General features: G+C 44.1%; 5 protein-coding genes across 14 annotated transcripts; 3 read left to right on the top strand and 2 right to left on the bottom strand.

The window, feature by feature from the left end:
- Positions 1-1,894: 1,894 nt before the first annotated feature.
- HAUS1 (HAUS augmin like complex subunit 1) lies at positions 1,895-14,240 on the bottom strand. Of its 4 annotated transcripts, none has more exons than XM_074812356.1 (9): positions 13,989-14,240; positions 11,433-11,607; positions 10,690-10,825; positions 8,919-9,053; positions 7,818-7,941; positions 6,962-7,027; positions 5,039-5,205; positions 3,219-3,266; positions 1,895-2,196 (listed from the first exon to the last, which is right to left on the bottom strand). In XM_074812356.1, exons 1-8 carry the CDS (start codon positions 14,226-14,228, stop codon positions 3,251-3,253), a joined length of 1,059 nt encoding a protein of 352 aa, XP_074668457.1. In that variant the 5' UTR covers positions 14,229-14,240; the 3' UTR covers positions 1,895-2,196; positions 3,219-3,250. The 4 variants fall into 4 exon arrangements, with proteins under 4 accessions (XP_074668457.1, XP_074668456.1, XP_074668455.1 ...); XM_074812355.1 differs by having other exon boundaries at positions 5,134-5,205; XM_074812354.1 differs by lacking the exons at positions 1,895-2,196; positions 3,219-3,266 and adding an exon at positions 3,292-3,681 and having other exon boundaries at positions 10,690-10,798.
- Positions 14,241-16,113: 1,873 nt separating this feature from the next.
- ATP5F1A (ATP synthase F1 subunit alpha) lies at positions 16,114-23,745 on the top strand. The gene is made up of 12 exons (XM_074812579.1): positions 16,114-16,274; positions 17,283-17,361; positions 18,460-18,629; positions 19,447-19,620; positions 19,701-19,867; positions 20,011-20,159; positions 21,089-21,240; positions 21,374-21,598; positions 21,702-21,809; positions 22,364-22,508; positions 22,652-22,802; positions 23,538-23,745. The coding sequence occupies exons 1-12, from the start codon at positions 16,215-16,217 to the stop codon at positions 23,617-23,619; spliced, it is 1,662 nt and encodes a 553-aa protein (XP_074668680.1). The 5' UTR covers positions 16,114-16,214; the 3' UTR covers positions 23,620-23,745.
- Positions 23,746-26,886: 3,141 nt separating this feature from the next.
- Positions 26,887-49,437, top strand: PSTPIP2 (proline-serine-threonine phosphatase interacting protein 2). Of its 2 annotated transcripts, XM_074813302.1 has the most exons (15): positions 26,887-26,941; positions 35,274-35,374; positions 37,585-37,662; positions 38,574-38,608; positions 40,190-40,296; positions 41,942-42,004; positions 42,467-42,565; positions 42,767-42,812; positions 43,193-43,272; positions 44,852-44,950; positions 45,469-45,565; positions 45,877-45,958; positions 46,966-47,000; positions 47,529-47,586; positions 48,019-49,437. In XM_074813302.1, exons 1-14 carry the CDS (start codon positions 26,909-26,911, stop codon positions 47,576-47,578), a joined length of 1,005 nt encoding a protein of 334 aa, XP_074669403.1. In that variant the 5' UTR covers positions 26,887-26,908; the 3' UTR covers positions 47,579-47,586; positions 48,019-49,437. The 2 variants fall into 2 exon arrangements, with proteins under 2 accessions (XP_074669403.1, XP_074669404.1); XM_074813303.1 differs by lacking the exons at positions 26,887-26,941; positions 35,274-35,374 and adding an exon at positions 37,279-37,357.
- A 2,781-nt stretch (positions 49,438-52,218) lies between these two features.
- On the top strand, positions 52,219-111,537 carry EPG5 (ectopic P-granules 5 autophagy tethering factor). 6 transcript variants are annotated; one of them, XM_074813697.1, is made up of 45 exons: positions 52,219-52,317; positions 55,706-56,644; positions 58,403-58,646; positions 59,506-59,642; positions 60,221-60,328; positions 61,383-61,456; positions 63,839-63,947; positions 64,450-64,564; positions 65,186-65,336; positions 66,362-66,517; positions 66,870-67,027; positions 71,080-71,234; positions 71,816-71,956; positions 72,167-72,331; positions 73,555-73,677; positions 75,223-75,482; positions 78,992-79,132; positions 79,622-79,766; positions 80,601-80,798; positions 81,323-81,433; positions 82,205-82,324; positions 83,920-84,086; positions 84,291-84,518; positions 86,311-86,434; positions 87,341-87,482; positions 88,526-88,697; positions 89,652-89,814; positions 90,419-90,561; positions 92,156-92,312; positions 93,275-93,469; positions 94,514-94,727; positions 95,499-95,659; positions 95,780-95,987; positions 96,647-96,722; positions 97,603-97,706; positions 98,614-98,789; positions 99,438-99,623; positions 102,459-102,668; positions 102,795-102,939; positions 105,049-105,291; positions 106,158-106,377; positions 107,825-108,040; positions 109,020-109,134; positions 109,367-109,493; positions 110,375-110,498. In XM_074813697.1, the coding sequence occupies exons 1-44, from the start codon at positions 52,264-52,266 to the stop codon at positions 109,475-109,477; spliced, it is 7,680 nt and encodes a 2,559-aa protein (XP_074669798.1). In that variant the 5' UTR covers positions 52,219-52,263; the 3' UTR covers positions 109,478-109,493; positions 110,375-110,498. The 6 variants fall into 6 exon arrangements, with proteins under 6 accessions (XP_074669798.1, XP_074669797.1, XP_074669795.1 ...); XM_074813696.1 differs by lacking the exon at positions 109,367-109,493 and having other exon boundaries at positions 73,558-73,677; positions 110,375-111,537; XM_074813694.1 differs by lacking the exon at positions 109,367-109,493 and having other exon boundaries at positions 110,375-111,537.
- Positions 111,538-116,528: 4,991 nt separating this feature from the next.
- SIGLEC15 (sialic acid binding Ig like lectin 15) lies at positions 116,529-124,706 on the bottom strand. Its single transcript, XM_074812585.1, has 5 exons — positions 124,655-124,706; positions 121,589-121,972; positions 119,074-119,433; positions 118,016-118,046; positions 116,529-116,625 (listed from the first exon to the last, which is right to left on the bottom strand). The coding sequence occupies exons 1-5, from the start codon at positions 124,704-124,706 to the stop codon at positions 116,529-116,531; spliced, it is 924 nt and encodes a 307-aa protein (XP_074668686.1).
- Positions 124,707-140,108: the final 15,402 nt, after the last annotated feature.

The raw sequence follows: 140,108 nt of genomic DNA, 5'->3' as shown, positions 1-140,108 counted from the left end.
CTCTCCAGATTCAAAGCCTGCTCTCTTGCCTTCTCTCGGTGTTTTTCTGGTAAGCGGTAGCGCTACCTGTAGTCATCCCTGCTCTAGATTCCACATCAGTTACCTCTGAGGTAATTTCCCCTTAGCCAGTTTAGCCCATGCATACGAAAGATGGCTTGTCCACTCACTTTGGCCATCTTTTATTTCTAGCCCAGAAGGAATTGAAGATAAATAGCCATGAAACTAAGGCAACTCACCCTTTCCTAACGTCTTGATTTAAAAACCTGAAACTAAACAGCAACTCCTTCCAACGCATGGAAGATGAGGCTGAAGATTTCCACGAGTAGTGGCTCTTCAGACACCCTTCAACTCTTCCCCATCACAGTGGAAGAAACGAGGTGAAGAAGGCTGCAAGGTGAGGAGGTTGTGGCACTTAAGGACACCAGTGTCATTCTGAGCTTGCAGCTTCTTAGAAATCAGATCTATACCCTAGACACGAGCAGATAGACTCACGATCCTGTTGGTTCAAGGGAGGACACGAAGCAATAAAGAATATTCCTTCCTGCAGACCAGTGAAATCAATTTCTGCGGTGAAGTAACAGCTCCTGGGGACAGGCACACCACGTTAAATCATTACCATAATCTTTTGCAACTCCAATTGCCAACAGATGTAGCTACAAATTGTCACCAAGAGCACCACTATTTGGATGTTATCCAGTACAAAGGGGCCCAAGTCCATGCTTGATGGCCTTAGGTGCTGCCACTATTTCTAGGTTTTGATTTTTCCCCATCCACAGATTTTCAGATTTTTGGCTTTAGTACAAAACAACTTTTAAAAGCTGGGGTGTTTAAGGCAGGTGCACTGGTGACATGGAAGAAGAGGGCTCTGGGGACCCTTTAGGAAGATGACATTTGAGGTAGAATTGGAAAGGACATCTAGCTTCAAAATGGATCACACCCTGTGGTGGTTCTGCAAAAGTATTAATGCATATTCAGACCCAGAAAGGTCTTACTATAAAGCCCTTTTTAAAGCTATTGCTTCACTATCCCTAAAGCTATTTATCTGCTTGAATTTGCTTAGCTGTAATTAGTGTAAGGAGGAGGAACAAGTACTCAACAGTAGACTGGTATCTCTCAAAGCCCTGAGCATGGGCAAGCCTTACAGGTTAGCGACATGGGCTTCCATTCTCTCAGATGACAACGAAACTACAGAACCTTAGGAGGATGATGCTGCTCCAGCTCACCCCCGCTCTCACCTGTGTCAGCAGTATAATTTGCTGATCTGTGAAGCCAATGCTATGACCCATGTGAAACAAGTCAGAGCTCAACCTGTTTCCATGAAGGTAAACAGCCATCACACACGCAAGAAAATCCCCTTGGTGGCCTGTCTTGGATGCTGCAGGGGTTTAGAAGGCAACGGGAACTACTACCACAATTTCTGTATCGTTCACTTTGATTAACATATCAAATCCCTTCTGAAGATACTGAGGAAAAAATTAACTGTTCACTTCTGTTTCAAGAAAATGCTCAAACTAAGCAGCACTCCAGGCAAAAGCCTAGAACTCACCTTCACAAACTTGGCAAACATCAGACATGCTATGAGTGGAAAAAAAAATTATGTGTCCTCCAACCCTGACATGACAAGAGAAAACAAAACAAGGGAGCAAAAGCCAATGATCTAGTAGACGTAGAGAGCGTGTCATCACCGTACTTCGCCAAAGACAAGAGTCCAGGAAAAAGCACAATCCAGAGCCTGGACAGGGAAGAAGAAGAAAACCAGATTTCCTGATCAGTTCAATTCTACATGGTAATGGTCAACCAGATCCTGACAGGGACATCTCCTGGTGAAGGTGCCATCTGGAGGCCACTTACAGGCGTGTATCACATATGGAAAAAGAACTGATACAGAAAACAGTAAGTTTGGGGAATATTTTATGAAAAATAGGTGATGTTTACAAACAGAAGGCTACATGAACCCCTAAAAAATGAGCATGCTTGCTGGAAGGTCCCAAGTGTGCCATCCAACAGCAAGAAGAATAAGGCAGAAAGCTGCAGAAGTACAGTAAGAATTCCAAAATGTTTTAGTAGTGCAAATAAATAGAAAAAAGAAGTCAATCTTCTTCCACACAGGCCACTTCAGGGGAACAGTTTGCCGGGCTTTGGCAGCTCAAGAGTCAGCATATCAATCTGCCTTGAGAACTCTGCCTCCACAGCCTCCTAGCGGGAGAGAAAACCAAGAAGAATCAGTGACCATGAAACAGTTTTCTTACGTTCTTGTTAGACAAATGTAGCTACGATGATCTAACCTTGAGATATTATTAGCACTGATTAACCCAAATATCGAACCGGAAGCTCTCACTACTGTAAATGGCAGTAGTCTCTGTAGACAACTGCAGAGAAATCTCCAAAGCAGCTCAGTCACCTTCGTACTGTACCCCAATGTGACATCAGACACCTTCAAGCTGAACAGGTACTCTCCAGAGGTGAGTATTCTGACCTGATAAAAGCCTCAAGCTGGGAAGGTAAGCTTGTATTTCTGAATCAAAACCAAGTGGCTTACCAACCTGAGTGGTCCCATCTGAAAATGTACAAATACTCTCAAACAACTGTGATTTTTTGATCACAGCTTTAAGACTTATCACTGACTACCCTCTGCTTTATCTATGAGCCAGCAGACAGTAGCACAAAGAAATAAAGACAGGTTTTACGCTCAAACATGGCCCAGCTCGCTCATAAAAGCTACGTATGAACTTCCCAAACAGCTTTATAGGAACATTTCCCAACAACTATGCCTGCAGACTAGACAAGCATGGATGAAATGGGCATTTCCTAGGGGAAGGTCCCCACTGCAGTCTACAAGGCAGCTTTTAAATAAAATATGGGCCCCCTCTGAGAGTTCAGGAGCAGCAAGGAAGGTTGTGGGACCAATGAGCTGCAACACAGCCGAGTGAATAAGCATTCTGACAGGTGAAGCAGACAAAATCCAGAGGGATACAGATACCTAATCCCCACTGATACCACTATGCCCAACTGCCTTTGTAGCTTAGATACCATTCCTCCACCAGTTCCTACTACCAATATGCACAGCTTCTGCCTTACCAGAGCAAGATCTCCCTCTAGAGATCATTAAGACTACAATCTGAGGTAGATAAATCCACAGCCAATTAATATATACAGTTTGTTTTGGAATGACAGCAGTCATTTAAATCTCTGTGAAATATATAAAAAAATAATCTTACCAGTTCTCGTTTTACTTCTTCAATCTTCACGTCTACAAGGGAAGAATTCTGGTGAGAGAAAATGGCATAAAAATCAGTATTTCAGTTGCAAACACAGAGTCCCTGCATCACAAAGAGTCTAATGATGTGCCGCAGGGGAATTCAGGGATAATGAAATCAGTTTTGCGTACACCCTTCATACGTAAAAGGTACTGACATCAAAAGCCTAGCATCAGTTTGGTTTGGGCAATCACATATTTTTCAAGAGTCTGGTATGGCCTAAAGTCTAAAAAAGCCTTCATTTTTAGCAATTTCCCAAACCTACCAATCAAGGAACTGGATTATAAACATATCCGTACATGAATCTTCCAAAGCACAATAAGCTTGCAGGGATGAATCGTCCTCCCTCCTTCTGCCTGCACCAGAAGTGAGGCTTCGGGGCTCCCCTGTCTCCACTGACGGCAAGATGGGAGGGAGGGGGTAACTGGAGAACCTAATCCAATTTGAACATCCAGCTTCACTTGAGGAAAGGTGTCGGCTGGCTCTTGGAGTAAGACGGATTTAAAAGAGAAGCAGTCCCACCCCTCTCCCTTCATCCTTTTCTTTTAGGAGGGAGACAGCAGCAGTTGTATGAGGGTGACGTGTTGAGAGGCAGGAACTCGAAGCCAGGGCTAAGGGGGCGAAGAGAGAAGTGTGGCCCAGCAGCCAGGTCCCTAGTTCATAATATGAGAGATCTGATTAACTGCAGTTTCTGTGTGATTTTGGACAGGTCGCTCTCTTTCTCTCGGACCTCTATGCCCCATTTATAAGAACTGGAATAAATCCTTTTCACCTGTTACACAGTCAGGTCTGAGGCTAGTTCTGTTAAAGCCTGTGGGGTGCTCCGATGAGGAAGTAACAGGGGCCATATCAGGTAACTCAAATACAAAACTGTGAACTAGACAGTTACAACTATTTAATAAAACCAAAACCCATTCAACTATTCACACTCCAGTTTTTGCTATTTCTCCCGAGTGACAAATAGAAAAGTCTTTAATACTTGTCTGTAAAAGCAATGGCAATCTTCCAAAGGAGACTGGAAATACTTGGGTTTAGTGGTCCCAAATATCACAGGTGGCAATCTACAGACATTATACAAAGCCAAGGCCTTCTGTTTCATGGACTAAAGCCTTGTTTACCCATGATTTCTTTAAGCCACTGTGAAGTTGTTCACAAAATAACCCTTAACTGAAACAGTCTCTTGTAACAGGTGTTCTAATTTGAAAAGAGTAAAATTCTTTTTATAAAAGATGCTTCCCACAGCAGTAACTCCTAGCACAGGGACCAACAGTGACAGTAGCCAAAATATAAAATGAAGAAAAGATACACAGACAGGGGCTTTCAAAACTACTATTTAGTAACCTAAATGAGAAACTTGCATTTTCAGAGAGCTGAGTACCTAGCACCTTCAGGAGAAATCAAAGAAAGTGATGGAGCAGCCAGTAGTCACACATGCTAGAGTACTTGTTTAGGGGACAACGCCTACATTTGGCTATCTCTTCATAATCGTTCAAATCTTGCTCAGAGTTCCAACCTCTGCACAATGTGCTGTGTCCACCATATTGACAGCCTGATGACAGGTGTAGCTAATATACTGGTAAATCTCAAAAAAAATGTTATACTAAGGAATTTTCTTCCACATGTCTTAATTTCTAGCTAATTCACCTTGAGACTAAGGTCACCCAGCAAATCTGTGCATTCTGTTAGACAAAGTTTGCCTGGTAAGCACACTTAATTTCTTGGATTTGATTAATAAATAGATAGCCTTCTGTTTAAGTCTTCTGTTCACATCGTTAACAGACCTGTAGGACTGTCCACCAAAACCATCACAACAATATCCTTTCATTCTGAAGTCCATTGATGGCAAATACAATAGAAGAGTGGAAAAAATAATTACAGGAGTTAAATCTAGGTAGGAGTCCAGTTCCTTCTTCAAAGGCACAATTTCATCCTGCAGTTCAGCCACTTCCTGTGAAGAGAGCAAGGCAGATTATGTTCTGTAGTCTTACTTGTAGAAGTGATGTAAATAGTGAAACAGATCCAGTTACCTACAGCATTTCAGAATTCAGAGATATTGGTGACAGCTTTCACGATCTTTCTTAAAACCCATGGAAAACTAAAGATCTGCTATTCATTCAGTTATCAGTCAGTCACACCCAGTTCAAATTTTATACAGAGGTATCAATTAATTTTCCTTCGATCTGAAGGAAATACACCTTTTCATACAGTTTCATTATAGATACCTTTTTGTACAGTATAACCACCTGATCTCACCTCCCTGAGAGGGGATTTCAAATGAGACTCCACCAGACAAAGGACTGTCACTATCAAACTCACTGTAGGCCAGAGAGAGAACTGAGCCCCAAGGAAGGGGACACATTCTCATGCCTATGGCTTCTGTATGAAAACAGTTTTGCACAGGCAGCAGCAGAAAGTCTCCCCTTACACTTAGCACGGCTTTGCTCTGTTTACCTGGGGAAATAATTTCTCTTTGGGGCTGAAAACTGAGCACCTTCCACAGTCCTCAACTGTTTTGGAGTAAAAAAAATGCACTCCAAAGTAATTTGTGCTGCCCAATTCACTGAGCTCTTGGCAAAGCAGATACAGAAGTGTCAGGGAGTCAAACCTGCCCTTATGCTCAGGTTCTAGAAGATGACAAGTCTAGAAAATTGCTTATGACTTCTGTCTGTAAAATTCCAACAGAAATTATTTTTGGTTAGTACTCTTCTGAAACACTGTGCCATGTAAACATTGCCACCCAGTGCTGGTTCATGAGAACGACAACGTAAGAATCAGGAACCCTATTTTCACAGTTCTTAACTAACATGCAGAAAAAGCTAGCAAAAGTAATGAGGAGAAAGATTAAGTTCTCATTATAGTAATAACAAATGATATTAAAGCATGCTGAGTGCAGACAGAACCACACAAATACATGTTACATGTATAGAAATGCTTCAGCACGAAGGTGGAAAATCTATAGTTAGTAACTCAAGGAATGTGCTTCTTCCTTTAACAAATTATCCCACTGGGCTTACGATGCAGCTGAAAAATGTTGTATTTAAAGACACAAGAAAAAAAAGCACACCACGGTTCAGCATTTGGGTTTCACTTGACCTCCTCCCCTTGCTCTGAAGTGTCTGAAAGCAGGTTTATTTCACACAAATTAGAAAGAATCACCTGGGTTATTCCATCAAGTAATTGCAATACACAGGTAGCCACGGAACAGCATATAGTCCACAGAATATCCACTGTGCTTGTAACACGGATCACAAAGAGAGGAGGCAGATGACGGGCTGCCAATTTTCTTTCAGTGGCAGGGAATTTACTCCCTAGAAATTCTCTAGTAGGCTATATTCCCAATTACAGATGCAGAAGGAGAAGAGAGGGGAAAAAACAAAAGGCAACCAAAAAAAGGATTCCAACTGTTCCCCTAACCAGTCCAGAAGGAAAGCTTCTTCCCAAGTCCAAAACAAGCCCATACCTAACCCTGAGGAAAAGGTACGACTTCAGCACCTGCAGGTGCTTCTCAGTTTCTGGGAGAGACAAATCCATCCAACACACTCCAGTTTAGAGGTATCCATCTACAGAATTTTTGTTTGTGCTTCTCTTTACCATTAGTATTTGCCCAGGTAACCAGATAGCAAACTACATCTCCTGAAACCACCCCATAAACAAGCCTGGTCTGTACCACTGTAGAAACATCCCTCTTGTACCAAAAGACCCACCTTAGACAGCTTCATGAGTGACCCGTGTGTCAGTGTTTGGTCCAACCCCGTGGCAGCAAGCTTCTCCTGCAAACAGAAAAGGGTTCATTCATAACTGACCACAAAATATAGCAGGAAGGAGAAAGATTTTACCATTTCCCTAGGTTTCGATCTAAACAGACAAACAAGAACGCAGTTTGTCAACAACAGAAAGGTGATTTGAACCACAGGTATAGCTGGTATATGAAATCAGCTGCTACTAAAATCTGTATCAAGAATAACAAGTCTCTCCAGAAAACTACTGGGAGAAGAGCACATGACAAGCCTGGGAAGAGGCTTCTCAGTAAAATGTTATCAACTCTTAATACAAGGTTTTCCATCTGATATTTGTCAAGGTATTGGACAGCATCCAAGTGTGAAACAAAGCATTCACACGTCATTCATCAGGTAGAAAAGGTGAAAGAGAAGACAGAACAACTTCTGCCTTCTGTGTTTAATCATTCATTAATTTCAAAAAATGGCTATATTCAGAATTGTGACACAATTTACCTCAGTGAATCAGCTGCTCTACTGGTAGCTATCTGTATACTCTTATGTGACAGCACCTCGCAATAAGCACAAGACAGTCCAAGCTAAAACAGTTCTCAGTGAAAGAAGAGAAAGTGCCCTTGCATTGATCATGGGATGTCCTGGGGAGAGAGCATGAATACAGCAGAACAACTGAAGTGTAGTAACATGTTGCCCTGTTAGTCCAGGACCTCCAGTCCTGGAGTTTAGGAAGCTCCTGGGATGTCTCTGTAACTAGACTTTTGGGCCCAACCAACCATGACTGAGCCATCCCATCACAATGTCTTGTTAGAAAATCCGTTCCATCTACCTCAGCATCCTTGATCTCCGATTTTAAATCCTCAGATTTCTTTTTCAGGAACTCCAAATTCTGCAATTGACTGTCAGCTTTGGCCGTTTCTACTTCCAGAAGTTCCTTTACTTTTTTAAGATCCCTTTAAAAAAAAAAACACAAAAAGAAACAAACTTTTACATTCAAAGAGATATCACTATACAAATACTGCTTAATTATCTATGCTCAAGCTCTGTAATACAACCAACATGAGAAGGGAGAGAATGAAGAAAAACTTGCATTTCTTTGTGAGATTACCCAGTGGAAATGTCTGGAGCTGTTACATCCAGAGTTCTAAAGGCTAGGGAAAAAAGGCCAAGGGGAAGGCTATCTGCATAAAAGCAGAGCTCTCTGCATGATTTTCTAATTCAGTTAGAGACTTGCTATGCAAGCTAAACTTAAGATCACAGAGGGGGCCCATGGCAAACCGGCACAAAGTACACAGGTCTGGTACTTCTGCTATAAACAGCACCAAAATTACTACTTTAAAAGACAAAAACAAGAAAATAATGAGACTGGAAGAGGGCTGTGGAGATCATCTAGGCCAATTCCCACTCAAGGCAGTGGTTGATCCTGCTATGCTTGGCAAAGCACTTCAGATTACATCCTCTAGGGAATAGACTTGATAAGAATTTTTCCTTTTTTCCCTTTTTTTTTTTTAATTTTTTTTATTTTTTTTAAGTCTCTCACACACTGATTAAAGGAAATTCTTACCTGGGAACAGTTTTTGTTTTGCCTGGCTCCTTCACTCTGACTGCAGAGCCCACACTAAATGTGGTAAGAAAATCAGATTTGCCTTCAACCTCAGATGAAGGCAACTAGTGGAAGATGCCAGCCCACATCTGAAAACTGCCTGTAGACCATTTTTGGTTTAAAATAATGGATTTGATGGTACCCCAAATCTCTTTTGATTACTGAATGTGTCCATAGCACATGGCTTTTGACACATGCTTCCAAATACGTGGATTAGAGAAAACCCTGAAAATTCAGTTATGCTTGTTAGTTATCACAACCAGTCTTCCACATTTCACAGATCAGCAGCATTGCTTACATCTTTCCTTTTTCTCATCCATTACTCACTCCTTTAACTGCTTCTCCAGCATCAGCGCTCTAGTTAGTTTTCTCCTGAGGCTGCTCAATTCCCGTTCCATTTCTCTGTTTTCCGATTCTGTTGCATACAGCTCTGAAGTCATATCATTGATGGCACAGAAGAAGCTGGTGAAAAGAGATTCAGTGGGAATGTTCAGGAGTCAGCTCTTCTGAAACTCAGAATTATTATTATTTTCTCCACACTTTCTACAAATTACTTTTTTTTTATTCTTATATTATGAAACATCAGATAACCGCCAGCTATTTTAAAGGAGAAAAGTAAAATAAGTCACTAAGGATATTTGCTTCCCTTAACCAACAATGATTTCATCCAGAAGGGGAAACAGCCCAGCAATTCAAGTAGGAGGAAGTGAACAAGACCTGGCACTCCAGTGAATATAACCACTGGGTTTGGTATGATCAGATGCTCCCCTCCTGACTTGCCACACTGCCTTTGAGAGAAACTGTATTCAGTCCCTGAAAACACACATCCCTGAGACATGCCCAGCAGTATTTTAGTCTCTTCCCGGCCCGGTTTTGGTTGGGATAGAGCTAATTTTTTTAATCCTTCTTAGTAGCTGGAATAGTGCTGTGGTTTGGATTCAGTATGGGATTTGATGTGAGAAGAATACTGATAATGTACTGATGTTTTCAGTTGTTGCTGACAGATCAAGCACTTTTCAACTTCTCACATCCTGCTAGTGTGCAGGTACACAAGAAACTGGGAGGGAGCACAGCCAAAACAACGGACTCAAACTGTCCGAAGGAATATTCCATATCATATAGCATCATGCTCAGTATATAGATAAGAGTTGATTGGGAAGCTCACTCTCGCTTCCAGGATTGTGGTTTCAGGATTCTCTCTTCTCTGGGATCACTAGCTGGGAATGGGCTGGGCATCGGTCAGCAGGTGATGAGCAATCACACTGTGCATTACTCGTTTGTATTTTCCGTTATTTTTGTTATTACTATCATCATTATTATTTCAATTGTTAAATTGTTTTTATGTCAACTTACAAGTCTCCTTACCCCTCCAACTCTCTCCCCCATCCCCTGGGGGTGGGTAAGTGAGTGGCTGTGTGGTGGTTGGCTGCCAGAAGGTTTCGACCACAATTCCTCCTCCCAAATGGTTCAAAGCTGCTTGACCCTCCAGCTCAGGGGAAGAGCCGTAAGAGCCAAGCTCCTGAGCACTGCACAAAAATTGGATTCCAAGACAGATTTTGGCCCGCCCTTCCTGCCAGTGCTCAACATGAATGTGCTGTGTTATGGGTCAAAGCCAGGCTAGGGAGAGGGGCCCAGGAAGACCAGACTAACAGCTGCCATTTCTCTGTGGCTGAGAAAATCTTACGTTAACTGAGGTCAGAGAAGAGCGGGAAGAATGAGGAGCTGAGACTGAAAGACCAGTTACAGTTCCCCAGTTCTTGCCTAAGCAGTATGAAACTTGCTCTAGCTTGTGCTGCCTGGCACAACAGTCTGAGAGGCAGCATGCTGCAGCTGCTGACCACAAAAGCATGGGCAAAAAAAAGAGGCAATTAACTCTGGTCGAGGCACTCCTCAGGCTTCAGAGGCTTCCTTTGCTGGGATAATCAAGAGTTAGAGCTTTCTGCTCAGTTCCTGTGTCCTCCAGAACTGCCCAAGGGGTGCAAAAGAAGGTGGACTAGTAAGATTGCTGGTGTGAAAGTCAAGTCTGAAACCACTGAATTGAAAAACCAGAGGGAAACAGCACAGACCATCGCCCCTGATGCACAGTGGGAAGAATTACCTGGCAAGAGAAGTGTCCTTTGTGTCAAGTATCATTGCGCTCTCTACCAGGATATTGAGGTAGTCGGTGCCTTCGGTGAACAGACTGGTTGGGGAAATATCCAGGGTTTCTAAGAGAACACCCTGTAGATAGTTAGCTGGAAAACAAATAGAACCCCAAATAGTAATTTTTTTTTTTATTACTGTACTTTTAATGCTTAGATGGGACTCTCTCAACACATGTGCTAAAAATGTATTATGGTCCCCTGAACCACTCACGTGCTCCAAAAAAAATACATTATCAAACACTGACTCTAGACAGCTCGAGCCTAATTTAATCACCTCACTGTTGTTTCAGATTCCTCAAGCGCTTTCCTTAACAGTGGATTAGCATCAGCTCAGACTTTTAAATCAGCTGTAGGGTTGCTTCCCTCTCTATCCAGCCAATATTTCAATGCTGTGCTACTCAGCCCAGCAGGCTAGGAGGTTTTAACAATTAATGTACTTGTTCATATTTACAGCCTGCTCAAGATGGCTTAAAAAATTGCTCTTTACCAACCTTATGTCACCATAAATTTTGCTGAAAGGCAAGCACGGGATGCATCGTAGTAAAAGCTATACCAGAACAAAAGCTTAGTTCATTCCAACTACTTTATGTACACACATATATATATATTTGCTCATAAGATTTTAACAAAGACAATCTTCAGGGTCACTAAGAAAAACTAACTTTGATGGAACTGAGAACTGGAGCTTCAAACTCACCTTCTGCATCATATTCTGCTGCCTTCTCCTTCATGTCTTCTATCAGCAAAGACACATCCCTGTCTCTGGCTTCATTGCATTCTGCGAGCTCATACAAGATATCAACTGTCTGTGTATTCACTTCATACTGTGGAACAGGCTCATCCCCATATATTTTCTTTAGCCATGCAGTAACCTGCCAGAGAAGGGAAAAAAAAGAGTAAATGGTCAAGTGAAACAACAGAAAATAGCTGACAGACGTGAGAAATGTAAAGTGCTGCAAGCTCTGCGTTCCTAAAGAATAACTCCTACTACATCAGTCGAAGCATGGGTGGAAAAAGGGGTGACAACTTCTTTTGTCCCTTCTTCAAATATCCTCTATAGTTTAGAAAACCATTACCCTTTTAATCTCCCTCATTCCTCTGGACACCTGCTTATCTCCAGGTGACAGAATTTTATCTTTTTATTCACGTGACCTGTTGTTTACTACAGACACACTAATGATCCAAGAGATATTAAATAGGCAGCTGGTAAAAACTGCATTAAAGCAGTGTAGGATAAAACTGCCCAACCCATGATCAGTGGGACCTCTCCCTACAGGCTAGCGGGGCAGAAAGGGTTACTACAGTAGGCAGGCATGAGCCCTGCAGAGCAGTTTTTACCACTGAAAAGGTAAGAAATGGGAGAGATCAATGCAGTGCTCTCAGGTGGTATAGAAAGACTAGCTTATGACTGATACTTGAACACATGAAAGTTCAACACTGAGGTAACAAATTCTTCTCCAAAGCTATCTAAGCAACCTGATGGAAAAGGACCCAGCCTTATAACTTAAAAAGACATTTCTTTCTAGTATGTCCTTTATGCAACCAGCATACCAGCATCTCAGCTACATACACTGTACACAGTAAACATCACCCTGAACTATTCTGGGGAGAAAACCATCAAGCCCTTAGAAGCAAACAGTACTGATTATATGTAAATGAAAACTCTAATACTGCAAGAAAGCCAAGATTGTGAACGAAGGATGAATTACACAGAATCACACCATAGAATGGTTTGGGCTGGAAGGAGCTTTAAAGATCATCCAGTCCCAATCCCCCCTACCACAGGCAGGGACCCCTTCCACTAGCCCAGGTTGCCCAAAGCCCCGTCCAACCTGGCCTTGAACCCTTCCAGGGAGGGGGCAGCCACAGCTTCTCTGGGCAACCTGTGCCAGGGCCTCACCACCCTCACAGGGAAGAATTTCTTCCTTAGGTCTCATCTAAATCTGCCCTCTGTCAGTTTAAAACCATTCCCCCTCATCCTATCCCTATCCCCCTGATCAAGAGTCCCTCCCCCCTTTCAGTCCTGGGAGGCCGCTCTAAGGTCTCCCCGGAGCCTTCTCTTCTCCAGCTGAACCCCCCCAACTCTCTCAGCCTGTCCTCACAGGGGAGCTGCTCCAGCCCCCCAAGCATCTTTGTGGCCTCCTCTGGTCCCGCTTGAGCAGGTCCGTGTCCTTCTGCTGTTGGTGCCCCCAGAGCTGGACCCACCACTGCATGGGGGTCTCACCAGAGCGGAGCAGAGGGGCAGAATCCACCCCCTCACCCTGCTGCCCACACTGCTCTGGATGCAGCCCAGCACACGGGTGGCTTTCTGGGCTGCTGCTGCTGGCTCACAGTCAATTTTCCATCCACCAACCCCCCCAAGTCCTTCTCCTTGGGGCTGCTCTCCAGCCACCCCTCGCCCAGCCTGGATTTGTGCTTGGGATCGCCCCGACCCATGGGCAGGACTTTGCACTTGGCCTTGTTGAACTCCATGAGGTTTGCACGTGCCCCCTCTCCAGCCTGTCCAGGTCCCTCTGGATGGCACATCCCTTCCCTCCAGCGTGTTGACAGCACCACACAGCTTGGTGTCATCAGTGAACTTGCTGAGAGGGCCTCGATCCCACTGTCCATGTCACCAACAAAGACATTATTAAACAGTGCTGGACCCAACACCGATCCCTGAGGTATGCCACTCTCTCCAGTGACAAAGATTTGAAAGGCAAAAGATCTTCATAATCCAGCATCTTAAACCACCAGGGAGGTTATACTTAAAAGGTCTGTGAGCTCAGACTGTTATCTAGTAGGTAGTAGTGGACAAACACAGACTTTGCTGGTGCAAAATCCACCCAGCAACCACGTCTCGCCTGTCCCCCAACCCTTAAAGGAGCAAGAAAGCGACACGGGCTCCTTTCTAGAGTTAAACCGCGCACACCAGACCGCCAGACGGGCGGAGCGACAACGGCCAGGCCTCCGCAAAACCTTCAGCGCAACCATCCGGATGCCTCGTGCGGAAGGACTGAGGAAGACCCTCTCGGGAGAACGCGACGAGGGCTCCGATAAAGCGCCGGTACCTTGCCTACCCCGGGGCGGGGGGGTACGGCAGCCGCCGCGCCCGGCACCACCACCCCCCCACTAGGCCGGGCCGGCAGCGAGGGGGCAGGCGCGGGGCAGCTGGGCCCGGCCTAAGGCAGCCCTAGGATAGGGCCACGGCGTGTGCCCCCCTCGCTCCCGGAAACCCCGCACCGTGAGAGCCGCGGCCCAGCCCGGCCGTTACCCGCCGGAGCTTCTCCTCCAGAGCAGCCGCAGCCGCCTCCGGGTCCTGGTTCTGCGCCTGTTGTTGTTCTTCTTCTTCTTCTTCTTCCCATCCCTCTTCTTCCCATCCCTCTTCTTCCCATCCCTCTTCTTCCCATCCCTCTTCTTCCTCCTTCTTCTCTTCTTGCTTCTGCTTCTGCTCCTGCTGTCCCTGTCCCTGTCCCTGTCCCTGCTCCTCCTCCACCTCCACCTCCACCTCCATGGCCGCTTCCTATCCCGGCTTCCCCCGCGCGCCGCGGGGGCTCATGGGACCGATGGGCCTGGGGGGCGGGGGCGGGGCCCCGCAGGACCTAGTTGCTAAGTTTTAATTCTTGAAACACAAGAGAAAATAATTAAGAAAACCCCACTCCAATTCAACGAGCTGCAGTGAACGCTTTTACCAAAGTGGATTTAAATGCCTTAAATGTTTTGAAAGAATTCGCTTTCTGTTATACCCTTATGCCCTTATATATTTTTAAGAAAATAGTCTTGAATCAGTAAAATAACTTGAGGGGATTTTTTTTTTTTATGGAATTGTATGTTTCATGTACTTTATAAAGCAAATTACAAATAAAGACCTATAAAACCCTTAATCAAAAAAGGCATGAATCATATTTTAAGTTCAAGTGTAAACATTGAAACCTGAATAGTTTGCATATCTGTATTTTCTGACAAGGACTACATTTTTATATGAATTTATGATTCTGTGATTCTTCTGTTACCAGCAGTTGCTATGGGATGGACTGGACAGAAGCACGAGCACCCAGAGCTCCCAGAAGAGGGGGGACACCCTGCCCTGATGCCTGCAAGCAGTTGGTGCCTGCAAGTTGAGGCCTGTAACAATTCGTGATAAGAGAAGCGATCCATTATACCTTAAATATCACAGAATCACAGAATCATCTCGGTTGGAAAAGACCTTGAAGATCATCTAGTCCAACCATTAACCTAGCACTGACTGTCCTCAACTACACCATATCTCTAAGCGCTATGCCGACCCTACTCTTAAACACCTATTCATAAATATTAGGAAGTTCTTTTACCAAACAACGTTTAACTTTGTATTTAACAAGGCCTGAGTGATTCAAATGTACAGAGAAAATATCCTAACCTTGAGAATAGACACATCCTGGCAGAAATACTCAAACAAGGTGAGTAAGAAAGAACAGCTTGGCCAGACAACAGAGTTGCAAAACATCCAAGGAGAAGAAATTACAGAATCCCAGAATCATCTCGGTTGGAAAAGCCCTTGAAGATCCTCCAGTCCAACCATGAACCTCACACTGACCGTTCCCAACTCCACCAGATCCCTCAGCACTGGGTCAACCCGACTCTTCAACCCCTCCAGGGATGGGGACTCCCCCCCTGCCCTGGGCAGCCCATTCCAACGCCCAACAGCCCCTTCTGCAAAGAAATACTTCCTAAGAGCCAGTCTGACCCTGCCCTGGCGCAGCTTGAGGCCACTACCTCAAATTGTCCTTAAAAGACTTGTGACCGTCAAAGGGGAAAATGGAGTAGGCAGCTAACTCCCCAAACGGCCACCCGAGACCCCCGCGCATGTGTAGTGTAGTTTTGCAATGCCAGCATCATGTAAATGTAGTTGATAGGTGGAAAATGTATGAATATTCATGTTTTTAAGGTATATAAAGGGTGAACTCTTGTTTTAGTGTGTGCACGTTAGCTGGAATGATCCCCCGTGCATCCAGCGCCGCAGTAAAGAACGCCTGCATTCTAAAACTCCAAAACCACTCTTAGGGAGTTCCTCTACCGTGTTTTACAGTCCCAGCCCCACACCGCCGCTCTCCGCCCCACGCTCTCTCACGCCTTCCCCACGGCCCCAGCCCCAGGCTACCCCCCAGCCCTCACACCCCGCCCTCCCGCGCCCCGCCCCGCCCCTTCCGCCCGCCGAGATCCACCTCAAGGGCACCTACGGCAAGGGTTTTTTTTTTCTAAAAGCCCCGTTTCGAGTAGATGCATTTACACGTTCCCTTCTCGCTGCCAGGCGCAGGGAGGGGGAGCGCGGCGGGACGCCTGAGGGGGCTGGGGGCGGCGGGGAAGCACTTCCGGGTCTCCCCTCACCTCCCGCGCCGTGGGCGTGGTCTCGGCGCCTCTAGGGGCGGAGCGCGCCGCCGCCATTTTGTGGAGAAAGCGAGGGGCCGGCAGCTGCATCCCGTCAGCTTCGGTCTTCTCCGGAGGAGCCGCCGCCGCCATCATGCTCTCCGCCCGCGTGGCTGCCGCCCTCGCCCGCTCCCTGCCGCGGCAGGCCGGCCTGGTGAGCGCGTCTTCTCCTCGGCGGGGAGTGGGGGGCGGGCGCCTCCACCGCCATCTTGAGGGCCGCGGTGACATTGAGGGGCCGCGGCCTCCCGGTGTTGGGAGTCTGGGTGCGTGGGGGGCTCGCCTCAGCGCTGGGTGGTAGCGGGGCCCGACCTCCTGCTGAGGAGGGGCGCTGTCCTCACTTGGGAGGTGGGGGGGTCGAGGGGACGGCGTGTCCTTCCCCAAGGATGCGGATTGGCGCTGCTGGGGTTGAGGGTAATGTCTGAACGCTGCTAGATCGGGGTTAGGGATTTGATCTGCGAGGCTTTGTCAGGTGACATTTTTTCCCCCCCTGTTTGTGGGGAGAGCAAGGCTGCGAAGATCTGTTAGGACCCAGTCCCGGACGGTGTCCCCTGTGAAGGTGAATGGAGGAGAGGCCTGCCCTGACTTTCAGACAAACAGCGTTAACGCTGCATAGGACTGTACTGGCAGCTTTCCTTGGGGTGTAGGATTATAATCTTTGAATGCATTCATCATCACAGATATCTTTTTTTTTTCCTGCTATTGTGTACGTTCTAGCCGTACTTCAGAAATTCTGCAGTTAAATTTTTCTTGGCAAAGCCAACCGTTAGAAGACACATTTGTATTTCTCCCCTATGCAGAAGAACCATGAGGGGTGTGTTGATTTCTTTATGACTCGAGATTATGATGTTCAGCACAAAGGTGGCAAATGAGGGGAGGTGTTGCTTTGGGAGCTGCTGCAGTGCTATGGTGGTGACATCAGTGCAATGCAGAAAAATGCAGCGAGTAATGTGGAGCAATCTCCTTTACATCTGTCCTTGCTTAGCAGTGCTGGACTTGGTTCCATAACTACAGCTTGTGAATGCAGTGCTGTGAAGCTCAACTCAAAACCGAGACACCTTAAATACATAGGCTCATGATCAAAAATTTCACTGTGTTCTCTCGTAACATTTTTTTTGAATGATTGAGGAAATCTCACTGTTACTGAAGCAGTTACTTATTTTAGATTTCCAGAAACGCTCTGGGTGCCGCATTTGTTGCTACAAGAAACATCCATGGCTCCAAAACATGCTTTCAGAAAACTGGTGAGTCTAAAGGTCTTCGTATAAGAATGCGGTTTAAGAACTTGCTCTATCAGACAAAAAGGGGTTTGAATATGAAGTGTGAAGGGGGTGCGTGTCAGTTGACAGAACGCTTGAGGACATTTATGTAGTGAAAGTATTTAACAGTGAACATCTGTTACACAGTCACGTCCAGGAGACTTCATTTCAATAATTATACCCAAACCAATGCAGTGGTCACGTGTCAGTTGGCTTATACAGCGTACCTGCTTCACAAGATTCGATTCGGTCTTCAGCTCTTGCAGAATTATTTGAAAGAACGCCTCAAAAGTCCAGTTTCCTGTCTTGTTTGTAACAGCATGAGGGAACAGATGTCTTTTCCAGGCCTGCTGGGGTTTGACCTTGTGTCCTTGAGTATAAATTTTTTGCTGTCAGCATCTTGGTGTTTAGAGAAGGCAGCGGCACTGTATAGCTGTATTTTTGGTAGTGATTCATGTACAGTTTTTGAAGTGGCTTAGGGTGATTAAAGGTGTTATTATGAAATAACAGTTTCACAGTATTATTTATTGCTTCCTAGCAGAGGAAATAAATTTTTGGAGGTACACCACCAAACAAATTTGAGGAAGATGAAGAATACAGTTTTATAGCTTATATTGAACAGCTTGCTCCTTAAATATATTGAGTTCCTTTAAATGTATTTGGATCTTGGACTACAAATCAGTTGACAGGGTGTTTTGGTGCCTCCAGTCTGAGTAAATGCTCTGCAAGTGGAGCTGGCATGTCTGTTCTTTGTAAGCTAAGGCTAATGATTTAATCTAATTGCTTTCTGGGGGGAGGGATTGCTAATAGTGTAGGACATAATGAAGGAAATCAGTAACTAAACAGCCATCAGTGTTTTGGTTGAAGCTGGCTTGTAATGATGTGTTGAAGCTGCTTTTATTGGCTGTGTAAGTAACAGAAGCTGTTACTTATCTTGCACATACTGTGTAAGGGAGAGTGTTGCTTGCTAGACCTTGTGGCATACCTGAGGAAGGGTACCTTGGCTTGTGAATTCAAGACAAGCTTACTGAATTCATGCTGTGCCTTAATGTGCTAAACATGATTTGAAACACCTCTCTCCAGGTACTGCTGAGGTATCCTCTATTCTTGAGGAACGTATTTTGGGAGCCGACACTTCTGCTGAACTTGAGGAGACTGGCCGTGTGCTCTCAATTGGTGATGGTATTGCTCGTGTGTATGGTCTAAGAAATGTTCAAGCAGAAGAAATGGTTGAATTCTCTTCTGGACTGAAGGTAAGCTTTCACTAAAGTGGTTTGTTTAGCCTAGAAATACAAAGAAGACTTTTTTACAGAGAACACGAGACTATGCTTGGATCTGCCAGTGTGGACCTTTTACAGACTTCATTGCAACTTTAATACGTAGTAACTAGTTGAAATAACACTACAAAAAGCAAATACTCTTTGAACTTATAACACTTTGCTTTCAGTATCAATATCTGGTTCTTGGCCAGCACTTGAGCTTTATTTGTCTTCATCTAGAAAGTATAAGGACGAATCTGGCATTGGATTTTTTTCTTTGGTTTCAGGCTGGCTTTTCTGTTTACTGTTGTATAATAGCCTCTCTGCTCTAATACAGTGTGCAGTTTGCTGACTTCTTACAGTCCTAGGAATAGACGAAAGTGAAAAAGCTGTCTGGCTGTTCATAGAGTTCTGCAACGGCTCTTCCAGTATTTTTAATGACCTAACTCGCCTTAGGCAGAGAAGCAGCAAGTGCTTTTCCCTTGTCCAATTCCTAGGCAAGAGAGAAATTTTGTATTTGAACCTTGCTTATCACTTCTGTCCATTTTAGAGACATAAATGACTGAACACTAGACTGCTGCAGGTATAATTATGTAGTAAGCTGAAGGCTTAGGCAGGTTCTGTAACCAGTATGGAAGAACATACACACGTTGCGCATAAAAGCAGAACATTGACTGTTGTTACAAATGAAGATTAAAGTAGGTTATGTTGGCTATTCTACACTGTAGAATAATCACATCAGTATTAAACTATTAAAATTATCATAAATGTCGGTGTGGGTTTTCTCAGGATAATGTGTTCTTTGTCCTAGGGTATGTCCTTGAATTTGGAGCCCGACAATGTTGGTGTTGTCGTGTTTGGTAACGACAGACTGATCAAGGAAGGGGATGTTGTGAAGAGAACCGGTGCCATCGTGGATGTTCCAGTTGGGGAAGAGCTGCTGGGCCGTGTTGTAGATGCCCTGGGCAATCCAATTGATGGGAAGGTAAGTGTAGCGAGGTGCTTACTACCTCTGCGTGTATCTACGTGATGCAGACTGCAACAGGTTTTTTCCTGTCTTTTAAGGGTGCTATTACATCGAAGACACGCAGAAGAGTTGGCTTAAAGGCCCCTGGGATCATTCCCAGAATCTCTGTGCGTGAACCTATGCAGACTGGTATTAAGGCTGTGGACAGCTTGGTGCCAATTGGTCGTGGCCAGCGTGAGCTGATCATTGGTGACAGGCAGACTGGGTAAGTTAAATGCCAAAGCTAAAAATGTTCCCTTAAACAGAGACTTGAGTACAGCATGCACCGATGTACAAAGCTGAACACGGAACTGTGTAGAGCTTGGGAGAATCGTAGCTGCTTAACTTACAAACCTCTGTCTTACACAGGAAAACTTCAATTGCAATTGACACCATAATCAACCAGAAACGATTTAATGATGGAACAGATGAGAAAAAGAAGCTGTACTGTATCTATGTTGCCATTGGCCAGAAGAGATCTACTGTTGCTCAGCTGGTGAAGAGGCTCACTGATGCAGGTATGGATTTTTGAAGATGGTTGAACCTGGCAACTAGTGACATCCTGTTCTCATTATAATGCTGAGTATCACTATGATCTCTTCTAGCTGCAAATATAGACAGAATTATTCTTTTATTAAATGAGTGGACTACTGTCTTTTGTGGACAAGAAGTCTTTCTAGGTATTTGGGGAATAAAGCCTCCTCTTTGCTACATCACATTAGAGGACAAGTGTGAGGCCCCAAAACTGCTGAATTGCTTCCAGAAGAGTCACACTGGTTTTTTTTTTTTCAGCAGAGTTGAGAGCTTCCTCTTGGCAGTCAGGCAGGCCTGATGACAAGCTATGGCCTACAAGTATTTATGGACTTGGTGTTCGTTTTCATATGTTTGCAAGTCTGTGTGAATGGCGGTTGCAAGTTTAGTGCAGAGACTTTACTGCCAAAACATAGACTTTACTGCCCAAATGTAAGGGATTAAATAACATCTTTTCAGAAAGAGGGATCTCACTGACCAATGCTGTGTGTGTAACAGAGCTCGCAGGACATCAAGCACCTTAATTCTTGCCTGCTGGTCAAGCAGAGTCATACCTAGCAGGAAAATCAACCCATTGTTTGGTACTTTGCCAAAAAAGGTAGTATCTACTTGCAGAAACTAGAAAATCACAGACTTTAAGGCTGACTTACTTCTAGTAGCTTAGTGGAAGTTTAAACTTAATTTTTAATGGGAAGGAAGTCTGCAGGCGTTAGACATTAGCTTCCACAAGCTTGCTCTTGAAACTTCTTGAGTTGAGCTAACGGATGTGTTAATCTAGTATGGCATTCTTTCTTGTAACAGTGTAGTGATGCTGCCTGGGCATGCTTTGGCAACTAGCACTTCAGATGCTTATTTGCTGATGACGGACGTGATGAGGTCTTACACTGAGTGGTGTGTGTCTCCCAATTCTTTCCAGATGCCATGAAGTACACTATTGTGGTGTCTGCCACAGCATCCGATGCAGCACCCCTTCAGTATCTGGCTCCCTATTCAGGCTGCTCCATGGGGGAATACTTCAGAGACAACGGAAAACATGCGTTAATCATCTATGATGACTTATCCAAACAGGTAGGAAACACTGTTTATAGGCCTTATAGTCTAGTGTTGTTGTTTGTAGCTGTAAGATAACTTCAGGTTTAGAAATTCAAAATTCTAAACGAGCTACTGAATGAAGTCTGAAAGCTTTCTTTATACCACGCAGGCTGTTGCCTATCGTCAGATGTCTCTGCTGCTGCGTCGTCCACCCGGTCGTGAAGCTTACCCGGGTGACGTGTTCTACCTGCACTCTCGCCTGCTGGAGAGAGCCGCCAAAATGAACGATTCCTTTGGAGGTGGCTCTCTGACCGCCTTGCCTGTTATCGAAACGCAGGCTGGTGACGTGTCTGCTTACATTCCAACCAATGTCATCTCCATCACCGATGGACAGGTGGGACATTTCACATGCCAGTACTTCTGGGTAATGTACTGGCAGGTCTCTGAGGAGGCTTCCAAGCCTCTGACCAAGAGAATAAAACAATTTTCTCCTACAGATCTTCTTGGAAACTGAGTTGTTCTACAAAGGTATCCGTCCAGCCATCAATGTCGGTCTGTCTGTGTCCCGTGTAGGTTCAGCTGCTCAGACCAGGGCTATGAAGCAGGTAAGCATGAAACTGCTGCTCTTCCTCTCGCTAGAGACGAGTAGTGTGTAGGCTTTCCAACCCATTACACGCCAAAGAATTGTGAATAGAGAGGGAATAAAGCTTTGTATTCCTTAGCGTTATGAAATTACAAAAGAACAAACTTTGGGGATCTGATGCTTCCATTGCCTGCTGAGAGAGGATGGAGAAAGGAAAAGAGTATCTGCGTAAAGATGTAGGACCGTTAAGTTTCAGTATGCTGAACTGGGTACTGATCTAGCTAGAAGTAGAGAATGCTTCTTTAACCCTATGCTTTTAGTCCAGTTACGGAATTAGAGAGCTTTAAGATCAATTGTCACCATTTTAGGGAGGAATAGGATGCTTCTGTTAAAAGGCCAAGTAGGCATGGGAGTTTTAGAAATGCATATAATCATCTGTCAGAATCTGGAGATTGACTTGGCTGGTAATGCCAGGCAGAGTGACCTGTGACAGCTGTCTGCTGGAGATAACCTGAAAACTACCAGACTCGTTTAAAAGGTGGTCAGAGTCGGTCTGACCTGTGTCTTGTGTTGTAGGTGGCAGGTACCATGAAGCTGGAGTTGGCTCAGTATCGTGAAGTAGCTGCCTTTGCTCAGTTTGGGTCTGATCTGGATGCTGCCACGCAGCAGCTGCTGAACCGTGGGGTACGTCTGACAGAGCTGCTCAAGCAAGGACAGTACGGTGAGTGTCTTGGACATCACGAGTCTGCATTGCTCATGTGCCAACGTGGTTGGTCTTCGTGGCTTGAACCGTGCTGCGTATGTGCAGCTGATCTTCAGAGGATGTAAGAGTTACCAGCGGCATCAATGCTTGCTTTTCTGCAGTTCCCATGGCTATTGAGGAGCAGGTTGCAGTCATCTACGCTGGTGTCAGAGGTCACTTGGACAAGCTGGAGCCCAGCAAAATCACTAAATTTGAGAGTGCTTTCCTAGCTCATGTGCTGAGCCAGCACCAGGCCCTCCTCTCCACGATCAGGTATGATGATTTATCTTACTTCATCCCAAGGGTGTTGGCTTGATGGCTGGAGTGCACATAACAGTCACGGGACTGTTAATTTAGCGTATCCTAGAACGTCAGCCCTTAGGCTGCACCAGAGGTGGAGGATAAATCAGCCTGCCTGCTGTCCCTGCACTGCTGTCCAGAGCTCAGCCTCGTGTCTTCAGGTTTTTTTCTTAGGAAATCCAGCCGATACTTAAAATGAACCTACTTGCATATCTCTCCTCTCATCTGATGCTGAAATCCCTTAGTCTACTCAGTTCCCATTTTTTTGTCAGCTTTAAGCTGTTGCAGTACTGCGCATTAAGCGCTGCTGACTGCCTTCCCTCCTGCTGAGGGGACTCTTGGGGACTGAGTATTTCCATCGTCCTGTTCTGTAAACTGGTGCTGGCTTGTTCTGTCATGAGTCACGTCATGTGCTTTCCATCTCTGAGGCACAGCTCTGCAGGAGGCAGAGCCTTCAGCTACCTACAACTGTTTTGAAAGTGTTGACGTACCTTAGTTCTTAAACGGGACTGATTTTATCAGGAGAAGGGGTTTTACATTGGTTTCAGTGGCGCAGCTTTGTGCATCAAACAGAAATGTGTTAATTCATCTGCTATTTTTGTTAGAAATTGGAAGGTTCATTGTAAAGTTTTTGGGTTTTTTGCCTTAGTCAGGGTTTGACCATATATCTGTTCCTGCATCAGAAGTTTAACTAAATTCTTCCAACAGGGCTGAAGGGAAGATCTCTGACCAGACAGAAGCTAAGTTGAAGGAAATAGTCACGAGTTTCCTGGCTACTTTTGAGGCATAAACTCTAAAACTGTTCAACCAGATCAGGCTGTTGTGATCCCGTGCTCCAGCTCCATCAAAGACTTAAAAGTATATGCGACTTGAATGTACAGATCTCAGTGGGAATAAAAGTTTCCATGTAAAAAGGCTTGTGTATTCTGTTCTGAATTATTGTGTGTGAGCAACACAGAGTTAAACTGCCCTGGACGTGCTCCTGCTAAAGGAACTCTGAGAAATCAGGGGCCATCTTAGCTGTGGGTTCGTCCTCGGGTGGCTGATGGGGCCTGTGCTGAGCCGTCCTCTCTGTCCTCAGAGTCCAAACCTGCTGTTACAAGCAGCAACAAAAACTTCATCCAAGCCCTTGACCCCCGTGCCAGGCTAACGAGCTTCTCTATTGATGGCTTCAGTGCCACGGGATGTGAGCTCCGGCTTCTGCGGTACAGCAAAAAATAAACATTTTGAGTCCAGAAGTCTGGAAAGGGCGGGCGCGTTGGAGGCGTGCTGTGCTCCTGGGGGAGGGCTTCCTGCAGAGTTCCTTCTGTCTTCCACAATCTTCACACAGCTTCGGCACTGGTGCCTGGGAGGCTTTGGCATGCTGCGGTGCAGCCTTTTTGCTCTGCCTGCCCTACCGTCCCTTGTCCCTTCCAGGACAGCTTTTCACTTGCTGCTCAATCCCTGCACAGCGACGACACCCCAGGTACCCGGTGTTGCTCTGTTGTGTTTTACTTTACACGCTGCTGTGGTTAGAAAGCACTGAGCTCAGGGGCGTCTTAGTCCAAAATTGCACAGGGATGTGAAAGGAACCAGTGTTAGAAAACTCTTTTAGGATATCATTAATAGCTGGAATAATTAATAAACAGATATTGTTTTATAGGTTTAATAGAGCACAGATGCTCTAGGAACAGTACTGCCAGTTCAATGCAGTATGCACAGGTGCTCTAGGAACAATACTGACAGTTTAAGCAATTTAGGTAATGAAAAGCTAGACATAGATTAAATATATGTTAGAACATTTTGAGTCTCTTCTCAGAAGTTTAAAAGTGAATTACGATGAAGATTATTCAGAAGGTAAGTAACCATGATGACCAAAGACTGCATCAGTGAACAGTGGTGTCTGAAGAGGAATTGGAATGGGATGATAACTAGTTAAAACTGTGGAATACAATGGATTTTTGAAATTGATGAATTGAGAGCTGAAAGTTCCTGGAAAATCACTGAAGACTCTTTGTACTGTATGTTATATCATCTATAGAGAGGGCGCTTTTTGTCAGCTGTGGCCACTCACTGAGGTGATGCCCCAACTCGTTGTAGATAAATCCAGCCTAGAGGTACCCACAGTCTGGTGAAATCCTTTAACATGGGACCTACTTCTTTCTGGTAATATAAATGCTCCAAAGTTCCAATTTCTGCCCTGTTGTTGCTGTGACGTAGGAAGGAGGTAATTTCCCCACTGAAGCACCGTGTGGTAAATACCTCTGCTCGGGTCAGACAGAAGGGTGGTGGGTCAGATGGAGGGGTCGGTCGCTAGTCCCAAGAGGTGCTGTGGGCTGCCCTGGCCGCGGGATGGTGCTGGAAAGCTGAGAAACAGCGAGTGGGTTGCGGCGGCCTAGATTGGTGGTGAAGGCTTGGACCCTTTTCTGCTGGGAGTGTGCGTGGGGTCAGTCTGGCCAGGTGAGCCGGAGAGCAGGAAATCACAGATCCCAGAAACGAACAGTTTCAGCGCGGTGTCCTGGGACATGTGGCTGTCAGCACGGCAGTAACACCCGCTCTCTGCGGGTGATGCCGAAGCTGTCAGGTGGCTGTTGCTGTGGGGCTGGTGGTGGCTGTTGTGCACGCTGCCCTGAGCTGACCTGCCTTCAGCCACGCTGCTCTGTCCTGCTCACGCTGGGTCTCAACCCACCCAGGCTTATCTGCCTGTCCTAAAGTGCAGTCAGATTGGATGGAGAAAACTTAAAATTTATTCCAGAATTCACACTTCAGAGTTTTTTGTGTGCTTGCAGCTGGACAGGTTGTACCTCAGCTGATAGATGAGGTTGCAGAACCTCTTCAAAACTTTGAAACCCCCTCTGCTCTGCTCTTGTGAGATCCCCCCCTGCAGTGCTGGGTCCAGCTCTGGGGGCACCAACAGCAGAAGGACACGGACCTGCTCGGGCGGGGCCAGAGGAGGCCACGAAGATGCTCGGGGGGCTGGAGCAGCTCCCCTGTGAGGACAGGCTGAGAGAGTTGGGGGGGTTCAGCTGGAGAAGAGAAGGCTCCGGGGAGACCTTAGAGCGGCCTCCCAGGACTGAAAGGGGCTCCAGGAAAGGGGGGAGGGACTCTTGATCAGGGGGTAGGGATAGGATGAGGGGGAATGGTTTTAAACTGACAGAGGGGAGATTTAGATGAGACCTAAGGAAGAAATTCTTCCCTGTGAGGGTGGTGAGGCCCTGGCACAGGTTGCCCAGAGAAGCTGTGGCTGCCCCCTCCCTGGAAGGGTTCAAGTCCAGGTTGGATGGGGCTTTGGGCAACCTGGGCTAGTGGAAGGGGTCCCTGCCCATGGCAGGGGGGTTGGGACTGGATGATCTTTAAGGTCTCTTCCCACCCAAACCAGTCTGTGATTCTGTGACTCAGATCTGAAACATAGATGTGACACTATCTCTGCTGCCAAGGCAGCCATGAACTCTGAAAGAAAAATCCATGCAAACCTGATTTCTTCAGTATAAACCTCAGAAACGTTTGCCAAGTGGCAGTGGCCTCAGGTGACTTAATTAAGTGGAAAATGCCATTTTTTTTACATTACTGGACTGTCTCAGCTGTCCCCATGCTAAAGCAGAGGCAGCAGGTTAGAGCAGCGGGTGTGATTCAGGCTTTCCAGCACACAGTGTCCTAGCTCATCTGCTTCCATCTTAAATTTTAAGAACCACTCAGAGGTCGCCCACCCAGCATCTTGTGGCCCCTAAAAAATTAAGGAGAACAGGACGTGTGGTGAAACCTTCCCAAAACACTCCAGCAACCTCTGGTCTGGTGGTCACGGCTGTGCTCACCCTCTGCTCCCTTTTCCCATTGTGAAGCCACGTGGGTCAGACCCTTCGACCGTCGCTCATGGGTTTCCCCCCGTGGTGCAGCGACGCCGTCCCTCTCATCCCCACCTGATCTCCAACAGCAGCACACCCCGCTCCCCCAACCCACAGACACCCGGGAGCGCACGGCCAACGTCCATACAGCGAGTGGGGTGGGTGGATGTGACTGCGCCGTGGGGTGGAACCGGGCAGGCGGGGCGGGACGGGGACGGGGGCGGGAGAGGTGGCGGTGGCAGCGGTGGTGGCAGCAGCATGCGGGAGTCACGGTTCAAGGACCACTTCTGGGTGAGTGGGGGGAGAAGGGACAGGACCCAGCCAGAGCCCGGGAGTGGGGTGGGTGTCACAGCTGGAGGCAAGGGGTCACAGCTGGGTCGGGGGTTGGGGGGTGGGGGTCACCCCTTTCTGGTCAGAGTTGGCTCCAAAGCTGCCCTGGTGGTCCTGGGGTGGCTGTGGAAGGCTCTGAGCATCCCCCGGCAGGCGCTGCCCGTCCTGAGAGCCGTGGCTTTGAGACATGCCCCAGGCAGCCAAAATACGCCGTGGCGAGCTGCCGCTGCCGTGCTGGAGGAAGTTGGTGCCAGGCTGGGGACTGAGAATATTAATTGGCCACCGGTGAACTACTCAGAGACACCATGTCCAGAAAAGATCCCTCGATGTCGAGCTAATCCCAGGCTAGGAGCGAGTCCTTCGTGTGCTGCTGCCAGCTGCTGAGCTGCAGAGCAAAAGCCACGGTTCTGAGAAAGCCACGATTTATTCTTTTGAGTCTAAACGCTGCTTTTGGGAATGGAGAAGTTCTCAACAGCCAACGCAGAGCATCGGTGCTGTGGCTGCTCAGTTCCTCCTGGTGTGTGGGCAACTAGGAAATAAATGACAAAATTTTGCCTTTCGAGGCTGAAAGTCCCCATCCGTGAAGGGCACTCAGGGCTTTCCAGCTGATGCCTGGGAAGCTGCTCCCATCTTGCAGGACAGGGGAAAGGTCCGTGGGCCCTGGGTGGAGTGGGCAGCAGGTCTTGGGCTCCTGCGTGTGTGGAATGAGAGGGGTAAGTGCAGAGCACCGGGCTCGCCCCACATCATTACTGTGTTATCTGTCAAATATGTAAATCCCACATAGGTATCAAACCTGGCTTGGAAAATAAAGCCAGCTTTGCATCTGGCAGCTGTTTCACAGCTATTTGTTGCCAAGAAGTTTCCACAGTGCTCCCTTTGCAAATGTGCAGGAGGGGAGGGATGCGAGGGTGGTGGCAGCGTCCCCCAGGCTGGGGGGAATAACTGCGATGCCAGGAGCTCTGAGTAGACGTGGTTTGTTGTGCTTCGGTGGCGCGTTGGACTGAAGAAGAGCTCCTCGCCACGGGGCTGACTTCGGCTAGCGCTGCTCGGTTCGTTCCTCTCCTGCTGCGGTGTGGTGCTTTTTGAAGGAGGATCCTGGAGGAGAGAGCTCAGTGGGAGAAAATACAGGGGCATGAAACAAAGAAATTGACTCAACAGAAAAGGTTTTTTTACTGTTAAGTAGGTATTTTTTATTACTAGTGCTGGGGTTGCCGTGGGGATTCTTCACCATAAAGGCTCCCAAGAATTAGCAAGGGACATCAGTTTATATATATACAAATACATATTCATTAGAGTTCCTGGAAAGGGGTGTCTTATGATAATGAGTTCCCAGAATTCATTTATATAGTCTGAGCATGCGTAATAAAAATAGAGAGGGGGTCTTCGGTGATCAAGGGAAGAAGTAAGCAGTCTTCCTCACAGTGTTCACCAGTTGACCTTCTTTCCAGAGCGTGTGCTGTGAAGTAAAGTCCAGGTGCCTTCTTCCTAAATCAGCAGAATCATCTTTCTTATAATAGGGTCTCTGTGTCTCTTTGTTCGCCCTTATTTCAGTTTTCCTACTTTAGGAGTTGTCCAAGTGTCCATTGAAGGCCTTGAGTCTGCATTAGTGATTTATGTAGGGAGCCTAACGAGCGTTTTAATCTTACCTAAACAGACAAAGAGACTTAAGGAAACAGTTGAGGAGTCAGGAGTCCTTGAGAAACAAATGAAGCAAAACACGAGCAAAGCTTTCATACATCACAGTTTAGTCTTAATATTAGAAATTCATTTGTTTGAGCCCTTTCAGGCAGGAGCTGCCCCAAGCCCTGACGGTGAGCAGGAGCTGGGATATTGCCTGGGGTGCTCATGCCTGCCTGGTCCCTTTTATAGCAAACAGATCTGTTTACTGAATAGTCCTCTTGCTGAGCCCAAAACTCTCGGTGTATCCAGGGATTTTGCTTCGCTTTTTTCTTTCCGAAGCCTGTGTGCTTCAGCTCCCCCTGACTGAGGAAACATGCCTGGGGCAGGCAGCTGGGGCAGAGGTTGGATGGGAGCGTGATGGACATGACTCAGTGGAGAGATCGAGGCCCTGCTGCGGTCGTTTGGCCCATGGAAAAGGCAGGTACCACCCCAAGCAGTCTCCACGCCACGCATGGGTGACTGTGCATCAGCTGTGAGGGCTGGGGAGGGAGAGGGGGAACTAGAAATGTGCAGAAGAAACAAAGTTAGATGAGGTGCGAAGGGCTGCTCACCCAGCTTCGTTTGCTGTTGAGTGCTGTGAGAGAGCATAAACTTCCTCCTGCAATTTTTCCTCTTAAATTACTTTGCTTAAGCCGAAAAGGGAAGAAGAACTCTTCTTTGACAAAGCAAGTAATTTCACAGTGGTCAGATGGGAAAGGGGAGATTTTGGGAGGGTTCCAGGGAAAGGATGTTCCAGTCGATAGAACAAAGTCTAAAAAATAACCAAACCCCACAAAAGCTGAACCATTTTTGGTATTGCACCCTCCACCTTTGAAATGCAGCTGATTGTGAATGCTGACCGCAGAATTTCTTTGTGGGGATAAGCTGCAGCCCCCCTTGCTCTGCTGAGGTGGTGGGACTGTGCCTCAAGCCTTATCTGTGAACTAATTTAGCTTTAAACCCCGGAAGTTCTGTTTTTTCTCGGTGGGGGTACGTGTCTTTGTGTTTCTTTTACTGCCTGGAACCTGGTTCCTGTCAAAGTTCATGGTGTGATGCTCATGATGCGCTGCGGCGGGAAAGCACACTGAGACTTTGCTCTCTTCATCCAAGTTTGCTTATGCTCCTAGGTCTCAGCACAAGATGATAAATTTTCTTAAATAAAGGGGTTTGCTCTTTTGCATCCTACTGAGGTCCAGAGGTGCCCAAAGATGCACGTCCATCGCCCCGAATGCCCTGGCTCGTGTGATGCTCCCTCCTGCAGCCTGTGCTGCCTGCAGCTGCCTGCAAAAGAGCTGTGCAAAAATAAAAATATGCCAAAGATCATGTTTATTTCCCCTTGCCCTGCCTGTAGTGATTGCCACAAGTTGAGCAAGTGTGGGGTTTTGTTTTCATTTGTTTTTGCAAGCTGCTGTTCTTCTTTTACTATACGAGGTCTCTTCTTTCCCTTTAATAACTTTCTTGCTACGTGCTTGGTTCTCCCCAAGCCTGTTCTTTCACAGTATTTCAGGTAACACAACAGCAAAGCTTTGTGTCTCGTCACAGCAGTTCGGTCCTGTAAAACTATGTGGGAAAAATAGAAATTATGATAATGCTAAAAACCACTTTTAAGTGTGATCTATTGGCTAACAGCTTGCAACTTGGAGTGTGGATTTTTGATCATTTTGCTTTTAATGAGACAAAACCAGTGCACTGCTCTCTGCAGTGTACTGCAGGGTGCATTGAAAAGAAGCATTTGGTAAAACATTTAAAAAATAAGCACATAATGCTGAAGTCTGGGTCCTGCTGACTCTCAGTGAGGTTGGCCTGGTCAAATGATTTTTGAAAATTGGACCTAGGTATCTAAATGTTTTAGGCACTCTCAAATATTTCTTTGTCATGCCAAGAAAAAGAGATGCTGCTAAAACAACCCATGGCTCAGGCAAGTCATCTGCAGTAAAAGCTGCACTGGCATATTTAATTTTCTAACAAAGCATGTGGCAAAGTATCTGAAAACACTTATTTACACCCAACACATCGGAAAGAGCTATTGCATCTCTTTTTGCAATGGCACAAAGGAAGCGTGGGGGAAAAATGCTTTGCCCCTCGTAGAGCAAGGGAGTGCTGGTGCCTTATGAGGCTGGTTGGGGATAAACTCCTTTTTTCTGTGTTCCCGCTGTCAGGGGATGGGGGAGGCTGCCAGCCCCTGGCTCCTGAGTTCATTCCCTGGTTGCTGACTCACAGTGTGATACTGGCTGGGCCGTTTCACTTCCCCTTACTCCTGCTTGTCCTTCTCTAAATGGGGACTGGCGTGTGGGGTTTATCTGCAGCGTTATGAAATTCTCAGGTCATCGTTTGAAAGGAACAAGGTGGGGTTTGCGGGAAGAAGTGATTGCGTCGAGGGGATGGTCTGTTGCCGTCAGTGTCTCTGGGAGAAGCAGGGTAGGTGTGTTGGCATAGGGGAAGTCAACTTCCAATGGAAAATTATTAATCAAAAAGCTGCTTTTTGCAGGATGCCATTCTCAGGTGGGCAAATTTGCAGCGAGTCCTTTTCCTATCTGCAATGAGTTTTGTCTGTCCTGTTGCACCCATCTGGTTATCGGATGGGGAGAAGCTGCAGCCTCTTGCAGCATCTCCTGCTCTCCTCACCCTGCTCCCTGCAACCACCAGCACAAGCCTTTTTCTTGGTCTCAGCAACCTTTGCAGGACCCTGAGAGATTCTGAACCTGTACTAACCGTGAGCAAGAATAGCACAGCTATTTATTGTTGCATGGTGTTTTCAACTACTGAAATAGTGATGCAGTTCCTGCTGTCTTTATCTAGGCAGATAAGGCTGCAGAGAGATCCTAAGAGCTCTGCGTAAATAAAGATCTTTCAAGCAATGGTTCGTGAGCAGTGCAGTGCCCCAAACCTTTCATTTTTGGGAAGGCTGGGACAGACTGCTTGAGGGTAGGAAGGTTCTACAGAGGGATCAGGACAGGCTGGAGCAATGGGCCAAGGCTGATTGTGTGAGGTTCATCAAGGCTCAGTGCCGGGTCCTGCACTTGGGTCACAACAACCCCACGCAACGCTACAGACTTAGGGGAGAGTGGCTGGAAAGCTGCCTGGCAGAAAAGGACATGGGTGTGTTGGTCAACAGCCGTATGAACATGAGCCAGCAGTGTGCCCAGGTGGCCAAGAAGGCCAATGGCATTCTGGCTTGTATCAGCAATAGCGTGGCCAGCAGGGACAGGGAAATGATCATCTCCCTGGACTCGGCACTGGTGAGGCCGCCCCTTGATGACTGGGTTCAGTTTTGGGCCCCTCACTCCAAAAAGGCCATTGAATGACTCAAGCGTGTCCAGAGAAGGGCAACGGAGCTGGTGCAGGGTCTGGAGCACAGGTCTGATGGGGAGCGGCTGAGGGAACTGGGGGGGTTTAGTGTGGAGAAGAGGAGGCTGAGGGGAGACCTCATGGCCCTCTACAACTCCCTGAAAGGAGGTTGTAGCGAGGTGGGGGTCAGTGTCTTCTCCCAGGTAACAAGTGATAGGATGAGAGGAAATGGTCTCAAGTTGCTCCAGGGAAGGTTTAGATTGGATATTAGGAAAAATTTCTTCATCAAAAAGGTTGTGAAGCATTGGAACAGGCTGCCCAGGGCAGGGGTGGAGTCACCGTCCCTGGTGGTGTTTAAAAGACGTGTAAATGTGGCACGTGGGGACATGGTTTAGTGGTGGACTTGGCAGTGCTGGGTTAACAGTTGGACTCGATGATCTTAAAGGTCTTTTCCTACCTCAAGGATTCTATGATTCTCTGATTCTCCTATGTCAATGGCTTTGTAGGGTGTGTTCTGGAGAGAGTTTTCCATGTAAAGTGGGGTAGAAGATGGAAATGTCAAGCTCAGCAGCTTGCCTTTTAGCTGTGGCTCACACAAGGTCATAATGTTACTTCAGATTCCCAGTAGAGCATTTTAGCTTCTCTTGGATAAAAGCGCAAACAAACCCCAAAATATCACAACAAGCACACAAATTCCTTCCCCTCACTGAGTCCATTGAGAGGATGGTGCAAATCCGGGCAGCAGGTTGGGAAAGGGGGGGCATGTCCTGCTGAGCCCTGTGGGCTTGGGAAACATCAGCTGCTGCTTTGTCATCGGTTTGTAGTTGTAGTTTCCATGGGCTGTCCTCCAGATAGCACGTGGGCTCAGAGCTCTGCCCAGCGGGGAGGACCATGACAGCCGTGTGCTGCAGGGTGGGAAGAAAGATGTTCATCCTCCTGCATCCCTCTGGTTGAGGAGGGCTTGGTGCAACTCCCCATCCTCCATATTTGTCTTTGGCTTAGTTGATTATGTCTTTAAATCTTGTCCCTGCACCCATGGCTCTCTGCTTGCTGTGTTGACCTTCCTCTTTCATTGCTCCCTGACAGCCCTGCCTTTGGGACATCCCACAGGCAGTCATGCAGGTCCTTTATATTCTTTCCATGCCAACATCTGCCCAGAAGGGTGCTGCAAAGGCTGGTCTCAACCCTGTCCAGCTTCTTCTGGATCAGGAGCTCCTCCTACCTTCCAAGTAGCTCTCTTGGAAACCTCCACTGTCTCTGTCACCTCCCATGTTTCATATACACCTTGCACTGGGATGTCTGGTTCAGTCTTGGCACTTAGGAGATACGTGCTGGAATTAAACCCTTCTGCTGGAGGAGGACGAGTGATAAAATGAAGAGCTTAGTGCTCTTTTTGATGAATGCTCCCAGTTTTTCCCCTGGAATTTCTGCCTGGCGCAGCGAGCCCTGGTATCCCAGGCAGCAGGGCGGGGTGCAGGAGCCTTTGGGTGCCCCTGACATGCAGCAATGTGGGTCTGACCGCTCCATCCTGCCCAGGCTTTCAGTGACCGACAGTTGTTCTCTGCATCCATCTTATTTCCTTTGAAACCAGGGATAGGAAGTCAAGTTAGGACCTTCCTGTGTTTTGCAACTGAGGACTGACTTCAGTGCAAGCGTGTTTCCTTTTTCACAGACCTGATTAGCAAAGACACAGTGCAAACTGAGAACTAGTAGCGGGCTTATCAGTAATAAGCCCATTTTGGAGGGATGTTTGTGCTTTGTAAAGAAATAGAAAGTGTTTTGGTTTCTGCTTAGCCTCTGCTCCACAGTCCTCTCTTCCTGTGCATGCCACAGGCGGAGCAAAGCTGGTCTGGGATACCCGGGGTTTTCCTTCAGGTCCCACTCCACCAGATCTCCACTTCTTTCTTTCTGGTCACTGACATTCAAGTCATAGACTCTTTAGGGAAGTCAACATAATTAAATCCTTCATTTATCACAAATACCAGTCCTGTTCCTCCTCATTTCTTGCAAGAGGTATGACCTCCCGGGAAATCCCCCCTTCTGCTGCCCATATTTTCATCCCAGTTCTCTGCATACTCTCATCCTGGCTTCAAACATTTTTCTGAATCTCTCTGTCCTGCCATTATTCCTCTTCAAGCTTCTTAATAACCGTTTGTGACTTTTTCTTCCTTTCCCTGAGTTTCATATCTGCTCCTACCATTGCTTCCTTTCTGCAGCCTCTTTCCCTATATTTTTTGCTCCCGTGCTGTTTTGTGCAACACTGACTGGTCCTCTTTGCAGAAGATGACAGGTAGCACCTTCTGCTTAGCTCCCTGCATCTGCTTCAGGCTTCTTCCAGAGATGGAGGATTCATGGTCAAAGCATCTCTTCCTATTATGACAGCACTTAGGAGCCTTGCTCTTAGCCCGGGTCTCCAGGGTGGTAAATACTCAACAGTCATAGGGCAAAAATCCATTATTTGTCCTAATTTACTTCCTATTTGCTTCCAGGCATGGTTATGAGGAAAGAATGGGGTAGAGTTAGTCAACCTTCACCCTAGCCCACCTACATCATTGTGGCTCCACCTGTGGGTGGTGGAGGCAGGACCTCTCCATGGCTGTGATGTTTTGTGGGGAGTGAAGAAGCTACCCCTGTGTAATGTGTTGGAGGGCATACAGCAGTGGTGGGGAGGACCTGGTACTTAGGGAAATGATCTTTGCAGTGGTGTTTTGAAGTGATATGTGGGACAGTGTTGCTTTTTACAAGGCCAAAGAGAAGGCTGCTGCAGCAGCAGTCATTGGGTGCATCCATACATTACTGTGAGGGCAGCAAGAGAAGCCCATAGCTCAGTGATCCTGTGCAGGAAGGTCTGATAAATTCACCTCCAGTCCAGATATAGACTCCTACAGATGGATATGAAGATGATGCCCAGAATAGTACAAGTCACCTCCAACCAAGATCCATCTCCATGTCTGAAGAAACTGGGAGGAGCAGTAGTAAGAGGGGCTATATCTAGAGAATTGGAGGGTTCATAGTGTTTGATTTCGTTAAGTCAGAGCTGACAGCTAAGCTCCTAGGAGGAGATGCCATGTGCTGTGGGGCCAGCTGTGCTTAGGCCAGGGGGGAGCAATAGGATGTGGTAGGACTGAGCATTTCCATTTTCTGAAAGTCATGGAAATGCCTTGTCCCAAATTGCCACCGTTGTTCTCATTCTGGAGCCTCTCCCACCCCTAAAAGATCTTATTTCATCAAGAGGCCCTTGCACACTTGCTCCAAGCTGAGCCATCACTTGTGCAAATGCTGCTGAAGGTTGCAGTGGCTGTGGACTGCACTGATGAGGATGTGACTCCTGTTTTTGTGTTTTCAGAGTACGGATCTGACAAGCACAGTTGGCTACGACAGCATCATTCAACATCTGAATGACAGCAGGAAGAACTGCAAAGAGTTTGAAGACTTTTTGAAGGAAAGGTATGGAGCTGCCTCTGAAAACAGGTTGGGCTGACCTGAGAAGTGGGGTGGTGGCACTACTTCTCCTTATATTCCCAGTTTGGTTTCTGTCACGTTTAACATGGATGTTTAACATCCACTGTATTAAACCACCTTTGATTTTTGGCTGATGAGGAGCTTGTTTTCTTACACTGTCCTTTCCTTGCATGGCTGGTGCTGTGGTATGGAGTCCATGCCAGGAATCCTCAGCTGCGAGGCAGTGATGGTGCCCAGAGTTTGATGCTCACCTTTTGAACTGTCTGTTAAAAAGAAAGAGGAATCAGGAGCAGTTTAATAATTCATTCTTACGTGTTGTCAGACCTCTGTACTGATGTGTTTGCAGCTGTTAGTGCCCTGCCCAGGCCACATGCTCTCCCATGAAGTTCACCTTGCAGTTCAGTTTGCAGAAGATCAGGTGAAGACCTTGGCATAGCAGAGGTACAGCTTTGTCCTGAATTTCTCTTTGTACACTATGGACAGCCCACAGATTTTAAGTTAAAAAGTAGTAGCATTAGATAGTGCATTTATTAATCTGAGGATATGACCTAAGCAGAGGCTCTGTGGCTACAAAGGCACAACTGAGATGATCTGGCCCTTTGTTTCGACTTTATGGTTCACCTGGTTAGCAAAGGCTAAATATGAAGAGTGTTGTAGAATGACACTGAATGAATGTAATTTTGATATTGAGAACTGGAGAAAACAAACCTCTGAATACAAGACTTGGTACAAAACAGCCTGGAACAAATGTAATGGGGATGAAGAGGAGAAGAACCTGCAGTTAAAAGTGTCTAATGCACTGACATCTGTTTAGGCTGTAATCCCATGTTCCACGAAAATTTGGGCTTTCCAGCTGCTCGAGGAACCACTTGCTGAACCCTGAGAACTGTGACAAAGGAGAAAGTGCAAAAGCCCTCCTCCACACCCTGTACCCCGTTCCTCTTTGCTGTTGAAGGAAGTGCAGGTTCCCACCAAAGTGTCTAGACAGGAGGACATTAGAGGCTGGACCTGGACTTGCTACTGGCACCCCTCTGAACATGACCCAGTTCTCCACGTACAGCACAGCTGTTATATGGTTTCAGCCACGGAGAACATGCCTGTTGGATGTGATGCTTTGTCTCAAAAGGAAGTTCATGGGAATATTGTTAGGTAGAGGAAAAATAATCAATTTATAATCTTTAGTTTTTTCATCTCCCTACATGCTTTTGGAGTTTTTAAAGAGTTAAGTTAGGTGAACCCAAACTCTAGAAATGAACAACATATGCATCTGCAGCAGTAGAGATACAGACATTTTAGGAAGCTGTTTATTTTATCCAGTAGACCTTCCAATGCAAGCCTCTAGCAGTACTTGTTTCTCTCCACTGACTGCAGGCATCTGGCTTGCCCAGATGGAGATACCTACATTTGACCAAGCGAGTCCAGCCCTGGTTGTCTCTACAGATTTCAAAGCAACTGCAGAAAGATGGTTGTTCTTAGACTGCAACACACGGGCTTTCTTTCCCCCCGCCTCTTTCTTCCAAGAGGGGAGGACAATACAATCTCTCAAAGGTGTTATTTATGTTACCTCACAAGATGTGGCCTCTTCTTCAAGTGTTCTCCCTCAGGATCAGAGGCAGGCAGGAGAGACTACTTATTGCCTCATTTTAAAAAGTCCTGAAGAGCTGAAACGGCCCAGCTGTGTTTTGGGGTGCATGTATGGTGGCTGAGTGGGCTTTGAGGTCCCTTCTGTCCCATTTGGTTTAAATCAGACAAATCAGATTCCAAAGTACTTTGTGTGGATGGAACGACAGATGCTGATGGCCAAGATGCAGAAAATGTGTGATCACACGAACCTTGTTCCTATAGGAAACTGAGCTAAAAACTACTCAGCTGACTCACCTGGCTGCATCTAACCACCAGCTGCACTGGCTGCTTAGTCCTCCATCTCCTGTGGAGGTGGTCCTTGCACCCATCGGACATGGGGAGATGGTGAGAGCAACATATCAGGACCACAGACAGAGCAAAATGAAGTGTTTTCACTAGAAAGACTGTTGGGTAACTGCAAACAACAGTCTTCCTTCAGCGAAATGTCCACAGTTGGTTTGCAGCAGCTCAGGAGACAGTGAGGGTGTTAAGAGCGGGTCTTGGCCTCTGCTGCAAACAACTATCAGTTTCTGAAATAAGAACTTCCTCTCATTTCTTTCTTTCCCCAACAGGGCAATTATAGAAGAAAAGTATGGCAAAGAGCTCATTAACTTGTCAAAGAAGAAGCCCTGCGGGCAGACAGAGCTGAAGTAAGTTCACAGTCCTGTGTGTGTTTTGCTTTTATGGGTGTCCTTACCTGGAGCAAGGAAGGAGAAGGAAGGAGACTGTGAGAATCAAAACAGTGTTGAAATGTGATTGGGATGCTACCAGAAGATGATGTGAAATTGGTCTTGTGAATGAACAGTGCACAGTTGGGTTGGGTTTTGCCAATAAATGAGTTGGACTCCACCACGTTCCCACCAGCTGTAGACTAACCAAAGCACCGCAGATGCTCAGGCGAGATGTGGGCAGCAGAGGGCTGAGGATCATGAGACCTTGGGTTTGCTGCTGACTGCTTTTGTGTCTAGAGCTAAGTACAGGTACTTCCTTGACTCAAACCATGCAAATCTTCAAAGCCCAGCATGTTACCACCCCACAAGGGTGCTGTGGTCACTGCGGTTGGCTTCTTGAGTAGGTCTCCACTTCCCCAGTGACCCTTGGCACCTTCTGCTTCCTGCTTTGTTTCTGTACTTTATACGTGCCGGGTCTGATATTCTCTGATCATTTATTTACAGTTTCTGAGATCTTCATTGTACTATATTAATAGGGAGAAAAGTTCCCTACATTTCCAACCACTGGCCAATGCACCATGTGGAGTGTGTTCATACGTCCCAAACGATACTTTTAGGAGGTTGCCTGAAACATTTGTTATGAAAGTCAGGATTTTTAATAGCATCCAGTGTGTAGAAAGATGTGAAGTAGATCTCAAATCAAGTGAGCTGTGTTATACTTGCTGAGAGGGAAAAAGACAGAGGTGTAAAGATAATAAATAAACCTGCTTCGAGCTGCTTTGGCTGGCATCGAGTGAGGGACTTGCTCTCTGTTTTGGGACAGGTGCTTTGCTGATGCCTGCACTTGGCTGTGTCTTCTCACTCTTTTTAATGCTCTGCCTGTTTTTCAGCACACTGAAGAGATCCCTGGATGTTTTCAAGCAACGTAAGTAATTTTTTTGTCAGGACACTTGGCAGCGCCAAAACCTGCAGGCAGCTGCTTAGGAAGAAAATGGCAGAGAAAGCTCCAAAACAGTGTGATGCTGGGGTCAGACATAGGCTGTCCTCCTGGCCTGGCTCAGTTCAGCGTGTGAGGGATGGAGTGCTCCAGGGCATGGGTGGGAGAGGAGACCCACAGGGCATCCCTTTGGGGATCTCCTGGGCTTTTGGGGCTGACTGCAGCTCAGAAGTTGTGCTTGCACTGTACAACAGAATCTCAGCTGGAGTCTGTTGGACTGGCTCGCCTTGCTCTCTTCACACACATACACAGTAATTCACACCTCGAACACTGGGTTCAGTTTTGGGCCCCTCACTACAAGACAGACATCGAGGTGCTGGAGCGTGTCCAGAGAAGGGCAACGAAGCTGGTGCAGGCTCTGGAGCACAGGTGTGATGGGGAGCGGCTGAGGGAACTGGGGGGGTTTAGTCTGGAGAAGAGGAGGCTGAGGGGAGACCTCATGGCCCTCTACAACTCCCTGAAAGGAGGGTGCAGAGAGGGGGGATGAGTCTCTTGACCCAAGGAACCAGCGGCAGGACAAGAGGGAATGGCCTCAAGCTGCACCAGGGCAGGGTCAGACTGGCTCTTAGGAAGTATTTCTTTGCAGAAGGGGCTGTTAGGCGTTGGAATGGGCTGCCCAGGGCAGGGGGGGAGTCCCCATCCCTGGTGGTGTTTAAAATACATGTAGATGTGGCACTTGGGGATATGGTTTAGTGGTGGACTTGGCAGTGCTGGGTTAATGGTTGGACTCGATGATCTTAAAGGTCCTTTCCAGTCTAAATGGTTCTGTGATTCTAATCAGAGCATCTAAAATATGACGCTTTGGACAACTTACATCATCCCTTCACTGCGATGTGTCACAGCCCGCTGGGGTACAGGCAGCCAGCATCCATACCTCAAGGTCTAGCACTCTGCCATCCTGTGCTGAGTCCACTCTTTGCCGCAGCCAGGTCTGTCTGCTGCCCTGAACCTTGGTGGCCAGCACCTCCCTAACAAGGCTCAGCCCTTCAAACACTAAGCTGAGTGTTTGAAACGGAACTGGGGCTTGAATCATGAGCTATAGTTGGGCTTAGCTCCCTTGACAAACTTGCTGGGGTGGTGTTTTGTGGTATGGTTGCTCGCCTTCAGCAAGATGAGCCTGACATTTTTTAGCATTATTTTTTCTGTGCCCCAAGTTGGTTGCCTGCTAGACTGGGCCAACACTTCCTACAGACAGCTGCTTCAGGCTGTGATGTGTCCAAATGTTCCTGAATTCATCTGGTTGAGGGGGAGATGTGAATGGTCATTTGAATAAACTCTTTTGATATGAGTTTTCTTAAACTGAAGGGCAGGCCCCAGCAGGACTGATCCTGAATAGCTCCTCACGTAGGCTAGTGCTGCTCGGAGGCTGCTTCAGAAGTGCTGCTGCTTTTACACATTTCTGCAAGGGGATGGATGATGTGGAGTCAGTCTGATGTCAGCTACAAGTTGACTTGAGCAACAGAGTCTTTTTAGGTATATATATATATTTTTAATTTTTTTTCATTGCAGAGATAGACAATGTGGGACAGGGTCACATCCAGCTGGCGCAAACCCTTCGGGAGGAAGCAAAGAAAATGGAAGACTTCAGGGAAAAGCAAAAACTGCATCGGAAAAAGGTCAGGCACTATAGGAGCGCATGCCTTTGCCACAGGGTGTTGATCCTGCCCGGCAATGGGCTGCTCCCGGCCGGTGTTTCCTGCCATGCCCCGGCCCCCGCTGTGCCCCTGGTGACTGCTGCTGCCAGGAAGCCCTGAGCTCCTTCCTACGTGTTGCAACCGTGTTGGTGAACTGTGCAGCAACCTCTGACTTCCTCCTTTTCACTGCCATCTCCTCCTTTGCGCACCTTCTCAGCAGGGGCTCAGATCCAGGGTTTCCAGCCTAAATGAGAATTTTTTTAAAGCATGTATATAGAATCATAGAATCATTTAAATTGGAAAACACCTTTAAGATCATCGAGTCCAACCATTAACCCAGCACTGCCAAGTCCACCACTAAACCATGTCCCCAAGTGCCACATCTACACGTATTTTAAATACCTCCAGGGATGGTGTCTCCACCACTGCCCTGGGCAGCCTGTTCCAATGCTTGGCAACTCTTTTGGTGAAGAAATTTTTCCTAATATCCAACCTAAACCTTCCCCTGGAGCAACTTGAGGCTGTTCCCTCTTGTCCTATCACTTGTTACTTGGGAGAAGAGACCGACTCCCACCTCGCTACAACCTCCTTTCAGTTGTAGAGAGTGGTAAGGTCTCCCCTCAGCCTCCAGGCTAAACACCCCCCAGTTCCCTCAGCTGCTCCTCCTAGGACTTGTGCTCCAGACCCTTCACCAGCTTCACTGCCCTTCTTTGGACACACTCCAGCCCCTCAATGTCTTTCTTATAGTGAGGGGCCCAAAACCGAACCCAGTGTTCGAGGGTGGCCTCACCAGTGCCGAGTCCAGGGGTAAGATCCCTTCCCTGTCCCTGCTGGCCATGCTAGTGCTGATACAAGCCAGGATGCCATTGGCCTTCTTGGTCACGTGGGCACACCGCTGGCTCATGTTCATATGGCTGTTGACCAACACACCCATGTCCTTTTCTGCCAGGCAGCTTTCCAGCCACTCTCCCCTAAGTCTGTAGCGTTGCGTGGGGTCGTTGTGACCCAAGTGCAGGACCCGGCACTGAGCCTTGTTGAACCTCACACAATCGGCCTTGGCCCATCGCTCCAGCCTGTCCAGATCCCTCTGTAGATCCTTCCACCCTCAAGCAGATCAACACTCCCACACAACGTGGTGTCATCTGCAAATTGACTGAGGGTGCACCCGATCCCTTCGCCCAGATCACTGGTAGACATGTTACAGAACTGGCCCCAGTATAGTGCTGTATGATTCCCATAGGGTCTGCTAAATTTGGTAAGCCTTTTAAGTTCTTCTGGCTTGAGATTCCTTTGTCTGGAAAATGAGGAAAAACTGCCAGAACCAGGGGCTGGTTTGGACCTTGCAGAGGGGAGCGGGCTTCCCAATTCTGCCAGACCATATGGAGTCAATAGAGTACTGTGTATTGCTAGGATTGCATTTGTAGGCCACCTTTGCATACCCCAGTGAAAGCTTAGATAGAATCATAGAAAGATGAATGTCTCAGATGGGTTTTGTGAAGACGGTTTGGATAGAAGAGGGTCCTTAAACCCATCTCAATCTGTGCCTCTTCCTTTTCTAAGCTATGTAGTTCATCCTGGAGCTTTGATGGTCAGTGATGTGCTGACTCTGGATCTGTTGTCTTCACAGATAGAGCTGATAATGGAGGCAATTCACAAAAACAGGAATTTGCAGTACAAGAAGACCATGGAGGTAAACCAAGTGTGCTGCTGTTTCTTGCTGCATGGGTTAATGCTGCTGACATGCACATGCATGGTGCTGGGGGCAGACTTAAATGTGAAGGTCTTCCTCTTCTGCTACAAGTCCCTGCGTTGTGTCTGCATGAGTGGTGTACAGGGCATGCTCAGCAAAATTGAAGACTATAAGTGGGACATGTCTGGTGTTAGCCTTGCAGCGTTGATAAGAGTAATTTAGATGTCATGGACTTGATTGCCATGAGCTTTTCATCTTGAGTGAAGAGCAGCTTGTCTTGTAAGCTCGGTTTTGCCCAGGCAGTAGGGCACCTGGGACCTTGTGTGCCATCCCCTGCTCAGCTGTCAGCCTGCACCTGCTTCCTCACTTGTAGGCTGTGCTTTCCTCCAAAGCCTCCCGCGAGCTGTATTTGCATCTCATTGCTTGCTGACATGTTCCTGCCCCGTTTGGTGGCTCTCCTAGGCCAAGCGGCTCTACGAGCAGCGCTGCAGGGATAAGGATGAGGCGGAACAGGCTGTGCACCGCAACGCAAACCTGGTGACGCAGAAGCAGCAGGAGAAGGTACAGAGAGGGGGGTGGCCGTGGGGCAGGAGGAGAAAGTGGTGTCTCTTATTGCAGCTCTTCTGCCCCATCCCTCTTTTCCCAGCTCTGGGGTTTGGGGTGAGACAGGAGGGCTGGTGATGCTCCCTGTTTGGGCTGCAGTGCTGTTGGTGATGCACCAAGGCTCTCCTCTACTTTTCTTCTCTCTTTAATTTTTGGCAGCTGTTCCTGAAGCTGGCTCAGACGAAATCGGCTCTGGAGGACTCTGGTGAGTGTGGAAACGGCAGCGTTTGGAGGGCGAGGGCAGTGTTTCCTGGGGCAGGGGTTTGTGAAGTTGTGGCAAGGCTCTTGGGCAAGCTCCAGCTCTTGGGTCAGGCATGGCTCCTCAGAAACATGTGCCCAAGATACCAGAGGTGGGCACCTGCACTGGAGAAGCCTTCGTGGTCCCACCAAGGCTGCTCCCATGGCATGACCCTCTGCCATGCTGTGCAGCTCTGTTCCCTTGCAGTGCCCACCCATAGCTGACCTCACAAGTTACTGCTGATTTCTCCATGACATCCCAGGCATTCCAGGCTTCACATATTACCTTCTAGTGAAGGTTTTTTTCTAATCAATGTTAGTCAGATGACAATGTGATTTCTCTCGCAGACAGGAGTTACCAGCAGAACGTTACCACATTGGAGAAGATTCGGGAAGAATGGCAGAAAGAGCACATCAAAGCTTGCGAGGTAAATGCCCCAAAACACCTTCATATGGCAGTGTAGTCCTCTGGATGTCCATCCCCTTGCTGCAGAGGTCAGGGACAGAGCAGATTTGCCTTCTGTGTATTCCTCTGGCAGATGTTGCAGCTAACTCTGCGTTTGTCTCACACATGGCTTCTGGATTCAATGTCCCACTACTTCGAGGTTTCCACTCTTTGTTTTTATTTTTTTTCTTCCACCACCTTTTAAAATTGACAGTCAATGCACTAAGTAGTGACATTTTTGCCCATTACCTGCCTGCACGTTCAGTGTTGCCATTGACTTGAACAGTCATGGTCATGGTCACCTCTGCACACCTGGTGACTTGAGGCCCATATGTGCTGTAGCTGCAAGACCACCCAGCAGACTGAAACTGTGAAAGACTTTAAATGACTTTGCAGCAGAGCCTGGTGGCGGGCTGCGGACACAGGGTGGGTGAAGTCATCCTCATGCACCAGGAGGCCTTCGCCTTTCCTCTTATGGACCACGTGGTAGTGTGGGAACCCCTCTGAGCGGTTCTATCTGCCTAAAGCAGACTGTCTCATAGCGAAGTGGTCTAGAAAGGATTTTTAGCATGTACTGGGGAAGTCCAGAGCTGGTGGTGAGAGGACCGCACGTGGAGCTGCTTTGCTGCTGACCTGTCTCTTGCAGCCGCCTGTGATCTGTGACCAACCATAGACAGGGACTGCAGAGATCCAGGTTTTATCCCAGGTCTGCTGCAAGCTTGCAAAAGGTCTGCCCATCTCCAGCCACAATAATCCCTTCCCAAGCTATTTCTCCTCAGGCTTCTATTTTACTTTTTCCTTTGAAGTGGAATTTGCTGTCTCTTCTGTGTGGTGTGTGCTGGTGTCTCAGTGCTGGTGTGCTTTTGGTGTCTGAGGTCTCCAGAAGCCTCCCTCGTGGTGGGGTGTGAGAAGCAGTAGTTTCAGTTCTGCAGGTGGATCACGTGCAGGTTTCCCCCTTGGTGTGTTGCAAAGATCATGACTGATAACAAGTGCATATGTACACTTGGGATGAAAGGTTATCTTTCATGGAAATGTATAAAGGCACGTGAAATTGAGTTCTACTAGACAGCAGACTTCAAAAGACTTGGGTTTAAACCTGACTGGAAAAGGTTTGGGCAGGAAACAGGGAGAAGACCAACCAGTCAATGCCTCTGTTTTCATACATCCCCAGTGCTTTTTTATTGCTCTGTACCTGTGGGAGTGAAGTGAGCTGGGTCTGCAGGACCATGGGGTGCATAGGGAATGTACATTGCCTTTAGAAGCTGGCTTGGTCTCCCCAGAGGGTGCAGTGTGCTGGGTGACCACGTCCACATCAGTCCTGCAGACCTTCCTGAGCTTAACACTCATCTTTGAAATACCTGGTTGGGGAGAGGGATGATTTCTCCTCTGGACAAACTGGAGGACCTGTGGTTTCCATGTTTCCTACAGGATACCACCACCACCTGCTGCTCAATGAGGACAGTTGTCTTTGTAGTCACACTTGGGGATGAGAAACATTCAGAATACAAAAGATTTGCTCTTGTTTTAAAGACATTAGGGCTGGTTTGTCTGTGTCGTTCCAGTTCTTTGAAACTCAGGAGTGCGAGCGGATCAACTACTTCCGCAATGCCCTCTGGCTTCATGTCAACCAGCTCTCCCAGGACTGCGTCCAGAATGATGAGGTATGTCAAATGAAGATCTCTCCATACCTTCATTTTTCAGAGCCCAATTTGCTTTCCTGTGCACTGAGCTGTGTTATGTCTGAGTTGGGCTGTGGCCTTTGATCAGCCACCAGACGTCCCCATGAGTGTGCAGGCAGAAGGTTTTGGTCAGAGCGCTTGCAGATGAGGTTTCCTCTGGGATTCCCACAATTTCTGAGGGTGGTGACACACTGGAACAGGTTGCCCTGTAAGGTTGTAAATGCTCCATCCCTGGAAACATTCAAGGTCAGGTTGGACGGGGCTTTGAGCAACCTTATCTAGCTGAAGACATCCCTGCTTATTGCAGGGGGGTTGGACTAGGTAATCTTTAAAGGTCCCTTCCAACCCAAACCATTCTGTGATTCTATGATTCGCCTACCATTGACGCTTGTGTCCTGGGTGAGCACTGGGCTTTTACCCCATGTGTGATAAATGATCGGAAAAAAACCTCTTGTTTTTTCAGTTGATGTCTAGAAATGCTTTTTTTTTCTCTTTGGCAGAAATATGAGGAAATCCGCAAGAGTTTAGAAATGTGCAGTATTGAGAAGGATATTGACTTTTTTGTAAGTTTACGCAAAACTGGAAGTTTGGCTCCAGGTAAGAGTTCAATACAATCTCACAAAGTAGTGCTGACTTCCCTGTACTTTTCATGGAGCTGCTGCTCTGATCAGCATCAGTTTAGATGCAAAAAACATCGATATTGCAACATCCCTCCTTTCACTCACTGACATGCAGCACTAGTCTGCCACTTATCACCAGTCACTGAAGATAATCGCCCCTTTCTGTAACTTTTAATTTCCCAATTAGGCATTTTCCCAGAGAGGGGAAAGACTTAGCAGCTGAATGTTAGTATGAAAATAGTTTATGACTACAAAAGGTCTGACTTTACTATTGTTAACTTCTCCTAGCTCCTGTTGTTTATGAAAACTACTATAATACACAGAGAAATGCAACTCCTGTGAGAAGTCCGGTTCCTGTACCTATATCAAGGTAAGGGACATTAACACATACAATTGCAATTGCTATTGGAGATGATGCTCTCCCCCCAAAACCCCATATTTTGTTGCTTTCAGTCTATTGGAGGCTTGGGAGTATTAGAGGAAAATATTTCCCATGCTATGTAGTCCATCACAGCAGGAGTTATGCCAATGTGCTGCCTACTATAAGCTGTTCAAAAACCTCCTTAAGCCAGTCAGAGGTTTTTGCTCCCCCTTTTGGCATCGTTTCTCCCTTCTCATGGTTGAGAATCTATTCTGAAAGTGCTTGTGGTGAGGGTCTGCTCATTTTTCTTGTACCAAGCCTATTCCAGAAGTCCTTTGCATGGAAATGAGAGGCTGCGGTGCTTGGACAGCAGAAAAGCAAGGCAGCCTGGGGAACACTAGAGTTTCATGTCTCTGGGAACTATCTGAGCTCCCTTCCAGAGCAGCCTTTGATACCAGAATGAAACCTTCTGAGCTTCCCTGCATGGTTCTCCATGTGGTCTGTCTCTCTGAGGAGAGGTGGATCGATTAAAAGCGTGCATGGGTAGAGGGAGAAACAGCAGATCCTGGGACAGAAGCTGGGCAGGGAGGACACGGTGAAGGATGCTTCTGCCGGAGGGGGAAGATGATGATTCAGGGCTGAAGACTGTTGCTAAAGATGAGTGTGCCACTTTGACTGTCACACTGGGAGAGGAGTCATGTCCAATTATGGCTTTCTGATGTCTCACTCTGGGCAAAGGCATGTAAAAAGGCATGCCCTGAGGCTCCCTTGTGAATATTTCCTGAACTTAGTGCTTTCTCGTCACTTTTTCATCTCCCTCACTGTATCAGCTTCAATTTCCATGTTTGCCAAGCAGCCTGTTGGTGGTGAGCCCACCATGACACGCCTTGGTACCAGGCCTCCATAAAGCCCAGCCTGGCCAAACCTCTTGCTCACCCACCAGCTCTGGTAGGGCAGTTGGGGAGCGCAGGGACAGGGCAATGCAGATCCTCAGCTCTGTGTTTCCTTCTGTGCAGGAGGGGACCTCTACCCACCCCAACCAGTGCGCCAGGTGAGTTACTTGCTTTATGGGGCTTCTGGCTCCACAGAGGAACTCTCTGCTTTTGCTCTTCCTCATCAGATCATGAGCTGTCTAAAGGGATTGCTTTAGGTAAAGCTCTTGGGCTCTAAGTCCAGTCCCCACTGCGATGCTGGGAAGTTGGGCACTGACTCTGGAGGCAAGGTTTCACCCAGGAGAAGTTCTGATCAAAGCCCTGCATGCGGGCATTTCTGAAGCTTAAGGATGTCTAAGCTTGGGATCCCACCAGTCTCTGCAGTTTGGACCTTTCTCTGCTTCAACAGCACGAGCTGTATCATTCCCAGGGTCACTTCAGCGATCGGATACTGCAGCGGGACTTGGTAAAATGAGGTCCTGCTTTGGCTCTTTGGCAAATCAAGTCATCTCTTTGAACTTCATTCACCCTTGCCTCCCATCCCTTTAACACGGGTGGCCAGTACGTGGTGTTTCTGTCCTGTGTAAAGTCTTGTAACAAGCACTTCTCATGAGCAGACCTAACTTTTTTTGTGCTCTACATCTCAGGTGAGCCTGATTATGCCACAGTCGACGGCTACAGCTTGATACATCACTAATAGCCACAGTAAGTACTCACATTTGGTGGAGAAAGGATTTAATGAGATGCGCCAGGGAAGGTTTAGACTGGATATTAGGAAGCATTTCTTTACAGAATGGGTAGTCAGGTGTTGGAATGGGCTGCCCAGGGAGGTTGTGGAGTCCCCATCACTGGAGGTGTTTAACAGTCGGGTCGACATAGCACTTAGGGATATGGTGTAGTTGGGATCTGTCAGTGCTAGGTTAATGGTTGGACTAGATGATCTTCAAGGTCCTTTCCAACCTAGATGATTCTGTGATTCTGTGTAGCTACACAGAGGAGGGACACTGGAGAAAGAAAGGCCACTGGTTAAGGCATGACATTTTGAGGTGGCTGACTGGGAGCGATGATGATGTCAGCCCTCCCATCGCCTGTCTGAGCTGGAGCTGTGGTTTAGATGCTGTTGATCCTGTTCTGTAGGTTCTCCAGGCAGAAGACACTGTTGGTCTGGACAGCATGGCAGAGGTGGTGTTTCCAGTTATTCCCAGCTGCGCAGAGCTGAAGTGCTTCTCCATTTTAAGAAAGTATTTAAGGACTCTGATAATTACTTATACATTCAGAAAGTGCCTACTGAAAATCTGTGCCTTTGATCAGCCAACTCCTTGGATGGATATCCCATCTTCACACTCATGAAGAAAAGGAATACAAGCCATGGACCCAGACACAGGGCTGATCTGTGTCAGAAGAAGTTTTTGATTTGAAGTTCTTCTAAAGTGCAGCCATCTAGGAGAGGCTGGAGCCTCCCACTCCCCAGATAACTTCAGAAGTCATACATGCTGAGCAGAGCGCTGCGTGAAGTTTTGAGCACACTGGCTTGTGTTCATGGCATATGTATTCCACTCAGATCTCAGGTTATACTTTTCCCCATTTCTAAAGTCTTTCATTAATGGTAATTACACTTATAATTTAGGTTTAATTTCGCTTGTGTCTCTCAGGGCACTTACTTAGAGGAGCACCAACAGTTACACCATGTGTCTGGCTTAGCTGTAGATGTGCTCCAGGCTTAAGTGCTGCTACTGGAAGCTGATTTGCATCTTGCCTGGTGCAGCAGTCCACGGTGCAGCTACCTAAGTGAGAGGCTGTGCTGCTACAAACATGCTGCAAACTGCTGCACCTTGTAACATTGTTGGGGATCTGAAGGACGTTGGTCCAACCGCCTCTGCAACTAGAGGCTTGCGTTTTTTTAGGTTCATAGTATAGCTTGGCCCTGATAGGCTCTGAAAACCCCCATTTGATTAACTTCTGGGAATCCCTAAACTGTGGACTTGTTCTGACTGTGCACCAGTGGAAACAAACTTAGCTACTAATGCTGGGCTGGAGTCATGAAACTCGTTTTCTGAACAAGTCTCCTCAAAGTTTCTGCCCTTTTTGTTACTATATATATGATATGGCTTTGATTCAGAAGCTCACATGCCTCAGGGTTGCTGGTCTCTCCGAAGTCCCTGTGTGCAGCGTTGCTTAACAGCTCCTCAGTGCCTTATGACACTGGACACAGGGACACAGGACACGAAGACAGTTTAGCTGTCTAAACCTGGTGCCAGGTGGCTAACTTTGGAGCAACAGGAGTTGCTCGTTGTATGATGTTCTTCAAGTTGAATCTGCATGATTTCAGTGTGTGCCTAAGCTCCCTGGTCCCTGGGGCTTTTACTGTATTTCCGTGTGCAGAGAAGATCACGGTGAGCTTTAACATCTGTCCTGCTGCATTATAATGCACTATGCAAAGTGCACGTGTCAAGGAACCAGTTGTCCTGTTTTATTTCTGAAAGACCAAGTGTACAAATATTCTTCTAAAGGAGCCTGCTGTAGTCTTAGTTCTTTAAATACATATTTTAAAAATAAGTTTTGAGACTTGTGTGCTGGATATGTTTTTTTTTCTGAAGGTTGTCACATTCACTGTCTGTCAGGGCTGGGGCTGGTACACCTTCAAAGCACCCTAGGTGTTCGGGTTGTGTGAGTTGCCTCCCCTGGAAGGAAGCCTACAGAGCATATCCTTGTTCAGCCTTTATTTCAGTGCTCGCTCAGTACCAAGACAGCTGTGGGAGAAGAACACTCCAAGGAAGGCTGGCATGAGAACAAGTACTTGTGATTAGCCATCAACTCAGACCACATAGGGCTGGAAGAGTATCTACTCTGTAATATATTGCGCAGTTTCTTTATTGGGATTTTTCAGCTGACTGACCACAATAGACAGCGTCAGGCTTTTCTGGGTGCCGAGGACCCCAGTGAGGCTGAAACTTGGCTTGCACATTCACTAAATGCACAGAAGTAATCCCAAAATAGGGGTGCTGATTCTAACTCTAAATACACCAACTCTTTGAATAGACCTAAAGCCAAGCAAACCCTGGCTTGGAAGAGGAATGTCCAGACATGGAGATACTGGGAAGCAAGCCTGTGTGCCCATAAGTGCTGAAATGGCTTTTTATCTTCTAACTTCCCTTGCCTGGTTGTCTTCCAAGTGGTGCTGGAGATTTTGGCCTCTTCCCAGGCACCTGTGGAGGAGCCTGGTCTCCTCCTGGGCCCCTATAGAAGTGCCTGACCTCCCTATAGACCATGATAAATCAGCTGTGCCAGCTTCTCAGAGCAGTGTTGTCCACACAGCTCCTGCCATCCCTCTTGAGGGTGCCCCACAGGGAGAGAGAGAGAACAAATGCCTTAATAAGATAACTGCATTAATAAGACAGAATAAGAAGAGGAATACAGATAGCAAGTAAATCTTACATCCCTTCAGAATCTAGGCAGCCTGCTTTTGGGCAGAGTCTGACAGAGCTCCCCCTTTTTGGTCTTCCAAGCCTGTGGGAATACAAGGGAAGATTGAAAACATGCTGAAGTGACTTGTTGCTGGGGTGTCAAAAACCACATATATCATACTAACTGTTGTTTAGCTTTGTCTGCTTGACGTGTAGAGCGTCCTCATTTAGATAACATCAGCCTGGGAGAGGCACCTTATTGAAAATCCTTGAGATTCCTGCCCTGCTGTGGGAAAGATCAAAGCACAGTGGAAAACTACACATGCGAAAATCCTGGATATATACAGATGGAAGCAGCAGATTTGATTTCTTTCTTCTCTTTCTGGTTAGCAAGGACTGAGGTCCACGATGCCTGCATCCCTGCTTGCATGCCTCTGCCCGGGTGCTGCTGCTGAGATCCCCTGGGTCACAAGGTAACAAGAATAAATTTAGTTTGCATTTCATCCATGCATTTCAACATTGTGGTTGTTCCTGCAGAGAAGGTTGTTCCTTGCAAGGTTGTTCCTTGCAAGAAGACATCTCTATTCCTAAATTATGTTCATGCAAGAACTTCTTGCTGCACTTCCAGATACAGGCAGGGCCAGGCAGGTGCTATATCGGCCAGTACCAAGCAGGAGCTGCCTGCAGATCCTGTTACCAAAAGCTGGCTGAGCTCATCCTGTGGCCAAGGGGCTTGTGCAACACAGCACAGCCTTGCGCCTGCTGTGAGGATCACTGACTCCTCAACATGCAACAGGCTCCTGGTCATGATCAATGTATCCCCTGCCTTGAGCCATGTACAGTTTACCTTTCCCACAGATATTGTAAATTACAGATTATGTTAATAACATATGGGCTTCTCAAGCCCTAACTACAAGGTCCAATAGAGTGCACACTGCCTGTTCAAGATCATTAACTCCTCGACTAAGATGTCTTTTGCAAGGTGGGCCTGAGCTCTGTGGGGGCTCATCCGTCTGGGAACTGGGACTTCTGCTGCCACCGGTGCTTGGGTTTGGCTCCAGCTGCAGCTCCCTGGGGATGGCTGGGTGCCCGGCCAGGGATCAGAAGGGGCAGCGGTGCCTGGCCCCCCCGGGCTGAGCCAGCAGCCCTGCTGAGGCTGGAGGAGCCTCAGGCACTACAGGACTGGCTGCCCTGCTCCAACCGCCCCTCCAGGTCCTGCTACAGTGCAGGCAGAAACAAACTCACACTCCCCATCCTCAATAGTAGGGGCTTGGCTTCTTACCCCACATTCCCCCCCAGGTCCTCACAGGTCACCCTGGCCTCCTCCCAGCTTCCCTATAGAGAAGCCTGGCCTCCCCCCAGGTCCTCATAGGGTATCCTGGTCTCCTCCCAAGCCCCTACAGAGAAGTCCGGCGTCCCCCCGGGTCCTCATAGTGGACTCTGGCCTCCTCCCAGGCCCCCTATAGAGAAGACCGGCCTCCCCCCAGGTCCTCATAGTGGACTCTGGCCTCCTCCCAGGCCCCCTATAGAGAAGACCGGCCTCCCCCCAGGTCCTCATAGGGGACCCTGGCCTCCTCCCAGGCCCCCTATAGAGAAGCCCGGCCTCCCCCCGGGTCCTCATAGGGGACCCTGGCCTCCTCCTAGCCCCCTACAGAGGAGCCCAGCCTCTCCCCAGGTCCTCATAGGGCACCCTGGCCTCCTCCCAGGCCTCTATAGAGAAGCCCGGCCTTCCCGCAGGTCCCTTATAAGGGATCCTGGCCTCCTCTCAGCCCCCCGCTGAGGACCCTGCCCTCCCCACAGCTCCCCACAGGGCGGCCCGGCCTCCTCCCAGACCCCTGCGCACTCGGTATGTCCCTCCGTCCCTCCCGTCCCTGCCGCGCTCCTGATTGGCCGAGAGCGCCGGGTGGGCGGGGCAAACCCGCCTCTTCCGCCGCCACCGCTCCGAGCCGCCCAGGCAGCGCCGCGGCGGGCGGGGGCCATGGCCGAGGCCGTGAGGGGCCCCCGCAAGGCCCGCGCCAAGAGCAGACCCAAGGTAGGGGGGACCGGGACCGGGGGGGTGGCGGCGGCGCGGGGGAGAGCCTGAGGGTGTCGGTCCGCCGTCCCGGGGCGGGGGCCTCGGCCCAGCGGCGGGTCCGTCACCGTCGCCTCCCGCTTGTGGCGGCTGTGGCAGCAGTGAGGTGGGTTTAGAGCGGCGGGGGGGTGTGAGGAGTGTTACTGCATACCGTGGGGCTTTGGTCAAGGTGTTTGGCTGCTGTTTGAGTTTACTCCTTTTTCTTTTTGTTGTTGTTTTTTAAAGCGGCCGAAGGGGGGGCTGCTCTCGGCCGTGTTTATGTATCCGTGTTCGTCCTCGGGGGCGGGTGTGTGGTCCTGAATATCTGCGCTTTTCTGTAGCGCTCTAAGAAGATTTAGATCATTCCTGCGCTATAAAAGAATGTAAAACAGGTTTTTATTCTTACAACATGTGGCTTTCTCAAATAACTCTGCACAGCGAGGCAGCTGGAGCTGCCTCAGCGGTGAAGCTGTAGAGCAATTGGACTTAACAGCGCTTAGCAGTGTTCTAGTATAGTGTGGAATGACAGTCTTGCTACATCTCATATGTATAGGTTTGGCTTTGAAATGCTGAAATAGTTGGTGCTACTGTTGTTAAGTATTAAAACCCCCCTAGGTTTTAATCCCATTGTGTGTTCCTTGTTCATGATGTTAGTACCAACAACTTTCTGAACACTTTATTTTCCTTGCAGCTGTGCTACATGGAATTTCAGTTGTTTGTGGAAATGATCTGAACTGAAGTACCTTGCCCCAGAGTTGAGTCAAAATGGAAACGTTTGCTTTAATTGCTTCACCTCTACATGTTGTAAACTGTACCAGATAGAGCAAGAGCATTGAAATAATGGCTGTCAAAGCTCTCCGAAGATAAATTAATGAATCGATTGACTACAGTTCTGTAAAGTAAGGGTTAGATCTAAATGTTAACTGTGGCTGTGATTCCTGAGCTCGAGGGAAGAGCAATCCCAGGGGAGTAAGTGCATCATTGTTTTTGTTTTGATTCAGCCCCATAGCATGTGCAAGGCGGTCAGATTGTAAGACTGCTGGCTTAAGAGAATCAGTTCCCTGCAGGAAGGTGGTGAGTCACCAGTGATGATGGTAGGTCATTAATGACATGTGTACAGTGACTCCAGTGGCTGCTGTCTTTGGCCGTCCCTTCCAGGTGTAATTCACTGTGAAACAATTCACTGGCGATGTCATGTGGACATCCAGAATCCTTCAGTGTTACACATGACCCATTCCTGATATTTTTGTTGCTATTATTATGCTCAGCTCTGTTAATAGGCAGGGGTGTTTGAGGATGCAGTTTGGGGCCCTGTCATGTTAAGGAGTTTGCCATTCCCATCCCTCAGAAATGGCCATAATCCTTTGAAAAGCTGAGATTTTTGAGAGCTGGGAGAAAGGCTGGCTCAGCTGCGGAGCTGCCAAGTAGTGGAATGGAGCCCAGGGCTTTCTGAAAACACTAGCCCCAAAGTTAAGCTTGTCTAACACCGGTAACACCAGACTGATTCGAACACAGTGAGGTCGCAAAGCCAGTGAACCTGGAACTGGTGAAGATGAGGCTGTGTCTCAGTGGGTAGCACTCGGTTACTGCAAGAGATGTTTATTGAAAAATATTAGGTGACCTTGGAGACTGAGGCGTTTTTCACTGGTGTGCTAGGAGAGGTGAATGTTAGGTACAGGGCAAGGCTAACAAGCAGGCATCATGTTTGACTTCAAGGCTAAACCCTCAGAAGAGAGAACAGCAGGTTTTGGTTTCAAGTTAATTCAAAACACGATTTCTCTTGTCCTTTCTCAGATGAAATCCCTGTTAATGATTATGGCATTTTTTGCCTTGGAAAGTGAGAACTGAAAGGCACTTCATAAATTTTAAAAGAAACTCTTTTATCTAACAGTAGCGTTTGGGAGGAATACAGGATGCTAGTGAAAGATAAAGGGAGTTTCTCCCGTATGAGGACTGCAGGAGGGAGCTCGGAGATTGTGGAGGAGAAAGGAACATCATGTGTTTGTAAAGTATGTGGATCAGAACACTGCTAAAAATATGATCTAGTGATACAGAATTCTGTGGAATTTACTGACTTAGAGTTAATTGTCAGGATTATTGTCATATTATAAACAATAATAAATCCTAGTTTAAAGAATTGCTGATCTATTTTTAACCTCTCACCTGGAGCTTTAGCTAGCTTTGGGGTGTGTCAGAAGTGTTTTGTGATCAGAAGTGTTTACAGGTTTTTAATATACTGGAAAAGACAGTCTGAAAGCAAAGGCAGTGTATTGCCATTTTATAAAGAAGCTGTGAGCATATGTTTGAGGTAGAAATAGGCTTGAGATCGAGGTTAGCTAAGGCCTTGATTTGAGCTGTTTTCGTGTATGCCTTCTCATAAGGCAAAGTCATGTCAAATGTTTCGTGAAAGTATATGTGATTCTGTCAGCAAGTTTTCAAGAGTACCATGTTTTCCCCAATTGTGGAGGAATATTGAAAGCTAGTTTCAGCTCTGTTCTTTGTTATATTATCTGGGTCATTGAAAACTGGAGCGCTGTAACCTAACTTTTGTCAGTTTTGCTCCAAATAAACTGGTAGGTAAACACAAATAATTTACAAATTGACAAAACACTTTGCCAATTTTCTGTTTTACAAACTGGCAAACAATTTACAAGTTGACAAAATCTTTGTTGATTTCTTGTGCATCATAATTATTTGGGAAGGAGGCTAATCTACACCTTAGACTAGATTTCTAGGAACTATTCGCCCCCAAACTGATCGTAATTTAAAAGTGGGCAATTGATTAACAGTTTTAATGTCACTGCTAAGTTTTTCTAACAGCCCTAGTGTGTAATGCCTATTGAAAATAAGTATTTCAGTAATTGTACAGATGTTGTGATGATTTTAGAATGTAATTAGGGGATGCATTCCAGACTTCATTTATTCTGAAATTACTTTTTGGAAATATTTTTCCATTCATTAAAATATTTCTGTAGAACTTAAGACTAATCACAAAGTAACCTTTTTTTTTAATATGGTGAAATCTAGTGACTCTCCTTAGAGGTCCAGGTCCTGTTGTTTTGATTCTTTTATATGTTAATGAAACATTCTGTCCTGTGATATTTATAGCTTTTTACATAGAAATGTTGAAAGATTGTCTGTTTTCTTGGTCAGTTCTTGAACATTGATAGACAGTCTTCAAAGGGTAGCTAAAGATGAAGGATCTGTTTGTTACATTTGTTTTTACCTTTAGTATTATGAAAAATAATGTGTTAAAAGGGGCTTTGGAGTTGTAATGTTGACAAATACTAGATTTGGTTATAGTGGGATTTGGGATGCAAGGAGGAGAGATTCACTTGATAGTGACACTGTTAATTTTTTTTTTTCCTAGGAAAAAAAGAAAAGAAGTAGTGAGGAGTCCCAGATACAAGAGTCTGATGATGTCTTCCTCCCTCCTGTAACAGAAGTGTCTTCTCAAACCAGTAAAGTGCAAGTGGAACGTCCTGGAGAATTTACAGAAATTCAGCTCAGTGATGAAGTAAAGGATGGAAAAACTATAAATGATGTGTGTGACACCCCCCAGAGTAATTTATCTTCACAAAATGAAGGATCTTTGGCAGCAACTCTAGAGCCTCCCACAGATGCAGAAGAGTTCAAAGCTGATCCTTCCCATGAGGAATGTGGGGGGAATGTTGAGAAGAGTAGAAGAAGCAAGTCAGACAAACCTCACCGCCCTGTGGAGGCGGTTGCTAGCGGATCAGGAACCTCTGATTTATTGAGTAGTACTTTTCATTCCAGTGCTGTTGTCTCTCAGACAGTAGTGGGTTTTGTAGAGGGCAAAGGAACTGAAAACATACAAGATGTTAAAAATCCTCTTGTCTGTTCTTCAGAGAAGCTTCCTCTTAGCATCTCGCAGCTCCCAGAGAAATCCAAAACACATATTCAGCGTTCGGAGTTGAAACCAGTTTATCCAGACTTGTCAGCTGAATTGTCTTATGAGAGACCAACCATAATAGCAGTTAAACCACTGTTGCACAATGAAAGACTGTATCCAGAGCTCCCAACTGAACCAGAACTGGTGCCATTTACCAGAGAACAGCTGAAAATTTTTGAGCCATGCTCATGGCTGGAGAATGTTGACTCCTATGCAGAGGAATTCGAAAGTGTTGCTCATCAGGACAGGCACGAATTTTATGAACTGCTCCTGAACTACATGCGCTGCAGGAAACAGCTCTTGCTGGCTGAGGCAGAGCTGCAGGCTATGACAACAGACTGCCAAAATGTTAAGGGGAGATTATGGACTTTTAAAGAAGAGCAGAAAACTGTGCAGGTGCTGTTGCTGAAGCTACTTTTGAACTCAAACATTTTCATGTGATTCCAGACATCAATTTTACTTGCTGTCAAGTTTATCATATTTAAGCTGTTTTTTTTTTTTTTTTTTAAGAGGTGATGCCTTTGCTTTCTGTCTCTCTGCTGACGCCCAGTACTTCAGGGTATCATCCTGTTGAGATTTAAGACAGTTTATTCTTTGATTTTTAAACTCTGATGAGTGCAGGGTAGTGAGATCTCTGTTACTGGTCTCTTTTGGAGTGAGACTCGTGTGTAGTCAGTCAGAATAAGCCTGTGTGCCACCACTTCTGCCTGTAGTGTTAGGTGAAGTTTGTGCTACAGTACTTGAGGTAGATGTAGGGGATACATGGTGGAGAAGGACTTCAGAATGACTGTAGTGGTGATGTCCCATCTGTCTTGCTCCTGTAGTGACAGTTTTCATTGACATCATTGCTGACTGTCCTGCTGTCAGGTGGCAGCTGCAGAGGAGCTTGAGTCAGGCTTGTGGGTGACCCTGTCGCTCAAAACAGCAGGAGTGTCCATCCACTTCCAGTAACTGTTGCTCCATAAGTGTAGCTGAGGTTTTAGCTCCTTCCAGGGTGGTCAAGGTACTCTGTAGCATTTCTGTCTGCAAACCAGAGGGGTTTGAGGAGCTCTTCGGGGCACATATCAGAATCTCCAGACTCATTCTGTGTCACTTGTCTTTGGATCTAGACAGTGGTAGCAAATGAAGTTGTTCCGGCACTCTGATCCTGTTTATAGCCAACATGTCATCAGAATTACCCAGGGGTGCTAAATACCTACGTATGTGGTAGCTTTTACTGTTGTTTCTGTGAGTGCAGTGCCTCTCCTGGGCAGTTCCTGAGAGTTGACACAGTGAGAGGCATCCACTGAAGAGATTTGAGTATTTTCCTTTTTGCTAGGGAATAACACTGAACTTCACTGGATGCTGAGTTTTGTGTTGATCACTTTCTACACAGAAAGCAATTTTGGTTTCACTCTTGCATCCCCACTGGGCATTGTACAGTTGGCTAAGCTCGCTGCTGGCTTTATTCTATTCTGATTCACTATTTATTATATGTCCAGAATAACTGTTATCTTTATAGCAATTTAAAATTCTTATTCTACTGACTTAAACACAGGGATACTTTCAAGCTACGCTTCCAAAGCGCTGGCTCTGAACCACGTGCAAAAGAATAACAGTAATGTTATGTATTATGGTTTTCTTCTGCTGAAGAATTAGAGGTAGGACAGAGGAAGACTGGCCCTCAGCTTACTTCCAGTTTGGGGAAAAGTTAGAGTGAAGTTAATTTCTGAAAAATTTAAACATGCAATGGGGAATTGCTACAAATATTCAGTTCTGGGAATTTAAAAAAATATTTATCTTTTAGCTTTATTTATGGAACTCTGTAAACTGAGAAGCAGGTGCACTCACTGGGAGTAGAGACACCTGGTTTTGTTCACATCTGTCAGTGATACAGACAAGTCACTTCATGTCTGTTTCTCAATGTGAGTTAGTGAGGGTTTATGGAGTAATTTTTTTTCAAATGTCAGCAATATGACTCCTAAGTAATCAGGAGCTCTAAAAAGTATGTAGGATATTCCCCAATGATTGTATTTTCCACTTGTGAAGTGTCCCCTTTTATGAAAGCTTTGAAATCTGTTGAGGAGAGGGTTACGTCAAGGTTAATTTCTGTAAGCACACTTGACCCAACAAAATGACAAAGCCGCTTACATAAAATAATTGCTTTCTTTTCAGGGTGTCTGTGCAGATCAGTGCAAAGTGACAGGCCACCATCGCTACCAGACAGTGGAGCTGAATGAAAGTGTGCTGGGGGAACTGAAAAAGCTGTTTGAAGCCAAAGCAGAGCACGTGCATCAGACCCTGGTGCTGCACTCGTACACTTCGGTGTTGTCCCGGTTGCAGGTGGAGTCCTATGTCTACAGGTTGCTCAGCAGCTCGTCCCTGCTGAGATCGGTGGCTCTTCAGCAACAAGAACAAGGTGTGTTGCTGGTCTGGACTGTTCCCCATGCTGTTCAGGGTGCCCAGCGCCTTGTTTGCCTGCAGTTTAGGAGTCCTGTGGTGGAATTTCTATACTGAAGTGTTTCTCCTCTGATACTGAAACCTGCTGATCTTACATAGGGATCAGTGAAACGTTTTTTTCACAGGAAAAACTCCCAATTCTCTTACCTAATTCACCTGGAGAGTGGAAGCTGAATGCAGGAGTGCCACCTTCTGTCTAAGCTGCATACTGCCGCTGATGACTGTAGAGGAACACCGGGTGGGAGGGGACAGACTCCAATGCTTTGTTGTCAAAGGCAACGTATAGTACAGTCCCTTTTCCAGATTGATTATGCACAATTCTGAAATCAACTGGATATTTTTCCTGCTTGACTTCCTCTTGGGAGGCTGTTTGGGAGGCCATCTTGCAGCTCTAATACTTAGAAATCTTTTTGGTTTTCATCCTAGGTGTATTACTTATTTGGATTTGTGCCAATATAATCATTTAGCTAAAGTATTCTTTCTCCCTCCTGCCCCAGATATTTATCCTTCCTAGTCCTCCTCTGTTTGACCTCACCTCCCAGATAGTTTATATGCATAGTAAATAGTGGTTCTTACAAAGTTTAGTTGAGGAAAGGCCTTTTGTGAGAGTAACCATCATATATTCTTCTTGTAATTAGTGTCCAGTGCTTAATAATAAGATTAAATAAAGTACTATAAATAAATGTTCTTTTCTGTCAGATGCAGCAAGCAGTTGTGTTGAGATATCTCAGTTTTCTATATAGCCTCAAAACCACTGTTTATGCTGCTATTCTGAGAGCTGCTCATTGAAGCTGCTTAATCCTGTTTTTAAATTACAGTTTCAAAGCAGTCAGAAAGTCTTTCTTCAGACTTGGGCCACTTGAAGGAATGTATCAGCGTCCTTTTCAGTTTCACTCGCAGAATTATCGAAGATCCTCAGTTTCAGAGTGACCTTCTGATGTGGCTGCAGAGACTGGTGAGGGAGTAAGCATGGATATAGCTGTTTGATCCAACACACGGGATGAATTCTGGAGTAATTTCTGAAAGTGTTACTATTTCTCTTGCTGTCCCATGTGTGATGTTTTTTTTGGGGGTTTGTTCTACTTGAACAGAATCTGTTAGTCAATCTTAAGAATGAATTCCTTTGTCTGATGAAGTCAGTGAAGGTCAGCAGCATTAATGAGGTCTGGCACCTGAGCAGCCAACACTGCTCAAAGTGGACTTAATACTCATTATACTTTTACTTATTTTGAAAGTAAAACTATTCAGACTTGTCAGTTTTGAGAAACTTCTCTTCTTACTGATTTCTAAATAAATTAGTTTTTAATGCAGTGTTAAAGTAATTAATTTTTCTACACCAGAAAAATGGTTTGTGGCTTATAAGCCAAGCAAGCAGACTTTTAAATATTGTTCTTCTGTAACTTGCTCTGAAAATTGAGGTTTGTTAGAAAGCATGGGAAGATAAATGAAAAAAACGGTATTACTCTAGTTAGCAAGACTATAAAGGAATGAACCTTGAAATTGTTCACAGGATTCCAATGTACTTCGCTTTAGGTGTCAGTGTTGCAAAGAATTGGCTGTCCAGGTGACCATCTCTTCCTCTTCAACCACATCCTTCGGTGTCCAGCTGGGATCAGCAAATGGGCTTGTCCGTTCATTCAGGTGTGAATGTTTAATTCTTTGTTGTCAGGAAGTTGGAGTGGAAGTGGAGTGGGTGGGTAGGAGAGTGTCTTGTGCCTAGTCAATTCCTTGTAACTCACACCATGTTTCCAGGTGTGTGGAATCATGGTGACAGTGAGGGGTTTGTCCAAGAATGTATTTACCCATGTTAGCCTAACTATGAGCAGGTTAACAGGGAAACAGATTCTCATTCTTGGCTAGAGAGACTCCATGAAAGGGCGTCAAGGACTTGCAGTGCCCCTCAGGTGGCCTCATGCAGCAGCAGGTTTTGGGAGTGCTCTCCAAGAATGGAAAGAATATTTGGATTTGAAGCAGCAACTGTATATGAGGCAAGTGAGATTAGAGGCAGCTCTCTGATGTATAAGGGATGAGGAAGAGCGGATTTTTGTATCCTGCATGTTGAAATGGGACTGGTTTTCCTGGAAAGTCTATTAGTTAGGTAATTTCAGGAGAAAGGGGAAGTGTTCACTTTGTGAGCAGAGGGAGTGCAGATATCCAAAGGCACGAGGGGGTTCTTGCAAATAACATTTTTGCTCTTCCAGCAGGGCAAAGATGTGGGAAATCTAGTCATAGGGAAAGGATTGCAGTTACAGTAACAGGGGAAAGGGCACGAATGAAATAAAAAGAATAGAATTGTAGAATTATTTAGGTTGTAAAAGACCCTTAGGATCATCGAGTCCAACCATGAACATAACATTATAGGCTCCTGACTTCCCCTGTGCTCAACATAACCAATTTCCCCTGGTGCCCAGAAGTATGTGTGAAGCAAAGAGAGGAGTTGTCTTTTTTTTGTGGAGCTTTTGATGATGTTATTTTTTTTCCTCCCTTAATTTCTGTAAGTACTTTTTTTGGAGAACTCCCAATATTTTGCCATAGCAATACTTCTTCCAGGGTGTGGGTGCTGTCTTTTATGAATACTTTTTAGTCTGAACAAAAAGACAGTGAAAAATGTGAAATTCAGAATTTGAATTTCTCTGATAAAACTAGTTTGCCCTTTGTTTTACTTAGATTTTTTTTTTTTTGCATTTAATTTCAGATCAAAGTCTTGGATAACCCATCGGGTGTGTTTCATTTCATGCAATCTCTTGCCTTGCTTATGTCTCCTGTCAAGTAAGTATGAATATGATTTTATAAATATGTTCTGATTATTTAAGAGTACAAAACATGACCCATGATTTAGTTGTAAATCTCTGAAAGTTCATTGCAGGCAAAGTCATAAAAGCAGGCACAAATAAGAGACTCACAGTTTAATTCAAACACTTTTTACTCATTCATCTTAAAATACAGCCTTGGTAGTACATTCTCGTACTGTGCACAGTATGATGCAGCTTGCTTTCAGCTGTCAAATAGCTTGTGAAGACTGACATACCTGTGTGTTTTGTAACTGTGGCTTCTGAAATAGAGTTCTTACCTTACACGATGGCCTGTTCATTATACTGTCTCTGCAACAGAAGCCCTTGAATAAAGGTTTTGCTAAGTTTGTGTAAATGCTGGCTGGGCTTCTTTCTTTATTTTTTTCATCCTTTTTTTTTGTCTAGAAGGAAGACATGGTGCTTGGAGAAGCTAGTTAATGAGATCAGTCAGTAGTGAAAACTGTTACCTTCTTCAGATGAAATACATAACTTGCTTCCCCCCCCCCAAATTTTAATGTCAAAGAATCAAACTGCTTGTATTTAGGGTTGTCATTGTGATCTTGATAGTCTGACGCTGAGTTACATGGGAGAACTGATTATTGGAGTCTGTTATTTTAAAGGGTTTTGTTTTCACACTTTCTGTCTAGGGCTGCCTGGAAAACCAAGTGTATCCTGAGGGAGTGCATATTGCCAGTGCATTTTGATGCTTGTGTTTTGAATGAGGGCTAAATTAAGATGTCTAGAGTGATGCTCTCAACTGTAGGTACAGGAATGCAGAGCCTCCACAATGGCTCTTCTTACTGCGAGAGGAGCTTTGTCTGTCACAGCTGCTGCATATTGGAAGAAAGTTTGAATTCTGAATTGGGTTTATGAAATTAGCATGTTTAAAACTCACGTTTCATTTGCATTACATTCATATTATCAGAGCGTAAGTTCAGGGAGGTCGGGAGGGTGGTATTATGCCCGGGTTTTGTGGCACAATGTGCAGAGTTCTGCCAGTGCATTTAAAGTTGGAAGGAAGTTGGATGTTTCGGTTTTAACTTTTTATATAAGCTTTCTGCACCTTTGTTTAACTTGCTGGTATGTCTGAACAACTAAAGAATTATACGGTATAGAATCTGAAAACTAGTACCCCAGACTGAAGGTGGTCTGGACCTGGCTTGATTTGAGGCAACTCTTTCCTGGAAGTTCTTTAGCTGTCATAGCTCAGTGTACGTAGGACCAGTCTTACTAACGTTGATGTGGTGTCCAGCTAATGCGGCTATCAAAGGTGTATAGTGGAGCTGGCCTGCACTCATCCTGTTGATGACTCATCAGGTGATAGCCTTAAATGGTTGTTGTAGCGTACCTCTTCTGAGATACGGTATCCTTACTTTTTTTACGTGTTTTTCTTACACATGGGCAAGAATGGTGTTATTTCTTGCATATTTCAGTGTGTTTGCTATACATGGCTGGTAGTCATTTACATTGTTCAGAATATTGCTTGGAAGATCATTTACTGAATACAGCAGATCAGTACAAGTCTTGGAGGATATCAGGTTATCATAGAATCATTTAGAATCATAGAATCACTGAGGTTGGAAAAGACCTTTGAGACTGAGTCCAACCGTTAACTCAGCACTGCCAAGTCCACCACTAAACCACATCCCCAAGCACCACATCTAGGCATCTTTTAAACCCCTCCAGGGATGGTGACTCCACCCCTGCCCTGGGCAGCCTGTTCCAATGCTTGACAACCCTTTTGGTGAAGAAATTTTTCCTAATATCCAATCTAAACCTCCCCTGGAGCAACTTGAGGCCATTTCCTCTTGTCCTGTCACTTGTTACCTGGGAGACTCATCCCCAGCTCTCTGCACCCTCCTTTCAGGGCGATGAGGTCTCCCCTCAGCCTCCTCTTCTCCGGACTAAACAAACCCAGTTCACTCAGCCGCTCCCCATCAGACCTGTGCTCCAGACCTTGCACCAACTCTGTTGCCCTTCTCTGGACACGCTCCAGCCCCTCAATGTTTTTCTTGTAGTGAGGGGTCCAAAACTGAACCCAGTGTTCGAGGTGCTGCCTCACCAGTGCCGAGTCCAGGGGTAAGATCCCTTCCCTGTCCCTGCTGGCCACGCTATTGCTGATACAAGCCAGGATGCCATTGGTCTTCTTGGCCACCTGGGCACACTGCTGGCTCATGTTCATACGGCTGTTGACCAGCACCCCAAGGCCTTTTTCTGCCAGCCAGCTTTATGACATACTTGTTAATGTTTTGATCTTGTATCTGTTTTTTTAATATCTTTTCTTAACTAAAAGGTTAAGAGAATTCAGAATTTTTAATTTTCTAATTTTTTGTAAACTTGATTTTTCACTTTAAATCAGGAATCGGGTGGACTTCATGTGCCATATGAAACCAAGTGAAAGGAAAAGTTCCTCTTCATCTGGCAAAGAATCTGGAAACTGGACCTTGGTAGATGAAGGAGGAGAAGAGGTACAGCAAATGACTACTTTTTTTTTCTTTATGCTTTTGCTAAAGCTTATAGTACTGATTTTTGTGAAATGGAGGAAGAAAAGCTGACTTGGTCAGTTAAAAAGCATAATTCAGAACTTAGATCAATGTTGTTCTTCTTTTATCTCTGGCATAACTGTAGATAGTGGAGCTTCCAGGAATGAGTATTAACAGATAGAATTTAAATGTTTGAGTTATTGCATGCAAAAGGAGTGTGGAAGTAGACCTATGTTTGAACAGGTGCTTCCCTTCAGAAGCTGGGTTGGACTAATGTAGTGTTGCCTCTGGTTCTGCTTCCTAGCTGAGGAGGGCTTTTATGTAGAAACACACACAAAAGAGGAAATTAGGAGCTTATGTGTGGGATGGAGAGTTCATTTGTACTTTCTTTGATTTCCTCTTACAATCAAACTGTAATTAGTACAGTATGCCCTTTTACTATGCATTTTATTGTAAAGCTACTAAAAGCAACTGTATTTGTCTATAGGATGAGGATCCTGAGACAAGCTGGATTCTGCTTTTGGAAGATGACTTGATTGCCCTGTTGTCACAGTTTCCATTTCATGAACTGTTTCAGCACTTCCTTGGCTTTAAGTCTGGAGGTAAATCAGCTGCTAAAGAGTTATTCTTCATTTTGCTTACGCTAATTATATTAATAACTAAAACTACCAAGAATGCTGCTGCACTATGAGAGTGTCTGAGTGAAGTAATAACGAACCTGTGCAAGAGCTCACAGACTAAATAGATGAGATGGAAGCGTGTGCCATGTGTGGGGGATAACTTAAAAGCTTATAGCAATACTAGCATGCGAAACGTTAGTCCTTTCCCTTAGTTTTGATCTGCTTGGTAGTTACACTCACAGATATGCTTTCAGAACTGATTTTTCCCCTTTACCTCTTAGCTGTAATGTTACTGTGATTTTTTTTTTTTTTCTCTCCAATTATTCATTCTTTATTTTGCTAAATCTCTGGACAAGTACATGAAGATAATTGCTTGTTAGAGGTCTTATAACTTGCTTAGTTTATTTGTACTTTTGTACTTAATAGCTCTTTATTGTTCATTTCATAAACAAAACATAAATTTCAATTAGCTATGTAGCTGGCAAACAATGAACTGTTTGCCAACTGTATGGTGAGTTGTTGCTTTGAGTGCTTGTTAAGTTACTTAAAAAAATCCAGAATTTACACATTTTTTTGAGACTTACGTTTCTGTCTTGGTCTTAGGTGCTTATTTTCCTGAAAAAACAACTCCCCAGGAGATGATGAAGATTTTTGCTTTTGCAAACTCTTTAGTGGAACTTCTGTCTGTGGGGTTAGAAACGTTTAACAGAGCACGTTACCGACAGTTTGTGAAGCGAATTGGTCAGCTGATCAAGTAAGAGAATATTTTCTCAATGATATGATTAAATCTTTTTCATGCAGCCTGTTTTAAAGTTCAGAGCTGCTAAGAAAAATACCCAACCACCAAACAAGCAAAAAACCCAAACCCACAAAACAACCAAACCAGAAAACCCAACCAGCTCTTGGGTAGATTTTGCTCTAAGAGTTGGCCAGTTTAGGGTTGGTGAGTCTGGGAATCTGAAATCCCATGGTCCTTGACTCTAAAGCTGTGAGGTGGGGAGTTGCAGAATCTAAATGCTGTGGCTACAAAGGAGCCAGGTGAGCTGTGGAACACCAGGCTGACTTCCATCAGAGATGTGCTTAAGTTTGTCTTGGAAAGTCATTGAAGTCGATCAGAGTTTCTCGACTCACCCCTATTTATAACCAGTGTTACTGCTTTCTTTCTGTTGTTATCCAGAATTGTTTTAAGGTTTTTAATTTGCTCCTTGAAAATTGTCATATTATTGCAGTAAGCAAAGGTGACTGAAACCTAAAAGGTGCTCTTAATTTTTAAATCTCTAACAGTCACTTTATATGACTTCTATGAGTGTGTTTACAAGGGGGGGGATACAGTTAAATCGGAAACAAAATCCATGTTGGTGTTATTACTTGTGTTTCTTCATGTATTTCTTTGTGTTATTATATATTGCTTTGCGAGCAGTAACTTTCTCGGTGTAATTATTCCTGTATGAGCTTTTTGCATGCACTGCCATTTCATCATGTAGCGTTACCTTAAGGCTCCAAAGTTCATACAGAAACTTATTTGGCATAAGAGAATATTATGCACTGTTTGATAGCAAAACCAGGGAAGGGTAACACAGGAATATTAGACTAACCCTGTCTGAAGAGGGGATGGAAATGCCATTTATATGGAAGTCTCTGGAAACGAGAGGACAAAGGCTTGAATATGTCTCTTGTGACTATGCTCTGATCTAGTCGCGTTCTAGTGTGATCTAGTGTGTTTATATGGTGATGACATACTTAATGATCTTTCTTTGACTTGTTTGTTCTGCTGTGTAGGATGACGCTTTGTCATGTGAGTGACCACTGGGCCCAATACGTTAGCGGCAATAAACAGTATGGATCAGTAGTGCATCCTTACTCTGTGGAAAAATTGCAACTGGAGTTTGATGAGCTGTTTTTTAGAGCTGTTCTACATGTTCTGAAGGCAAAAAGGTAGGGTGTCCCCTGTGATTGATACTGGCTTCATCTTGGAGTTAGATTGAAACTGGGATTTGGAGTAGCTTTAAATACTCAGTGGTTTAAGCAAGACTGCAATGCGCAGGATTTTTCATCACGTTGGTAGCATCAAGATGGGGAGGAATTATGCCTTGAGTTCTAGCCTCTGACAGAAATTCTGAGAACTTGTTCAGTTGAAAATGAGGTTAACTCAGAATTTGAGATTCTAAGACTCATCCTCACGTTCCTAATTCTGTTGTATGGCAGAGATGTAGGTGTGTTTCTCCTTTTCAAATGTTGGGATTTATCGGGGTGAAACTATTTCTGTCTTCCTCTTCAAATCCAACAGGCTGGGAGTCTGGTTGTTCATGTCTGAGATGCCGTATGGAACTTTATCCAGCAACATGCTTTGGAGGCTCTTCTTTGTCATGCACTGTGCGGAGAACGAGCACCTGGAAAAGCTCTGCTCTACTCTGCAACCGGTGGACTGCAAACAAAGACTCAAAGGTAGAATTCCCACACTCAGAACCAATTCTAATCAATTCAGCTACTGCTCCATCAGCTATGGGTTTAATTCTTGGCAGTTTCCATTGTTAAATACACCCTCACCAGCGTGACTGGTCCAGAGGCCTTAGAACTGTCTTGGGCAGTTCATGGTCTTCCAGTACTTGTTTGCCCAAACTCTGATTTTAACAGGAGTTGTCGGATCTACTGTTCTTTTAGTTTTCTCTCTGACAGTGACTGCTACTGATTGCTTCAGAGGGCTGCAAGAGTGCCATGCAGTAGGTACATCTCGTGTATTCTTGTATAAGGTCCCGTCCTGACCTTCGATAGTGTTTGGAGAGTGAGATATAAATCCTAAAATACAGGATTTTCTATCGCTTAGGGTTCGTTTTGGGGTTTTTTGTTTGGTTTTTTTGTGAGGTGTTGATAGTTCTAGAAATACCCTAGTCCTCCTTTTCCCCCCCCCCCCCAAACTTGTTAGTTTTGTCTTCAGTGACCTACACTGTGGGAGATCTGCTTATCTTTCACAACTACAGATGTTTCCTTTATCTCAAGCCTTCTTTTGATGCTTTTCTTGTCCTGTATGCGACCTTTTCTTTCTGTTTCCCTTTGACTTCTGTCCTCTGTTGATCTCCACAGTGATTGTGGTGGCTTCAGCTATAGCAGAGTTATTTAGAAGCCAGCTGGAATACTACTTTCCCTTTGCTGCCACCTTCATGGAAAATATTTCAGGACTTGATTGACAGGAGGACAGGTAGACAAAGCAGTAACTCCCTACTTGACAGCTGCTGTGCTGTCTTCAGGGAGAGCAAATCTCACTGTCAGTTTTACTTTTCAGATAGCTGGTAGCCCAGATAGTTGTTACTACATCAACCAAGTCTTTTGATGGAGAAGCAGAAGAAAATGGTGATCTTGAGAGGTTACTGATTGTCTTGACTCTGTGCAAGCTCAGCTTATATTTAAGGCAATTCATGCGGAGTGGGAGAGGGATATCAAGACTGTAGCTGTGTACTGTTTAGGAAGCACTTGTCTGACTAGCACTTGCCGGCCAAAGCAGTAAGTTACACTGTTTCAGTAGAACTTCTTTATTTTTGTTTTTGCAAGAGATTTTTATTGCATCTCAAACAAAGAGAATGTAATGTAATGTGTTGGGTTTACAGCTCTTGAAGTAATGAACACTTGTTTGTTTTGTTTTGTTTTTTGGTTTTGTTCAGGCTTTGTTTTACTTATAGCTAACTTTTATGTTTTAAAGTCCCTGGTATGCTGATGCAGGGTATTTTTATCCTCTTCATTCTCCTCGATGGGTTATGTCAGCACAATACCATTTTTCACAAATGTCTAGACAGGGAATATCAACAGTTCTTTCAGTGAATTCCCTCTAATCTTCTGAAATAGCTTCTTTTGACTGACACCAGTATAATGCTGACTTAATTTCCTGTAATTCATAGCCTAGAAGACCACGGCTTTAGCATTCTCTTGGGAGACAACCTTTGCTATTGATTTCCCTTCCCAAATTAAGTTTGGGAAATATTAAGAGTGGTGAATCTACAGGTGGCAGCAAACCTTGGTAACTGATGGAAGCTTTTGGCTTGCATGAATAGAGGTGGGAGCATACTTGCTTTTAAGCGATATTAATAGCATGATAAAATGGAGTGCAGTGATGGAGCTGCACTTACTAGGATGACCTCTGGACTACGAGAGCCACCAGATATAAAATAACCCCCTGGGGAAATATGGGAAGTCTGGTTACTTTTGAGGTATTCTTGAGTGGACCAAATGCTAGTAAGCCTACTGCGGAACACACATTTTCATTGACAAGCAATGACCTAGTAGTTTCTTCTTTCTGTTTGATACCTGTGTGAGTACAAGCATGTGTTCTCTGTAAGTTTTATAAATACAGGATTAACAGTTTTGTATTTGTTTCCGTTGCAGTTGGCAATGAGAACCTGCTGAACAACATTTCTGGTTACAGTTTCTTTACTGCCAGTACCAAGATTTGAGGTGCGATTGACTTTTAGGGTCTCCCTGAACTTGAATTTTATTGCGATCAGATGTGCAGAGGAGGAAGGGAATTGACTCAAGTAGCAGCTCTGTGGTGAATGTGTCATTGCTCCACTGAGAGGTGATAAGATTTAGGTGAAGTCTCTCTTCCCTTTTTCCTTGTCCCAGTCCTTCAGTCCCAAGCTATGGCTGGCTGGGCATGGGTTTGAGGTTGGTGTGGGGTCTGCAGTGTGTGGAGCCCACAGATGACCCCAGGTGCAGTGAAGAGGAAGGTGCAGCTGAAACAAGAAGCTGGGAGATTGCAGAGCTGTGACTTGCAGCAGAGAAGGTCTAGTGCGCATGTGCTCAGCAGCTGGCATCCTCCTTCCATTTATGGTCTTTGTTCTTAACTTCACCAGATCCTTTTTTCTCTTCTGTCCCCCTCCAAACCCATTCTCTGTTGCTTAGTGGGTCTATGCCTAATGAAACACAGATGCAGACGTCACTGTGCTAATAGCTGCATAGTCATTTGTTCCTGTGTGTCCTACCCCTTTGCTATGCTGTGGGACTTTCTGCTATGCCTTTATTTATGGTAACGGCATAGTCTTTTTTTTTTTTTTTGGTCCTTCTGCATTACCTTAAAAAACCCCAAAACAACGACAAAAAACAGAGTGCTCCATAACTTCTGCTATAACGATAAAAGTTAGCATTAGCAAAGGGAGATGAATGGATGAGACATCCCCTGTATGTCTGTTGTATCTATCAGGAGTGTAGTTTATCTTACTACATGGAAAAACTATTTACTGAAATTGCACAATCCTAGTACGCTGTTCATGAGGTATTTTGGCTGTACAAATCTGACCTTCTCAGGTTGAAGTACAGTTGCAAAATGCTTGAAAGCCCTTAAAATAGAATGTAACCTAAGTGGAAGTGTTTAATCACAAGCATGCTGAGTACTTGCTGGTGCAGGTTAAGTAGCTGAGTGCCACAATGAGTGCTTTTTCAATATATTCAACTACTATGATAAGATCACTGTTAAGCAGTGTTTACTGGCATGTTATGCTTCAGAGGAGATAGGCCACTCTCCAAACCATTTTACAGCTTAAATGCAGCTTTAAATACTTATTTTGCTGCACAGACTGTATTTAAAGTTATTTGGAAGAAATAAAAAATATTTTAACGTCCTGTTCAGGTTCCTTTTTTACCCTTTCCTTCTTGTTGTCCCCTACCATGAGGAGTGAAATTTTTATTTGCATTTGGTAATGTGTCACTCCTGGGTTTAAAGAGGAAACCTGCCTTGAATTCAAATGAAAGCATCTCTTACCCTTCCTGTTCTGTGCAACTTTAGTTCTCTGTTTTCAGAGATATGTTCCAGACAAGTGCGTTCAATAATTCTCTTGTTTTGAGTTTGAGAAACTGAAACTGACCTTCCCTTGTAACTCTTGGACGTAATCTACGCTCAGGGCTAGATGCTTGAAGTATTTTTATTTGTAATCTGCATAAAATGATCTCCCAGTTTAATTGCTGCTTGAGATCATGGTATGTGGAATAGGCAGAGTCTCTCAGCTTGATCAAAACCTCTCTGCTGTGCTTGGATGGGCTTATTTTTAATCTTGTCTTGACTGTGTGCTGATTAAAACTGGAAATGTTTCATATAATTTGTACTTAATCTATGGAATTATTTGCTCTGATACGTAATGGAAGCCAAAACCATGATAACATTTTTAAAAAGTAAAAAGATTCAAGCAGTTCTTCCTGTGGATGATGGACATTGCAAGTTACAATAATATTAAAAATTGAATTCCAACTGATCTTGAAGCAGTTTTAGCTTTCATTATGAACACTAGTGTATTTACTGAATCATACGGACTCACTGCATATTATGATGTGTCTTGTACCTTATTTTAAAGCAGCTGATACCAGTCACTTCTGAAGAGAGGATACTAACCCAGTGATAATTGCTTTGTCACTGATTCCTTCTCTGGGATTGGACTGTCAATAAATACATAAATATTGATGATGTATGTCCTATAACACTTCTTTTATTATACTTCTTTCATGTGATGTTTTTCTAGACCCAGAGCATCTTGAGACTTTTGAAAAGTATCTCAAATCAATGAACTGCTCAGAAGAAATTTGTCTGCTCACCACATTTGCTCAGATGGCACAAACCAAACGGGCTGATGTTGATGAGGATTTTATCAAAATCATTGTTCTGGAGATATATGAGGTGAGTAATATTACTGGTCCAATCAGGAAAACAATGAATGTGCTCTTTTCCTAAGTGACAGGTGTGAAACAATCGTGGCTTCTGTAGTTTGTTCTACCATGGACCTAAGAAAGTGCTGCTTCTGAAGTTTATAATCTCGTACTGAATTAAAATATTGTGAAATGCATGTTTTTCTGGGACAAAACCCAGCTTTTCTGTAGACCAAGCCAGAATGAAACAAATGAACAAAAATATCTTTGTTTTGCTTTTTTTTTTTCTTGCACAGATCTAACTTGTAACTCTGAAATTCCTTGTGTGGTGTTTTTTCTGTTGTGGTGTGTTGTGTTTTTTGGTTTTTTTGGGTGTTTTTTTTTTTTTTAGTGTGTGTTGGTGGTGTTCCTATGTTTAGTTTTGGACTTTTTTGCACTGATGTAATAATTTTGTTATCTTCTAGGGCCATCAGTTTCAGTTTTAATATTGGCATTTATCAGCTTTGTCCAGGATCACCAAGAGCAATTTAGTTTGTATTTTCCAAAAGACACTTTATTGTGGTTAGTGAAGGTCAGCCATAACCAGTAACTTCTCTCTGCTCATCTTCTCAGGTGTCTTATGTTAGTCTTTCCACAAGAGAGACATTTTCAAAAGTTGGTCGAGAGCTCTTGGGAGCAATTGCCAGCATCCATACACAGATTATTTCTGTACTGCTGGATCGAGTTAGAGACACCATCGAGAAAGTTGGCATGGTAAGTGCTAATGTCCATCTAAAGCAGGCACCCAGTTAAAACCAGAGGCCGTACAGGACTGTGTTATAAGATACAACTTGGTATGAATGGATTATGTTTAAGACCTGTCCATATTTTTTTGATCATTTCACACTTTAAGATAGAAGGGCATGATGATGATTATTGTTTATACTGAGTACTGATAAGCCTTTTTCTTTTCTACCCTCAAAGGTTTCTTTATATCTGTTTAAAGAACTACCGTTGTACCTGTGGAAGCCTTCTTCGTCTGAGATAGCACTGATTCGTGACTGGTTATTAAATTACAGTCTAACGACAGTGGAGAATAAACTAGCCTGCATTATCTTGGAAGGGCTAAACTGGGGATTTGGTGAGCATGTATGTATTAAAAACAGGAGACCTGAACTTGGTCAGTTTTACAGAGTAAAAGTGTTGCTTAACCTGGGACTATAACTGAATTTGAAAACAGTTAATTACATGCTTTTATATGGTGGCTGTACTCTTGGTGGCATAGGCTGGGAGCTTCACAATAATTTAGCAGCATTCTGCCTGAGGATTTGCTTGTGTTGCTGTCTTGTAGTGCTGCAACTGAGATTAAAAAAGATAATTAAGCAGGAGTTTTCTCTCTAAACAATAAAACAGCTGACAAGACAATTTTTGAGTCGCTTGATTAAGATATCTCTGGCTGCAGAAGTAGAGGAGTCCTCCAGAAATGTGCATGAGACTGGTGTGACTTTAGTTTGCAGGCTGGTATCCAGGTATATTTTTCACATTGCAAGAAAACTACTGACTGAAATCAGAGATGTCAAAGCCCTGAGCATTATTTCCATGATTGGAAAATATTCCCTAAAATGGGTTACTCCAGGAGCTCCATCAGCTCAGGATCCAATTGAGGGTGAATGTTTTTTTCAGAGAGAAACACAAATAGATTGGAGGGAAAAAATCCTGTTTCCTGTCTTCAGTGATCCATTTTAGCGTTGTAATCTCTGCTTTGTTTGTATTGAACTATCTTCTTTGTTGTGCTGATATTTGTAAATGAAGATTGCTGTTTTCTCCCTGTTTCTTGATGACATGCAAAACCAAAGGAATGATAGGAAAAATTAACCGTGAGGTCTTTGCTGTGCTATAACAGTGTCAAGTCTGTATGCTTTGATATGGGGAAAAATAGTTCTTTGATGTGGCAATTGATAAGAGGAATTACTATGTTTTGACAGAAAAAACATGGTATGTTGTGGTTTTGTTTTTAAAGGCAATATTTCCAGTGTCTGTACTGCCATCTTTGGCTATAATATCTTTTGGATATAAATAATCTTTGGATTAATTGCTAGAAATCCACCAAATGCACATGAGAACTGATTATGGTCACTTCTTTTCTGGAAATAATCTAGCTGTTGAGCTTTATATGCCCAGTGTAAGCTCATTATTCTTCAATGTTGAGCTGAAATTTTTCTTACTGGCCAAGATTTTTGTCTAGGTATTACAATACTCAATCTCTTTCTGGCTGTTCAAATCAAGATTTATCTCTCTGTAGTGCAACTGAATGATGCAGTTTTAGAGAGCTTTTAAAGAGGTAAAGTTTTGTCATGCAATTCTGTTTTTAGCAGGATGCTCTTCATCTGGATCCAGCTGTCCACTCTGAAGTTGCATTGATGGTCCTGGAAGCATATCAAAAATATCTTTCCCAGAAACCGTATACTGGGCTGCTTTCTGAAAGCATAAAACAGGTATGCCTTCAGAATTACAGGGAATAACTTACTCAGTGACAGATACGAAAAACTGCAGGCCTAGACCTTGTTTTCTTTTTTCTTTTTAAAAGGTTTGCTATCTTGATACTGCTAGAACATCATAATATACCAACTCTCAGTATTTTTGCACCCACAGACCTGTTTGAAGATACTGTTAGACTTACGCTGAACATCTATATGAGAAATAGAAATTTTGTCTCCCTTGTAGGTTTGCATTGTTATCCAGCCTGTAGTTTTGATATTTGCAAACCATTCTTGAAAAGCATGCTTTTACTCATGAGGAGTTGGCCAGTACTTGCTTAATGAAAGACTACTTACTATTACTGGTGGACTTAAGAGACATCCTTCCTGTGTCTCTGGCTCTTAGTCTTACCTTATTTAAAAACTCAAGATTTTAGGAGCATTTCAGTAATGATCCAGTGCTGTGTTACCTCAACACCCTACACACATTTATTACAGTGATTTTACAGCACACTGGTGACTGAGGAAGGTATGGCTCCAGGTTACAGAAGGGGAACAGAAGGATAGAGAGATCAAGGTTAAAAATCCATTTTTTAAATACTCAGTCCAAGATGCTTCTATTTATTCAGAGCTGAATTGTGCTTTGTCTTCTCAGTGTTTCTTGTACAGCGCTTTCTTCTCCCCTCCTCCCCTGTGCTGCTTTTTCCTAGTCTTTCCACACTTTGAACGTTCCTTGTTCTTTGCTCTTTTCTGACTTGTTTCTCTGCTCTACTTAATCATGGTTTGTTGCCTTGTGCCAGCTAGATGAGTTCTCTTTTTAAGGCTATTTCAGCCTTGGTTGCCACCTGTGATGTGACAAGTGTGTCACAAGACCGTGAATTGGTCTTGACTTGCATGAGCTTGTAACTGGAATTTGAGAGAAAAGAGGTTCTTGTACCCCCACTCTGAGAGGATGAAATATCTGCATTGACTTTCAGCTCCACAATTTACATTGGTCTGTCACTGCATGTTTTGCCTAAAGACTTATAATTCCTTCTGATCTAGACAGGGTCTTCATGAGAATGGACACATCTATATGACACACAAACTTTGTCCACATTACAAGCTTCTTTCTAAGGAGAGGATGACAGGTTTTTGGCTTTTTGTTGACACATGGGTGGTTTTTTGTTTGTTTTTTTTTTTCTTTCACTGGTGGTCTTAAACATTATTAAACGTTTTGTGTGGAGTTTTTTTTAAGTAGTAAAAATAAAATCTAATCCAAGACTGATACCTAGTTTGGGAAACTTCAGCCAAACAGTGTAGGTTGATAGCCTTTACCAAAAGGAATGGGTGGGGGAGAGGGGTGGTAGAAACCAAGGCCATAGAAACAGATTTCGGATAAACTTAACTGGTGGTGCTACGTGCTGTGTCTGAAAAGTAACTGCTGTTGCTCTGATCTCATGTCACAGTGTTGTGATAGAAGAGGAAACTCATCCAAAGTTGACCCAAATCCTAGACTAGTGCCATATTTGCTGTAGTATGGCTGTGCTTCCTCTCATTCCTGTTCCTGCTGATTTGTTCCAGGTCTCCTACTTAGCCAGCATTGTTCGTTACGGAGAAACACCAGAGACTTCCTTCAATCAGTGGGCATGGGGTTTGATTTTGAGGTTAAAGCTTCACAGAAATGACTGTGGCATGCGGCATGGCTGGCCTGCCGTCCCTGCGTCTGACAGAGTGCTCGACATGACGGAGTCGGTCACGCTTCACCCCCTCCTGAAGGCTGTTAAAGCAAACATCCCTGTTGGCTGCTACCTGGCGCTGGCAATGACCACGCTGGGTCACAGGTAAGTGTGTTTTTTCATGTTTGCATTGGTTGGATGGCCCCAGTGACTGAGCAACCTACCTCATGATGAACTGAGGGCTGTTAACTACTTTATGCGTGTTTGAAGAATAGAGGACTTCTGATTGAAGGGACTGAGAGGTCTTTCAGGGATTGTAGTGTCAAACAATATGCCGTTTCCTTTATTTTGCTAGTTTTTGCCTTCTGCATGTTAGGGTCAAAATCGTCATTAGAAATAGTATTGCAGTTGAGGGGTTAGCATGATTGCTATGGGCAGGAATAACTTTTAACCACACTTACTGAAAGGGTTATTCTACAGGTAATTATTTCTAGCAGTGCTGCAGCAGACTATTCGGAAAATAGTCAGGATTAAAAAACCACTCCTGCTGGTAACGATAAATAGAGTGCTTTATAACCCTGATACTGAACCTCCTAACCCTGAATGTGTTCCAGCACCGTCTTTTCCAGTGCTTTCTGCTGGTTTGTAGGTAAGGTTCTTGGACACAATCAGATGTATAGTTGATTGAAGTACAGAGCCAGGCATAGATTAATCAATCTCTTCCAGGTCTGTCTTCCCTGAATCTGTCATCTCTTTAGTTATCTCTTACTCATATTCAAAATTTGGACTTACTTTTCTTCATATAATATTGCTTTATTCTTTTGAAGAGAAATTGTCTTGGCTTTCTTCTCCTCTGTGGTGGGTTGACCTTGGCTGGACACCAGGTGCCCAACAAAGGTGCTCTATCACTCCTCAGCTGGACAGGGGATAGAGAACACAATAAAAGGCTTGTGGGTAGAGATAAGGACAGAGGGAGATTGCTCACCAATTACTGTCCTGGGCAAAACATACTCAGCTTGGGAAAAGTAATTTAATGTATTGCCAATCAAATCAGAGTAGGGTAATAAGAAATAAAACCAAATCTTAAAACACCTTCCCCCAACCCCCTCCTTCTTCCCAGGCTTAACTTCACTCCTGATTTCTCTACCTCCTTCCCCCCAGGATCACAGGGGAATGGATGTCCCGATCCAATGTCGGGGGAGGTTTCGATACGATCCCAGGAGCGAGATTAAGACACAAACGAGGTCAAATGCTGTACACCCAAAACAGGTTTTTATTATTAAAAAAGTGAAGAGGGGTAGCGATAGGACAGAATGGAAGGAAAAGACAGAAATAAAGCAAGGATGCAGGATAGGGCTGCAAGAATGGTCACCACCATGGATCCAGCGACGTCCTGTTGGTCCTCAGTCTTCAGGTCTTCGGTGGTGGGTGCACACGGATCTGGCTTCGGTGGTGGATGCACACTGAGCAAAATTTTCTGCGGCCTTTTTAAGTTCATCATATCCACTGATTAGCATATCTGCCTATGTTTAGGTTTTTTTCTCTGGTCCCACAGGTTTTGTTGCATCTGACTTCAGGGCAGGAACGTTTGCCTCTTGTCAGTTCATTAGCAAGGCATGCATGGGGTCTGGCCTACACAATAGAGCCACAAATGGCTGCAGGATGGGGCCAACTCAGTACAGGTCTGCCCCTTTGAGGCTTGTCTAAAGAGTCTGGACAGTGCAACCGCAAGGAAGTCGGGGGGTGCATCCTTCAATACACTCCTGCTTCTCTGGGCGACATCCCCCAGACCAATTCACAGGCCGCAGCAGCTTCTCTTGGAGGTTTGCAGACACAAGCAAGCTTTGAGACACTCATAGGACATTTCAGTCTCTCACAATGGAGAATGGAGATTGTGGTCAGTTCATCACCCATTTGTCTCTGCTGCTCTTTCCTCCTCAGGGGGAGGACTCCTCACGCTCTTCCCCTGCTCCAGCGTGGGGTCCCTCCCACTGGAGACAGTCCCCCGTGAACATCTCCAACGCGAGTTCTTCCCATGGGCTGTAATTCTTCACGAAGTGCTCCAGCGTGGGTCATTTCTACAGGGCGCAGCCCTTTAGGAACAGATTGCCCCAGCGTGGGTCCCTCATGGGGTCACAAGTCCTGCCAGCAAACCTGCTTCAGCATGGGCTCCTCTCTCCGTGGGGTCGCAGGTCCTGCCAGGAGCCTGCTCAAGCGTGGACTTTCCACGGGGTCACAGCCTCCTTTGGGCACATCCACCTGCTCTGGTGTGGGCCTGCAGGTGATCTGCTCCCCTGTTAACCTCCATGGGTGCAGGGCACAGCACCATGAGCTGCAGAGGAATCTCCACTCCAGAACCTGGAGCACCTCCTCTCCTCCTTCTTCACCGACCTTGGTGGCTGCAGAGTTGTTTTTGTCACATATTCTCACTCCTCTCTCCATCTGCAGTTGCCTTTGCACAGGGTTTTTTTTTCCCCCTTTCTTAAATATGTTACCCCAGAAGCGCTACCACCATCGCTGATGTTCTTGGCCTTGGCCAGCAGCAGGTCTGTCTTGGAGCCGGCTGGCATTGGCTGTATGGGACATGGGGGAAGCTTCTGGCAGCTTCTCACAGAAGCCACCCCTGTAGCCCCCTGCTACCAAAACCTTGCCACTCAAACCCAATACATTCCCCAAGCCATTGCTTGATGCTAAGGTTATGCCATAGATACATACACGCTGCTTCAAAGCACTAGGGTAATTTGAGACTGATACGAAGGTATTCTGGTTTGAGAGTGGAAATTTTTACATGAATTTGAGCGTGGAATGAAAAACAAGGAACTTCTTTAGTTTTGTGGGTGGCTTTTTTTTTTTTGCTTCCACTGCCCCTGGTTTCGCCTTGCAAAGAACTATTTGACATCCCTCTCCTATCTAAACAATAACACTGATATTTATCACATGCAAAAGTTCAGGGCCAGTTATCTTCATGAGCAGAGGAAACAAAGAGCTGCAGTGTATGCTAGTGACTTAATACAATATTTCATTTTCACAATCTCAGAGTAGAGACAGGATCACTGTTTTACATCTTTGCCTAATGTGCAGCTCCTTCTCAGTTAGCAAAACTTGATGCAGAGCAATGTACCAAATAAGTTGCTGCTAGTGAGTTTTCTGTATAGTAAGGGTGGGATTCACCTCAGCTGACTGCCACCATCGAAGTACCTACTGTAAGGAAACCCTCTGAGCTCCATCTGTAGGTAGTGAAAAAAGATGTCCAGAGCATCATCCATCCTGAGGAGATGTCAAAGCTGGGTAATACGAAACTCCCTCTGCAGGTTCTTCCTTTGCCTGCAGAGGGAGGCTAGTTGGCTAGGTTAGGCAAGAACACTGTGCTTTAAATTGGTTGAAACTTGGTGGATGAAGACCAGCATTTCCAGTGACTTTTGGAAGACAGGACACAAACCCCCAGAAGGGCAGGCAGTACTTGCCAAATCTGTCAGTAATCGAATGACTCGTACAGCTGAAGGAAAAAGCTATGTGGATTTAGCAGTTTAGGATTTCAAAGATGAATTGTAAAGATATGAATGTCTTTACATTTCACTTCACAAAAAAAATACAAAACACCGTCTCCCACTCTGCTGATAGTCAATGTATCTTTATTTATTTGCCTGTGTGTTTGGTTTTTTTTTTTTTGACAGCATTGAGAAGTTCTGTGCTGAAGGGATCCCTCTTTTGGGTGTACTCGTCCAGTCTAGATATCTGAGAACAGTAGTCCACGTGCTGGATAAAATTTTACCCTTATTTTACTCTTGCCAGTATTATCTCCTGAAGAATGAACAGTAAGCATTTTATGTTCCTAATATGTTTATTGATAGAGAACAATGAAAGTTAATCTTAACTGTTAAATTTATCAGGCTTCATTCTGGGTTTTGCATCCAGTGATAATGTGATGCAGATGATGGGGAAGTAAGTCTGGTTTGTTTGCCAAGTTACTTTTTGACATTGACTGTGGTTGAGGAATTAGTCGTGGAAGTGTGTCCTACTGACATGACGTGTATGTTCGTCACTGTTGCTGGGCCACAGCTGTATTTACAAGTGTTTAGATGAGTGAGAAAGACAAGCGGGCGATACTAGTTAACTGTGTCCCTGCTGGGAGCATTCTCAAGTGCTGGAGCATTCTCAAGTGAAGCATGGTTGTGAATTAAAGTCCTTGTATATGGGTGTCACCAGTGCTGTTGAGCTGGTTTTAAATTCTCTAGAAGCGGGTTTTCTGTATATTATGCAGTAGGAGAAATTTTAGAAATAATGTCATTTGTTGTCATCCCTAGGTTTTTATCTTACGTCCAGCTGTTCCTTCATCTGGATAGTGGAGTCCCTCAAGGTGTGACCCAGCAGGTTACCCATAAAGTAACACAGCACTTGACGGGAGTGAGCTATGGAGAAAATGTTAAGCTGCTCAGTAGTATGATACAGGTAAGAATTTTTTTTTTTAAAGAAAAAAAAAAGTGGGAGTGAGTTTTTAAAAACAGGTATGCTTTTTTGGCTGAGTTAGGGTTTAAGGTTAGGAGGGATATTGAATTTGCAGTTCTGTAGCCACAGAGTGCCCTGCATCAAGCATGAATAGTTGGATTTGGTTCTGCTTCTGCTTAACTTGCCTAAATCTGGCAGTGCGCCTGACACTGGACATGACAACAATATGTGCCTTCCAGATTTCTTGGAAAATGCATTTTCTAATACCAGGTCAAAACTGCCTAAAAAAGGGAATGTAATATGCAGCACTACTTTTTCTCCTGTGTTGATTGAGGAATGCAGCTTATATATTAAAGTTCAAAAGCTTTTCTTTTGACTGTTAATTTATGGCTGTGGTATGAGAAAATGTTGCTGTATTAGGGGACAGTAGTATTTTTAGTAAGTGCAGAGAGGTCAAGAACCAAGGCCCGCTAATGTTAGAGAGCATTAAGGACTAAAAGGAAACAGACCTACTCTGGTAAGTCCTTTTGCAGGAATAGCAGGGTACACTTCAGAAATAGGTGCCGTTTATACCTGCAGGTCACGGGGGTCCTGCTTATGGCTTTTGCCTGTTTTTGCTGATTGCACAAGATGCTCAGCTCTCCAGGCTGCAGAATCTGCAGAAATTTGGAGGTTGGAGATGACAGAGCTGTTTTCACATAGGCATAGAGAACACTGTTGTAAATAATTTATGTTAAGGATAGGCCCACAGCCTTATGTAAGTTAAACAGTTCTTCAGTAAATTCTTCTTAATTGAAGCTGCAATCTCTTGCATAATTTTGCCCTTTAATTTGGCAGACTCACATTTTTCTGAGTGATCAGCCAAACGGAGTGGGGCCAGCTGCAGTACTGGAATTCTGGGTTCAGGTCCTCACCAGCCAGCAGCTGTGGCACAGGGACCGGGCAACACTCTTCTTGCTGGATGACTTATGTAAAGCTGCTTTTCAGTACAGTCAAGAGGACTGCATACAAAAGCTGCTTTACCAACAACACAAGGTAAACTGGTGCTGTATTGGTGTGGCTGTTGAGTAAATGGTCAGTTTGTGTGTTGCTCATTCTAATTTTGGTGTGGATATATTTTCCTGAAATGCAGTAAGAACAGTCATGATGATGAGTGAGAGTAGGGTTATCTGATTTGTCTCTGAGTAGGTCAAGATTGATGAAATGTCTGATAATAGCAATAAAAACCTATTTGGAACACAGATTTCATTCATATGAGTTATAGTATTTTAGTTTGTGGTCTTTGCATTTCAAACGTTTGATAGTGTGTTTAGAACAAAAGTAGAGCTTCCTCTCCTGAAAAAAACAGACACTATCACTATAACAGAACCTTTTCACTGAAAAGAAATAAAGTACAAGCAGGCATGTCAGTGGTGGCTGGCTGAGCTAAGGTTGGGAAGTAGCAACATGAAACAGAAAGGAAGGAACCCGAATGAAGGCAGAGTGGCATACCTGTAGCTTGTAAATCTTCTGTTAGGCTGCTTACAAAAAAAGCCTGAATATCATGTGTTCCCATGCAGAATGCTTTGGGCTATCATTGTGACAAAGGTCTGCTATCTTCACTTGTTAGCTGGATTGTGGCAGGCAATGTGACACCTTCCTTCGTTGAGGGCAACGCCAATTCCTCTCAGGTAAGTGGTATGAGAGTGTTGTATGAACAACCCCGGGATATATGCAGGTGTCTAGGGTTTTTTTTTTCTGCTTTTGCAGGTTTTTGCAGACTTTCTTTCGTTTCCTCTTTCTTCCTATCCCAGTGTTCTTGAGTTTTCTTGTGATAAAATCCTAATTTAGCCAAAGAGAATGCTGTCAGTTTATTACACTAAAGGGAACATGGACATTTTGCACAGAGGGAGTTTGTCTGATCTGTGTCCAAGAATTCATATAATAGGATTTATTAGTTAAGATTTCTTTTAACTTTCAATTGTTCTTGGTTTATTTAACGAGAGAAAAATATGTAAAGCATGACTTTTCTATTAGTCTTTATCTGGTAAATATTTTGAATACTAGTTGTTTTCTCTCTGCTTAAGGAAGTTCCTCATTAGAGCAAAAAGAGGAAAAAAACCTGCGTTATGCCAAGTGAAGATGTGTAGTGCAGGGGGGAGAGAGGAGATCATCTTTTACTGGGTTTGAGTAGGTTGTTTCCTCCAGAACTTTCTGGATAATTCTGTCAGTTGTCCCTGGTTTCCCCCGTCTTTCCCAAGACTACAAAACACAAAGGAGAAGTTTGAATGTAGATAAGGAGGAAACTGGTTTTCAGTTTTCTTGTCAAGATATGATACTGCTTTTGCAACTTGGTAATGAAAATCTGACAAAGACATATTCCTCCTAAGAAAACAGCAAGCTTCCTGATCCTACTCGTGCCACTTTATTATCAGTGTTTCTGTTATCACTGTGTTGTACAGGTCTGGTTTTCATGGATGGTGTTAAATATGGAGTCAATATTTGAAGAAGACTCACAGCTTCGCAGAGTTGTGGAGGGGGAGTTAGTTATTAATGCGTTAACTCCTGATCAAGCTTTGAAGGTGAGAGAACTGTTCAACTGGGGAAAAGTGTTCTCTTGTATTGTTTAGTTTTTATTCTATGTACTTTTTCTTCCCAGGATAAAAGCATAACTAATGCTTTGTCTGGGTTTCCAGGAGAAAATTATACCTCGGGGAACTTTTCTTTGATATTTTGAGTTGAACATTTAAAAACTACCATGCAAATATCTGTTTTCTAGTATACTGTTATTTACAAAAAACTTCAGTCACTAGTTGGTACTCTTGCATGACTTTCTGGGCCATTTGAATGCCTCATGACCTTCACTGGATTTATTCTATACCACTGAGATGAGGAGAGCAGATATTCTTTATTCTACAAGTGGGAAAATGTGTCTATATTTCAAAGAGCATTTCTTAGATGATCTGAATTTTGCAGAAGTCTGGGCTTTACTTTTTTCTGTATTTGACGAACTATTTTCCAATATTTTCGGAACTATTTAGGTCTCTCCCTTAACAAGACACATAGTCAGGTGTGCTTTAAGCCATGTTGCAGCATTTTCCAGGTTCTTTGCCTAAATTCAATTAGAAATTCTGGAATGAAGCAAGTGGAAACCAAAGTTGTCCAGTCTTGATGTATAACTTTGAACCTGTCCTTCACCCTCAACTGTCTCAGTGTGTTTTAATGGAGAAGAGAGTCTAGAAGCTCTATGACAATAGGTTGGCTTGGGCTATGTCCAGACTGGTATATGTCTTTTATCCTTGGAGACTAGTCTGGAGCACATTTGTCTCTTGTCTTGCATGCTTCGATTTAGCTGGAAAACAGTGAGACAGTATGTGGGTTGGGTGTGGAAAAGGGTGCTGAGGATTCCCAAGGTCTAATGTGAGGTACGAGTAGTGCCAGGATCTGTGCTGAGACCTGGGAACTCAGAAAAACCTCCCGTTCCCCTGCTTCAGGCACAGTCCATGCGAGCTTGACGTATGACTTATTAATGATTTAGTGGGTCTGTGGAGTAGGATTCCGTGTTGCTAATACAGAGTGCCACTGCTCATACTTTACTTTGCCTTTGTTCTGCTTTTGCAAAGAGAAATTTTATTTTTCTTTTTTTTTTCCTTCACATTAGTTTTATTTTACCTTTTAGATTTTCATCAGGGCTGTTTAGAATGTAGTCTGGAAAAAGCTAAAAGTAGCATGCTGCAGGATTCTGCGTCCTCACATGGCTTAAGACTTATTTTTATTGGTTGGAATGTGCTGTGTACTTCACTGTTGCTGCTTTGTTCTCTAACATCACCGCTGTTATGGAAGTCTAAACCAGGAACATCTACCACTGTGAGGAAGAACAGAAATTAACTGTAATTAACACCAATGGCCCATATGTTGGCCTTGCATCCCAGAGCCATCATGCTAATTCTTTTTTTGAGCATCAGAGGCGTAGCACTGCTCTCTAGCACCTGTCCAACATAACTGTGAGCTGGACAGCTCTTCCTCTAAGACCTGAAACAGATGTGTGAATGCTTCCAAAGTTTTCTCCTCCGTAATTGCTAAGTTTTCATGCTGTGTTAATCTGTTGGGTTAAGCTGTGACAGCCTGTTACAGTGAACTGCAGTAGAGTACTCGTCTGAAAATGTTATTTTTGCAGAAAGCACAGACCCAGCTGAAGTTGCCCATCGTACCTTCCCTTCAGAGGCTCATGATTTACCGCTGGGCTCACCAGGCCCTTGCTACCCCTGCTGATCACCCTCTCATGCCACTGATCTGGCAGAAATTCTTCCTCCTTTACCTTCACCGACCAGGACCACAGTATGGGTGAGTTTGACCCTAAGGGCTCTAGCCTTATGATCTGGCAAGCACTAACAAGTTTGCAGTGCAAATGAGATTAAGTGCTTCACGCTAAGACTGCACCTGAAAGCAGTGTGTACCAGCAACTTCTCTAAAGAGCCGAATTATTTTCAGAGATGCTGATTTGACGCTTGCAACAAGACTTCGTTGTGCTTTTTTGTGCTTTTTTAGATTACCTGTAGATGGCTGTATTGGAAGACGTTTTTTCCAGAGTGCAGCTCATGTTAGCTTAATAAACGAGATGAAGCAGCGCTTAATAGAGGTAGCAGACTTCCACCATGCTGCCAGTAAAGCACTGAGAGTGGAGAGTCCTGCAGAGGGCAGCGACAGATCACCAGAGAAGGCGAACTGCTCAGCAGATTACCTGACTTCACCAGAACTGCATAAGGAACTTGTCAGGTAAAAAAAGCCTGCCCAGTTCAATCTTACTCAGTGCAACCACCTGAGCAACTACTAGAGCACAGTTGTAGCTGTGGGAGACATGTGACCCTTGGCTGGCCTAGATGTACTGCAGGCGCTTGTTCTGTGCATCGTTGTGGTCAAATCTGTTTCTCTGTTGATCTGACTGGTGTTGTTTGAGAGGGGACTGATTTTATTACTAAAAGTAAAACATTGTTGGTAGAGTTGTTGCTCCCCTTAGGGGAGAGCTTTGCTTTTTAATTAACGGTATCCCCATGCTGATAAAATATTTGTTGTTTAGACATATCTGCTACTGGTATGTAAGTCACTAGCTATAAATGTAAAATTCTACTTTGGGTGTATACATCTGTTTGTCACAGACCAGGGCCTAAATTTATGTCTGTGTAAGATTACTTCATCAGGGAATTTAGACTAGGGACTTCCAACACAATTCTGTGCAGTTTACCTGATTAGGATGCTAAAGTTGAGCTGTGACAAGCGTGCTCTGTGCCAGCTGTAAAGTGACACAGAAGAACCTTAGCACAAGACTGTTGTGTTGGAGTAGGCTGAAGAGAAGGGCATGGTCACTCACTGTGACGCAGCTGATGAACACTCACTTTCTAAGAGATGGTAGCTTCTAAGAGCTACCTATATCATGCACACTGAAACTGCTGCTATGCTGTACAGAAGTTTGTGTTTCTGTTACACGGAGACTTTTGGTCTGAGAAGTCTACCTGAAGAAATGTTTGCAGTATTACAGTATCTGAATATTCCCAGAAACTAGTTGAAAGGATTATTTGGAAAGCGCCTCTTGTTCAGGGGGTTTTGGTATATGGGATCTGAGCTTCTTCTAAAAGATTCCCTCCCCTCAGCAATCGTTAGGTACAAACAAACAAGGGAGATCATAAATCCTCCTTGGTCATTTGTGAAAAATAATCCAGAGATGCTCACTGGGTGTAACTTGATTAATGTTTTTCAGTCTTTCACTTCAAAGGAGTTCCCCACTCTGATGTAAAACCAGAGGACTCTACAGCCAAGTAAATCTTATGCTCAGGAAGTTTAATGACCACCTAGACAGGAGGGAACATATTAGTATTGTCATAAGGGCTGACTCTTGGAATTAAACTACTTCTATTTTTTCACCAGTGACACCGACTAGGAATTTGCTAGTGATTTTTAATGCCACAGTGTGAAGATTTAATGGCATTCGAGTTCTTTCTTGTCAGGAAAGTTTGGATGTTATGATTATAAAAAGTGTACCATGCAGTAGAATAATGCCAGTTGAAGAAAGAGGTATATTTATGTTAAAGTACAGTGTTAGCAGAGGAATAAATGAGAACAAACTAGCCATGATGAGTCTGAAAAGAAGTTAAAAGATGTGGGTCGGGTGTGACCTTTTGGAGCGGGCAATCTAGAGAAGTCATGGGGTGAGAAGCCAAACTTGCTCAAATGTAGTCTGTTTTTTCCTTTGGCCTTTTGAAAGGGGTTGTGAATGAGATTCTCTGACATAAGAGACTATTCCAGTTGTGGATCGTGCTAATTTGCGTAAATGTTTTTCTTTTCTTTGTTGTTGCCCTTCATATTTTTCTAAATAGCTTCTTTCCACTGCTGGTCTCTGTCAGTCAACTAGTCACAAATCACCTGGGACATCTGCATTTTGAGCTGTGTCACTTGTAGCATTATTTGTTGCCTTAACTCTAAACCCCAGAATGAGACTGCTTTGTAATACATGCCATGCATACAACTAAAGTTCACATTGATTTAATTTTTTTCCTTTTTTTGTTTTTCTTAGGCTTTGTAATGTTTTTGTTTTGTGGTTGGAAGAAGAGAGTTTCCAGAAAGGAGACACATACATTCCTTCTTTACCGAAGCAATATGATGCACATAGACTTGCTAAAGTCATGCAGAATCAACAGGTGAAGTGCTAATGACACTGGCAACCTGGGATCCAAAATTCACTTGTTAAAGTGGGTCCTCTAAACTAGTGAGAGACTTGGTGTCACTGGCCTTTAATATGTGTACACCATGTATGATACCTTCACAGTTCTAACTTTTTTCCTAAAAATCCTGTGCCCAAACTGCCTTCCTTTATATTTGAGCGAGGACTCACGACTAGATTTCTTGCATATCTTAATGAGAACACAGTCCTTATTCTGTACTGTTCTGTAATTCTTTTTATGTTCTAAGGTAATTCTAGAGAATTATTGATTTGGAACTTTCAGTGACAAAAGACTGGAAGCCGAAATCATGTTGGTAGTCTGTAATATGTCAGGTTCAAATATAAGTTAGTGAGTGGGGAGTGTATGTTATTCTGTCCAGTAAGCCTAAAGAGTTAGTATAATTAAAAAACCTGTGAGAGGGGAGATTTTGGAAGGGTATTTCCGCACGCCTGCTTTGTTTTTATTCCTCCAGTATATGTGACTACTGGAAATGCAACCTGCTTTAGCCTGATGATAGCTAATCATGCCGTGATGTTTTAGACCATCTCAGTTTCCTCTGTGTTCCATTTTTAGGAACAGAGTTTTAATAATCTGTACGCTTTATCTCTTACTTATTAGAAATTATACCTTGTGTGCTTGTCAGGTTTCTTCTCTTAAGTGTCATGAATGCTTTTCAGTGGCTTATCATGTATGTGATTAAATATTCTGCAGCTTTTCTCTTCACTATGGATTTTTTTTTCCCCTAGTAATAATCTTTCTATGGCTTAAAACTGTGGGGTCTAGTTTTATGTACTTACTGTAGTTCCCCAACTACTAGGATGCTTGCACAGTATATGGTACTGACCAGAATGGGAGTGATAAGTTATTTCTTCTGTGCTTTAGGATTTGTGGATGGAGTATGTCAATGTTGAACTTGTACATCATGAGTTTCAGGAAGCTCTAAACCTTTGGCTGCAGGTTCAGCTTGAATCACATACAACCTGTGTTTCTGCAGGGCAAACAGATTTCACCAACCCTTTAGCAGGTAAGAGATAAGAATATCATTAATGAAACTGAGCCAGAAAGAATTATTAGCAGGTTGAAGCCCTGGTTTCTTTAGGAACATGATGATGTCCGTGAATGAAGATGTTAATACAGTTTGTTTTCTTTGGGTACAGTATTTTCCATGAGGTTTTCATGGTGTTCTCACTAAGATGCTCATGTGAGAGGCTAACATCGATGTTTTTGGCTTAGTTTGCCACATCACAGGACAGCAGGTCATGGTGTGCCCAGAGCTTCATGGGTGAGCTCCCCAAAGATTCCTCTGCACAGAGCATGGACAGGCTGAATTTTCCCAAAGTTTAGATAGACTGCTGCAAGCAAAGGCAAAAAACACTGTAACTGAAAATGGAAGGATTGTCTCTGTTATTTTTTTTTTTGTTGTTGTTGTTCCCAGTGGCTTTGCCTGGAATGTTGGCATGGTGAAAGGGTTGTTTTAGCACAGAAGGGGATAATAGTCATGGTAGGTATATTAAGGATATGGTGAGATTTGGATTTTTGGTGGGGTGCTGACTAAAAATGGCAAGGGTGGGAATAGAAGGAAACTGGAATAGTTTCATAGGTGAATTGACACTGTTTGGGCAAAGGAACTGGATGGGAATCAGCAGGAGGAGAGAGGCTGTGTTTTGGGGAGGAGTTGGAGCTGACAGGGTTAGAGGTGAGGATGAATTGTAGGAGAAGGAAGATGAATTTGGCTTAGATTGGGTCAGGGTGCCTCTGTCAGATGAGGGTGATAAGAGGAAAATTGGAGGGGTGGCAGGTAGGAGTGGCTGGGGGAAACAAGGAAAGCCATGGGCTCTTGGATCCTAATGTTTGTGTGATGGAGCTGGTCATGAAAATAGCTGTGTGAAATAAACTTTGACAACAAAAATAGGAAGATCAGTCAAGTGATTTTTTTTTTTTAATTGTTAAAGGGAAAATCCTGAGAAATATGTCTACTGCTAAAAATGTTTCATGTGAAAACAAATGTTTTTGATCAGTTTCTCATAACCTTTTCTTTTTGACAAAACTTGCTTCTGCTTTTTCTAGCCAAAGAGAGGATAATGAATAATTTAAAGAAGTTTGATATTCCCAAGCCCCCTCTTCCGCTCCAGACGATGAAAGCTCCTGTGCCAGTTATTTCCTCTGCCAGTCTAGTAAGTCAGAAAGAAGCAATTCAGCTCATGCGCATGGACCTTAACATCTTGCAGCGACATGCCAAGTAAGACATAGCTGTTTTCCTTCTGCCTCACTAGCGTGTCTAGCAGTGTCTTCAGGTGCCCTTTACAGCAGCCTCATTTGTGGTTTTGGCACTAAACTGTCAGTACTTGACTTCTGCTTCTCATCCTGTTTTTTTTTTTCTTCTTGGCTATCATGTTGTTATTCCACTCCTTTAACTAAGATAAGACTACACAAGTCTTATCTAATGACTGAGATTACATCAGCTGACATCTAACTTCTACAGTTTCTTTTCTCATTTGGCATACTTCTTAAAATAAAGACTCCCTTTAGCCTAGATTTGTTCACAGTAAGCTAGTTAACCATTTTGCACTAATGTAGTAGCTGCAGTATGAAGCACTGAAGCCCCCAAGAGAGAAATCTGATTTCTGGGACTATTATCTTTGTGAGTGAAAAAGACTTTATGTTTTTCATATTTCTATGAGCATCCAGCTGAATTATTTTCGAACACAGCTGTTGCATCTACAGCTATTCTCACCCAATGTAGTCATTTAATAGCAGTATTATAAACCAGTCCGAAACTTGATAAGCCCGAGAGAGGATGTGTCTAAAATCCAGCAGCAATTTTAGGTGGGCTTTTTTTTTTTTTGACTGAATCATCCCACAGTCCAGCTTTTTTTTTATCTGGTGGAAAATGGCATTTCCTACAGAAGGTGATCTGTTTAATTTCCTTCTACATTGTTATATAGAATAATTAAAAAGAACTCATGCAGACTTGAGTAGTTTTGTTCTTACGACCCTATTTCTTTATTACTTAGAAGTGCTATTACTTTGAAGTTTTAACTCAATTTCATTTAATAACCTTTTATGTTTTCTAGGGAAGTGTCACAATTCTTTGTACAGCACATTGAATTTAAAGTCTTATCTCTTGCTTATAAATGCTTAACGTTGGCTTTCAATAAAGATTTTGGTAACTTTATTAATAAATGCTTTTCAGAACTGCAGCTCTCTGGGAATCTCAGCATGTTGCTCTTAATAGTGAAATATTGGACACGATACCTAAGCTGTACGTCAATCGGGAAGAGCAGATCACCCTCCATGTGGAGTGCCGGGGAACTTCAAATAAAGGCTGTCAAGGAGCAGCTCTTCTAACTATCCAGGTTAGAGACCTGTCATCACTTCTGTTTTGGGGCTGTTGGACACGGATAATGAAAGTGAAATGGCTGAATGGTTATGTGAATGGTAGCAGTTGACCAAATAAATCTATAGGCACATAATAGCTACCTGAAATACCTAATATGTAATGCTCAAAAGGAGATGCAGATCAACAGCTAAAGAATAAGTTGTTGCATAAAGTTTGTTTTGCTCATAGCATTCATTCTGAACTGCTTCCCAATGTGTGAATGTGGGAATATGCTCACTGATAGGAATAGAAGCATGAAAATGTTCATAGAAATAATCACATGTTGCTTGGTGTATCAATTTCTTGATCTCCTTTAAGTTTCAGTCCCTGTGGATTAAAAGTCTTACATAAAAAACTTGGATTATATTAATGTGTGATAATTAAATAGGAATATGACCAAGGATGCGTGCTTGGGCACAACGTACAACTAAATCTGATCAAAGCTCTCAGGGGGTGGAATACCATCATATTCAGAGTTCTCTTACTGGGTTCTGCTTCATTTTTACAAATAGGTGCAACATCGAAGAGTTTTAGCAAAAAATATTATTCTGAAATGAATGTCTGTCTTTTTTGTCATTTAGTTTGAAGGGAAACATAAAAATGAAGCAGTGAGCCAGCAGCTTCATGCTTTGCGTAAAGAAGTGAGACAACTGCAGGCAGAAGCTACGAAGCCACCTTCTCTGGGTGTGGTGGAAGCAGCAGTACATGTGGAAAACTTTATAACGTAGGTTGTTCAGACACTGTTTTAGGTAGTGGTGTTTTATATTTCTTTTTCTGTATGTTAGAGTTAAAATGTGGAATCTGCATGTGTGTTTTGTGTAGTGCTTATCAGCTTGGGTCAACAACAGAGCTGGAATCCTGAGACCCGTATGTTTGTGACACAGACCTCTAAAGGAATAACTATTATCAGAAGGTCATTCAGCCTCCACAGGACACACAATATTGTCTTCTACTTCAATTTATTGTACGGTGTGTTAGAATAGCCTTTCTAAACCTGCAAAAGCACTTTGAGTGATGACAAGGGATGCTATGTTAAATTTTAGGAAGTGGCAAACTTGCACTGCAGCTGTCTCAGCCATAGGCTCAACTATAGGTTTTTAACATCTCTCTCTGTAGGTTTTTCCTTGTTATGGTGCAGGATGTAGCTCTTTAATAGAGAGTTACGATTTGAAGTAGTTCTTCAATATGTGAAACAAAATTGTGCAGTGGAAGAAGACTACATAATACCACTTTTATTGTGGGGGTGAATAAATGGATTAGTCCAAGGCCCTCTTCCTCTTGAAGACTTTTTAGAATTCATCCCAGAGGTCCAGTTTTGCAACACCATTCTTAATCTAGATTTCTGCTGCGATTCTTTTAGTGTAGTTGGCTCCCTACAGAGTGTACACACTGTACAAGTAAAAATATTTGGTTACCATTTCTACATGTTCATTCTTGATCATTAATCTGAAAAATTCTGTGGATGAGCTAGTTCTTGAGATTAACGTCTGTGGAATTGCATGTTCTTCAGATGTTTTAATTCAGTGAAGATGGGGGTTTGAGTTCACTAAAATTTTCACTTGGCAATACACAAGAAAAATTTGATTCTGTTTTAATTCTTCTATTGCTGTACCTGTTATGTAAAAAGAGGTAAATTTTGTTGCAGTACAAATGTAGTTGAGAAGGCCTGAGAACATGACAAACACATGATTTGAGGGAGAAATAACCTGTTGCAACTATGCTGTGAAACATCTTTTGATGATCACTTTCTGACTCTGATTATGGAGACTTTCTAAGGTTTGGAGGTACCCGTTTCAGGCAGCAAAATTACTCGAGCTAAGTCTGGGGCTGTTCAGCCTGGATATGAGAAGGCTCAGGGGATTCTCATCAATGTATAAAAATATGCGAAGAGAGGGTACAAAGAAGATGGAGCCAGGCTCTTTTCAAGGGTGCCCAGTGACAGGAGGCAGTGGGCACAAACTGAGGCACAGGAGTTCCCTCTGAACATCGGAAAACACTTTTTTTTTTTTTACTGTGAGGGGTGACACAGAGTGCTTAGAGAGGTTGTGGAGTTTCCATCCTTGGAGATGCTCAAAAGCCATCTGGACATAGTCCTGGGCAACTGGCTCTAGGTGGGCCTGCTTAAGCAGGGGGCTTGCTCCAGATGTCTTCCAAAGGTCCCTCCCAACCTCAACCATACTATGATTCTGTGAACCCATGCTTGATTATCTTGTAAACTAGAAACACCCTTCTCAAGGCTATATACTGGCAAGAAACCTTTCTTTATTGTCACAGATTATTTTCAATATGTAAATTTAATCTGATTTTTTTTTTTGCAGGGCCTTAATAAATATCTACAAGGTACAGCCTATGCCTGCAATTAAGAAAGTTGGAATTAGTTTGTTCTTTACATTAGTGGAATATGTGTGTGATGAAACTCAACGCAATCCTCCCACAAGGCAGTTCTTCACATCCTGCATTGAGATTCTAGGCCAAGTGAGTTTATCCTCTGATTTTGGATGCTTATTCCAATTGCCTGCTGCTATTGGGGGTCTAAAATGTTCAGAAGCCTGAAAATTAACTTCTAAGTGTCTACCCCATTTTCCTTTCAATTAATTGTATAATATACACGGTCTTTAGGAGAGTTCAAGCTTGCATATAAGCAGAAGAAAAACTGTTGCTCTGAGATGTCTGCTTAGTGCTAATAAATGCTCACCATATTAGTTAAATGCGAAGGTAAGCTGGATTTTTGGCCAGGTAACTAAAGTTTGGGTACTTGCAGTGTGTAGAAGAGTGTTTTGGCATACATTTTGCTGTTACTGATGACTTTCTAGCTGATGTGTATCTTGCTAACCTCTGTATTTAGACACATTTCTTCTACAGCCTTGCAGTATCCTTTGTGTAGAGAGTTAGCCAGAAGATTGCTGGTAGAGAACATAAGTGCTTGGTGGTGGTGGTAGTGTTTGCCAAGGGGAACGCGTTATGTGGGTGCTCTGAGAAAAATCATTAGCTTCTGATTTGGGTCCAGGTATTTATTCTCATCTCTTAGATTCAATTTATTTCCATGTGCTGTCCTTAAGCGCTTCTAACAGCTGAAGTGCTGAAAAGCTCTTCATAGCCATAGTTCTGTTTAAATTTTTCATAATATCAGGCAGGGCTGCTGAAATCTGGAATAGTTTTCTTTTGCTATCCCATCAGAAAAATCATATTTCTAGGTATTTTTACACAATGTGTGAGGTCACAGGTGGTGTTCTTAAGTGTGCTAGGGAAACAGGTTAATTTTACATTATATCTTGTGGAACAGTAGTATTTAGTTGATACAGTCTGTCAATTTTCAGAAAACCTTCCTTTTTTAAAAAGGACCAAAATTGTGCTTGGCTTGACAAAAAGCTCAAAGAGTTGTGTTTTCCAGTAGATACACACTGGGCCGTTTTTCTCACCATTCCCAATTTCCTCAGGTGTTCATCAGCGGGACCAAGTCAGAGTGCAAACGTCTCCTCCAGACAATCCTGCATAATCGGAGGCTCTGTACTCTCCTTTCTCCTTACTTCACTCCTGTTGCCTCTCCCAGTGAATTTGTGACTTTGTATGAAAGAGTCGTGGCCTTTCTGAGTGAGGATAACAGTGATGTTGTCTTTATGCTGCTGACAAAGGTAAAATACTGCTAAATACTGTGTCTGGTTTGTGGGTGTTCTTCCCCAAAGACCGTGACTTTAAGCTAGTGCAAATCTGGTACTTTAAAATAACATTGACAGGTTCTGTAGATCTGTGTTGCTCATCCTGAATGGTATGTGATGTATTTAAGCTCAAGAGAGGCTGAAGGCAAAAGTAAATAGGAAGGTTAAACTGCCCTTTCCTAGCCCAGATAGTATCAGTATGTGCTTCCTAGGGCTTACCCTTCAGTGCACTCTTACTCTTGAAATTAAAGCAGGGTCTTCATGGCTTCTTCTGCCTGATATCTCTGCAGAGATAATTCATCAAAATAGCGAGTGAATCGTAGGTATCTTAAAAATAAAAATAAAAGCAATAATTTGGAACAGTTTGAATCTTCCATCTCTGTTTGGCACCCATGTCCTTCCTGCTTATCGTAAAGCCTATCTTAAAGGTAAGAGCAAGTGATCTGCACATCTCTTGTTTCAGGGCTGCACAATACTGCCTCCTTGTATTGTCAGTGGAGAAATTACTATTATATTTAGGCTTCAATATCACTCTGATCCTCTCAGAGACAGGGTTCAACAGCTGTAGAACCTGTTTTGGGCATGACTCTGAGCTGTACTTAATGGCAGTGATAGGCATTGTCCCTGCTGACCTAGGTCTGAACAGGTGGCTGAGAGGCTACAAAAACTTTGCAACTCCACCTGAAAATTTATGGACTACAGGGATTAGCCCAGTCTAATGCTTAAGTGTTTGTTTGGCAGTGGTTCGGAAGCGTGGAAATCCATACACATCTTTATGAATCTGAAAACCCCTGCCAAGGATTGTTTCATAAATTCAGGGACTTCTGCAATATGCTAAATAATAAACTTCAGAGAGCGTTACTTGCTTTTGAATTAGGGATAATGAGGTGCAAATTCATTAGGTTTTTCTTAAATATTTGAAACTTCAGGATTTCTTTTTCCCCTGACAATTTCTCCCTTCTAAAGGTTTTGTGGCTGTTAAAGCTTCTACTTACAAATGCTTCCTGTCCTCTGTTCTAGTTTGACCTTACGCAATGGTTAAGTGTTGCTAAGCCACCTCTATCTGAACGTACCAAGCTTCTGGAGTCTATTCACTTGGCTCTCAATGCATGTGGCCTTGAACCTGAAGAAGATATTTTGATGCCATTTAATATCTTCTGCAAGCATTGGACTAACCTCCTCCAGTATCAGTTCCCTGATCACTATAGTGATTTCCTAAGATTGTTCGTGCAAAGTGAGTATCTGAGTTGACGCATACTAAGCCTTTCATACAGAACTCTTCTGGCTTAAAAATATGAACTGCACACAGTAGAGTTAAATAGCAACAAATAGAGAATGGTTTAAACTTTTAAGTTTCTGTATGCACTTCTATGTGCATGCTATGTGAAATGTTTTTATTAGAGATATTTTAGCTCTACTAGAAACACTCTTCTGCAGATCAAAGTATGCGCGTTGGTGACAACAGTTTTTCAGCTCATATTACAGGAGGAGGATAGGTTTCTATTAATGGAAACAATTATAATTATGCAACGGTCTGTAATGCAGCATCCCTGTTCTTGAGCACCCTTCAGTGTCAAACTGAGAACTGGAATTATGGAGACCTGGGACTGATACTGAAATTTGCTGAAAATGTCCTGGTTGACATTTGATGCTACCTATAATCTGATGTGCCTCTGAAATGAGAACAAAGTACTTTCTTTCTGTTAAGCCATATGTGCTGAGGCAGCAACTGTCTCTTAATACGCGTCTGTAGCCAAGGATGTACTGAGCGCCTGGGAAACTCTCTAAAAGAGCATGTAGATGCCAAAAGGGAATGTTAAATTACTTATGTTTGGGAATTAGAGATATCTCTTGCCCTTAAACTTGGGGCTTTCAAACTCATGCGTTACCTTTTTTTTTATGTAGTAGGGAGCTCTAATTTCAACCTTCTCTGACTCGTAATAAGAAAGGGACTAATATCCTTCTCCTGATTTTCACAAATGCATTCCCTTCTCTTTCTTCTAAGGCTCATCAGAGCAGCTTCTAAGCCCTGACTGTTGGAAGGCATCACTTAAAGCTTTGGGATGTGGTCCACTGGTGACTGAACAGGGAAGCTTCAAGAAGAGTGATTCTGCTGAAAGTCCTGTATTGCGGGATGCTGCAAAAATTCTTCTCTCTGCAGAACAGGTGGGTGCCTCTTCAGTTGATTTGTAGTGTTTTTCAGCTGAAACAAGGTTCCCACCAGTGACGAATAGCACTGCTGTGCAGTCTTTCTGTAACCGATTAATAGCTTCCTTCTTTTTACAGGTTAGAGAGACAATAGAATGGCTTTCCACATCTTTCTGCAAACTCCGACTGGCTTCAGTGGACTTCAGGACTTTTGGCCTGTTTTCAAAATGGAGTCCTTACGTGGCTGAAGTGAATAAATTTCTGGAGTATCTTATTAAACGACTTATTGACACCAAAGTTGCCAATTTAGCCCAAGAGCCTGTTGGCAGTAACAGAATTCTAGCAGGTAATGTGTCTTAAAAGCAAATTATTTAAGAACAGGCACTGAGTTTCTCTAATTTCCTCTGTTAAAGACTATTTAAATATACAGTTAAATCTTCTTACGCTGCTTTTGTACAATGATGAGAACATTAAAATACAGATGGGAAATGCTGATGCTACTTCATGGCCATGTGGGACTTTATGCTTGTTGGAAGAAGCTTGTTTATATTTGAGCTTGCTTTAAAAATATATTATGAAGAGATTGTACTTTCTTCAAAGAAAAAGAACGGCTGCACTGAGCAGAGGTTTGGGAACAAGATACTACTGAAATTCATCATGGTGTGATTTTGATTTGGAGAAAATCACCAAAACACCTTTTATTTTAGAATATGCATGTTTAAAGTGTGAATCATCATTACCTTCACAATCTCAGATGTGTTAAAGTTGATACTAATAGAACATCTAAGCAATGCAAAATGCTTATGATTGTTGTTAAAACAAGCATATTGTTAACCTGAGTTACTAGTAAGTGTATTGTATTTAAAATTTTTATTTGACCAGGAAGAACTGACTAAATGTTGGAATAAGCAAAGGACGTCATATTCAAGTTTAGAAAAGTGTAATATATTCACTGTTGCTGATTAGAAGGAAAAAAAGCAACTTATCTGTTTTGTTTGCTTCTAGAATTGCAGTCCTTATATTCAGTCATTGCTGGACTCTTTAAGCCGTGGATACTGGTCTTGGATAAGGAAGATATGAGGTATCTGTTGCATTTTATAATTAAATTAATTTTTGCTAAAGTAAGGGCTTTAGCTATATAAGAATGGCTTTCATTGTTACCTGTTTTTTATCTAATTCATGACTTTATTGTGATCTTCAATTTAAATAGCTGTTACTTGTGTCATATCCTTAATAATTACGGAACTAATTCATGACTTAAATCAAGTTTTCCAAGGCTTGGATTGAATAATTATTTTAGATACAAGAAGTACCTGTTTCACGACCAGAGCTTGGTTATGAGAAAAACATGGATTGCATTCTGTTCTGAGAGCACCAAAACTTGAATCTTAGATTCCTTTTTTTAGCTTCCATAGTATCTGTCATGCCTTAGTTTAAAACGAAACTTGTTTTTAGCCAAGCAAGTACAACCCTAAATGCCAGCGGTGTGTAAAGAAACTTCAGGCTAAATCACTCCTGTGGTGATCTACTGTCTTGGGTACCTCTGTCTTCACATGGACAGTTATTTGTAATATACATTTAAATTTTATTTTCTTCCAAAATCAAGAGCTTTTGGAGTTGTGAGTCCAGCTTCAGCACTTATTTGGAAGGTTGACTACAGGTGGTATGTGCTGTCATTCAGAAATTCTTGTGTTTTGGTCTTTGATTCAGTTACAAAATATCAAGTAATTTCTGCTTACTCACTGGTATTGTGGATCTTCAGTGTGACATTGAAGTACGTACCTGTTCTAAGGAAGAAGAGGACAGTCTCAAAGAGTTGAATTTGAGAGAGCTGCTGATACCTGTGCTGTATTGATTTATTATGCTTTAGAATATGTAAATCACTTATGTGTTTATGGTATGTTTATGATCTGGTAACTTCACACTGAAATTTGTGTTGCTTCATTTCTACTTCTTTTAAGTAACCAGCCCTGCTACCCTTGGTTAGAGAGTGACACTCCTGTAGCATCCACCATTGTCCGTCTGTTTACAGATTCCATCGAGCTTTTGCACGAGAGCTTTAAAGGTGGGTGAAGTCCATGCTATTTTAACGTAGTGTCACTTCCTGTTCTATCAGATCAAGAAAGATTTTTGAGATGTGGGACATGAGGGGATTTTGTTTGTTATGAACTTTTAGCCAAGGTGATCACTGCAGTGATGCCAGGAGCATTTCTTTATTTCATCCTTAACAGACAGCTTTTTCCCTTGGCAAGGGTAGATAACGTGATTGATAAATGCATATCTGTCAGATGACAAAGTTAATGTGAAGGAAAGCAAAACAAAATGGGCTGTCATGAGAAGTGCCTGACTTCATTCCAGGTCTGTATGTTGTTCCCATACAACATATTCAGTAGCATGTCATGATGACCACCAATACATGTGTGTCAACAGCTGGTCTCAGGAGTAATTTAATCTCTAGGACTGATCATTTTGAGACCCTATTTAGAATCGCTTGTTGTGCCTAATGTTTAGTTAGACAGAGGAATGGAAAAAATTAATTTCACAATACCTCTTAACAACTTCTAGGGATGAACTAGATTCAAACTTACCTTGTAAGAATAATTAAAAATAACATATTATTGTGCATTTCATAAAATTTGAGATAAAGATCTTTAAAAAACCCAAACAAAACACCAAAACAACCCAACATAAAAGCAATGAACTTCTACATGGAAGGAGTGTTTTACAACTTCAGATTATTGTGCATCAACTCTTCAAAAGACCAAGGAAGGGCATGAAATCATAAGCTTCCCCACTTGTTGATTTGGGGAAAAAAAATCTAAAAGCTTAATGTGCTTTTTTTTTCTTTGACAAATGCATTTTAGTGTAACTTGCACTTACGGTTTTTTATCTTCAAAATTGGACTTCCTTCTGTAATAAAGCTTTCCTTGATTTTTTTCTGTTGTTAATTCAGCTATTTTCTTTGAATCTAGATAAGCTGCTGCCAAGCCACCATGGGGCTCTCTGGTTACATCTAATGCGTTACTGTGAATGTTGCACAGCCCCGAAAATGCCGGAGTTTATTCTCTATGCTTTCCATTCTGAGTTCAGAAGGCTTCCATGGAAGGAAATGCATCCAGACCAGATGCTTATGGAAGAGTTCTTTAAAGTGAGTACATGGCATCTGTTGAATTAAGTTCCTAATCGGTGTTGCCCTTGAAAATAACTGGACAGCTGGAGACAGTTCTCTTAGCAAGGAAGCTTTTAAAGTTTGTGGCATTCACAGCTGCTCATTTTGTTATTGATTTTTGTGAAGGAGTGCTGTTGACTCTCAAAGTTGTGGGGAGCTATAAAGCTGTCAGTCTTTGTAATCTGTCATTGCTCTATCTGAATGTCTCATTTATTGCATATATCTTTAATATGTATTTGCAGACAGGTGTGGAAATGCTCCAGGATTTACTGCTTATCTGTTTGGTGTGAGTTCTTCATGCAGTTGTAAACAGGCTCAGAGTTTCTTAATTTCTGTTAGAGTGAAGAGAAATGGATTCAATCATGCAGCTAAGAGTTTGTAATAGGTTATTTCTTTCTGGTTTGCAGTAGCTTGGTATTCTGTATCGGTTGTTTTAGAGGCTTAGGAAGCTACATGTGCAGCTGTGAGGGGACAAAGTGCAATGGAGAAGTGGCATCTGTCTACTCCTCTGCTGACCTAAAATGCTGCTGTGGATTTATACTTGGCTAAGGAACTGAAAGTATAAAAGCATTTATATCTTATATTGTTTTATGAGCCTGTAATTTTTTTCTCCTTTCTCATTCCTAGATTGAAAGAGGCAGCCCCAAGAGTTGTTTCTTATTCTTGGGTTATGTTTTATGTGAAATAAATTGGGTCAGTGTGCTCTCTGATGCCTGGAATCCCAACCCTCATCCTCAGACTCACAACATGATTGTCTGCTTGCTGTATATGATGGTCCTGTTGGCAAAGGAGGAAGAACTTATAGGCAAAGAGGTAACTTTTGGAAAGGTTCATACCTGTCTGTCTTAAAAGAAAATAATCCTTTGCTAGCAAAGACAAAGGATATGACTTCTTTCTCACTTGCAGAATAATTAACTTAAAGTGGGTTTTTTGCATAGGTAAAATACCCCAAATAGTATTCCAGAGATGGCCAGGACTAATTTCCTATGTGAGGCATTTTGTATAACTTGTGCGAAAAAAACAGAAGAGCTGCTGTTCATTTTAACAAGCTTCTGTAGGTGCTGTGATCCAGTAGTATTGTAAGGAGTAAGCAAATATATAAAGACAGTCTCCTGGAGTTACAAAATGACACTCTGGGTTTTGGAAAGAACAAATACGTATGTTAGTTTCATCAGTGTTTAAAAAATTATTGTTGTTACGTAAAGCTACTGTGCAGTTGTTTTTCCTTTCAGTGTTAAGTATGGGATGCTGCGTAGTACAGCTTTCTTGTCTCTTAAACCAGCCCTTTTAAAATTAAAATATCTGTTTCCTTTTATCTTTCCTGGTTTTGAAGAGCCTTAGTTATAAGCACATGCAAAGTAAAGGTAGTGTTAGCAAGAATTTACATATGCACCTCTAATACATATGCATATATATATGTACATGTTATATGCCCTAAGTATAGGTGGATATGTATTGTGCATGCATATATATATGTGTGCATGTGCAATATTATATATAACTTCAGGTGAAGCTTTTTCTGGCAGCCTGAGTGAAAAGGGTGTGTAGTGCCTGCCTGGTTTGATTCAGGCAGTCTGCCAAGGTGAGTGCTGGAGCCGCTCTGACTGTGGCACTGGTGCCTGGAGTGCCTGTGGTGCTGTGAGAAGAATTGGGAGGCTCACTGAGTCACTCTGTCATGGCCAGGCACGTAAATCTCTGCTGTGCCTTGCTTCTTTTTGAGTGGCAAACATGGATGTGTGGAGGGATGGTAGGGAATCACGTTTATGAAAAGCTTGTGCCTGTCTTTGTGTGTTACTGTGCATGTTTGTGCTGTTTTCCAGCCTGGTCTTCGGTACTGGTCATGCTTCAAGTTGGTTGTGTTAAGCACAGCTCAACAATGGGATTAGTCCCTGTGAGGTTAGGAGCAACACTTGATCTGAATGTAGGTTTTTTGTGGCTGTCTAAAAGGAAAATATTTATTTTTGTGCTTGAACGTGTTTTCTCAGGAGTTACAAGTTAGCGTTGTTCAGTCCTTACTCAGAACTGGTTTTGCAAACATTTATTTTTTACCATAAAATGCTCCCCTCCTAACTCCATGTGATGTGATGACAAGTCACAACATCATCTTGAAGACCAGATATATCTTTAAGAAGCTTGGCACTGCCTGCTTCTGATGAGATACTGGGAACAGATTACTTATCTGTTGAATCTTAGGTAGAGTTTTCTTGTTCCCTTTCTCTGAAGGGTGATTTGATTATCTCTGATATCTCAGCACTTTTCCCATTTATGGTTACATTCCAGTATTTCTGAATTGTTGGAATAGAAAAGGGAAACACTGGGTGTTAGGATGAACTTTCCAAACCCTGCTTTTGCTAAGAGCTCCGTGTAGGTAAATCTAGCACAGTTTCATTCAGTCCATTGCTTCTGGAGGACTCTTCCAGAGGGGCTGGGTAGTCTTCAAGAATTTCCATTTCACATCTGCCAGCTTTCTCCCACTTGCAGCGTCTTCTGTTTTCCATTTCCTCTGAGGCATTACGAGATGTTGTGTCAAGATGTCACCAGCAGTCTTTGATCAACATTGTATTCCAGTTTAGGAAAATTACCAGAGTTCACGTGCTTTGACCTGAATGTATTTGCTTATCAGAAGCTTCTCAAGCTTCAAAAGATACCCGCTTGTACAAAGTATATGAGTCAGCCTCAGGAATTTCCTCCTAGCCTCCAGCAATGTGTTAAACTGACACCTTGTCACTTGTTTTTTACCTCCCAGAACACTCTTGTGACACCTTGACCTAAATCTCAAACTTGCTCAACCCTGTGTTCCAGTGCATGAGCAATTTGAGAAGTACTTGATGTACCAGTGTCATGTTCTTACTGATGTAATCTAATTTGGATTAGTTCTGGATCCTTTAAGTCTTTAGGTTGTGTTGACTGTCAACACAATTCCAGTATTTGCTCATTTGGTAACATGTAGAAGGTGCTTCTCAGTGTCTGGGGGTGGGGGCTCTTTTGTATTGCAGATGCACATGAACCTGTGAGAGGAGGATGGTGGTAGCTGAGGGTAGACTCTGCTGCTTGTAGATGAGAGACTTTTCCATCTGCATACTTGCCCTGCCTCTGTGCGTTGTGGACACTGTAGGCTGCTGTGCTGCTCAGGATGGTATTTATGAAAATAAGCTCTTGAGGAGTCCCCCAGTTTGGTAGATGATTCACTGAATGGAAAATTCAGGGACTTGGCTTCTGTCCTTGGTTCTACTGTGAACTTAGATTAATGTTTGTTTTTAATAATAATTTAATGCCTTTTTTTAAACCTCTATTGAAGTAACTTTACCTTGTAGGGTCCCCATTTCTTTCTAGCTGTCTTTACATGTTTACATGCCAAATTTTAATGTCTATTGATTTTTGTGCTTGGTTAGAGCTGCTGCAGCAGTCTGAGTACTGTTATGTGAATGCTAAAGGTGACATACGTGTGTTGGCTTGCTGCTTGAATGACAAGTTGCTTTCCTACCAGGCTCCCGGTGTTCATCTATTTCTGTGGGATTTCTGCTCTGTCTCTTTCAAATTTTGGTGTCTGGGCTTCCTTAAAAGACATCCTTAAAATATTGACTACTGTAAATTATTTTAAAACAGCAAAGAAGGTGAAGCTTAGACTAATGTCTTTTAAATCTTCAGGAATCACCACTCATAAATCTTCTTGGACAGACGAGCTCCCTTCCCTGGCAGCTTGTGGGCATTTCATCTTACCAAAGTATCATCAGTTACTGTAACAGCCACTATCCTCCCTCTGTGATCCTTGCTAAGGATGCTGCGTCTGAACTGATAGTGAAGCTCCTGAAAATCTCAGCAGGCTTTGGTGCATCTCTGGATAGTCACATCCACCTTGTAAGTTGAACTGGTTTTGCAGTGTCCCTGAGATGTTCTTGTCATTTGGAACGTTCTGCTTTTGTGTATTATAGAGCATGGAAAGAGTAAGATTTTTTTCTAATTGATTTGGATTTTGATTAACAGGATGCAACACTGAAGTGTGGAGCATACATTCGCCAGGTGGTTCAATTTCTCAGCACCTTAGAACAAAGTGGAAAGATTACTCTTGCAGTTTTGGAAGAAGAAATGTCCAAGTTGCTAGATGATGTAGTCATCTTTAATCCTCCAGGTTTGTGTTAAAGAAATCATTTTAAAGAAATTACTTTAAAGCTGTCAAGATTCTTTATTCTACTGCATGGATTGTTGAACATCTGTGACTATGTAATTTCTTGCATTACTATAATGTGTCCCTTATGGGCAGCAGGGCATGTTGCTTTGATGATCACAGTATCATTCAGCTTGAAAAAGACCTTTAAGATCATTGAGTCAAACCATAAAAAATAGTATGTGTAGTTGGCATATTAGCACAAAACAAAAATATGAACATTACCCTATAGAGAGCTATCAAGAGTGACAGAACCAACAGAAAAAAATGGGTTATGTTGTGACTAAAACTGACCAATACACAGAAGCTTGAGGGATTGTTTTCTTTGCTGTCTAGTTTTTTAATGTTTTTAATTTTATTTTGCATTTGCATATTTTTTAAAAGGAAGGATGACACAAATACACTCTCTTGATCCAGAGGGATCAGATTCTAAGGAAGGTTTCTAAACTGTTTTGCAGTTGGGAAAACTGACTATACCGAAGTAGTGGAGTTAAATTGATGCATGCTAGAAGTATGGTGTGTCGACACCCACAGCATTTATATTGATCTCAATTTTAGTACTAGTACCATCCTGAGCTTCCTCTATCAGACTAAAACTGCAGGTAAAATCAGTCGTCTCGCTGTACTCTGCAGAAATACTTGTCAGGAGTTGTGTGTGTTCCTGTCCATAACCCACACAGACGTGCTAGCAAGAGTGAACAGAAAGTGTCTGAAAGTCTGCGGGAGTAATAACTGTCTCTCAGTACTTGTATTGTGGCTTGGAGAAGCTTTGTAGGACAGCACCATGGTCAGCAAAACTGTGACTTGAAGAGAGGTGAAGGTGAAGGCTTGCCTGTTGCTGCTGACATTCCTTGTAGCTGAGAAATTTTGGAGGAAACAGGAGCTGTGGTGTAAGAGGAGCAGTTCTGTTTCATGAATCCCTGGGCACACTGTGTTAAAAGGGCTGAAAGAGAGAATGCTCCATGTTGCTCAACCAGACTGTGGAGTGTAGGAGGATCACTGATGCAGAGTGGCAGGAAAGGGGTGGTGTGAGGTTTGGAAGGGGCTGGTGGAGGTTTTTGGAAAAGTCTTGGGGGCAGCACCTTTTGCTGACAGCTGCTGGAGAGGAGAAAGCTGGGATTCTTCCATGGGCACTGCACCAGGACTTGTCCCAGGGGATTTTTTTTTTTTGAACAGAATGACTTCGTTTGGAAGGGACCTCTGGAGACATGTAATCCAACCTCCTCCTCAGATTATCCAGCTTCCTCCTCAGCCAGGTCTAGCTTCAAAGTTAAATCAGGCTGTTAGGGCCTTGTCCAGTGAGCTTCTAAATAACAAAGAGGTCTCAACCTCTTTGGGCAGTGTTTTTCCAGTGATTAATCTCATTTTGTGCACAACTTCTCTTCATAACCAGTTGACATTTTTTCTTCTACAATGCCTGATGTTGCTTGAAAATTTTCTTTTATAACAATGGTGGTGTAAAGGTCTACTCTGTAGTTAGACTTTCAAGAGCCAACCACAGGAGATGTTTGTGCTTTGAGGGCACTGTTAGAAGTGCCCATGCTAACATGTTCAGACAATGTCAAGAGGTGGTTTAAAAAAAAGTGTTCTGGGGCTGAAGGCTGGGATTAGCAGGAAATCTGGAATCCTGGAGATGCTTGAGGGGATTGCAACATTTCAGGGCTCATCTCGGTCATGTTTCAAATTGAATCATCTAAAATCTTGGTTGTTTCACTCTAAGCTCTGCTTTGTGTTTTAATACCCAAGTTTTCTCGGAGACTGCAAATGTGCTTTATCATTCAATTTATTTGCACTGCAGTCATGGTAAAAGACCCTAGGTGAAAGATGGACTCCAGTGTACTCTGATGTACAATCTTATCAGCTGCCTCTGTTTAATGAATGATGAACTGTCTCATCAAGGGAAGAGGCTGCAAGGAACGGGTGTCTTACTGCAGTTTCATACAGACAAGAAATCGAGGTGTGTAATAAGCAAGAGGCTTTTCCAGGTATCTACAGAAAGCATTCAGTGATGAAGTTGAATTTGGGTTCTATTACCTGTTTACTGAAATGGCTCTCTTTATTTCTGACTTTTAGATATGGATCTCCAAACACGTCATATGGCTCTCAGCGGTCTCTTCACAGAAACACTGATGATGATGAACAATTCTAGCGTTGCAACAGCTGAGTCACTACGGGGGAGCTTACGGAAGTGGATCGATGGCAGAGTGCATGGGTTGCTAGCAATGCCCCTTCTCACAGCAGCGTGTCAGAGCCTGGCCTCTGTGCGACACATGGCAGAGACGACAGAAGCCTGTATCACTGCTTACTTCAACGAAGGTAGGAGCCTGTCGTCCACTGCTGCTTGTCTCAAAAACCTTGGTCAGTCTTGGATGCCCATTAAATACAAATCATCTGGAATCCTTATAGCTTCACGCTGCCCAGTACTGGAACTGGGCTTTAATCTGGCTTCTGTAATCAGAGCTCCTTTCTTTGTATCTCATGGCTCCTAACTGCCACACATACATGTGCCATAGTAACTAGATGTAGAAAAGTTACGTTACTGTGGATTGGGTTTTTCAGCTGCTCCAATTATGTATTTTCCTAAGAACTGTACCCATCTCAGTGAAAACTGATTTGCTCTGTGTAATAGTTGCCATTTTTCCAGCTAAAGGGGAGGACTTTTTTATTTAAAAAAAAAAAATCATCCCAAGAGAACAAAACAGGTATTTGTCCCCTCCTGTAGTGTTCTGTAGGCTAATTTAAGAAAAAAATACTCTTGATTGGTAAAACTCTGAAATTCTGTGGTGTGGGGTCTTTTTGGTGTGGATGTGGTTTTTTGTTTGTTTTCTGTTATACGTAATCCTTGTGGAACTACATTTTGATTTCTTCCACATTCTGTGTGATCAGATTGCAGAACACGTGACAGAAATATTTTAAATTCCATTGCTAAAATTTTCAAATTTAATTCTGACTGCATGCTGGGAAAATAGCTTGCCTTGACCTCCAGGAGGTGCCCTATGATAGTGGAGTCTTTCTTTTCTCTCCATCAGAGTTGCGTGACAAACTGATTACCTGAAAAACAGCTAAACCAGCTCAAAATTTGTAACTTTGAGGATCACAGTGAAGTAGTTCTATTTCTTAGGTTTTACTAAGTGCTGCTTTCTCATTCGCTCTTTGTTCTGTCCTTTTGGGTTTTTTTATAGATTGTCCTCACCACCAGGAGTTAGGCTGGGGCCCTATACTTGCCTCCCTCCAAGTTCCTGAGCTAACCATGGAAGAATTCCTGCAGGAGTGCCTGTCTTTAGGAAGCTACTTGACCCTGTATGTCTACCTGCTGCAGTGCCTAAACACTGACCAAACTTTTACCAATGAAATGAAAATCCTGCTAACCATTAGCAAATGGCTGGATCAAGTGTACCCAAGGTATGGAACTCAAGGCTTCTGAACATGCCTTGACTTTTAAATAAGACTATAGTTGTATAGCTGGTATAGTTAGGTGGCCAGGCTAATTAGGTTAATTTTATCAGGCTGCTGGATGAAAAGGCCAATCCTGTATCTACTCTTACAGAGTCTGCCCAATGACAGTGCCAACACTAATAGTTGTGGTTAAACATTAGAAGGAATTTTATTTACTTGAACACTGCTGGTGCAGTTTTGGTCAGTTCTCAGTCAGAGAAGCTTGATTTCAGTGGCAGCCTGGATTTGTGCTCAATTAAAATTACTTTAAGCAAACCCTAAATCAGTGTGGATTCCACTTTGCAGAATGTCCACTAGGTGGGATGAGTTATGTGCTAAATACTCAGTTTGACACTCCCAGAGACCTGGTATTCAAAGCTGCTTGGTGGAGACTGTCAGCAGCTCTGAACCAAATCTGAACCCAGCTTACTAGATAACAGGGTTCTGGGGGAAAAGGATGGGTAGCTTTGGGGTTAAAATGATAATACTTTGTACTTAAAGTATGTAACAGCTGTGCTTACAGTTGCTGCTGAAATTGCCAGAACATAGCAAACATGGTGAATATTTTTCCATATTAATGTTGATAGTGTTCATATTTGCTGTGAAAGAACGGTTTGGGAAAATGTACATTTCCACTGTTTCTTGAAATTCAAAAAATACTTTCGCTGTTGTAGGTACCATAGTAATTTGATTGCCAAAGTGCGAAGGAGACAGCAAAGCCACCAAAGACAGCAAATTCAATCTTGCTCTAAACATTGCAGCTGAAGGTGCCTGGGATGGGAAATGACTGGGCGGAGTAGTGTGAGGATAGTCTGATGCAGGAAACTCGTGCTGATGCTTTATGTGGAAAATCTGAGCTTGTTAACTTAAACTGCAAACTGTTTGGGGGAAGATTAAAAATATCATAGGGGGAACTTCACTTTGTGCTTTGCTCAACAAAAAACTTCAATGTTTCCTTTTCTAGAAGATCATATTAAAAGTCTAAATTGTTGTGGAAACAACAGCTAGTGCTTCCTAAAGTGTTTTATTGGCAAGTAAAAAAAAAAAAAAAAGAGTAGATACACAGCTTCATTCCTTTTACACCAAGTCTTAGACAAGTTTAAATCCACTTAGGGCTGCAATATCATTTATTCTCAGTTGTAAAGCTTAAAAGGAAACATTGTCCTCTTACGGGCCCTTAAAACGTGCTAGCTGATGTCTGTATCGAATCCATAACAATAGCAATTACAGCAGTATAATAACTGGTGGAATAGTATAGTTATGCTATCCTCATATAGTAAGATTAGCTGTCATTGATTAACCATCTGAATTCTTTGTGAGCCTGATGGGGATACAAACTTCTTAACCTATGGAGCTGACACTTCTTTTTTTAAACTTGTGTTTTGTTTTATTATTCTTTAAATCTTACCTAAAGCTCAGCAAAGGAAGAGGCGAAGCTGTTTCTTTGGTGGCATAAAGCCATGCAGTTATCCTTGATTCAGATGGAACAAGATGACACTGTTTTGATTGAATCTGTCATTCGGACACTGCTGTCAATCCAGGGCAGGCAGAGTCAGCTGGCTGAAGAGAGACTGACTTCTGGTATACTTGGTGCTATTGGGCTAGGCAGGAGGTCTCCTTTGTCACCCAGGTAAGAGTTCAAGGTGTGGTAAATTAATTGATTTGAGTAGTCATGGTAAAAAGAGGTGTAGACTGGATCCAGACTGCACAGTGCAATGTCGGAAGATGTTCTGAAGCCATGCTGTCCCCAGATCTATAAAGTTGTTTGGGCCCATCACAGAAAAAAAGGTAGTGAGTGTTTTAATCTAGTTAAGAACTGAATGTGAACTTCTGCTAAGTTTGTGGTGGAAAATGAAAGAAAATGCGGTTGTGATTCCGGCTTAGTGTCGATCTCCAGCGAAGTTTGCAGGGAGACTGTTTGTTAGGGGAAGGTTACTTTCACCTGGTCTGTAGAATGTTCTAGTTGACCTCACAAGAGCTTTGTATGATCGCATGCATGTTGTGTTTTCCATCTTAATCTTGTGATGTTGGAAATATTAGGAGAAGCTCAAAGAAGTATGCACTTGCTTGTTACTCACTTTACCCTCCAAAGAGAGACACCAGGTTTGGTTGTTAGGTATTAAAATCAAATTCACCATGGAAAGAATGCCAAGAAGAAATACGTAAATGTTTGTGGAACACCAGTTCAATACAGTACCTAAACATAACTTTGTGTTTATAAAGACCTTCTGGGATGCAATCCTGTAGAAATCGCTCTGAAATCTTAGTCTTGTGCAACTCATCCTTTGATTTGGGTGATAAGAATGTCTCAAAGGCTGTGAAATGAAGGAGTATTTCAGATGTGACCTGAAGGCTTCAGCTAAGCTTGGAATAGATGTAATATTTCATATGTATGGTGTTTTATTATCCTCTAGTATGTATGCTATGCTATTATCTATGTATTAAAGTGATTTATTTGTTTTCTAATGCATTGGGAAAAGTTCTCTAAAGCCTTTACTATGTTCCTCATGCAAGAAATATCTCACAGGATACAACTTCCAGTTTATCTGCTGTTGAGGACTTGCAAATTTGATATCACCTTCTCTCTCTGTCCTTTTCCCCCGTGCAAGGTTTCGGGTGGTTGCCCGCAGTTTGTCTGCCTTCCTCTTGGTGCAGATTCCTGGAGAGAGTCAAGTCCGCCTGAAAGTGGGGTCAGAGCCAAAGCTGTCGCAGAAGGCCCAGCAGGTAGTGTGTGCCAGTTGCTGGCTTCTTGACATGCCCTCTTTGTCTGCTTGCTCAGCTTGTGGGCTGGAGCTTGTAAGAGTCACTGCAAGCACTTCTTCAGGATAAATCCTGCTCTCAACTCATTGGTTTTATTCAGTGCTGAATGCCCTCGATCTTTTTTTGCTACTGCTTTACCCCTGGCTCTAAATTCTGAATTTCAAAAATAGCTTGTTGCTCTCATTTGTCTTCTCAGGGAAGGGGGTGTATCCCAAACGTGTACACTATTTTGTTATACATCAAAACACCGTCTTGGAATTTGCCAGAGAGTAGGCCAGGTGATGATGCGAGTGTGTCTGAGCCCTAACCTAAAGTGATCCTAGGTAAAACTGTTCAAACAGTGTTCTGTATTAATATGAAGGCATCAGTTTCTAATCTTATCTACTGTTAAGGGTGTCTGTAAACACTGAGTTCAGAAACTTTGGAACATAACAGGTAGAAGGGATTTCAAACAAACAGGAAGAAACAGTGCTGCTGTGATTGCACTGCTTTTCAGTGATAAAGCAGGACTACATTCACACTAACATTGGTATATGTGAGATGAGGGCTTAAAAGCCCTGTGGCAAAGAAACATTCCTCCTTTAGCATGTACACTGACCATGTTGTTTCAGTACGTGCATGAGAAGAGGAAGGAGTAGTTGATGAGAAACCAAAGCAGAGTAACTTACTTAGTACAACTTGTTTCTCTTCTCTAGAAAACGAATGAAACTTCTTCAGACATTTCCAACATTTGACCTGGCTGGTGCTGGCAGCATAGGCTCTTTTACATATAATTTCTAACTTGAAGTTGTCATTGTAATTTTATTAATGGGAGCAAAATAATACTTTTAGGAAAGTCAAGATGTTCATAAGAACAACCCGAAGTGAATAGTTGTGTGTTGCAATTTGTAGTTCAGTGTAATTTCCTTGAAACCATGTCTTGAGTTCGTGAAGTAAATATTTGACAAAATTTGGGTTACAGAATCCGAAAAAGCCTTGACAGGGCAGTTGTTGTGTTGATCTCTGGGAGAGAACAGCTTGAAAAATATGAGTTGACTTGAAACACTGTTATGTGATTGTATTTTACAAATGTTTTGTTCCAAATACTCCAGATTCTCTAGTAGATAAGGAACTTGTAGTGGAATTGTGCGTATGGTGGCTCATGAACTGATTTGTTATGGACCAAAGTACACACAGCTAACAGAATTTTCCCTTGTATCTATAGGCACTGAATGCTCTTGAATCTATGGCATCGAACAAACAATATATGGATTATCAAGAGCAGCTCTCCCAGGCTTCCCAGTTCATCAAGCACCCAGAACATTGTCTTCGAGATGGCAATAATCTCTTGGCTCTCCTTATTAACACTCTGTACCCAGAAGTGCATTATTTGGACAGCATACGATAGCAGCACTGATCTTGCAGAATAACACTGATTACTCTGGTTTACATATAATGTTATTATTGCACAAGTAATTTTTGCCTTCAGAGTTCCACTTTAATTATGTCAGAAGTGTGAATGGGAACTGCACACTGGCAAATTTTTCTCCTCTGAGGTTTTCTTCCTTTTCTTTTGACTTGTAGGCCTGTGGAATTAGTTTTTTGTTGACTGAGAACACCTGAATATCTTCCTGTGTATGGTGCACATCTGAGAGGAGGATACCTGGGGATAAGTGTACAAATCATTACACAGCACAGCTCATCCTGTAGCATCTTAAGTTTTTGCTTTGTACCTTTTTTATTTTCCAATGTGTCATCACTCCGGCCAGTTCAAAGTGGGTGGGGGATTGTGTGTGAAAGAGGTTTTGGCTTTCTTAACCAGGATACCTCTGAATCTTATAGGAGTGTGTGCCTGGATGTCTAGGAAATCCCTGTATTTGGATTAAATTTTGACTTTTTTTTTTTGTTATCCCACAGAAATCAGTAGTTGCAAGGCATGCCTACAATCTTCTCCCACTTCTGTAAATACGAACTAAAATTTGAACTAAAGAACTTGGTTTTTTTCTATTTTCTAAATATTAGTGAGTCTGCATCAATATTGCTTGATTAAATTCAAGTAACTTCTAGCCAAGTTCTTTTTGAGCCAGGTGTTTTAAATCCAGAGACACATTTTCTGGATCCCCAGTGTCTGGGAGGGGAACAGTCAGTTATGTTCATGTTGGATAGGATTCCTTAATTTTGAAACTCTGGTGGTTTAGGAAATACTGATTTAACAGGTGGACACCCACCACTTAAGTTTATTCTTTTCTGCCTAGCTAGGCATGACACGACAGGATTTTAGATGACACTGTGAAGAAGTATTTCTTGTATTGAATTTGGTGATCACTTGTTAAAATTCTGTTGCCAAAGTGTGAACCCTGAGCCAGTAAATCTATTGCTTCAGCTGAATGATCACTGGTTTTGTTGCCTTGTCTGATCATAAGATGCACTTTTGTTCAGGGAAAACAGAAGGTGAGTTTCCCCACTTGCTCATCTAACTTTGTCCCTTTTATCACTGATCTGTTTGAGGTGGCCCAAGGTCCTGTAGTCCCAAACTGTACACCTCTATGAAGGAACAATGATCGCTTCTTCTCTTCCTCCATTAATTGTGCCTTTCTGTTTATAACATGGTTACACGTTAAACATTAATTCTGGTCACTAGGGGAAGGAAATGTGCTACCTACTGTCTGGTCAATAATGCTTTGAAGTGTTGCTCTTAATTGTGGTTCTGGTGCTGGAGAACAAATCACCTTTGTCTTGACAGATTCTGCTAACTATGCCAGCTGGGTCATTAGATCACCATCATCTTAATGTGGTCTTAGAGTTCTTTGCTCTATCTGCGAGCCTATAAATATATATACATATGTACATCCCTCTGTATATTAACCAGATATCAATGCAGCATGTTTTTTAACAGACTGTTTTGGAAAATATATGTCTGGAAGAATACATTCTGCTGCTTTTTGCCCTCCCCCCCGACTTAAAAGCACTGGTTTTATTAGATTCAGTGTTATTGATCAGTTGCATAAAAATGTGAAAAAGTCAGAAATACGTGTTTGACATGCACTTTTGAAATGAGATATTGTTTCAGCTGTTGAGTTTTTACAAATGTATTTATAACATGCTATGTCTGCAAAGACCATGCGAAATAAAAATAAAAAAATCAAGTAACTTGTGACAAACACCGTGATATTTTCACCTTGCTAGAAGAATCCACATCAGATAATACAAAAATGTTCTTGGAGAGGAGAGTATGATGGGGGAATGCCACGCAGTTGCTCAGTTGATGAAGTTCTGGAGACTCTTCTCTTTGACATCTGGGAGGTAACATGTGTGTGACAACAGCCTGTCTTTGTGCCCAGAGCCCAGGAGAAAGCTCATCTGTGTAATGGCAGAAATAATGATTCTCTGTCCTGATGAAATCCCCCAAACCTCTGTGGTAATGTGACTGCAGGGAGATGTACTGGTTCTGTTCTTCCAGCACTCTCACAACTGACCCAGACTGTGGAATTTGGTATTTACCCCAAATGAGGGGAAAGCTGGTAGTGTGGAGGGAAATAAAAAACTCTGCCTCCAGTGCTGGTGGTGCAGCACTCTTGCTGAGGGCTTTGCTGGTGAGCAGGGCCAGGCCAGGCTGGGGTCACCCCTGTCAGCAAACCCCACTGGCACCGATTATCATGTCCATTTGTCTTGACCATTGAAACAGCTTCTTTAATAACTTACTGCTTAAAATGTAATAGAAATAGTGCTGTTGACTTTTTTCCCATTCCTCAGTCTACTAATTGTGATGAAAATTTATTTGTTTTATCATGGTTGAAACACTCTATTGAATAATACTATGGTAGGTCCTCAGGAGTAGGGAGAATTAGCTGTGAGCTATTGCTTTTTGCTGTGTCACCCACAAACCAATCTTCTGGCTTCTTAGTGAGCATGGTAGGGGTAGGAGTCTGAACCAGCGCTTTACTCGCATACAGGGGAGCACTTTTAGGAACTAACAGATCCACTGGCAGTTCTCTGTCACAGATGTGAATTTGAGCTTGGGGTCTTATTCTTCAAATGGTGCCCAACAGATTGACTTTTTGTTTCTTCTAGTTTTACTGGAAAGACTTTCACGTTCCCAGCATCTCCTACCCTAAACTGCAGTGTTCTTGTTCACATCATAAATGTATCCAGGTAATCTCAGAAGGAAAACTGAGTTTTGTGTTGTGTTTAGCATTGTAGATTGAAGTGGAAAGAGATGAAATTGGAATGTCAGGTACTTAATAACAAATGTGCCTTTTGGGTAATCCCTGCAGTTTAGCTGGAGAATGAATATCTGTGGCTTTTTGAATGTTTGACTCGCACAGCAGTTGTTGCATCGGGATGAATTGTTGCCTGTGGATTGCAGCTGAAGTATTTATTAAGGAAATAAGGCCAAATAGGGAAATGGACATCACAGCTGAATGTGGCATTAACTTAAGTCAGTGGTATGAAAAAACAGAAGATTCATGAAACGTGCAATCAGTGCTTGCTAGGCAGGCTGACTAGAGCATCCCGTGGGGGCCGTGGTGGTGTGCTGGTGGGAGTTGGAGGTGTTTATTCTGGAAGCTAAAGTGTTCAACAGAGCAATGGCCAAACCCTGACTATGCATAAACTGGGGGGAAAGAAGGGGAGGAACTGGAACACACTTGTCAGGCCAAATGAGGTCAGTACTAGAAACCACCTGGCGTGTGCCCTGCTGTCTTTTGTCCTTCCAGTATATCCTGGTCTGAGTACGTGGTTTGAGTCCCCTCTGAGGACCAGGGCCTGCCAACATGGAGATTCTTCCTTACGTACCTCCTGGGCCTGCAGTGGACACCCACCACACCATCACCCGTGTCTGTTGGCCTGCTAATGCTGACCTGTAAGCTCTCAGCTGGCTCATCATCCAGCCTGACCAGTGCCCTCTGCCTTCCCGCTGTGCTCTCATATAAAGGACAGTTCCTCATCCTTGCTGTCCCAGCTTGTCTCAGAATCACAGAATCATTCAGGTTGGAAAAGACCCTTGGGATCATCGAGTCCAACCATCAGCCCTACTCTACAAAGTTCTCCCCTACACCACATCCCCCAACAGCTCATCTAAAAGGCCCTTAAACACCCTGGGCAGCCTATTCCACTGTCTGACCACTCTTTCTGGGAAAAATTTTTGTCCTTCCTGAAGGAAGCACTCCAGGCTTGTGAGGTGTCCCACAGCATCCCCATCACCCCGGTGAGATTGGAGCCCTTCAACTGCATGTGGACCTCTTAATTCCTCCTGCTTGTTCCCCCCCTTGAGAGGCACCTGGTTGTGCTGATTTCTCAGAAAAGGTACGAGGGCTTTCGTAGAGGTAGTAGGAGAGCAACACTGAGAGCAGACTCTTCCCACTGAAGATCTATCTTGCAGGGGTTTGGATGGGTTAAAGAGGTCCCTCACTCGGGAGAGGGGCAGGGCTCAGGCCAGCTCATTTCTGTGCCTTTCCTAGTGTCCAGGGGTGTGGTGGGTTCCTGTACCTGCACATTCTTGTTCTCCCATTTGCTGCACTAATGTGGGCTGTGCGCTGGAAGCTGAGTAAAAGTCAAACAGTGCCAATCCGTGAGTTTCCTCACATCTAAATTGCTGCAGCAATTTTGTGACGTGTTTGCTGGCAGCGCTCTGAGCGTAGGGTGCTTCCCAGGTGGTTTTGGGGCACGAGGTCTGATGCTTCCATTTGGACCCAAACTACTTGAGTTAAAGAAGTAGTTTTCAAGAGTAAAATCCTGTAAACCAAGCCTCAATCCCATACACAGGTAGAAATGGGTTCTCATTGCTCTAACGTATGTTTACAAATCATAAGGGCTCAGAAATTCAATTCAGTTTGTCCAGTTAACATTTCTGAGGTCTCTTTCTTCCTGTGACACCTGTGAAACAGCTTACTGGTCTATGACTACGCTGTCTGCTATAAATTCCTTCTTCTCTTTGCATCTCTTCCTATTTTTATTAAACCTGGCTTTGCCACTGCTGGGATTTAGAAGATCAGGTTCAAGTATTTCCTTGCATTTATTTTTTTCTTTATTTTTTTTTCCTTGTTATCCTGGCCAAGTTATCTAAAATTGTGCTTTAGTTTCCCAGTGCAGATGTTATGAAGAGGTGAATTTTTAAAATGATAATTCCCAGGCTGGGGCTGAGCTTGCAGGCAGGACCACAGGCTTGATGGTAATTCAGTAGCAGCTTGGGCTCCTGGCCAGTGGTGGTTGTTACCAGAAAGCAGGATTGTTAGGAGAAGAGTTTTGGAGCTGTTGCACTGGAATGGTTGCACAGAGCATTGAATCCCGTGACACAAACCTGAAAGCAGGTTCTTGTCACTTCTCTTTTCATTCCTTCTCCTCATCCTCTATGCCAGCCTGTCGCTCTTCACAGCCCTCCCCTGGACCTGCCTGACCAAGACTCCAGGTTGACTTGCATCATCATGTACCATAAGCTGGGTCTATTCACCTGGTTTTGGAGCACGTTCATGGTTGGGTTAGAGACTTGTCTCTGGATGGCCAGTGACTTTGTAGTAGTGACTTCATCTTGGAAGAATGTCAGAGATGGGTAGTCAGGCCTTAAAGGAACTTTTTCATGTAACAGAGATGGAAGCTTAAGAAAGCATTTTCTTTGGCTTTTTTTTAAGAAAAAAAGCCAATTTTGTTTATTAGAACACTTTCACAGCATATTTTATCACAAAGCTCTGAGATTCTGCTCACTTGCACACATGGGCACTAGGACCTGCAGGAGAGTTACAATACAGACCACCCTTTACATGTCTTGCTTTCAGCTCTACCAGCTTTTGGAAATCCTCTTTTCCTTTTTGCTTGGAGTTCTCTAGAAAGTTAAGATTTCCTTTAACCTCTTAAATAAGGAGTTAAGGAGTAATAATAACAACAAAAACCACAGCAGAAATTCCAGTAGTGCTTTTTTTCACAGCTGGTATTTAAAACACAAAAATAGTTCACTTGCTGGCCCTAGCAAGCTGCATGTGGTTTGACAAGTGGAGTGGTGAGAACCGCTTTGTGAAGTAACATTTGAAAAATGCCAAAGCAAAAAGATGTGAGAGAATGGTAGACTGTTATCTGCTTGCTAAACACTATCTGACACAGGCTAAAACCACAGAGGCTGGTTAGAACTGACATCCTGTGTAGATCCTCTTCTGCTCTTCCAGCTCCATCCCTCTTTGTTTTCTCTTTTCTTTCTTCTGTTTTCCCTTTAAGGGCTTCTCTTGCTTGTAAGCAGCAGCAAGGGATGGAAGTCATGCACCTGCAGGCCTGTTTGACCTTGAGTGCATCAGTCAACGTCAGTCTTGTGTTCACTGGGAAAAGGCACCCTTGTACAGGGAGGATGGGAATTTGAACCGTGCAAGTGGGTGTGGATGAGACCGCCCAGGTCCTCAGCTATGTCTTGACGCTCTTCTTTCTGTCGGCAAAGTCTGGCTGCCGCCGTGTCTGCGGTCAAAGTTCTCGTAGGTGGAGTCCTGCAGCTGTGGCCTGGCAATAGAAGAAGATGAAGACTCTTAGACTTTTTATGTGGCTTCAGCTAGTATTTAGGAGTATCAGAGTAAGTGTCTGCAATACTGGCTGATACAGATCCTCCCTTCTGCAGCAGGTAGTTTTTAAGTGTCTGAATTGCATCTAATGTTTTACATACTAAAGCATCCAGAACGATCTCCTACACCTTTAGCATTAACTACTACTCCTGTCCTGCTGCCCAGAGCCTTGGGATTGTGACAAACCTCCCCTGAGAAGGATCTTCTCACGTGGAGTGTGGAGGATCTTGGTTTTTAAGCTTTCATCTATGTATGTGTCTATACAAATACATTCAAGGGTGTGGTATGTTTTAGACACTGTTAAATCAGCAAAACTATGCTTTTGCAAATAATTATTACAAATTTAACTGTAGAATTAAATTCCCCATTGCCTCTTTGGCTGTGTCCTAATGCTGTACTCTTGACTGTTCAGCTGAAATGGCCATTTTTGGGTAAGGTGAGGGAAGAGACATCACACACAGATAACTCAGGTTGGAAGGGAGCAGCCCTGGGAAGGTGTAATTATACTGACATATTATTATAGTATATATAATGTGTGTGTGTATATATATATATAGTATCATACAGATTCTTTAGGTTTAGTCTGAGGGTTCATTTTTGGTTTTTAGTTTGTTTCCACCCCCCTTCCACCATCCTTTTCTAGCTTGGCCACCACAGCTGTCAGGAATGTCCAAGATCGGTGTTGTGCTGGGTAATGGGAAATGCCAAGGGTACTGTGGGAGCATGGGATGGATGCCAGCCAAAGAATGGGGCCCTGCCACACCTGAGCTGGCTCTGAGGTGGGCTGGGTACCTTCTTCCACACTTGGCAGAGCTCATCATCTTTGGTGTGGGCACTTTTCCTGCCCCATTAGAGACTGGAGCGCAGAGGGAGGAGAAGGTTTCTGTGGCACAGAGTTTCCCCTCTCTTATTCATCATTCCTCAGTCTGTCACAGACCCCATCCCAGCCTGTTCCCCTCACCTGTCCCTCGGGTGGGTGGTTCTTTTGCTAGTTTAATGTGGCTTCCTACCACGCTCTGGGCCTACAGCCCACCTAAACTTCTACTAGCCCTTTGCTGCGGCAGCATCTATGGTCTCTCCACCCTGCTGCCCCAGTCCCTTGTCCTCACATCAGTGGAGCTGTACCCAAGCCAGAGCCTCCTCCCAGCAGTGCCCAAGCCCTGGTCCCTCACACCGTCTTGCCTGGCCATCAGCCCAACCCTGTCCTTGTCCCAGGAGCCTGCTCTCGGGCCAGAAGGTTGTTGCCAAGACCAAGGACACGTTGCATTTCTCTCCTTAGCCCTCTCCACCCTCCTGCTGGATAACATAAGTAGAAGGCAAGACTTCCTTACCGGGCCAGGCTGGATGGAGCAGAGGAGGGACCTGTGAAATGGGAAGGAAGATGTGGGTTAGCAATGCGGTCAGAGTGACCTGGGGAGTCAGGACTGACCTAGAGCTGTCGGGAAGCTGCACTGGAGGGTGGTTGTGACATTCCAGTGAATGGGGAGAAGACCTTTCATCAGGCATGTGGTCCTCTTCATGGGGGTGGGAATTAGGCCCTGGAATATAAGGAGCAAAGCATTTCTGGTTGGTCTTACAGGTTCTACAGAAAAAGTGGTGACTTTTGCAAAGTGTTGGCATCAGACTGCCTCTACAGATGAGTCACAGTGATGTGACATCTCACCCAGGCCAAGAGGCAAGCCCAGAGTCCCTCCTGGTCCCCTCCTCCCCATGCCATCACGCAGCAGGGTGGTGGGCTGGGGGCCAGCAGCCTCCAGGTTTCTTGGTACGTCTCCTCCCTCAGTTCATGAGCTGATACTCATCTCCTGTGAGCTGTGGTTTCCCTGCTCTCATGGCCTTGGTGTGGTTGGGAGGTGGGATTTTGTGAATGATGGGGGAGCACCCAGGTAGCGAGGCTGGGGGACTGAGACGGGTGGTCAGTAAAATGAGGGTGCCCACCCCAGGAGATTAAACTGTTGCGTGGGATGCAGCAAAGGTAAATCCTGCCCATGGGCTACAGGGGAAGAGGCAGTAACTAGTCTGCTTTGAGGAAGGAAAAAAAAAAATCTGATTATGTAGGCAGCAAATTCTCTGCTAATTGCCCATCTGTTAATTTAACCTTTCTCCTTGGGTGCAAGGAAACTCCTGCTCTCTCTGTCTTTTCAAAGGTCCCTTCCCTAAGGAGACCTCCTGACTGCAGACTGAGACCAGCCAGCCAGGAGGTTCCCTCTTACTTGTTCTTAGATTTCCCATTAGAAATATCCTTCTAGGGTGGAACATCATAAAATCATTTAACCCCCCCCCCCCAAAAAAAAAACCCAACCCCTCCTTCCTGATTTTCTCTGCTGCATCCCATTGCTGGTTACTGGTCTGATGGAGGAAGACTACCGAGGGAAAAAGTGATACACACCTCCTCTTGAGAAAACAGTGAAGCTCAGTATCACCAGCAAAATGAGCACTTTAATTCCCAGCGGCACAAAGATCAGGATCAGGAAGAAAGAGGTGTTGGATGCTTTGAATTTATAGAAGTACACAGCCCCCTCTGCTCTCCCGTGGCTGTTGACAGCAGTACAGGTGTATTTTCCGTCATGGGTCAGGTACCGGAGCTCCTTGGTGACACGATGGTTCATGCTGGTGATGGAGGTGAGGTTGCTGTAGGGTGGTCCGGTCCAGGTCAGAGCGGGTGCTGGCTCCCCCTCGGCGGTGCAGCGTGCCTGGAAGGTGCGATCGCCATTGGAGCTGACCGTGATGTTAATGATCCTGGGAGCAGCTGCAGAAATTGCAATGGGGAAGGGAAAATGAGTCAGGGTTCAAAGGCAGGTGCAAAACACCTGGAATGAGCTCTTGGTCTTGGTGGAACCTCAGCGTATTATATCAGGGTAATGTTGGGAGATCAAACCTCCCCTTCCTTATTTTTCTCAGCACTTTCTTTCCCTAGATTTCCCCACCCTGCTCTGTTGGGTAGAGGAGCAAAAGGATTCACCCAGCAAAGCCTGGGTGCATGGACGTGTATGCTGTATTTTGTCCCTGTTATGCCTTACGCTGTTTTCTGAGTTTTGGTCAACTTCAGCTGTGGTGACCTTCCATGGTGGCAGATGGCAGAGGCACTTGCTGTAGCAGGGCCATTATCTTTGAAGATGGGTTGCTGTCTGCAGTTACACAGTGAATCGCAGCCTAGTGCTGTCTGTGATGTAGGCACAGGTGCAGCTGGTGACTTTTTCAGACTGGCTGCATCTCCACGTGGTCCAGGACAAGGCAACCACGATGCTCTCCTGCCAGCTTCTCGTGGCTGTTCCTTCAGATGGATTGATCTGCTTGTGTAAGCCCTTTGCTCCAGTGCCTGAGACTTGCCAGATTTGGGAAATCATTGTCAGGGAACATTGACACTCCTTGCTACCACCTATTTTTGATGTTTTTTTCCAACCCTGTAGTGACCACCCCACAGTTGGTGTAGGTTCCTGGTCGCTTTGGGGTAGCACACCCATGCCAACATATGATATGCTGAATTTGTAGCGTATGGGATTGTGTGACTGAATGAACGGCAGTAAAGATCATTTGGGGGGTGCAAAATGTTGAGAGATGTGCTGTTGAACATGTCATCTTTGGTCTAGTCTGTTAAGGAAGCGTAGTGGATATGACCAAGCTTCTCTTACCCGTCAATCCTCTCTTCTTGGGCCTGTTGACCCATTTAATGCATGTGGTTCTGAAAGGCATTGTGAAAACTGAAGGGAACTAAAGGAGTGTCCTCACAGAAGAAAAGCAGGAGTTCAGTATTGATTTCATTTTTTGCCAGGCTAGACAATAAATACACAGCTTGCAACCACCTACAGCACATCTTCCCCCTTGCCTGTGTAATGCAGGAGGAATTTGAGGCTGGAGGACTGATCCACAAGAAAGCTAGTTGCGCTAGTTGTGTGTCCTGTGTCTGTGTTTTGGTGTCTAAATTAACATTTTAAGCGTTATTTAACCCGTCCCATTCATGCTGCCAGGGTCCGTTCCCAAAGCAGGGCGCAGCCTGGGTACCATATCTGTGTATGTTATCATTCCTCTGGTGTTAAAATCCAGGCAGCCCCTGAGAGACAGATCTGCTGCCATCCTGCCCTGGTCATGCTGTGTACATGGGTGTTTAGGAGCTGCTCCAAGTGAAGCCTCAACTATGCAGAACTTCCCAAGAAGTAACCGAGCTCATTCTCGGGTCCCATCTGGATGCCTGCAGTGCACAGCAGGCATAAGGCAGTTTCAATTCACAAGCAAAATCATCGAACACGTGGCACCTTTTCACTCACGGGTAAAGTCTGAGTCTGCTCCTGAGACCACCTGCGTCTCCTAGCGCTCCCTTGATCTGGGAGATTGGAATAGCATTTGACTTTTGTTGATCCGAGCTGTTTTTCCAGGCTGTTTGTAATTAATGTTTCCTGCTCCAGAGAAGTTTGGACCTATGGCACGTGGGTACCAGGTATCTTGGCTTTCCAATCCCCTGTTACCATCCAGACCTTCTCGTGCTTATGTTTGCTAATGTGTGCTCAGCACCCAGGCTCTCCAGTTTAGATTCTGGTGAAGAGGATGTCTTTGACCCCACCCCATGGGCTGCTGACCCTCCCATGCCTCTCTGCTGCCTGCACAGCTCCTGTGTCGCAGGGGCGGAGTGGGATGCGCAGGACTCGGCTGGCTCTTACCCCAGCAGCCAGAGCCTGGCTCTTTCCTTACCTTCCCTGCCTTGTGCTCATCGCCTCATACTGGAAGTCTGTGGAAGGCAATGAGTATTCCCTGCCCAAATATTATAAACTCTCCACAGAGCAGGAAAAGCCAACCTTTGGAACACCATCTCAGGTCAACTTCTGTTACCATCTCATCAGTTTCCACATTCTCTGACTCTCGTTTCCCTGTGGGAGGCTTTGCCTTGTTTGCCTCTCACACCCTCTTACCAATCAAATGCAGTTTTATCCCATTCCTGCTTTCATACTTGTCGTGGATATCTCCAGACAACTCCACCCGGCAGAAGTATCTCTCACTATCACTCCAGGTCAGATTGTCAATCCTGATGGAAAGGTCCTTGTGCCGGGGATTGCCAAGCAGTTTGTATTTGTTTTTGTAGCTGATGGCAGTCTTACAGAGCTCGCTGGCACTCTGACTAATGCACTTGAAAACTATCGTGCCGTTGTAAGGTTCCTTGATCCTCCAAATAGCGGTGAGGGTTCGGTCAAATGTTTTGTAGGGGTGTGTGAAAGTGCAGGGCAGGATAGCCATCTTCCCAAGTTCACCAGTAACATCAGATGGGACATGAACGGACCAGCCATTGGACTGCACACCTAGAAGCAAAAAGAGATGATCAAGACTGATTTATCTGGAGTGTTTCAGAAGGAAGTGGGGCATCCTTCCTGCATCTGCTCTCTTGTTGGTCAGAAAAGGAATGCTGTGTTCCTGTGGCAGGCCCTGTGCTGCTTGGTGTTCTTGCTGAGAACTTGCAGATGATGGAGCAGCCCAGTTACTGTGGCTGCGTTTGGTACCAGACTGCAGCAGAGCTCAGGGGACTGACTAGCTCATGTTGGAAGTGATTTAATTCCTAAGCAGGCCTCTTGTTTGTCAAGTGAATAATAGCACCTGAAGTTGTGTAACAGTCTTTTGCAGTTAACAGACGTTTGTGTGCTTGGAGGAACCGACTTCTGGTTTTTTTTTTAAAAAAAAAGAAAGCTAAAAATAAAAGTTTTGCATGTATTCAGAAATCTGGTGGCTTTAGGCACTGAAGTGCACAGTAAGTGAAGCAGCCCCGCGTTTGAGCACATGCACACTCCTACTTTATAATATTTGCTACACTGATCAGTTGGTGGTTGCATTACCCCCGGGGAAGGCAGTAACAGCTGATGTTTCTGATGATCAATGCTGCTGTCGTCACAAGGTAGCATCTTACTAGTAAGCTGTGACAGGATCTGAGTAAAGACTTGAAGATACTCATCTTGCAAAGGCTGGTGAGAACAGCAAGTTCCCCGTATCAGCTCCTGTCCTAGGAAGGAGGATGCCCTTGACAGTGCAGAAAGCATTTCCCTGTTAGGGCAGGTTGTCACTGTGTGGACTCTAGCTGGCAGTATGTTCCCAGGCAGGCCTAGTCCTGGTGTCATAGTGAGGGAATTCCTGAGTTTTCCAACTGAGATGTTACAAATAGTTGGGATTTTGCTCTCTTGGCTAAATTTGGTCACAGTAAATCCCAGTGCAGTCTGAGGAGCTGAACCTCACTTCCACCAGACTCAGTCTGATAATTTTTGTCCAGTGAGGAAAATAGACCACCTGAATGGATGCTCCCCACCTTGAAGTGTGTCGGGAAAACTCAGTGTCTCATCCATTTTAATTCCCCAGGAACCAAGAGCATCAACAAACAACACCTGTAGGCAGTGCTTTCCATACAGACATGTGTAGCTATCCACTGTTGCTAATTACAACAGCTGTAGCAGCAGGTTGTGTCCTCAGGAATGTCTGTGGCTATGTTCCTGTTTTATAAAACTCACTTGATGACTTCATGAAATCAGGAGCTTTTCCCTTAATAGCTGCAAAAAATGTGTAGGTGTCCTGTGAGTCATTGCCGACCATCCCTGGCTGTCTGGCTTCACTGTAGTCTGTGGGCATTCAGCTGTTGGGTGACTCGTGTAAACTCCAAGATAAGATTTGTTGCTTGTTCATATATCTGTTCTCCATAATATTTGACAAATACCTTGGTGGTGGTGCAGCTTGTATTAATCTATTGTGTGCTGCACAATGGACAAAAGCCAGTGTAGGACCAGTTCTTGCCATGAAGATATTCATCTGGAATCAGTGCCAAGCCAGTATTTTGATTACTGAGATCTGGAGTCAGGCTGCCTTGTCATTTATTATAAGATATGAGTACCTTCTGCAGCAGAGGTAATCTAATATACATGGCCAGGAAGCTCATAGACTTTGAGCACAAGGACACCTGGCAGTGAAAACAGAAAATGCTATTGCTTTCTAGTTTATTTCATGTTATTTTGGTTATTTTACAGCATGTCACTCTAACCCTTACTTTTGGAGATCTGCAGATCATGTGCTTTTGAGTACCTCATTTGCTTTTCTCTGCTACCTTTTTGGTTTGCATTTTTAAAAAAATCTTAAGCAAAGAGCATTCTTTTTAGCACAGAAACATCCCCTTGCCTTCCACGTGAGAAATAATTTTAAAAATAAGTTCTTCTGATGTTACCAGCTCCACCCATTTCTGTGGAAACAGTTTGCCTAGGTTGAGTGGAGGGGGTTGGCAGCATCTTGTGTATAATTTAATCTTAACCTTAAAGCTTCAGCATGGTAGGTCTTCCATGGCTTCGTCCTGCTAACATCCAGCCTCCTTTTGATCCTGGAATTGAAGCTCTCACAAGAAACAGAGAAGGTCATAGGAAAATAGCCTACGCACCTTACAGGAGGTAACTCCTGAAAGGAATTGTCAGGTCAATGTATCTGCTAGCTGTCAGTGGAAAGCTCATGAAGACAAGATCAAGAGCTGGAGACCATCACAGACACTGTCCTTGCTCTAGCAAACACTGTTTGACAGTATATCTAGGCAAATCCCATTGAGTTTCATGGAACTTAAGTGCATACTTGAAGTCAAATTTGACCTTAAGTGCTCAGTACACATAGTGTCTGTTGCATAGTAACTCCTAGGAATGCGAAACATCACTTCTGGGTGGTGATGGAAATGCTGCATCCAACTGACAACGCAGGGGAAAAGTTAGATGAACTCCCTGCACAAGTTTAAAAAAACAAAAAATGCAAAGAAACCCCAAACAGAGACTTCTCTGATAATTGCAGAGTCAAGCCTTTTGAGTTTTTCCAGTATTCTCACACACACCTGGAATTTCAGGATTCTTTTAAGCAACATGATGGATGTGCAGTTCTTGGAGAGTTTATTATACCTGGTCATTCCCCTGGCATTTTGACTAGAGTGAGAAGAAAATCCTGATCAGACAGGGATTCATAGCACACTCAGAACTCACCCTTCCTGGAGATGCGAAGGAGGCACAGAAGAAACAAGCTGAACTCTCTCATGCTGGTTGATGTTCTCCACTGAGGTGTCTCAGCAAACCAGACCTTCTCTACTACATCTGAGCTGCTGGTCTTGCCGGTCACAGAAGGTTTTTCCAGGGATGGAAGAAGTTGTGGTTTTCCTCTCCTTGGAGGGAATGACTTGTCTAGCTGAACCAGCTCTGGATTCAGATATTAATAGATCTGTGGTCAGTCATGTGAAAAATACACCAGAGGGAATCAGGGTGTTACCGTTTTCCAGCTAAAGGAAGGGGACTGCAGCTTGGGGCTGTGAACACCCATTCCATGCATGTGATGGGGCAAGAGGGGGTGGCTTTCAAGTGTTACCAACTCACCAGTCTGGAGGAAGTCCTTGCAATCTGCCTAAGGAGGTGGCAAGCAAGACCCTTGCTCCCCTGGCTTGAGGCAGTTCCTTCTCCTGAACCTGGAGTCTGCAAGCTGACTTGTGCTTTCCCCCTTATGCTTACTGGTTGTTGTCACCCCTAGGTGTAAAAAAACCCCAAACCCCTCCTTTTTGGAAATCATCTGAGTCCTTGTGCCAAGGCTCAGTGGTGGCAGAGCGCTCTGGTGTCCTCTGGTGTCCCCTGGTACCCTGCTCTGTCTGGACTCCCGTGACCCTGACGAGTCACAAGTCATTCTCCTTCTTAACCCACATTTGAAATAAGCTGAGCTCCAGCTTTTGCCCAGAATCCTTGAGCGAGTGCTTGCTCTTTCCTTCTGGGTTTAGTGTTAGCAGATTTACTGTGCAGTTTGCTGATCTGCAGAGCCTGGGGCGTGTGGAGAGCTGACCATCCTCCCCTCCACATCATCTCCCAAACAGTGATCCCGTGATGTTGTTAAGTTTACCCTTGGAGCATGTATTCCCAATCTGACTTTAGCTTGAGGTTTGCTGCTTTTGCTTCCGACCGGCTGATGTCTGACTCCCTCTTCTCATCTCAGCAGCTGTGCTGCTGCGGGGTCCCGCTGCCTGGCTCCTGCGGGGGGTCGGGGACAGCAGCACCCACACGAGTCCTGCCGTGGGCACCCACGCGGTGGGTGTGCAGCCACTGGAGGGCTCCCAGAGCCAATATAAGAAGACGCTGCTGCCACTTGCGCTGTGCCAAGAGCCAGCGCCTTCCCCCAGGAGAGATGCCAGGGCTCCCCTTTGCTCCTCACCTCTTCACCTTAAACTTTCTGCATATGTTCCCTTCTTAACAAGAGGGATGTGGAGATTTGGTAGTATTAAGCGTGTTTGCTGCTTTCTGAATCCTTTCTTTGTTCTGGTCAAAGTTAGAGTGTCTGTGAAGGGAGGGATTTCTGTTTTCCCAGGCTTTTTGGAGGAGTCTCTTGAGAGTCCCTAGCTATTATTTATGGTGGCTCAGACCTGTTGCTACTCAGCAAAGGGTGGTATTATTTCAGCTAATGACTTAGACCCCTGCTCAGTCCCTATGTGTATCTTCGTCCAGCAGGAGGATCAGGACCCAGTGCTCTAACTCCTTTCCAAACTGTCCTTAGTAGCTGTAAAATGTAATGCAAGTCATTGTCAGCAGAGAAGCCCGAGGTTATGGGTGGTGGAAACCACAAATAAAAACCCCATACCCTTATCCCATCTGTGTTATGTGCCTTTTCTGTGTACCTTCCCATTTTCCTCCGTATACTGTTTGATTTTATCTATTTGTGATGTAAACTTTTTGGTGGTGTGACTGTCATTAAGTATTTTGCCACTCATGGAACAGTGGGACTCAGTGGATTGAAGTAAAAGATTAAAGTGAAATCCATGCTAAAAACATGTTATTACAGTGAAGCATAAATGATTAATGTAAAGAGTAGCTGTGGTGAACACTTAGTATGAACCTCTTCCTCTCTAATGTTTTAATCCATCGTCTCCTAGACAAATATCTGGTAAATCAGTGCAGAAGTACAAATCCTTTGAGTTCTATTTCTGGACTGATCTTCTTTTCAGACAATGAGATGGCTACTTGCAATGAAGCATTTTAATGTTTAAAATAGAGTTGAAAATGTATGGCTAAAAATGTTTATAAACTATTTGAATCAGCCAGAAAATTTTATAAACAAAACCACCCATGGCTATATGATCCACAGACTCTTATCTGTGACTTTTTCCATTTTGCGCTTATATAGCATCTAAGATTTCTGTAAGGAAGGCTGCTTCTGGTCCAACACCAAAACCAGGATGCCTTCCATTTTCGTTGAATACTAGTTTTCTTCTTGGTAAATCTTTTTTATTAAGGGCTGTACGTAATGACAGCAATTCTTATGCTACTTTAATGTTTTCCCTCAGAGCTGGTACGGAGGGAACAATCTCAGATCTGGTCCCAGAGACACCCCAGATTCTGGTGCTTTCTTGTGCTATGAAAATATATGAAATCTGGAGAAGGAGAGGGAAATAGAAACTTGTGGGTTTTTGCAATCAGAAAATGGATCAACCCATTTAAATAAAAAGAACCTGTAAATAAAAACTAGAGGAACCTGTAAATACAAGGAAGTAGTGATCAAATATAGGCCACAGGCAAATTTTCAGCCAGATAGGGAGACATCTGCCCTTCCTGCCAGTGGTATGGCCAGCTCACGCCATGCTCTTTGGCAGCTGAAGGAGAGCATCTCATATACCCCTCACCTTCATGGCTGTGTCTGGTCCTGTGAATAGCATTCCTGGGATTTTGAAGGTTGCCTTTGGAAGATGGTACTGGCTAAATCAGACTGCCTTCAGCAAGAGCCAACATCAGCCTTTCCTTCCTGGACTTTGCCTCTTCTGTCTGCCCAGAATCCAGGTGATGGCCTCATGGGCACTGAGAAAGGCAAGAGATGTACGGTGTCTGGGTGTTGCTTTGACTTTAACCACGTGTTAGAGGCACTGTAAGGAGTTACGTACCATATCATATAGACTGCACTGTCTGATGGAGAAAGCACAGAAGAAAGGGCGAATGATGTTGAAATAAACTGATCGAGATGGCTGTATCTTGCTAGTGTGAATGTTTTACAGGTCCAGCAACATTTCCCAGCTCTTTTTTAACTTTTCCCAGCTGCCTGGCTTCTTGTAAAGGTGAACTTCTTGTCAAGTGTTCATCTATCCTAACTCCCTGAGAAATTCCTGCAGTGTTTTGTGATAGGTGGTTGACAAAACTTGGAGGGCAACCCAGAATCATGCCAGGATGATTTCTTAGCAGATGTGCCCTCCGTTCAGTGATACCCATTGCACCACATGCGTTGGCAGACAGCAACTTGTTAACAGAGCCCTTTGGACTTGTCAGAAGCTGCTCCATGGCACCTTGCACGCTTCTCCATTGACCACTGTGTTAAACTGCTGTGATCTGAGCATCTGTCTGGTCCTGGGGGGTGGTGGTGTGCACCCAGGTTGCAACACGTAGATGGAGATGAGCACGGCAGAGCTCATGCTTCCTGCTCCCAGGTTTGTCACTGAGAACCTAAGCAATGAGCTTTTCTGTGTGGCTGTACCTGTGCTGATAATGCACCCTCTTATTCAAGGACCAGAGTGAAGCCGGTTGTTCCCCCTACCTCCCTTTGGGTCTTAGTTTCAGCTCCAAGGTTTTCTACTTCAATTACTTCAGTGGCATGTGTAAGTCCTGCCCCTAGTCCTTTGAGCGTGCCAATCTGCACATGTTCGACGCAAAAGCCTTATGTTTTTTCAAATCTGGCACTCTTCCCTGAAGGGATTGGGTCTGTGAAGTAGCTGGGAGGTGAAGCTGGGAGGGCAGAGGAATTTTCCCTCCGCCTGGTCTTTGCCAGCTGAGCAGGAGAAAGCTGAGCCATGTTCCCCTTCTCGGGGACCTACTGTGGGCTGCTGATTTCCCCTGTGCGTTCTCTTGATCCTCACTGAGCTGGAGGGAGAAAAAATCAACCAGTACCACCTACAGTGCAAGGAAAGTAGGAGGGGTGGGAGGGATGGAGGATGTCAAAGCCAGACACTATTCCTGTAGGTGACACTGATCCTACTTCCTGGCATTGGAGGTTGCTGCAGAACATGGTCACCACTGCGTCAAGCTCCTGCTGATCCAATTTGAAAGTACAGGTTCAGGCACTCGCCTGTGGTGTTTGCTCAGCCCCTTACAAATGCTCCTGACCTGGGAAACTTTCCTGGCTGCTGTATCATCTTGAGCTGTTCCATCACCAAAGCTGCAGCGGTGAATTTATGGGGCAGCAACAGGGGTGCTGGTGAGCCCTTGTTGCCTCTGCTGAATGTCAGCTAAAGAAAGTTAAATGAGTGTTAGGGTAATTTTCACCTATTAGGCAATTACTGTGTGAAGAACATAGCTTGCTAGAGCATCATGGATGGTCGAAGAAAGGAAGCATCTCTCTAGTAAGTTGTTGTCTGTTGGCTTTTGCGGTCACATCCGTGTACTGAAATGAAGAACAGGTCTGATCTCCCAGACCTGTGTGTTTCTGTCCCTGCTGATGCCTGTTCAAAGTCCAGATCTGCTGTGACCATGAAGAACTGTGTTTGGAACACCTGCAGACTGGCAGTGACAGGGTGTGCTCAACTTTGCCCACACCAGGGTAGGTCAAAGCCCATGAGAGAATGAGCCTGAGGCCATGATAATGCTAATGTCCACCTTCTCCAGGCAGCAACAGAGCTCGGGATAGGGCACCTGTTTACAACTGGCTTGCAAAGTGGTGTTGTCTGATCTCAGCACTGGACTTGGCCCCAGGCTTAGCCAATAGTGTAGATACACCTGATTTAATTACTGTTTTGCCCTAAAATGCCTGATGTGGCCATTTAGAATGGCAACCCTAAGAGGCCTTTGACTCACAAGGGATATATATGCACTTGCTTCATGACAACAGTGGAAAGTTTTAGGACTGAACACAGTGCTCCTTGGACCCATGTGAACTTACCAACCTCTGACTGTCCTCCCCTACCCTGGTCATCCTGTCATCCAAATAATCACTGAAGGTCTGGTCTCTGTGTGATGCTGGGATTAGCCTGAGCAAGGGGCTGAGCCAGCTGGCAAAACAGAGACACTAAACCTCTCCTTTAGCCTAATCCAAATGACGTGTCTGATTAAAGGCACTTGAAATGCCAACAGAAGAGAAGACCCTGCCTACCCTTCCTACTGAAAGTGAGCATGTGGAGATTTATGTGCTCTGTCTTTTCCTGCTGAATGAGCGCAGCTGGTGATTTAAGAGATTTATGCTCCTTTAGCTGTAGATTTGATGGCCCTTCTCTGGGATGAGAGCTGCACTCCTTTACACTGCAGCTTGGGAAGGAGTGTGGGCTGGCTATACTCATCAGTCCACATGGTATCTGAAGCAAGTCCTGAACTTTCCCTTGACAACACCACTCTTGGCTGGTGAAGCAGTGGGACTGATGCATGGTCTGAGCTGTCGTCACCACCTCTGTGCTGTCTCACTTTGCAGACTCAAAGCAGAGTCAAAAGACCTTAGAGTTAGATCTGTGGCAATGAGGAGAAACCCATCTCTCTAGGATGTACCTCTGGAGAATACCTCCCTACCTCTTGTTTTTACTCACACCCTGCCTTGCCTGAGGTCCTGTACCCAAACTCTCTACAGTGAAGTTTATTGTGGCATCTTCTCCCAGAAACATACCATTCTGTTGTCCTTTGTCCTTCCTAATGTCTGATAGCCTATAGTGTTTCATTGATGCAAATGCAAAACATAACCATAATGTTGTTATTACTGGTTTGGGGTTTTGGTTTTGTCTTTTTAACCTTGGTGCCCGAAGCTGTCATGCACCTGAAATGTGATTAAGGCCTGGACTGCTCAGCCATTTCCCCTCGCTTGCTGGCAAGCTTCAGCTGAATTTCTCCCCATGGCATTATCTGCTGCTGTGCAGCTCCAGGGGTGCTTTGACTGCTCCTCAGCTTACCCACCTATAAGTGTCAACCACAGATTTTCCATCCTGCATGGGTATCTTGCCACCATGCCTGCTCTTAAATATGGCCCAACATGTGTTTGAAAGTGATAGCTCTCAAGGGTGGGTTGAACGGCCAGGGGAGACCACTGCACCATCTAATCTGACCTGGTGTAATAACTTCTAGTATAACATAGATTGTTTTCATCCATTTTCTCCTGAACTGAATTCCAATACTTGGATTTGACCTAGGTACCGAGTTAGCATGTGTGGTAGGAAGGAGTGAGGGAGGTCACAGTGCCCACAGCCCCTGTCCAGACAGTCTGGGCAAGTGTGGGAGGGAAGGTGAGTTGCAGACATGAAGCCAAGCTGCTGAGGTAATGAATGAGGCAAGGGTGAGCGATCACTCTTTCCAATGAGCTGTGTCCAGAGGCAATATTCGTTGACAGCCTTGACCTGATTGTCCCAGGATTGTCTACATCGCAGTTAAATCTGCAGCTGAGTCATAGGCAGAGGCAAGTGTATTTTAAGGGCATTGTAGACACTTTGGCCTTTACGGGCTGCAAATAATTTTTGTAGGTAGCTCATGACCTGTATGAAGGGCAAGCAGTGTAGGTACTATGACAGAGGAGACCTTTACTTGAAATCTTGGCAAAGCCTGTCAGTGCAAGATCAGCTCCTTTCTAGTTGGGACAGGAATTAGATGAAATGAAGGCAGCAACTGTCTTTGCCCTGATGGAGTGACCGGCCCCTGGAAGAGCCAGGAGAAGGCATCATTTTTGCTCTCTATGGCAATGGTTCCCCAGAAGGCAAATTGAAGATGGGATTGTGTTGCTGTTTGATCTTATTTGGGGTTGTTCTTCTAGAGTTCGGTTTGCTCAATGGCTGTGGTATTTTGATCCATGCAGGCAACAGGGCTGAATAGGACATACTGATAAAGTATTACTGCCTGTGTGTTTACTCTTTACCTTGACCTCAGGAAATATTTCTGGTAGTAAATGGAACATTTAGTGGTAATAGATGGCAAACCGTTTTCAGCACTTCTCCAGCATGCTCAATCCTGCCTCCAAACCACACCACTTCGCATGCTGTGTTGGTAGGTGCCCAAGGCTGGCAGTTTCTATGAGACTGAGATCTGCTGGGTTGGAAGGTCCTAGCGATAGAAGTGCCAGGGAGAGACATGTGAGTTGTAGCATATAAAGGCATTTACTTTTGCTTCCTCTGGTCTCTGATGAATTGTTCCCAAAGAGCCAGTCCTAACACTTCCAGGCCAATGTAACCTTTACTTAATTGCACTATTGCCATAACCTCATACGGCCCTTTAGATACCAAGTGAGATAAGGCCCCTGCCTAGGGGAGCTCACACTCATTAACAGTGATGGATTATGACATTGACTCCTGGGATTAAGATCAGAGGCTGATAACGTGGAGGAGAAGTGTTATGGGGACTACATTGTTCTTATCAGTTCTCAGCACTCACAGGGTTGAAGCAAACAATAGATCCATTTACATCACTTAATACACCCTGCTACAACCCTGTGTGCAAGCGGCTGTTGACTCACCGGCAGGACCTTGTTGAAGCTCAGTGTTCGTGACCAGGCAAGATTAGAAGGTGAAGTTGCACCAGAGGAGGGAACCTGCTTGACACAGAGGTGGCAAAGTGAGGGAAGCTGAGGAAGCATGGTGGGAAAGTGGGGTGAAGAAGACAACTTGGGGTTGGGCAAAGATGATGCTACAGTGTCAGAGAACAGCAGAGCCTGGGAGATGAGGGGAGGATGGCCCTTCCACGAGGTGGACAGTTACATACAGTCATTTCTCTATTCTTCAATCTTGGACCCCCTTTATGGGTTGTGACCTTTGGTCATGGTCCCTTGTTCAAATAGATTTCATTAAAGCACGGTAGGATGGAGTCAGGGCATCAACAAGATGAAATTTGATCACGCTGCAGGGTAAATAAAATAGTGGTAGTCTAAAGCTGGGAATCAGGTAAAGCAGGCAGGGAGGGGAATATGCTGGTTAGCAGTGGACATGATGAATGGAAGGAGCAGTTAATGGCACTTCTTGGCACGCAGGGCAGGCGGGTTTCTCACAAATCTCTGCTTGTCACATGACGTCCTAAGAGGCCTTAGCTACATTAACTAGAGAGGTTCTGCTGTCCCTGAAGGCAAACTCTTCCTGGGATTTCCACAATCCATTGGGTTGAGTATGAGTTTATCTTGGTGTGTTTAAAAATCACTGTGCCTTGTTGCAGCATGCATTTAAGTACCTAAAGGTACTTAATACATGACCCTAGATTGCCCATGCTGTAGTTTCCAGCAGTAAGAGGGGAAAGGAGGTTTCTCTTTCTGTTAGGGAGCTGAGTGACTAAGGCCATCCATGGGTAGGCTTTCAAGGAGTAGACTGCAGGTGACTTTGTTATAGAATCATAGAATGGTTTGGGTTGGAAAGGACTTTTAAAGGCCATCTAGTCCAACCCCCTGCCATGGGCAGGGACATCTTCCACTAGATCAGGTTGCTCAGAGTCCTGTCCAACCTGGCCTGGAATGTTTCCAGGGATGGGACATCTACCACCTCTCTGGGCAACCTGTGCCAGTGTTGTAATACAGACAGATTTTTATCTAGCTCACACTGATAAAACAGAGCCAAGTTCTTGTAGGCAAAAGGCGTTACTTTGTAATAAATAATCATACTGTAGAAAGATTAGCCCATGATTTAACAAGGAAGAACAGACATGTGCGTCTTCTGATGTGCAATCACTCATGTGACCATCAGGGTTGATTATTCTGAATAATCTAGGTCTTTAGCCCTTTTTCTCTGAGCGTATAAATGATTCTCAGTTATCCTTGAATGCTTTTGGATAGGTTCCCAGAAGAACTTAAATCCTGGATGGCTTTGTGACATGTCTGTAAGCAACTGTCTTCTCCAGCACTGGTATGTTGTTACCTCTCCCATGATCAGGAAAAATCTGGCTAGTGTATTTGGGGAGCACATGAACAGCTCCACGAGTCTGAAGTCAGAGCTGTTTGGGTGCGTTTCTTTTGTTGCTTGCTCACAGCTTGATCTAAAAGCACAGGTTTCTGCAAGTGTTACAAATAGCCATCATTCTTTGAAAGGACAATGGAACAAATGAACGTGCAAAACTTGCTGGCGTGATTATGGCTCACGTCGCAAATGGGGCCTCTGTTACCTCCTTAGCTTTATGACGTAAATCTGCGACATACAGGTTAGCAGCCTCCTCTGGGAGAAGGATTGTTGTAAGGACAGTGTGCCTTTCCTGCACGGCATTCTTGCTGACATTCCTCCTCTGCTGTCGTAGGCTTCAAAAGTCCTTGGCCTGCCATGTGCTCTAGCTTGAAGGGTGGCACTGGTTTCACCTGGCTGGTCTATGTGAGTCTTGTGGATTCCTGATTGTTTGCAGGATTGCCACCCTGGGAGGCAGTGAAACGCTCACAGCTGTGATTTTCAGCTGTACTGGAAAGGAGCTGATGGCTGGTTTCACTTGCTGTGAAGGACCAGTCCACAAGATCCCAGCAGAATTTAAGCTGGAGCTGTGCAGACTGCATCCCTTTTGTGTAAATCCTTCTTTGGCACCAGCTGCTCCTGAACCTTGCTTGTGCTGAAGATGAGAGACAACTTCAGCTTCCAAGAGGTATCAGTCAGGAGAAAGATGTTTTTCTGGAATTTTCATAAAGTATAAAACAATAAACATTTTTGTACTAAAGAAAAAAGCTTTTGGTATTCAGTGGAGAAAGTCTGGATGTCTCAATCTAATTGAGCCCATTTCTCAAGCACATTAGATGTAATTTATTTCTGTAACACCCCTCTGCTTCTTTTCAGCGCATCTGCAAACATCTCAGGGATAAGGATAGATCTTATTTTCTGCTGTTCCTGCTATTCTGCTCTTAATCCCGAGCACAACTTTCAGTTCACAACATCTATCATTTTCTGTGTTAGTGGGCATTTGCCCTTTCAAAACTAATCTCATTCTCTCTCTGCTTTGTATCAGCTTTCAGCCTTTAGCTTTGGCTTAGTAAAATAAAAAATTGTAACATGGCAAATTCTTCCCAAAGCTGTATCACTCATGTTTCGGCTAAATGTAATCTCATGCCCCCTTATGTAAAATCCCCACTATGTTTTGGATGGGCTGGTCTGTCTGCTGCATTGCTGTGTGGATCCTCTCTTTCCTGAATCCGTTTTTGGGTCTTTTCCAGTTAAACTAATGTAACCAAACAGTGTCTTCTGTATCATGTAGATGGTGATCAAATGGTATGTAATCTGCCCACATGAAACCTTTACTGAATGCCTCTGTAATAGCTTTTTTGCTATCCTAGTCCTCAGGGAATGCTGCTCTTGTACCTGGACAGAGCACGTCTCTGGTGCTGTGGACTCTTTTGCCAGGTCACATGTCTTTCATCATTCTTCACCCCACAGAGATGAAATCCTGTGCCTTTAGGTGTTTTGGAAGAGAAATGAATGGTATGTACTTTCCAACAAGCTGCTGAGGGCAGCAAGGGTTGAGTGAACTCCAGCAAGAGTCCTGCTCATGGATGCCTATGGATGGACACTGCTGTGACAGGAATGTGGGTTCAGGGAGCCCCAGAACAAGCTCTAGTAGGAGAGTGTTGTGGCTAAGGATATTCAAGCATAAGTAAAATTCAAAATGTTTGGTGGTGGTGGTGAAGATAGAATGCTTCCCCAGAGGGGCTGGTGCCCATGTCCATCACCATCAACAGACTGCAAACCAGGAATGGGAAAATGGAAAAGGGAGGGAAGGCTCAAAGAGCCATTCATGGTGGGATGGCCAAAAAGGGAAGGGGTTTCTTGGGGCAAAGAACAGAAGTTCAATATCCCTGTGGGCTTGTTTAATTGACTTTTAATTGTTCCAGATTATTGCTGTGTTCCTTGTCTCTTGGATAAAACTTGGGTTCATTACACACAGCAAACCTGCTAGCTGCTCACAGTGCCTGGCAGAAAAGTTACACACAAAGGTGCATCTTGTTGCTAAGGCACCACCACCCAACACTTGCTGTTAAGTGAGATTTATCTCTCCAGGGAGGGACAGTTTGTATTTTGAAGATATTCTGTGCATAGGTAGGGTTGAGTCACCTACGCAGTTCAGATAAGGGTAAGTTGAAGATAAGTGATCTGTTGGGTTATGCTGAAGTAAATTGGAGAGATGTGTCAAGGAGTTTATCATTCTGGATCTTCCTATTCAGGTGAAAACTGCTGCTTTGTGTGCAGGGGGTGCATGAACATAGGGAAGGGTTGTATCTTCCTCTGGCTGAGAGTAAAGTCAGGACATTCCAGGCAGCAGGAGGTGGCTGAGGATCCTGCATTTGCTGTCAGATGCTGCCACTTGTTGTAGGTGTTCACTGTCATGTGAGTAGAGGAAAAAAAAAGAGAGCAAAGGCAGGATGGGGATGAACTAGAAATGTGTAATGAAAAATATATAGGAATTCCAGATATAGGAAGTTTTCTTATATTCTTGTCCCGCAGACAAGAGAAAGTTCAGGTCAGGGGAGACAGATGTAACACAAGCTACTACTATGTGGCCTGTTTGTCGTCACTAACAAAACCTATCTACCTTTTTTACACACACAAAAGGTGTTCAGCATCAGGATAGCTAGTGAGATGAATGACGAGTTCACTGGGGCTGGCAGATGAGGTGACAACATTTCTATAGACTAGCAGTGAAGAGGCCTTAGACGGATTCCCCTTGACTGCTTGCTGAGAGTCTTATTTGTGTTTTAGCATCTCAGCACAAATAATGTTGTATTTGTTTCTCCCATGAAAAGTTAAACCCCAGAAAATGAAATATTTTGAGCGTGTAGTTCCATTCTGTATTTTGAAGAGCAGTAAAGACCCACTCGCAGTTTTTTTTAGAGAGCAGGCATTTTCCACTTACAAGTGATGTTTTTGCTTTCTCCAAAGTAACATGACTTTCCACCTCCCTCTCTCTTTCCTTGTGTGAGAAACCAGGGTTCAGAATCGCAACTTGAAACAAAACTAGATGGATTCTGCTCTCCTTTATATGATCTAACTCTCTAGAGTGTGGTGCTATATATCATATGATGGCTCAGTTCCCAGAGAGCAGAAATGCTGGGATCCTCAGTCGTCCACCTCTTAACCTCCAAGTGTTTTGCTCATGATTCACTGGCATGACCAGCGAACCAAGAGAGCATCACGGTGGGCAGGGAGTTTCCTGGACTACCTGGTAGAAAGGCTTTGGGGAAGATGTGGCATACTTCGCTCAGAGCCTTTGCCTATTTCTTGAGCTACCATCTAGAATTAGCCCACTAAGCTGTTTCAGTGTTTTCTCAGGAGCCTTCCAGTACTCATGACAGAGTAGGGTAGAGAATTCAGTCTCTGTTCAAATGAGTACATAATGTGAGATGATTAGAGCATATAGCAAGGTAGATAAGGGTGGTATATGCCTATGTGGTATTGTGCTGAATACAGGTACCAGTTCAGGACAGAGAAAGGAACACCACTTCTTCCTCCTCTTGTGTATGTGGGTCTGTGAGCATGCTCTGAGATGCTCATGTTACCTGCTGAATTAGACCCTTCAGTCAGGTTAAGAGGAAGGAGCACTTCATTCAAGAGGATTATTGGCCAGGCATGAGTGGCTCAGGATTCAGATGGTTCTGGACGTGTCCAAGAGCAAGGAGCTGTGCACATGGGTGTGGTCACCTCCAAGATGACAAACCTACTTGTTGGTGTATATGCATGAGTGGTCATCCAGGCTTTTGTTAGGATCAGTGTAGTTCTAGTCAGTAGTGTCCATGGGGTCTAGAGAATGATTCAGCATGCCCTAAAATTGACCTCCACATCTGGCCAGCTGAATTGCTGTCTGGACTCCATGGACTGCATTGACTGTATCTCCATTGGCTAGAGCAGGACTTTGACATTTAAGACACATGTAGATGGCAACATGTAGACACCTAAATTTAATTTTCTTTATCTGTGGTCCTCTGGATACTTTATAGGCAACACATAGTGAGGCAGGAATTTTGAGGATCTAATCTTGAATTTAGGCTTAAGCTGGACATTAGCCAATACACAGTCATGTTGTGCCTCTTGGGAGCTGTTTCATTGTGGGCCTAGACCCTTTGTGGATCTACACTCACAGCCCAGATTTGTCCCATATAACTTGGTTGTCATTAAAGTGGGCGTCTAGTTGCCCTCAGCCCTTCTGTGGTCAACAGAGAAAGATAGGCTGCTCCCACTTAGCTGACTATTTCAGAAAGTGGTGTATTATCATGGAATTACTGAAGCGCTTCTCTCTCTACCTTGAATATCTCTCTCCACCTGGAATCATTCTCTCCCCCCATGAATTGTATAAAGTGTTTGTAGCTACCAGGCTCCAAAGGTTGGCATCTCAACAAGAGTCTCTGAAGACAAACAAGATGTATCTGGGCCTTACTGGGGCAGCATTTGGTGAGTGCCAGACATTATTATCACAGAGACCACAGCAGGAGACAAGCATTGCCTGACCACAGAGACATCTAAAGGATAAAGACAGGCAAGGCAAGTTAAAAAAAGAGTGTGATACATCTTCTTTTAGAGATGAGAAGGAGAAATGCAGAGGGTTTGCCTGGTATGTGTGTAGTCACATCTATGTGTGTGTGTATGTGTGTAGACACATATATTGGATTCTTATGCAGAGTGTTCAGTACAAAGTCATGTTCCCATTCTGGTTTTTTTTTCAGTATAAGTCCTAGAACTTTATGCACAGATCCTTAATGATAGTCAGGCTGTTAAATTTGTAGCTCACTGGTGTTCTGAAACATTTTTTCCTGAAATCTAGAGATGTATCTGCTCTACCCTGTTTGTTTTTCTAGACACATGTAATTGTCTTGCCCTGCACATTTGATTGGCCTTTCACAGATGTTGCAGCCTCTGCAATACACATGCAGAACGTAACCTGGCAGCAGGGCAGAGCATCCCACCCTCTGCGTGAGGGCGAATTCTACCTCAGCTTGCAATGACAGTGCAGGAAGTGACCAGGGAGGTTACTTCTACTCACCTCAGTTTGTAACTTCCCTCTCTGTTTCTTAGAAGCTGTTTTCAAGTTTTGTAGTCTCTTTAAATAGCCTACTTCTGTGTCTCATAAGCAGCAGGTATGGAAAGGGAAGGTATCATGAGATTATTAGAATGGCCTCTTTAATAGAAAAGGAAATTCAAAGATAGAGATGCAACCCTTAATTCCCTTCATTTAGTTTGTTTTTTTAAAAAAAAAAAAAAATCTATTGTTAGGAGACCAATCAAAGATTTTCTATAAAGTTGAAAACTACACTGCTGGGTTGTCCTACATTTTCTCATGTCTATGTGGTATGAGACTACAGACAGTGGAGGATAGAGCTATGAGTAGTGTCTTCACCTGTAGCAAATCCTTTGTGCAGGCAGCAATGTAGTCCAGAGTGGCTGATTTTCTTGTAGAGTATCACATCCTCCCCCACCAAAACTATATACTACAATGTGTTTTATAGCTGCTTTATGGCTGAGGCACCAGGACTGCTTGCTGGAAAATTCCACTTGAAAAAATTCTTTCTTTTCTTTCCCAGTACACCATGCCAGAAGCATGCTTTTCCTAGTATTATTTCTTTAATTATACTAATTAACAAATCTGATCCTTAACCTCCCACTGATCTCAGCCTTATTCGATTAAACTGTTGATGAATCTAAGAATATTTAATCTGAAGTGAGGGGATTTGTAGTTTGTCAGTATTCCAAGCCCATGGTTCCCATCCAGTTTCTAATCTATATATTTTCACAGGAGGCAAAAGAAAGGAAAATACAGATTTTCCTAGAAGGTGTTCGCATTTAAACTCCCAATTTTGCAATCATGTGCACATGCAGTTTTATTTACTCAAAAAAATAATCTCATTGACCTCACTGGGCCTAAAGTGGAAACAATTGCTCTAACGTTACATACACAACTGAGCCGTATTTTCCTGCACAGGTACTGCTATTTGATCACAGGAATGATTTCGTTGCTCGCTTCTAAGTGCTTGAATTTGTTGTGAGAAAAACCTTCTCACGGCAGTTGAATACGCTTCACATCTGGGGCCAGCTTTCCAGCTGCATCGCTCCCTGGGGCAGTTTGAAATACTGGTATTGTGGGCAGGATTTCATCCAGCCTCAGACTGGATCTTGTTACCCCAGTCTCTGAGGCTCTTGCCATAACATGAAGCAACATGACCTCCTCTGTCACAGGTTTGCCATTTCAGCCTCCCTTTTGCTGGTTCTCACTAGCATCCTTCTTCAGCGTGATGCCCAGAACCTTTCTTGGGTGATGCCCAGAACCACCAGGTTGCAGAATTACTTGTGTTCCCTCCCCGTCTTTATTTCACAGAATCCCAGAATCATCCTAGTTGGAAAAGACCCTTGAAGCTCATCCAGCCCAACCATGAACCTCACACTGACCGTTCTCAACTCCACCAGATCCCTCAGCACTGGGTCAACCTGACTCATCAACCCCTCCAGGGATGGGGACTCCCCCCCTGCCCTGGGCAGCCCATTCCAACGCCCAACAGCCCCTTCTGCAAAGAAATCCTTCCTAAGAGCCAGTCTGA

The sequence above is a fragment of the Strix aluco genome, chromosome Z, assembly GCF_031877795.1.
Source record: "Strix aluco isolate bStrAlu1 chromosome Z, bStrAlu1.hap1, whole genome shotgun sequence".
Lineage (NCBI taxonomy): Eukaryota > Metazoa > Chordata > Aves > Strigiformes > Strigidae > Strix > Strix aluco.
This window is presented reverse-complemented; position numbering and strand designations above follow the sequence as displayed.

Excerpts from the sequence above, each read along its gene's own strand:
- HAUS1 (XM_074812353.1), bottom strand. The coding sequence starts at position 14,228 with ATGGAGGTGGAGGTGGAGGTGGAGGAGGAGCAGGGACAGGGACAGGGA. Across the intron at positions 7,028-7,817 it reads CGGAGATCAAGGATGCTGAG|GAGAAGCTTGCTGCCACGGG; the intron begins GTAGATGGAACG and ends TTCTGTTTGCAG. Across the intron at positions 5,206-6,961 it reads CACTCATGAAGCTGTCTAAG|GAAGTGGCTGAACTGCAGGA; the intron begins GTGGGTCTTTTG and ends CTCTCTTCACAG.
- ATP5F1A (XM_074812579.1), top strand. The coding sequence starts at position 16,215 with ATGCTCTCCGCCCGCGTGGCTGCCGCCCTCGCCCGCTCCCTGCCGCGG. Across the intron at positions 20,160-21,088 it reads GAAGAGGCTCACTGATGCAG|ATGCCATGAAGTACACTATT; the intron begins GTATGGATTTTT and ends AATTCTTTCCAG. Across the intron at positions 21,241-21,373 it reads ATGATGACTTATCCAAACAG|GCTGTTGCCTATCGTCAGAT; the intron begins GTAGGAAACACT and ends TATACCACGCAG.
- PSTPIP2 (XM_074813302.1), top strand. The coding sequence starts at position 26,909 with ATGCGGGAGTCACGGTTCAAGGACCACTTCTGG. Across the intron at positions 42,005-42,466 it reads AGTACAAGAAGACCATGGAG|GCCAAGCGGCTCTACGAGCA; the intron begins GTAAACCAAGTG and ends TGGCTCTCCTAG. Across the intron at positions 45,566-45,876 it reads AACTGGAAGTTTGGCTCCAG|CTCCTGTTGTTTATGAAAAC; the intron begins GTAAGAGTTCAA and ends AACTTCTCCTAG.
- EPG5 (XM_074813694.1), top strand. The coding sequence starts at position 52,264 with ATGGCCGAGGCCGTGAGGGGCCCCCGCAAGGCCCGCGCCAAGAGCAGA. Across the intron at positions 88,698-89,651 it reads ATCTTGCAGCGACATGCCAA|AACTGCAGCTCTCTGGGAAT; the intron begins GTAAGACATAGC and ends AATGCTTTTCAG. Across the intron at positions 93,470-94,513 it reads TCTTTATGCTGCTGACAAAG|TTTGACCTTACGCAATGGTT; the intron begins GTAAAATACTGC and ends CCTCTGTTCTAG.
- SIGLEC15 (XM_074812585.1), bottom strand. The coding sequence starts at position 124,706 with ATGAGAGAGTTCAGCTTGTTTCTTCTGTGCCTCCTTCGCATCTCCAGG. Across the intron at positions 118,047-119,073 it reads CACTGTTTTCTCAAGAGGAG|GTCCCTCCTCTGCTCCATCC; the intron begins GTGTGTATCACT and ends CCCATTTCACAG. Across the intron at positions 116,626-118,015 it reads GCTCCATCCAGCCTGGCCCG|GCCACAGCTGCAGGACTCCA; the intron begins GTAAGGAAGTCT and ends TTCTATTGCCAG.